Genomic DNA, 125455 nt, shown 5'->3' on the forward strand with positions numbered 1-125455 from the left:
TTTGCAGCAAACATAAAAGACTGTATTAGAGCCAATGGAAGTGGAAAGTATTGACAAGTTTCACACAGTTGTTTTCAGCATCTGTTAAAGCTAATTAAAAAAAAAAAAAATAGCATGCAAAACTTCTACTGAAAAGAATAATAAAACCCCTAGCCTTAAAGCTACTTATGAAGTCATTACAGTATACTGAGTATCTGTTAAAAAATCCCCACTAAATATCTTGTTCATCTTACTGCTTGTCACAGAAGCTACATATAGAGAAGCAAACTCATAAAATGAAAATTCACTTATTTGCATTTTTGAAACACATAAACTTAAGTCTATGGAATGACATTTAAAAAACTCTGAACCCAAAATGGAATGATAGTAGGGTATCTATAATAAAAGGAGCAGCAGACAAACTGTTTGAAATGCTGGCATTAAATATTTAAAACAGTCCCATAAATTCCTGCTTCCTCTGACAAGTAGATTCTACTGATCCAGTGAAAATAGTCTCAGTACACAGAGACACACATGTAGACACACATATTTATGTGGGTAGCATAAGACTTGAGGCTGCCTTGTCACGCCAGAAAAAGTCACTGCACTGATACTTTTCAAAGATTATGCTCTGGGACAGATGTATTCTTTGAGGGAAAAATAAAAGACTGCAGCTCATCTGACAGACAGTAAATTTAAATTAGTAAAAAAATAAATTAAAAAAATCACCAAAATATTCATAGTAGTGAAGTTACATATTTTTAAAGCCTCTGTAATTTATTGCCATGTAGACATTATCTATGCTCTGTTAAGAGAATTTACTAAACAATCTCCCCCTCATCCTTCACCCAGGAACATCTGGTATAAAAGGAGTTAAGAACGCTGTTTGATGAAGTTCTGGGTTTTGGTTCTGCTGCAGTTAGAGAACAGTCAAACAAACAAAGTGCCCTTCTTTGTAACCAGTGCTGTGCTGAAAGCAGTGCAAAAAAGTAAACGTTCTTGAACAAGCGGTGGTAGGGTCAAATGCGTCGCTATTAATTTTTCTACATTTATTGCTTTATATAAGTTACCTCTTTTTCTCTGTATAATATCCGTGTCTTTTCTTGGTGATAGCTTCAACATACGATTAGCATATATATTTTTTGCTTCAAGTTCTCTTTCTTTTTCCTGTGAATGAGAGAGGCAGGTATAACAATGAGTTACTAACATTTCATTTACTAGTCATTAGCAAAGCTGTAAATTAAATTAAAAATCTATGTTGTAATATAGAGTAATATGTTGTAATATAGAGCAATCAATAATTACATCCAGTGTTTTAAGGAGAACAATCACATTCCTAACTTTGCTTATGCTACAAAAAAGCAGATAGAACTCCCCCCCGCAAAAAAACCCACCTCATTAACAAAATATTTGGGAGGGGGGGAGGCATCTGTGTAGTGAAAATAAAACTAAATGCCATAACTCTGAATAAGACTAACAATGTATGTATAGATTGCACAACTGAATTTTCAGTATTGTAAAGAGTTAAGCATTTCAATGCTAGCAATGTCACTTGTCACAGGGCATGTCAGCACCACAGAGCAGAGGCCCGCTGCATCATAGAGGTAGAGACCTATTCTTCTTTCATGACATTTATTGAATAAAATACAGAAATGAACAGCAAGTTTCAGAATAGTAAACTCTCCACTAACAAATCAAGCTTAAAACATTTACTTTAAACAAGTAAGTTTGAGTTACTAACGCTACTTGCTTGGTAGCTAGTAAGGTGGTAAACTGGTGCACCTCCATTATATGTCTGAGACTTGGAGTTTCAAGGAAATTCTCCTAGCAACTAAGTACTTTAGCTGAAGTCTTATTTAATTATTTTTTCTAAAGATAAATCGACTAGGTCAAACACAACAGTATTTTCAGTCTTTAAATTTAGAATTTGGGCAATGATGGGGTGGAAGGATGCAAATAAACCTTTGCACAAATTTAGCAACACACATGGATATCACAAATACATGAAATTAATCTTTACACAAAGCTACTGTAATGCAAGTACCTTAGTAACATAAAGTACTGTATATACCTGCAGATTTATTTCTAAATTCAAGCCTTCAAAACCTAATTTTCCAGTAGATCTTGTGGTTTAATCGCAATGTTTGGCTATGTACTTGATCTTGTTTTTCTTAACTAGTGCTAACAATAATGATTAACGTAGAGGCATTCCTGTTATAAACACTGTAGGGGCAGAGCACAGAACATTTCAATTTAAAGCAGGAAAAGAACTCACGTGTGGTATATAAATTAAGCACACACCAGAGAGTGCAGTCACTGGTAAACTATTCAAACCTGATTACAGATACTTCCAAAGATAAAATGCCAGAACAAGGTTAGCAACTTGTATTGCTTCACATTTTACCTTCAGCTTCTGATTTAGTTGATGAAGCTCTTCTTGGAGAACTCTATTTTCTTCTTGAGCCTCATACATCTTTTTCTTCTTTGAATGTAACTCTCGTTGAAAACTGCTACTACTCAATTCAAGATTTTTTTCCAGATCCTGCAATTAAAATGAAATAATATTTTTTTAATAACCAAAGTACTTTTTTAATAGTCAAATTACTTAAATAAAAATTACAGTAAACCAGCATCTTGGATTCAGATACTGGCTCCACCGTTGCTGTAACACTGAATACACTTAAACCCTTAATCCTAACTTTGAGGAGACAGACAGAGCACCTGCAGATGCTGCAGCTCATCCTTCTGGAGTATTGAGAGGTGATGTGAGGACATAATGGGAACACACACTACTTTCTGAAAGCTCTTGGCACGGTGGACCTCCAGATCTCTAAAACAAATCTCAAACTGACGGTTAAGAAACAGAATAACTCCCTGAAAGTGCAGGATTAGAAGGAAGAAGACAAGAAATAATTTTTAACCTTTCTCCTAGAAACAAATTTGTGATTGTGATTTTATTTACATACCCTCATCTTGCAATACCTGTTTTAAGTGAACCTGTGATGATGAGAGAAGGAAAAAAAAGTAGAAGAAAATCCCTTACTTTTTAGAGCACGATTCATTTTATCATTATCCAGTACTACAAATGCCGAAATACCTGATCATAAGACTACAGATGCCAGATGGTGACACTACAGGGTGAGGTGATTTGGGTAACTCAGCAGTGTGTATCTTGGTATCTTGGGATTTATTTTATGAAAGCTTAGTTTCCAGCTTAATCCTCTGGATTTCCCAATTACACAATTACATTATCTCTGTAATGTAATTTAGGTTTAATTACTAATATCGACACCAAAATTTAACACCATTTTAATGACCAACATAACTTCAGCTAAAAATAGTATTGCATACAACTACCAACAGTTTAATAGTGTTAACATAATTATTTTTAAGTTGAGGTTTTTAGACATGTTTACAAAAACGTAAACATTTTTGCTGAACAAAATTAAAATATATTGCACAAAATTCTTACAATGGATACCTGCAAAGTGTTCTAAAGCTCATTTCAGTATTAAAAACATTTCTGTAATTTTGTTCAGCTCAGCTCTCAGATGCGCAGAATAGTGGACAATCAAACACTGCATGAATGCAGTTCACGAAACTGAAAAAGAATTACTATATATGTGGTTTTTACAATTTAAGTATATGGTTCCCTAAATACCCAGGAAATTTATAACATGTTTCCCCTCCAAGACGATAAATTAGATTGCATAAAGTTGTATTACAGCTGCATGCATTTCTGAAACATTACAAGTAGTTATAAAAAACACTGAAAAGCAAAAGTCCACAGGATATATTCTGACAAAAATATACTTAATTTGTAGACAGAAATTCGAATGCACAAATACCAAGTATATAACTATATAAACACCTTGGAAATAATTTACTTGATGCTACTTATGTGTAAAAAAAAAAAAATAAAAAATTATTTTCTAATTGCTCCACAACTGTGAAAAAATACAGTTCATGAAGCTCATTATGAAATAGCTGTACCAGAGTTTCTTACAAAAAGAAAGTCATCTCACCTTAATTCTTTTTTCACTGTCCTCTAGCCTGCTCTCTGCATAGGCTAGTTTCTTTGCCAGGTCATCTCTTTCGGCAAGGTGCTTATCTGCAGACAGCTTCTTCAGTTTCTGCAAGACAGTTTTTGTTCTGTACAGTTCATCTTCCGAATCTTTCAGCCGTCTCTCAGTTGCACGTTCTCTCTCTTGAGATTTTCGTAGGCGCTCCCTTAGTATTCTAATCTCATTGTTGTGCCGAGCAAGGAGCTGAGAGATTTCGTTTTCCGTATCTTCAAACTTATTCAAGGCTTTCTCCTGCCTGTGCTGAAGCCTCTTCAGTGCCCTGTTTTCCTTCTGCAGCTCATCTAGTTTGATGTGGAGTTCAGTCAGTTCATTTCGGAGCTCATTGATTTTCAGCAGCCTAGCTGAAAGAACTCTTTTTGTAACAAGATCTATATCTTTTGCAGGAGAATCCCTAGTGAGGCTCTGAGAACGGAAACCCCACCGCGTCCCTCTTTTGCTTGGTGCATATTTGGAACCCAATTTCTTTGTGGCTAAGAGAGGAAAAATAAAAAGCGTGTTTACTGTAAGACAATGCAGTTTGCCTATTCTGACACCCTTCTTGGAATAAAGCTCTGCCTGAAACAATTTTACAATACTTAGCAGAGACTGCAGCTTTCAAACCAGACAATAAAAGCCATATATATGATAGACTTATGCTTCTTTTGATGGATTAAAAAAAACAAAGGAGATTTATGTCTGTGATCTGACTGTAAGAAGTAGTATTTGCAACCATTAATATAGGACCATTGTAAAGTAATCATCTGCAAATTTATCAGAAATAACAGTCATATTTTGTTAATATTTGATGATGTTTATTAAAACGTTTTAGAAATACTGTACTCTTATGCATACAATATTATCAAATGCTTTTAAAATGGCAACAATTAGCTGAGCGTTAGCTAGTCACGTATTATGCAAGATGTATTTCTCTCAGACAAATGCAGTAGTGTTTTCGAATCCAGCTGCCATGCTTACAGACAAAACAGCAGATTTCAAAGGCTCAATGCAAAAAGCCTCCAAAGCAAAATTATAAATCCCATGAAAATTCAGTTCTCCCCTAAATAATTTATTCTTGTATCACAAGTTATTTTCCACACAGTATCCTTATTTGATTACCAGTAAGCATCACTCGCATTCCTATTTGATATTATTATTTTATTGTCATCCCCACAGATAAAGGCTAAACATTTTGTTTCTATCTTATTTGCCTCTCAACCCACACTCAAAGAATGAAGCATATAATCCACCAAAAATATCTCTTAAAACAACTGAATATATAGAGACTGCATAATTCATTAAGGTACATCAGTGTTAGGAAGAAAAATACTGAGCAGCAGATTATAATTCAGGCTTGAAAGCTGGGATACAGCAGTAGTGCAGTTACCTATACACAGACAGTGAGTGTGTGACAGCAAATTCTTCCTCCCCTTTGGTGCTCACCATGTTTCTATTCTACAGAGTATTTTACAGCAAAAATAACAGCTTTAAAATACCTTCTTATCATTTCCTCTAAACATTTTGCACAAATACTCATTTTTCTGCTTGATGCTCATTTTTTCCACAGCTTGGGCAAATAAAAGAAGGGTTCTTTTTCCTTTACAAAGAACTCTTATGTCACATTCAGGTGTGAAAATATTATTTAATACATGCACTGCAGGAATGATGCCACTCCTATCACCAGCTAAGGGAATTCCCATTAACCCTAGACTTCCAGCCCCTTCAAGAATGTCTCCACATTTAGGGCAGAATAGAAAATTCCAATACCAAGTTTGCACTTTTGACCATATAGCTAAATTGGGGAACAGTGTCCTTTAAGAACAACATGACATTCACAATACCTCCATGTAATAAGTAAGTTCAATTCTGGCAATGTAATCAAAGAGCTACTCATTCATTTGCCCCCTCCAAATTAAATAGCACAGTGCAACTGCAGTTTTTGTTTCCCAGAAAGCTAACCCATGACTGCTATGGAGCAGATGCCACTTCTGAACACAGAGCAGCTCGGCAAAACACCAGTTGCACCAGGACACCAACATTGTCAAAGATCTGAAGAGACAGGCTCCCTGGGCAACTTCAATATTTACGGTTAGATCTTCTGGCACACTCTAGATCATAATGTTGACCAAGTAACTAATACGGTATCAAGCACTTACGAATAAATAGAGCACTTGCTTGAGAAAGGTAGGATATGTTCTGACTTCAACAGAAAATGTGTGCAATTATTTAGATCAAGCTCTCGAAGTGTAGCAGAGAAGCTTCACATCCCTACTTCAGCCCAGGACCTGTATAACAATTCTCTCCATTTTTGTAGGGATGTTCACTTCCCCACAATCTCAGCCAAGAAAGCAGGTTATGTGGGTGAGGTGTGTGTGAGGGAGCTAAAGGTGGAGCTACTTCATCTCAAATTGGAGATATTTTACCTTCAAGGAAGGGCCAAGAAAAACTTTCTTTTGAATTTCCACACACATCTAACTTTCACCAAACACATTTTCTCGCTCTTGCCACATTAGTGGTCTTTTCATTTGTTTATTTTTTGAAAGTACCCAGTATTACACTGTAAAGCTTAGTCAAATAGAATTCCACAAGAGAGAGATCTTTAGGGGTATTTTGTCAGAGAAATTCTAACAATTGTCTCTCTTTTACTGACTGCATAGTAAGGACTTGCCTTGAGTCCTTGGCCTCAAGTATTTTTGTCAAAGACAAAAGGAGAGCATCAGCATGATTCAACAAAAGGCTAGTATAAAAGCCACGTTCACTAGTTATGAAAAATATGAATAATTCTGAAAATCACCAAAAATCCTCCTTATGGAGGAACAGGTTAATTTCAGTTTTCAACGGACGCCGTTATGGTCTACCTGCCATCTGTAGCACAATTCACATGAACCTTATTTGTAGATTTTCATAATGGTAGTTTCCCACTTTTATTTCAGCTTTCAGAGATAATCAACTCTTTAGCGCAGTTACAAAACAGCAATTTCTGCTATTTACCTACCTTGGTAGTGCACAAGGCTGTTTGAAGTTTGTGTTTTGTGATCTCTTTTTTCTTGGCTTGTAGATGGATAGCTTAGTGTTGGCGACTGGCCAGATGAACGAGATGCATTATCTTCATCTGAATAATAGGAGTCACTATTTTTATCCCCCTCTGATTTCCTGTCATGTTCAGAATCTGGGCTCCTTACTCTTTCTCCCATTTTTCAGATTTAATGGCTTTCCAGATTTTTCTCAAAGACTGTTCATTTTGACACAAAGGATCTTTCAGTTGCCACAATGGCAGCAGCTGGATTATTTCCTTGGGTTTATCATCTTCATCTCCAAAGCATGAGATCTTTGCAGTTCAGTTCAGCAAGCAGTAGTTATCATTCAGAATGCATTTTTCTGTAACAATTTAGAGAGAGGAAAAAAGTGAGAATGGTTTTGCTCTTTAGTTAAGAAAGAAAGGTAAAAAACCCTGTAAAATTATTCAGGATTCCTATAACCTTATGCCACGTGCTGTGCTACATTAGCCTTATTATTTATACCAAATGTGACAGACATCACACTCTAGGAATGCTACTAGTATTACACTCAGTAGTTTGAGGCACTTCATCCCCAAAAGAGAAATCAGAAAATTAGACAGCTAAATCTAGAATAAGAAATTACTCCCAGGTTAGAGAGAGCGTTTGATGCTATTCAGGAAACTAATTTAAACATATTTTAGAACTTTTTAACCAAATGAATTAACAACTTATTCATGCAACTAGAACTGAGATATTTGTAGAATTTGACTAAGTCTCCATATCTCAATTTCTGACACTCCACTGATGTTAAATAATGGGCTTGAAAATCAGTTGTCCCATTTTTCTGGAGGACATTCTGTCCCTAACTGCTAATGAGACTGTAGCTATGTATCACAGCCTTTGCCCCGGAAAGTAGTCTCATACCCCGCAACATCTGTAGTGTTTCATGCCTTCAAGAACTGGCAGAAGCACACACATTTATGTTAGGTGCTTTATAGGAAAATGCAGATATAGCCCTTTGGTTTTTTTTTTAATCAAATAAGAGAGACCACACTGCTGGTATATGGTAAACATTACATCTGCGGCAGGTATAAAACAAGAAGGGCTGCTCCCGCAGCCTGTCTTTTAATGTAAACTGAAAAATCCCCTAATGTAATGCAAAATAAGGTTATTTTACCTTTTTTTTGGAGACACTTCCTGAGAATATAATGGAGCAAATATACCCCAAGTTTTCCTCATCAGGAAGTATTTCCTGACTGATGAGGATGTATTTCCTCATCAATACATCAGGAAGTATTTTACTGACTACGCTCAGTCTCCCATGTCTTCTGCCTCTCTCACCACTTCACAGCTCTCAAGCTTATTTCACCACCTATCTGCCTTCAATCCAACTTCAGGACATCAAGCTTCTAATGGGTGAATAAACAGGACTTGCATCAGAGCCCATCCGTTCTGCCTGTTGAATGACATAAGCTCCACATCCATTTCTAAATGGTAAAGCAAACTACACACAAAAAATTGAGCAGCTTTCAATCAAAACTCCTCTACACTGCAGGGCATACAACATACCTGTAAACGAGCTGTACATTTTTCACTGTATTATTTCCCAATAAAATAAACTTAGCATGCTTCTCAGCCTTCTATTCCACTGTCTACACATGCAGAATTGCATAGCCAAACAGAACAGAAATGTCAGCTGCCAAGACAGTTTTCATTACAAATTCAAGCTTTCTGGCCCAGCTCACCATTAGCACAACTCTCTCCCCAGTGACTGGAATCCATTTGCCCTCATAATCTATACAGAAGGAATTAGAGGAATAAATATCCCAACAGATTTCTAAACTGGGAAGCTGCTGGGAAATTAATATTGAATTATTTGGAAGAGACTGTTTTTCTTTACTTAGGCAGTAACTTTCCAAAACAGTGCTTTTTAAGCACCTAAATATTTTTGAAGTGGTCCAAATAAATTACACACCTAAAACTTACGTCAGAGAGGATTCGGATAAAACTAAAATTGCACTGCAAAGCCCAGAAAGAAGACAAGCTATGCTTAGAGATTGCTAAACACATGCTGGAAGGTGTCAGTTATTGCGAGCATTCAAATGTTCAGCAATGACTGTTCTTAATGCAGTTATTAAAGAAATTTCAAAAAAATATACCTGACCATAACCGTATTATCTTGTTTGTCTTTAAGCGTACTGAAGACCCTCAGACATGCTCATGAGTGCAAAACTAAGATCATCCAAGAATATTAGAACATATCAGGGTGCATCCCTACTCCCAAACAGCTCCACTCCTAAGTCCTGGCCTCACAAACATCTGTGCAGAATGTATGTCATTTTGCTCCCCAAAGAGCAAACCAAGCCCAAACTGAAACACAAGCAGTTTTGGGGACAACCTGTTCTCTAGAGGGTGTACAGGCAAGACTGTATCAGTTTTGTCTCCACAGGACAGAATCTCAGGGAATGCAAAAAATATAAAATAAGGTCTAAACCAATGTGTTTACATTAAAACACTAAAATAATGTAAAATATAAAAATAGTACTCTGGACAGCTGTAACACAGACCTCATATTACTACAGTCATCCTGACTGAAAAAAAAAATTAAGAATAGTAGTTGCGTTTGTAACCCACACGAAGTGTGGCGGTGTCATTGAAGCCACAGGCTTCATTTCCAGCTAACATGGGGCACAAAAATTGTTAGACTTTGTCTGATCTCATCTTTGGTGCCTGCAGCTTTGCTATAGCTTATTTAGCTGCAACAACATTATTTCACAACCAGGGAACTTACCTAATTTGTTTCAGCTTTTTGCTTAGCTTTGTACAATTGTCTAGCATCTACTGTTACATTTATAACTAACAGACAGCAATAACAAGTAGTTATTCTGTGCAGAGTGAACCATCTACAACCCTTGCAGAAACGCAGCGTAGAGGAGTACAGGCATGGGGAGACTGCAGGGGCCTGAAAGCACAAACGCAGGACAGTACTGGGCCCCTAAGCTGCAACATCTCACCTGTGCTCAATTACTGGTCATCAACAAGACACAGTCTTGGGAGCTGGGTAAAACCAGTTTTATAGGCAACATACAGAACAAAGAACAAGTACTCAACATATGTAAAACACACCACATGTAGTAAATTCAGATGTAATGTGGAACCATGAATCAATTAATAGAATAGAACAGAACAAAGAGCAAGGTGCACAGTGTGTTAACAAGCATAAAAAAAATGATCCCAAGTCAAGGAGGAAGAAACCATCACCATCCTCCTCCTGCCAGGGAAGGATTTGGGATGCTGATGACCTGCTGTAAAGCCTTCCCCCTCCCAGCTGAAGCCAGTCAAGTCCCAGAGGGAGTGGGTGGGCAAAGGTAACACCAGAGAAAGGGTTTGGTTCTAGTTTGTGCCTATACCACTGTAACCATATGTAGCTTGACCTATGTTCGTATCTGGACTAACACCACATCTTTGGTTAGACTGTTAAGATTTTAATTAGACTAACAATCAACTGTTGGCTCTGCATCCAAGATGTGTTTCCTGTTTTGCTCACAACAACATGCTGAATAAAACAAACTGGTGGGAATTCAAGCAACGTAGTCTGTTACTTGGGTGCGAGTCTGTCCCAGGGCCACACGTGGCATCCAGAGGAGTCCTCTGCTCCTGGAGTGGGCACATCAATGTTAGAGGCACCACCACATCTCGAGGGGTTAACCTAGCCCTGTGTGGAGGCAGGGATTACTCCATGGGGCAACTATCTTCAACAGCGTAGATATAGCCAAGATACACCCTCATTTTGTCTGCCTGCAGGACACGGAAGGACAGAAAGAAATCATCATGCAGACTTTCTTGAAAAGAAAGCAACTAGGAATCAAAACAAATGGGACTTCATTTTGGGAAAACATAAATGCCTACAGTTCAATCATTAAGATGTCTAATTATATATACATTAAAATAAGAACACTCACTTTCACTTACTGACTTAAAGCTCATCAGTTATTTTATAGTCCCACAAGTGTTCACTGAAGAGGCAATAATCTTTTTGAAGAATGCTTTTCATAACTCAGTGTATTTAAAACAGACAAATTGTAAGAACTGGAGGATTAGAATTATCCATCACTTCTGTACTGGATATTTCTCGCTTTTGAGAATATTTTGCCAAGTATCGTTTTGACATACAGCAACATAAATGAACGGCAGTTTTTGATGCATTCTGGATGCACTTTGAAAAGCAATGGACTGACAACAAATTGAAAAAGGTGAATCAATAAAAGCTCCCTTGAGGAATCCCCAGAAACATTTTCTGAATCTTCAAATTGTTTTCAGTATTATAAATTGGTAATACTATCATATTTCTCATACAAAGCAAGAAACCTTAGTCTGTCAAGTCCTGCCAAATTCAGTTTATAATGTAATTTGATTATCATAAAAAATGCACAGTTTATCTTGAGAATAAATGAATCACTAGGATATTTGAGTTTTACTTCAGTTAGCCTAAGGACTGTCTAATTAAGAACCGCTTTGGTTCATTGACTTTTCAATTGTTACCAACTAGTTTGAGTTGACTATAAAATAAGTTCAACTCATGTAAGTAAGAACCACATAGATATCTATTTTCCCTTGGTACATTTAATAAGTTTGTGAGGAGTGAAACACTGTGGGTTAGCAGTGGGTCTACTCAGCTCCACCACCACCGAAACCCCAACCCCCTCCCCCTCAAGAGCTCCACACGTGCTTTTAGAAGCCTAGTGCATCAAAATCAGATCAGTATAGAATGGCTTAAGTAAATCTGGGACGTGCACAAACTTTAGAAACAGTTTTGTTTCCAGAATTTCAAGCAACTTCTACTATTGCTATGATTTACATATTTTGTATTGAAAGCATGCTTATTATTACAAACAACAGTCAAGCTCCAGGTCACTGCAAAGGATGCGACAGACAAAATAAAGAGCACAAAACAATTGCAATGGTGACAGAATACTGTCTCCCCATCGCTCCTAAGTAAATCACAGAAACAGAAACTGAACTACTGGATTACAGGGATTAAGCAATAGAGAGACAGGAAAATTACTCAGTAATTCTTCTCTCACAGTACACCCAGAGCTTAGTTCAGTAACACGAAACTCACAAAACTCTTTTAAGTCCTTTTCAATCTTAATACCTTTCTAAGACCAGAAGCTGCTACATGCTTTTACTGGGCACCATATGACGCTTCCCAAGTACAAATACTGAACTCTAATGGTCCGGGCAGTTTTTTCCACCTGTTCTGAGAGGGGGACAGTGCAAGAAAGCCAGCTGCAGACAGGTACAAAAGCATCAATCCACGCTATTAAAGTGCTGAACTTAAGAACAACTTCAAAAGAAATGTGCCTCCCTCTTCTTCCTCCACCCATCTTTTTCACATCCAAATATTGCTGTTTTCACGGAAAAGAGAGGAGCAAAAGAATTTACTTGTATCACATCAAAACATGTTCACTGATGAGGCTTCAGTGAGGAGCAAGTATTTTATTAGGGAAGCTTTCTGCAGCTGCTGACTTCACTGTATGCATTTCTTCTAGGTTTACCAGCTTCTGGCGAATTAAAACGCTGTGTGGTTTTAAAAGCCAACGTTAAATTTATCTGATGCTGTGACAGTAACACTTAGCGTAACTTTCATCAGCGGATCTCAAAATCAGAAAGTCCCAGGTCGGAGATGAGGAAACGGCAGTCCAAATAGGCCAGTCCTACAACCAGGGAAAGAGATTTATGTTTCCAAATCCTCTACCGAGGAGGCCCAGGCCGTCGCTGGTATTTCTGCCTATGCCTCCGCTGTGTGTGGACTTACCCAGTTCAACTTTCCCATTCCTGAAGGCAGCTCTCCAGTCCCCAAAGGGTAAGCAAGCAATTTTCCCTGACTGGGGAGAAGTTCTTACAGCTCTTACCGAATACTATTTTTGAGTAACGCTTTTTTACAGCAACTAACAACCGCACGCGAGAGTACCTTTGAAGGGCCATCGCTTAACCCTGCAATAAACGACTTCTGAGGAAAGGGACGCCGCACTCGCTGCCCCCCACCCACCCCCCAGGCCTGCTCCCCACCACCCGCCGCTGCTCGGGACGAAGCCTCCTCTCCCTCCGCGCCCCAACACCGCCGCTGGGAGCCCCGGGGACCCAGCCACCCTCCCCGCCGACTGCCCCGGGACCGGGCCGGTGAGCCCGGCCCACACGGGCGCGTCAGGAGTAAGAGATCCGCAGCTGCGGATCCCAGCACACCCCCCTCTCCCCGGCGGCTCGGCCTAGGCCCGGTCCCGGTCCCGGTCCCCCCTCCGCCCCGCGATACCCCGCTCGGCCCGGCCCGGCCCGGCCCGGCGCGGCGCCTCCAGCGGTACCTGCCCGCCGTTGCCAAGCGACGCTTAAAGGGGGCGCGGGGGCTTATTGACAGCGGCTGCCCCAGCAACGGAGCGGAGGAGGAGGCGGGATCTCGTCGTCAGCCATTGGCTACCCGCCCTGCCAGCTCGACGGCGCGCCGCGCCTCCCGGCGGCTGATTGGTACGGTGGGGCTGGCGGCGGCCGAGGGGAAATCGCTCTACTCGTTGGTGGAAGGCTACATCCCGGCTGCCGATTGGTTGAGGCGCTGCAGGGGAGGCGTGGCTCAGCGCTCGGGCGCGGTCGGCGTCTCACGGTGCGGCGGGTTCCGAGGGCCTCGGCCTGGCGCCGCCATCTTGGTGCTGTAGGGGCGTGTGTGTGGGATCGAAGGAGGCGTTCGGGGCGAGGTGGGAGAGGGGGCCGGGGGAGGCGGCAGCCCGCCTCCGTGCTAGCACCCGTGGCGTGGTAGCGAGCCATCCCACTCATAACCCCTCCGAGGAGTGGGATGGAGGGAAGGTGCGGGCACTGGCCGTTGTCTGGGGTTTGAAAGTGCGGCTTTGGGTCAGAGCAACGTCCGGGAGTAACGGCTGATCCGAGATGAGAGAAAAAAGGGAGAAAATAGTCTTGGCTTTAGTGCTGTAGTAGGATGGGAAGCTAGGCGAATAAACAGTATGTGGCAGGTTTTATGCATATACACGTGTCTGTGTGTGCACGTGCGCTCTGTGTGCGTGATGTCATTTAAAAGCAAAACTCGCCTAAACCAGGCAGAAAGAAAAAAAGAGGAATGCTATCAAATTATAAAATACCCCAGAACTTAAAGCAAATTGGATTATATTGACAAAAGGATAAAAATACTGGTTAAAGCTAACAAATAACCTTGAACTCAAAGGCAGGCCCAATTTGACAAGGCTGTTGTGTTTTATTCCACAAAGAAGTAGGAGAGTTTCTAAACCTCGGCTTTTATTACTCCAAGTTACTGCTGTTTCCTTTTTTTTTTTTTTTCCTAATGCTAACCTTTAATAACGAAGTTAAGCAAAATTCTTTCTGGAGAGAGGAAGGGAAAAAGAAACAAATAGCAGATCTGGCTTGCCTCACTTAACTTACAATGAAATATGGTAGCACAGTGATGGAAGTGACATAAGAATTTGGGTGGAACAGGATAAAACAGAGCATTTCATATGAAAGTTATAACCTGCCTGCACGGGAAGGCTTAAATGGGACATTGTTGAGAGGAAGACAGATTTGCGCTTTACAGAACTGTCTCTCCACAGTTTCGAATGTTCAAAATTAATGCTCATTGACCACTAAATGAAAATAAAAAAACCTGGAGGAAGCAGGGCAAGGTACCAGTTTTGTTAACCAAGATAATGTTTTCAGGCAAAAAAAATCATCTTCTTCACAATAAAATATAAGGAAATATGTGAGAAAATACAGTTTTAATGCACTTGAAATTAAAATATTGCCATCCCCCCAGAATATAAATTTTAGGAGGAAAAATGGTATCCATTTCAATGGAAAAATAAAAAAAATAATTCACGGTTGTGAAAGTCAGAATTGAGAGATCCTTGAAACTGACACACACATTGTGCGCAAGAACTCTGAATATGCTTAAAAATCTTGAAAACGTAATTTAATGAGTAGGCTCGAGTGCAATCATAAATGTGTCAGCATGAACTCCTGTAAAAGAAGAGGAGATGGAAACAGGAATTTCAAAAGCACGAAAGCACCTGGGAGACGTAGACCTGACATGGAGTCTCCCAGGCCGAATGGAGCTGTTAATTTTTTGATGCTAAAATCCTAGAAAACAGGCATGAAGCATGCAAAAAACCCCAACAACCAGGCTGTGAATTGCCTAATTTTGATTGTGTCCCTAATTGCACTTAATATTTTTTGTTATATTTGCATTACTATTATGAAATTGGTTTTAAAAACCAACAAAAACTGGTGGATCATTTTTTAAATTCATCCTCCTGTGGCTTTGTATAGCTCACCCTTGTGCTAAACAGCTAAAGCATATAATTTATCACAGCAACGCTGGCAGAGAATCATTGATGTCCTTCAAAAAGATCCAGGGAAATGCAGAATAACAAAGACGGAATAATTTTATTGCTTGCAACTGGAGGAAATGTATTGCTTGTATCTGGCAGCAGGCCAGGCCAGAATCTGAAATGCTGTTGCTGCTGTAAATAGGATGAAAGGGATTCATAATCCATCTCCATGCCCACTGTAGCTAGGAAAATTATAAGCAGAAAAAGCAATTAAAAAAAAAAACACACAAGAGAAAGCATTAAAAAATGTGGAAGAGACATTTTCGTGTTGATAATTTATAGACTAATTGTCATGACTAACCGTTTGGGGCTTGGTTAGCAACTAACTCATCATTAGTTACTGATTATAGGTAATACAGGTATTGAATTTAGGCAGTATGTATATTTAATACAGGTATTGAATACAGGTATTGGATTGTGCTGAATACAGGCCTCTTGTTCAGAACAAATGACATCTCATCGGACTTCTCCATCAACCGCTCCATCCAGAATAATGCTGACATACTTGAATCGGCTGCTGAACTGGAATAAAATCAGATATTGTGCAATATCGGCATAGGGATTAATTGATCGAAGTTTGTTAATCTAAAACCTACAAATAATGTATTTAAGGTATTGTCCTCTATGTAACAGTTGATGCAGTGCAGATAAATGGTGTGGTATTTCACATTCCCTTGGACAGGACAAATACATGAATCATCTGAGCAAGAAATAATGTTTTGCATTTTCTTCTGTCTGTATAAAGCAAACCTGATGTCTTAACTGCTTGCTTGGACGGGAAGGTCGTTGAAACACAGTGTTTCATTCAAGAACTGGAGGGGAAGGAGAAGGCTTGAAAGGATTTGCCCTAGCCGCAGAGCTTAAGTGAGGGGAGGGCTGCTTCAGAAAGGAGGGTGGAAACTGTCAAAAACTAAATCAGGTCATAGTGTCATGCAGTTTGATATTCCCAGAGGTGCCAAAAGGGATAAAGCCCTCGGGCTTATTCAGATGAGTGGAACCCGTGCTCATTTAATTGTTATACGTAAATATCGATGGGAAATCCCTGATGCATAGAAAAAATGCTATTGATTTCCACTGCACTGTAGCAATGGCTGTGGCATACGGGGCGGGAGCTATTACAATGACTGTATCTAATGCGATGGATAGAACAGGTTCCCTGAATTGCCAGAACAAAGATGGTGTTCAAATTTGGAAAGGAAAAATCTTCATGGTATTGCTTTGAGTACCGTAACTTATTGAAAAGGTGGGGACTTAAACGAACGCATGATGATACAAATGAGGGAGCCAAAGCGACGTGCTGCTTGCTTTAACCAGGAGTACGGCATGATGTGACGCTTGGCTGTGAGATTCAGACTTAGACACTCAATTTTTGCAAAAGATCAAAGGCTGCTGAAAACCATCAGATGGATTGTGAAATACCAAAGCAGATCCCTTTTGGCTCCTTCAGCCTTCACGTTTTCTGATGCTTTCCCTCAGAATAGGGTATATGACACTGCCTTGCACGTTGGGACAGATGCATAAACATTTATACGCATCTCTCTACCTATACACCAGAGGTAGTATCTTGCATCTGCACTTGCAGCAAAGCTTTGTTCAAAATCCTGGAATTTACACTAAAGAGATTTTGGATCAAAGCAGTTCTGCCGATCTGGGTAGCCAAGAGAGTCAGCTCAGGCTGCTGTTTCCAGCAGCCAGGTAGATATTTGTTCCCTTTCTCCACTGCTATAAAGGTGACCCACAATATGACTGAGATGTCTGTTTTAGAGCATGAGTATGGATGTAGCTACGGTCCAGCTGAAGGTTTTTTCCTTAGCACATGTTGGAATATTCTCCTGCATAAAAGATACGCTGTTTATGAGCACATGCTTCCCTTTGCTCTCAATTATCTGCAATCATGTCATCAAAATATTTTAAATTCTAATGCAAATAAAATTAAATGTCAGTCTGTTTCGATACTATAAATATTCATGGTCTCCTTGTACTTTTTAATGCATTTGTCAAAATAAGCTGTGGTTTTGTTGGAGGCCGGCTGCTTTTCTTTCTGCACGCTCACCTACCTTGAGAAATGAGAAGCCCAAGATCACTTTCGAGACTTGTCTCCCATGCCCTGGACTCTAAAGTGACCTGAAATCTTTTCGCCGTTTCTTTCCTCAAGTGCTCCCGAGTCATCTGCTGAAAAGTGACCGCTCACCTTTTACAACATAGTGTTATAATTCTTTGAAAGAATGTCTGTTGCTGTCACTTCTCATACTATGACTAGTTGCAAACCCCTCAAGGGGATTTTCTTGAGCATTCTCTTGGCTGCGGTGGCATTGGAGCTGCTACAGCATTACTGACACCCCTTTTGTGTCTCTGACAGGCAACGGAGAATGGGCTTCCGTGAACTCAGCTGAACTTGAAGATGTATAAAAGAAGCACGTTGGGCATTGTTAATGGGAATTGTTTTTAACAATACGATTTTCCAAGGCTGTGAATTATTGAAATATTAAAGGGAAAATATAGTGCAATGAAAGAAACATTTATGTATACTTCACGAGCTGATGTCAGAGATTTTACAAATTTGTCAGCATTCATTGTATTAGTATACCTGCTTAGATTTTGAGCTCACAACTGCTTTGTGGAGAAGTACTAGGTGAATAATGAAAGTGGTTGGTGGTGAATCACAGGAATATAATTCACAATGTGATGAATTAACACTTCTACATAATAAAATAAGATGCTCCATTGCTACAATATGAAGCTTTAACTGCTCATGTTATCGCTATAGGTGTGTTTTAACAAGGGCTCACATTAAAACAAGGTAATTATTGCTTATGGGCTAGCAACAAGTATTTTATAAGCAATTTAAATAACAAAAAAGCCCAGTGAAGCCTGGGAAGGTGGAGAAGATGCTGAGGAAACAGGTATTGAATGTTTGATTAGAAAAAAATATAATTTAAAGGAGACATTTCAGTTAAGGACATCTTTCTCCAGAAGACATATGCTGCTGGGAGGAAAATTTCATGCAGATTGTTTAGGATTTGGCAGTTTTATGTTAAATGCTGCATTTGTTCTTCGAAGGTTTTAGTAACATTCTTCCAGAAAACCAGTTTTTGAAGGACAAATGGGGTATCTGTGGACTTGTTTGTGCTGCTTTTGCATAATCTACAATATCGTATTCACAATATGTGTATTAGTCCTTGACAAAAAAAAATGCAGTGACCAAATAATGTTGACATATTCTTTAATCAAAAGCAATGTGTGTTGCTTCTGAACATCCATCTCTTTTGGCTTTAAAATTCATTTCTATTGCTAGGATAGCAAATGAATTTTGTTCTGTCTCTGTAGAGTTTAGTGATATAAATTATGTTGTAGAGAAATAAGGTCAAATATATCTTTGAAACCAGTAAGGAGAATGGATGTTATATCAAAATAAATTTGGCCTCAGTGTTGAATGCGACTGCTTTGTCAACATTTTCATTGTCCGAGTTACACAAGCATCGTATAGGTACGAAGAAAAACCTTCCCCTTAAAAAAAAAACTTCATTCAAAGTATAAACACGTCTTGATTATTAGTGTTAGACTCAGAAAGAGACTTAGGCAACTCACACTGCTTCTAGGCACCTGATCGTGTCATCATTTTTTATTTTTTTTTTAAATGTAAAATGGAATGCTTCCAGTGAGGGAGGAGAAGTGCCAACATCTCAGCCCACAGTCTTATGTGTCACAGACTTTGGGCAAGGAGGAGGTAGAGATTTGTTCCCACTCAGTTAGAGGAGGGATTTGAAACTTGGGTCCTCGGATTTCTGGATGCGCCTCCCAAGTCAAGTTGTTAAGGGAGTGTAGGCAGACCTGAAGTTATCCATGAGATAGGTCCCGAGCTGCCTGTCGCTGTGAGGGCTGAGATGCCTCTGAGCAGAACACATGTCTTGGGCACTTTGGGCACCACTGATTAGGACAGCAGCCTGGAGACAGCGCTCTTGACTTAATTACCTTAATTTGTTAAAATCTTGTTTAGGGTAAGTCTGAGCCTTTACAGCTTCAAGTGTGTAAACTCTTGCAATTTATGCATCAGTTTACTGGAATTCTCTGTATTGGAATTAAATAACATTAAACCAACATCCTTTTCATCTTCTCGGGATCTGCGGTAGTTTAACTTTTTTTTTGGCAATATAAAAGCTAGAATATTCTATTATTCATGTCGTGCCTCCATACTGTGCTTCAAGGATGCTTTGATTGATGAAGACTGCTTTCTGGCTGCTTTTTTTCCTTTCTGTTTTTATAACCGAAACTGTCAATCCTCTCCTAAGACCTAGTAAATAATGAGATCAATCACTGTGTATTCGGCAGAAAAGCAAGGACAGTGACTGAACCAGCCCTGGACTGCAGGTGAACAAACAGGGGAGGGATGTTTCCGATAGTTAAGGAAAAATCCTGGGCCTGCTCAGACAGATCGAAGGACTGCACGAGGGATGTTTACAAAGGCTAACGTTAGGCTCGAGGGGCTAGTCCTCCGGACAACCCGTATCATCAATAAAAAGGGAGAGACGCCCATCCAAAGAAAGCGGGTGAAGTAGGCTTGACTCTCATTTGCTTTCTCTCTTTCTGGTCATCACATGGGGAACCTTCTGGTAGCCCAAGACAGTGACGCGAGCTGCCTCCCGGCTGGATGCTCCATCTGGAATGTGGCGAGCCAGCTGCTAGAAGATGGGAGAAGGCGGTGGTGGGGAATGCTTCCTCGGGAAAGGGTTGGGTCCGGGGCTGCGGGTTTCGCCTGTATCCCGGAGCAGATCCTGCTCCTTTCTTTCTGTCCTGCGCCTTTCAGGCTCACGAGTTTACTGCAGTTCTAGAGCTGGAGAAGGGGTCAGTTTGTAACTGGGGGGTTAAATCCATTTTAGTTAAAGTAATAAAAAAATGAGAAGAGGTATTGGTCGTTGGGGGTTTAGTCCAGTTCATTCCACGGCTACTACTAGGAATTACCAGTTTGGAGAGGAAAGTGGCATCACATCTTTCTGTGCCACAAGTGAAACCTGTCAGCTGAAATAAGGTAGGCGGTTCTGGTGTCCACACTTGAAAAACGGTGTTGAAAAATTAAAAAGGCTTCACAAACACATTTCAAGAATCACCAGGGGTCCCTAAAACTCGATGTTACAGGGGGAGACGCTCAATACTAATAAAGGTTGAGAGATCGTTTGATAGCAAGTTCTGTTGTTCCTCACGGTAGATGGCTTTTCGTCTAGCAGTAAAAAGGTGCAATGAACCTTAGTGATTAGAGATCGGAGCTAGTTCCAAGCAAGAAAGTGCACATTTTTAACAGCGGAAGGAAGTGCTTTTACCCAGATGAACTCAGCGGAGGGAGTTTTAAGTGGCGGGTGTCCCCAGCTGTCTGCACTGCCACTGCTCTGCCAAGAGCCTGCAGAAGGAGGTGAGGGGCTGTATCTCAGGTACTCCAGAGTAAATCTGGTGTTTTTAGCCAAACTCATCTTCACCGGTGACTGAAGCTGCTCTTCCGGGGAAGGGGGAATTGTATCACGCTAAATTACCATAGCAGTGTTTGCCAGAACTGGTGGGTTGCGTCCTCATTACACTGTAAGAACAACCTGTGAGGCCTGGCTGACTGTGACTACGTGTCACTTTGGTGAAATAATTGTGACGAAGCAGGCCGGAGTAGTTCTCAAAAGCAGGGTGCTGAAATTAGCTGACCTCGTGGTTTTAAGTGGATCCTAGCTCCAAGGTCATTTCCAGTCTGGACCAGCCTCCGTGTGACAAAGGGTAGCTGGGTACCTGTGCCGGGGAGATAATTAGGTACTGATCACTTGAACATAACCTATAACGAAGGGTGTGCTAGGCTACATCATGCGTGATCTGTGAGCATGAACATGAGCCAGCAATGCACCCTTGCGGCAAAGGCAGCCGACGGTACCCGGGGCTGCAGGAGCGGGGGGGCTGCCCGGAGGTGAGGGAGGGGACCCTTCCCCTCTGCTCAGCGCTGGTGGGGCACATCGGGAGTGCTGGGACCAGTTCTGGGCTCCCCAGTACAAGAGAGGTGTAAACATACTGGAGTGGGTCCGGTGAAGGGCCATGAAGGTGATGAAGGAGTTGAGGCATCTGACATGTGAGGAGAGGCTGGACAAGCCTGGGGATGAGAAGGTTCGGGTGGTCTCATCAATGTCTATAAATACCTGATGGGGGGAGTAGAAGAAAAGGAACCAGACACTTCTCAGTGGTGCCCAGAGACAGGACAAGAAGCAATGGGCACACTTTGAAATAGAGGAAATTCCATTTAAACCTAAGAAAACACTTTTTGCCATGCAGGCGATCAAAGACAAGAAGTTTGCTCAGGGAGACTGTGGAGTCTCCATCCTTGGAGATACTCAAAACCTGACCGGACACGGTCCTGGACGCCCTGCTCTGGCTGAGCCTGCTTGAGCAGGTGGGGGTTGGACCAGACGATCTCCCAAGGTCCCGGTGACCATTCTGTGGTTCTGCGATACTGGAATGCATAATAGGTGCGAGGAGTGCTGGGGTTGACAACACTGGTCCTAGTAAAATACTTTATCCTTTGAGTTCTCATGTATGCAATGTTGTGATTAGGACTTTTCACTGTGGCATCAGCACCCAAGCGCTGTTGGTTAACCCCTCATCTTCTGACGGGGTTCTTTCTCCAAGTCATGTTGCATTTCAGGACTCAGCCTCAGTTCTAGAAAGTTGATGATGGTTTTGGTCCTCAGGTGCATGAGCTTGCATTTGGGTTCACATCTGCATTAACAAAAACTGGACATTTTTTTACCTCAACAAATGATCAGTCAGTCTGTATAATAAAATAAATAATGCCTTTGTTGTTCTCCACATTAGCATTTTGTGTGTCATATTCCAAATTTTATGCGCAGTAATGCTATGTTTTCATCAAAGGCATTGATAAACGTATTGAAAAAATTCATGCCGAAACAGATCCCTCTATAAGCTCACAAAGTATGCAACCCCTTGGAATGAAAACACTACAACTATAGTATATTTTTATGACCTAACTGTTAACGAGTTTTAAAAATTATCATTTATTATGTGTTACACTGATTTTGTTTAGAGTTATTTTTTAATGCAGGATTATGTCATATGTTTGGTAAAGACACAATTTCAGCCACAATCTTCATTATCAGTCTAATGCTTAATCTCATTAAAACAGTATCAAATTTGTTTGACGGCCTGAGTTCCCGGGCAACCGCGTCGACTGACATTAATAAATCCGTAATCCATTAATTCTTTCATTAGTATCCCATATCAGCATTTCTATTAGTTCGCTTGATGACACTTGCTAGCTAAAGCTGCCTGCAGTCACCCAAGCGATTACGTTTATTGTGCGAAAACACTGCTTCAGCGTTAACTTTTTCTACACAAGCTCTGAAATTCAGGTTACTGAAGCCCCCTTGCCGAGGCGCAGGATGGCCCTGCAGACCATTTTGTCTTCCGTTTCTTGACCCATCTCCACCTTCCTCACGGGCGACGGGCGGCTTTTTGTCGCTGCCCACCCCCGGCCCGCCGCGCTGCCGGCGGAGCGGGGCGCGGAGGGGCGCGGAGGGGCGCGGAGCGGGCGCAGTATCGCGGCGATGCTCTAGATGGGGCTTCAGCACCGGCAGAAGCAGGGAGCTGGCCTGCCCAGCGCCGTAACCGAGTCAAACCAGCCCTCAAAGGCGGTGGAGGGATTGGAAACGGGGCTTCGTCCCTCCTCTAAATTCGTCCTTGTTCCTTTGATCTAATTCCCTTTTTTACTGCTTGCGTGCTGGGCCGTTTCCTTTCATCGTGCTTAACGAGAAAACCTTTTGGTCTGGTCCCGTTTGTCTTCCCTTAAAATTCATACGCGTGTGGCAACCAGCCAGCGCGCGTGGAGGAGGTTTGCCCAGCAGTGCCAGCGTCTACTCTTGTTAGCAGAAAATACCTCCACGAGTCCTCTAAACTATTTTTAACATCGCGACCTCCCGTCTTACTGTGCTAGTGGGTGGGGAACGTCATCGCCTTGGCCCGGCACCGAGGTCTCTGCAGGCAGAAGGAGAGCTGGCCCAGCGTGCGATTCGGGGTCTGGGCTATAGGCTGGGACTCCGCGCCTGTGGCAGTGGACCGAACGGTGCGGGGAGCCTCTCGGTGGCATGGCTGCCGGTTGCTGCGGTCTGCCCACTTCCACGCCTTCAACTCTCTTAGCTTCCACGGGACGCTTAAATCATAGAATCATAGAATTGTTGAGGTTGGAAAAGACCTTTAAGATCATCAGGTCCAACCATCAACCCAACACCATGCCCACTAAACCGTGTCCTCAAGTACCACATCTACGCATTTTTTGAATACCTCCAGGGATGGTGACTCCACCGCTTCCCTGGGCAGCCTGTTCCAATGCCTAACAACCCTTTCAGTAAAGAAATTTTTCCTAATATCCAATCTAAACCTCCCCTGGTGCAACTTGAGGCCATTTCCTCTCATCCTATCCCTAGTTACTTGATAGAAGAGACTGGTACCCACCTCACTACAAGCCCCTTTTAGGTGTAGAGAGCGATAAGGTCTCCCCTCAGCCTCCTCTTCTCCAGACTAAACACAGAGACTCGGTAAGGTGGGTGAAAACCACTGGACTCAGTAAAAAGTCCAGCTGGCTGCTGGTGACTGGAGGCATTGCTCAGGGATGGATACTGGAGCCAGTATTGTTTATTGTCTTTATTATTGAGCTGGACAAGGGGATGGAGTTTGTCAGGGCTTTGGGTATATACTCCCACTCCTGAGGTTTGGCTGCTGGGCTTGGGGCTAGCTCCATGCCTGTGCAGCCAAGAGTGACCTCTGGGGATTGGGGGGGGGGTCTCAAATGTGCTGCGGAGGGGTTGCAGCCAGGGCCAACCCTTGCCATCGGGAGCTGCTTTCAGCTGCGTGCCTTGTGCTGAGGGCACTGACCTGCAGATGGGAGCTCTCGGCTCATCCACAGGCAGCCCCGTGGCTGTGGACCAGCCTGGTGACCGCAGGGTCCGGGCTGACCCCATCACTGCCCCAGCCCGTCCCTCCTGGTTTTGAGGGTGCTGTGGGGCTGGCCCCACCAGTGAGACCCTGCAGGCCCCACTGTCACCCTCGGGGATGGAGTAACCCCATGAGGCAGTGCACGCCAGGCACGTATGGGCCGGGAAGCAGCTCTCCAGGAAAAGCCTTGGGATCCTGGTGGACAACAGGTTGAACAGGAGTCAGCGACGTGCCCTGGGATCCCCAGAGTGAGGAAAACAGTTAAAACCTGGGGTGATTCCTGTGAAGGACCACCAAGCTAGTGAGGGGCTGGAGCACAGGATGTTTGAGGAGAGGCTGAGGCTCTTGGTTTCCTCAGCCTAGAGAAGAGATGCTTCAGGGAGAACTTACTGCTGTCTGCAGCTCCCTGCTGGGAGGGGGTGGAGAAGATTGATCCGGACTCTTCCCCGAGGTGCCCAGTGGAAGGACGAGAGGCAGCTGGACACATGTTGCAACATGGGGAATTCTGACCAGATGTTAGGAAAAAATTGTTCACCACGAGGGCGGTCAAACACTGGAGCAGGCTGCCCGGAGAGGTCGTGGAGTCTCTGGCCTTGGAGATACTGAAAACTTGACTGGACACAGCCCCGAGCAACCCAATCTCCTTGCCCCTACTTTGAGCAGATTGTCTGACCGATGACCTCCAAAAATCCCTTCCAAACTATATTAGTCCGTGATTCTGAAATTGTGTGGCTGTATCCAAACCAGCAGTGCACCCTGATCTGGGCTGCCTCCCAAACCATCACGGGGACTGATGGGGAGAGTGGTAGCTGACTAGGGGGAAAGCCACGGCACTGGCCACGGTCACAATTTAGCAGTGAAGGAGACAGAGTTCCAGCGTCTGGAATGGTTTAAGTATATAAACACAGTTTCCAAAAATAGAAACATAAAATACAAATACGGAAAACAAACCCGCTGCTTTATTTTCATGCAAATGCTGTTAGCTTGTTCATTCCATTCATTTCATTTATGGCAATAGTTACAAATGTGAAATCCCGGTCCTTCTCAGGCTGCGTACTGGACAGGTATCACCAAAGGCTTGTGCACACCGTTACAACTATATGCAGATATCTTTTCATTAGCAATGGTATTTCATTTGCCCTTTGTAGACTGAACACCCTTTTTGAAACTGAAAACTGAAATTTCAGATTCCAACTAAAGAGTTCTTAATGTTTGACTCATTTTCTGTAATAATACATATATCTAATTATTAATTCCTTATTCCTGGCTAAGATCCAGTCATATCAACATTTATGAAATCTTAGAAATAAAAATGTATCATCTATAAAAATTTTAGGATGGCTCATTTTTTCACATACAGAAGACAGTATTTACTTTATACGTATTTTTAAGCAGGTTTTCTGGAAAAGCAGGAAGCTGAGAATCTTTTCTGTGCCTTCCAAGTTCACAGTGTCATTTCTGGGCGGGGGGGGGGGGCGGGGAATATAATCCAAAGCAACTGAAAATGCCCTGCCATCAGGCTTTCCCTGTTTAATCTATTAGCCACTCAGCTGTATAATGTATTATCTGACACACAGTGATAAGCAGCTTAGTTGTCTGAGATCATATTAAATATGTTCGGTTTAGCCTAATTCTGCAGCGCTCCATGAGGAGACACCTCGATGTCCATCTGGAGCCCTTTCGGAATCACTGCAGCCCTGCACAGGGATGGGGATCCTCCTGCATGGCTCATGGCCTTGAAGGAGAATATACTTTCCGATTGTCTGGTCCTTCCTTCTTTTCTAAAACCCTTTCTTCAGCTTCTGTTCATGCACTTAAGAAATGAAACACTGAAGCGAGCCCATGCCCTAGAAAATAAAAATATCCCTATAGCAGATGATCCAGAAGTTTATAGGTTAGAATGGAACTGCCTTGATCTCTGGTTTAATGAGTTCTGCTGGAAAAACACATTTTAAAAAGAACTCCTACCCTGCATTTTCCATACTTTAAATCTTTTCAGTATTTCGTTAATAGTTCATTGGAAGATTGACAATCACATCTACTCCTTATGTTGTCTCTTTAATTACTTGTAAAATTCATGTCACCTTGCAAAACCCCCTGAATAATCAGGTTTCTCCTGAGTTTGCTGAAAGCCCCGACACTAATACCCAGGTGGGGTAGTAGTCTTTGTCTCTTTTTGACACCCCTCTGAGGTCAAAGGGATAAAGACTTTGTAACGTCAGATCCCCTCAGCCCCCTCTCCACTGTGGCTCCAACTGTTCCTGGCACGGATGCGTGGACTCCGTTTGCTCTTCAGGGAGCTCCATCTGCAGCTCAGTGATCACAAGCTGAATTTTAACCGATAGATATAAATAGATTTGATGGGGGTGATGAATGTGATAGTCATCCCTAGACAGTCACTGCCAAGAAAACAGTGATATTATTAAAAAAAAAAAAAATACAAAATGTTTGGCTTTGGTGGGGGGGGGGGGGGGGGGGGGATGGGGACAAACTGAGGTGGAAGGAAGCAGCTAAAGCAACTGTAGAACTTAAAAATAGTATTAACTGATATTAACATTGGCTAAATATAATAAATACAGGGCTGGCTAAAAAGCAGGTCTACAAATATTGGTGGGTGACCTGAAGTAAGAATTGGTGAATACTGCTTGTGGTAGGAAAAGGAGAACAAGCACAAATTTGTGCTTTTTTCGCTTGACTTTTCTATTCATTCTTTGCATGGTTTTAAACACAATCACAGCCCTCAGATCATCAGCTTTTAAAAAAAAAAATCTGCTTAGGCTTCTTTTCCTTATAAATTCTAAAATGCCTATTTTAAGGGGATTGCTTGTACTCCTTTTGGTGGGAAATTACATTCGACATTGGAGTTAAAGGTCATATGACCTCAAACAAGATGGGTGCCAGTGCTGAGAAAACTGAATAGAGTGGTACAATTTCCACAGGATTTAAAATTAACCTCATTGCATGATTGGCTTACATTTCTAATCCGATATATCAGGCTAAATATAGACTTTGAAGAGAATTTCTTTCCATGCAAATAATCACTGCAGGCTAAAAATGAGTAAAAATGTAAATTAAGAAAGAAAAATGTTAAATTAAATTATAAACAAACTGTCATCTTCCTAGAACATTGACCTGAAACTGCACATATAGAAGACACCTGCAAGGGAGAGAAGACAAAAGGGAAAAAATAAATAGAGAAATTAGTATGTTTGAATATATATTTATAGAGGGAGAGTTTCTGATGCTGTCAGCAATTTCTGTCAAAGATCTACCTTCAGAGGCATCACTGTTGACTTTCAAACACTTCATGTTTTATTACTGCATTTTAATCATTAACTATGAATGGCATCCCTGGATGATCCACAGGAGCTATGAATCATTCATTATAACTAAAACAACCTTTTTTTTTTCCATTAAAATAAACAAATACAAAATAGTTTCCAAAAAATCAGGACAGCAAAACCTTTAGAAAAGAACTAATATTTTAGGAAATGCTACAAATCAATACTACAAAAAACTCCAAGGTCAGAGAAGGAACCAGAGAATGGCGAGCTGAGATTAAGACTGCATGTAGGATTTTTTGTTTTCTCCTCTAGTCTCCTAAATTGCTGAAGAATGTAAATGTCATAAAATGTATTATGTAGGCAGATGCCATTCCAATTTAATAAGTCCATACTAATGTTTTGTAGATAAGAGAGCTGCTCCTGTGCGAGAACCAGCTCTGTGGCCCTAAACCCATTTGGGAACAGTCTTTCATTTCCCATATTAGAGCAAGACATGAATTTCCATGTGACATTCAAAAAAGATTTGCTTCACTGACAACGGTTCCTATCTCTGTTGGAATTCAGCAAGCTCCAAACACAGGAGAAATATTATAACCCAGTTCACTTGGTTTTATTTATTTGTTAGTGTAACTTGTACAAAGTAGTATAAATAGCCCTTAGTTCCTGGGGAAGTTCATGTCACTCTTTTTGATCAGCCTCGCAAGAAATTTTCTCTGAATCCCTAAGGGGTTTATTCTTAATACATGAATTTCAGCCTCTGCGAGAAACTACATCTTCAGCCGTGATCTTCATTATATCCAAGTCCCATAAAAAATCAATCTCATTGGTTCAACATCTAGATGCAGGTTTCAGATTAACAGGTGAGACAACCCAGGCTTGGAAGTGACAGCAACATGGAGATAGCATAAAGGTACCACAGCTGAAGCTGAAGCTGAGCAAGATGGAGATGTCCATAGCTATGGAAACCATGACTAACAATTATCTACTGCTTGCCATGCTTAATGGCTGCATCCCAGTGAGTGACAAAATGGAAAGATCCTAAAAGAAATATTGAAAGGGAGACTGTCTCTCAGAAATTGCTTTAAAGAAGATATACCTGCTACATACTAGGTCGGCTGCCACACTCAGAACCAAGCCAGGTTTCTTGGCTTGTAGGCCAGTGTCTCACCACTGGGTCATGCTATGGAAGGTTTGTAAGGCCCTCACCAGTCATATCCTAAAAAGAAGTCTGCTCTTTGGGTTCATGTTGATTCACAGTTGCTATCTCACAGCCTGAGCCTGCAACCCATTTTGCTGAGTATCATTCGTTCACACAGATAATCCCATTTATTTCACTGAATGCTACTTGTCTGAGTAAGGTCTACTCAATGGGAGTAAGGACGGCAGCCTTGGGCTTTAGTGATTAGATGGAGAGGCAGGCAAGTTAATCGAAACGAAGAAGCTGAACTGGCTCTGTGGGCATATGAAACAATATTTTTCCCTTCTGTGAAGCCTTCCATGAGGTCTTTGCTGGACCCTTGTTAGTCTGTGACCCACTGATGATGTGAGTGATCTCAGGAGGAACCCCTCACACTGGCCTCCAGTGCAGCCTATTCTGTAGTCCAGAAACTCTGAGAAAGGGTCTGTTGTTATATCCTATTATCTAGATTCCATTAAGAAACACTGCATCCAGTTATGATACCAAAGTATCCATTTGCTGAGTTTAATATTTCTCAGACTTTCCTAGACTGCAGTCATCAACATTAAAGTTAATATTGAGTCAAAGTTATCTCCTGTTGTTTTAAATAGAACTGTTTTTTTAAGTGTAGAAAGTAGACTGGTCATCACAGATACTTACCCACTCAGGGTCTGATACAGCTGTGGTATCATATTTGTCCATTTTTGGTCAAAAGACAACTTTCTTTATACAAGTAAGGAAATAATTCATTAAAAAAATAGGTTTTTAAAAATTGTAGCTTCTTTTTCAGGAGTTATCTAAGAGCAGCCTATGCTGACCAATTCATGGCTAAAATAGCTTATGATCGAGATAGATATGCTGTCTAAAATAGGCTAGTTTGCATGCATTGCTCTTGTAAACCCTAAGACTTGAGGTGTATTTCTACTTGCCAAACAACCTGCTTAATAATTTTTTCTTTTAAAATTTAGTCCAATCTTCAGCATTTTTATAGAGACCAGGGTCGTATTCTGCACTCAAATTCATACCCAAAAGCATCTGAGAGCAAAAGGTTGCTGTTAGGTTTATCAAAATAGTCGCTTGGCCATACCTTCATTAGTTATTTTATATCTCCTATTCTGAAAGTAATTCTAGTTCAGTCCAGCTGCATTTAGAAAAAATCAATAGCAGCTTTGACATGCTTACCCTTGCCATGCCATTAGTACAACAGCGGACTTGACCCTGCTGGCTGCATGATATGTCTGTTGCTTGGTGAAACAGAAAGTATGTTTCTTGAGAAGATGATTTTGATGAAATGAGCAAATAATATTCCTTGCAGCAAGATTAATTTTGCTAACCTCTCATAACTTCTCATTTGGCTTGCCATGTTTGTTTTACAGATTTCCGATGAAGACCGGTTGTGTGCCTTTCGCCATCCTTTTCCAATTAATTAAAAAAAACGGGTTGAATTAGGTTTTTGTTCTTACCGTCCAAGTCATGCTCTGAATAGTCTGGAAGCTGTCCTAAGCTGTGCCTTCACTGGCAAAAGTAATACATACTTATTGTGTCAACCGGCAGTCCTCCCAATGGGAAAACATGGAGACAAAGAATGTAATTTGTTCTGCAAAGAAGAGCTGGTAAGGTCAAATGTGACCACGGGTAACAGTACTGAGTTTTGTAGCTAACTTTTGGGAAGTGCTAAAAATGCCACTTAGCATTTTCACCACCTTACATTTTAGAACTGAACAACAGTTATAGGTTAATTAGTCCTCTCTGGAAAATACTACTTCCCAACCGCTACCTCCCCAGTACCTTTATGGCAGTAGAAAATAAATCTCAGATAGCTTTAAGTAACAGCTGCACTGAAGATCTGATCTGGGAATACACGGTGCAAAAAGTAGGACATGGAAATGCAAAATGCAACAAACTTTATGCTACAAATCTGAAAGGAATAAATAAATGTTAGCAAACTTTGCAGGGTTAGTTTACCAAAGAATACAAAAAGTGTATCATCTGCTCTGACAGGCAGGTTCATGCTTAGCACAAAAGAGCCTGGGTTGAGACTTGTAAGACAATGCATGTAATGGCAATGATTTGTCTATCCATCACTGGAGACATTGTATGGTTTGTCATTTATTTAGCTTCTGTTTAGCCTGGCTTACATTGCCTCCTACATGCTCCTTTGCTCAGTGTATCAGTTGCACGGGTTGTATGTACGCTGACCTGATAGTGCCAGGCCAGGCAGCTGGTTTCTGTCCAGTGTGCTCCTGCTCCGAATCCACATCTCTTCCACTTGTCTCCAGGCAGGAGAGGGTCCTCCCTGTTCAAACCAGCTCATGAAATTGCGGTCAGTTCCCATGTAGGTCAATGCAACCTGTCTGCAGCACATCCCTGATCACTGCTGCCACTTTTTCCTTTTCTGCCTTCTCCCTCCACCAGCTCTGGCTCCCACTTGCTAGTCCCCTCTCCAGTTTGGGAAACAGGACCCGCACGCTTTCCCCACCCCTTCGTTCTCCTCGGCCCCTGCCCATGAAGCCTGCGATGCTGTCAGGGCAGCACTCCCCTGGACTAGAAGGATGCCGTAGGTTGGCTGCAGCCATCTGTGCTGCTTTTACGGAGTTAAATTCACACCGTTTACGCATCCCGTCTGCAGGGAAGGGCTCTGCCGGTCAGCGGCATCATCTCCAGAAAGACGGGATACACCCAGGACGGGGCAGGGACCAGCACAACGGTCCTGGCCACCCACCCTGCAGGGGACACCCTTGGCTCTGAGCTGAGGATTAGCGTGGGACAAGGACCCTTCCCTGCTGGTTCCTAAAGGTCACCTCAGACCTGTGCCTGAGTACAGTCCTGCGTCCGTGCAACGCGAATGCATCCTCCATTTGTGGGCTTGAACCCGTGCTTGAAACGCAGTGCACACGTAATCGTTATCCTCGAATTTATGTCAGCTTTCCAAGTCTGAGATTTTTTTTCCCCCTTTCTGTTCTGCAAAACATCTAACAAACTCCTAAGTACTATAAAAATAATAACTATTCTTAGTTTATTTGGTGCATACACTTTAGGAAAGTTGCCAGTATTCATGTACTCAGCTGCTTCTTATTCTCCACAAGATTATTTGCTCTTTGTCCTTGTATACATAAATATTATTGCTGAACCACTTCTCCTGCATCCTGCAAGAAATGAATCTTCTAAAGTGCCTTGTCAGAGTGGAACTGGACAGACATGGAAAACCAGCTGGAAAACAGCCAAAATGAATGTGGTGGTAGGTTGTTTTTCCAAGGGCTTGGCAGAAGGTCCCCCCAGAAAAGGGCTGGCAGGAAGGTAACGCTCTATGACTGCTCCCTGAGTGCACTTCACATCTCAAGTGCTCGCTAATTTAGGTTTTGTTGGAACTGCAGATGGGGAAATGAGATTTGTGGGGGCTTTCATCCCTCATCCATCTGCAGTAATGTAGAGCACTAAAGGTTGTTCAAATTAGCAGAAATAAGGATGAATCCTTTCCCTAGATTGCACAAAACAAAGGACAAAGCTGCTCAGAAGTTTGGTTTCACCAAGAAATTCAAGCCTACCGGGCTTGACATTGTTAAGTCTAATTTGTTTGCAAAATCTTGGGCTGAAAGAGTGGATGGAGTAGAAGGCTGGGCACCGACTGAAACCTGCCTGGAGTCCTGCTCATCAGTCAGAGCCACCGGCTTCAGCAACAGTGGGATCTTTAAAGACAGGAGTAGAAAATGAACTCTGGCACTTCTTACACAATGTAGCTCTAAGTTTAAGGAATGATGAATGATTTAATACAGAGCATGAAAGATGTTTTTACCTCCAGGTTCAGTTATTGGAAGTCAGATGACTAGGCTATATCAGATGATGAATTTCACAGGAAAATGTTTTTCTTTTCAAAGGTCCTTAGTACTAGGAGTTCATGGAGGGAATCAAAGCAGCCACAGATACTAACAACTAGTCATGCTTCAGCTAAAGGGCAGCAGATTGTGACTTCAACTAAAGGGCAGCAGCTGAGAAGAATGGACTCTTACACAGCTTTGGAATTATATAGGTATATTTTGATTAAATGGCATGAAGGAAGATTTACTCAGCTCTCTGTGGTTTGTTTGGTGGGGTTTTTTTTGCTGTCGGTTATAAAGAGATGGTACAGAAATCATTCTGAAATCAAGAGCAGCTCTACCATTCTGCTTTCCTTAACATGCCACAAATTTGTGAATGCAAAAATCAAAATATTTTTCAAAATTGTTCTCTGTCTTTTCCCAAGAGCATGCTTTAACACCTGTGCTTTGTAGTAGCTTCAGAGTAATTCAAGTTAAAAGAGAAAAAACTTTATCTTGGGATGTTATCTCTAAGATCTGACTGTGGGGAAAGCAGTGAAATGCTCTGAATGTAAACCTCTTGCCACAGTCAAGGTTCTGGAAAGAATAGAGTCCTGCCTGAAACTGAGTTTGTTATTGGGAGACTTCGGTGTGATTTATAAAACCTCCAAAGATATTTTTGCAAAGGATAGGGTGATCTTGACTAGGAGCGGCTTGACCTGTTGTGCATGTAGAGGAGTCATAACAGTATGCACAACTAACCACAACTGCAGGCATTCATGCACAACTGAGAGAGTGTACCCTGGAGGTTCCTTCTGTGGTTAAATTGATACCTTAAAAATACAGTGGCTTCTAGGATGTATGTGGAGAATCAGGCTCCAAACAGCATTATCTCATACGCTTTCAAGCTGTGTCTAGCCAAGATATTTATAGGCTGTCAGCCACCGCACCGAGTGCCATTACTCAACAAGTGGAACAACCCTGTACTTGCATCACATTACTTTGGCCATTTTGTATGTTTTAGAGCCTTTAAGTTATCTACTTTCTCTTGGGGTCCGCAGTGGGAGATCAGCTGATGATAGTCTGTAGCTCTATTGAATCTGGAGCATTCTATTTTCTCTACTATTTATCTTCTTCTTTTGCTGCTCCCTAGCATGACGGTCACATTTTTACCAAGGAAGATTGCTCAGGACCATCAGAGCTTTTAATGACACCCTAAACCAGTAATTTTCAACGTGTTTTGGTACCTAGAATTTTTTAAAAGTCCTAAAGACCCCTTTAGAAATTTCAACTATGTGGATTGTTGGAGAGTTTATGTGAATTTACTACTTCTTAGCGACGTTTCACGGAACCCAGAGAAATAACTGATGGGTAGCAACAACTCACAGACCAGAAAACTTCCAAAATGCCTCAGACAGACTGCTCCTTTCAGGTGACAGATGAAGCTATCTTAACCACTTTTTTAGTCCTGAACATAATACTCCATTTCTCCAGGATTTTTCTCCTATCCCTGTTGCATCTTGCTATACAAGTAATCTTTTATCATAATTAGAATGTTCTTTGTCCAAGGTTGTACTTTTATACTTCTGTTTTCACATACTTGCAAGCCTTGGTTTTGTGTGTTCTTTGTTACCTTAGCAGCAGTAAAGTTCTGTTTAATCTTCCATGAAGATCTGGCATAACAATGAATCATTCTCACCATGAAATCTTTAGAAACTACCCTCTGCCCCCCATAAATCTACATTTTCAACTCCATTCTCAGAATGCAGTGTTTCTGTACCTCCTGTAAACATGGAAAACTGCTCATAAATCATTTTAATGATGTTTTTCATTTATTACATTTCTTCTACTTAACTAAAATGTTTGTGCCGTTTGGTCTTCAAGCCTCTAGAACTGTACAATAGAAATGGAGTTAAAGGTATGGCCTCAGGACATTTACCAGCAGCGGCTGCAGGATGGAGGGTGATGGCCAGTCTTAACCTGTACACCACCTGAAAGTGCAAAATGTCACGTGGCGATGTCCGATAGGTTTTACCCTCCACAGAGTAATAGTTCTCTGCTTAGGAGCCATGTAAAGTAGGAGGCCGCTCTACAGGCTTTGAAATCTTCAACTCCTCAGTCTAATACTTCTTTTTCCTAACTTTCTGGATTACTTCTGTGACAGAACTAGCTTCTCTGTGTGTATGGAAACACTAGCGAAAGAGAGAAATGAAAAAGCTGTCTGGATTCTCAATGCCCATGCTACATCAGAGCTGATCCTGAGAAGTTATAGGTTCAAGATTTTTAGCCCAAAATATAAAATTACTTATAAAAATTGAAGATTACAAGAAAATTCATTGAAATACAGCTGGAGATTGTTCAAAATCTGTTTCAAAGGGTGTTCAAAAGGACACATTAATTAAGTTTCTGCATTCATGGTCAATGCAGTTGAATGCAGGCAGGAAGCCCCCTGCCCTGTCTTTGATGCTGTCTCTAAATATGGGGGCATAAGGATGCTGAAGCGTTGGCCTGAAGCTGTGTCAAGTGTGATGGATGGAAATTCTCAATGAGCTCTGGTGCTTTAGCTCAATTTGTTTCTATCCACCCCGGCCTTGAGTTTGGCTGCTCAGGCTCTGTTTTGAAGTTCATGCTGTAGGAACCTACTGACCCAAGGGCTACAGGAACAAAAGGGAGACTCTAAAAACAATGAAAAGAAAAATGTACATTGGCTTGGCTGGCTGGGGATCAGTTTGGGGCATTTGAAATGGAATGGTGGGTTTGGATTCTTCTGATGGGTGCTGGTTTTACTTGCTTTTACCTTTCATGACACCTCTTTTTTCCCATAGCTTTTACCTTTCATGACACCTCTTTTTTCCTGTAGCTTTTGAGAATTTATGCAGCTCAGTAACACTTTCAAGTGAACTGAAATGAAAGTTGTTTGTTTTCCAGATAGGAAAGGAGACTAGATTTGTGGCTTTTGGAGCTGACAAAGTAGAGGACTCTTACAAGGAGAGGAAACAACCTTAAAAATACCTTAGTTACAGTTTTTACAGTCCCATTAGAATTTCTTAGTTTTCTTGTTTACATCTCATGCTTTTTCCAGTTAGTGCCATTGCCACATGGTTTCTCTAGGTTACTGGTTATGTGTTAAGGCTCTCGCTGAGAGGTAGGAGCATCCTCTTCTGTTTAGTGAGAGTTAAAGACAGCCAGCACCCTTCAGAATCAGACTTTTCTATCTTTTTTTTCCTGTCTTGCTGTATTTAAGAAATACACCAGAAGGCAGGAGTTATTAATATTATAATTTAATGCTATATGTTAATGCTGTTAGAGAATCGAATACAACCAGCTCCAGTGAGTTGCTCTGATTTTATTTGTTTCATATAATAACAGTATGGCCAAACTAGAATATTAAAACCAATATTTTTTGTAGGGATTAAATAGGGAAGTAAGTGGGAAGTAAACACCTCCATCTTTTAAAGAAAACTTAGAGAAACACAGGACAGTATGTTGTCAGAAATAATCCTGCAGTGTGAAGGAAATTCACCGAGTAAGGTAATGGTGATTTTCCAGGAGATTCCTATAATTACTCACCTATCACAGAATTTTAACAAGTTGCCTGGAGTTATCTTACAAAGCAACATTAAAAAAGTTTGCCTCCTTTGCTCCTTTTGCTGGTCGTTCAGTAGCAATTAACCAGTAAACACTTGCTGGTCACTGGTCTGTGGTTCCCATAGTAAGAGTTGCGCTGAGATGAAGTCAGGAGCACTGAGCCAGAAAATCTTAACCTTTGTACCTAAGTTTACTCCGATGAAGTTTACTCTTTTCAACAAGCACTCTCATGAAAGCAAAGTAACCCATAGTTATAAATCTTTGCAAGACTGGTGTCTGAGTTCCCATTACAGGATTGGACTTTATATTGCTGATATTGAGCTCCGCTCCAGAGGAGAGTGAAGTCAGCGGAAAGCCTCCCAAGGACTTCCACAAGATATAAATCAAGCTCAAAATGAGCACCGAGCATCCTGATTATTTTTTATGGCTCCTGCTAGGTACTCTCCACAAGACCTGCAGGATCTCAAAACGAATGGCCAATATTAAGATGTAAAGAAAGCTTGAAGGGTGCGTTTGGCAGCGAGTCGAGGTCTGCGCTTGGTGTGGGCGGTCGAAGTTCGCCGAGGGCGGTGGCGATGGATGCAATGGTGGGAGGGAGGCTGCCACCGCGCGCTCCGCCATCGGGCTGAGACGTCGGGAAGGGAGAGTTTAGTCAGGGGGAAAGAGTAACCGCCGGGCTGCGGGTGGGGAAGTAAGAGGATGGGGGTGACGACTGTAGTAACGCGGTTTTGAGTCTTTAAATAAAGACAGGCCGTGTCCTCACAGACCCAAAAGCTGATGAGGGCCGTAGGGATTCCCCTCAGTCACTTGCAGATGAGCTGACTGATGAAGGGTTTATTTGGGGTTATCTGCTTATCCTGTTGATTAATAACATCTGTTCCACAGCTGACAATATTGAGAACTGTACATCTCCACCAGGGAGTGAAAACGGACAGCGCTGTTTTAACTCCTTTGAGCTGTTTGTGGTGGGAAGGCCCTCTCTCCCAACGGCCCACCACCCTTGCGTTGTCCCTTTTGCCTGCCCTGGCAGGAATGCGCCTGTGTGGTCCGTCCAGCGCCATTTTCCACCCCTTCGCCGCTGCAAATGGCGGCCCGCAGGGCCGGACTCGGGCCGGACAGAGTGGAGATGGAGGCTCCACGCAGGGCAGGAGTGCCAGGAGCAGCCAGGCATGGCTGAGGCGTCAGGGAGGAGCAGCCCCGATGGCGGAGGGGATGAATTTAAGTGCGTTCACTGCTGCTTATGGTGCACCGGAGCCACCTTGACCTGAGGGCAGCGCACCCCGGGTGGGGTGGCACAAACCCCTTCTCGGCCTCTCAAACGCGAACGGTGGCACTTGGCAGCCCCAAGGCTGCCTGAAGCAGCGGGCTGCCGGCTTAGCTCGGTTTTGCTGGTGAGGCACGACCAACGGCGAGCTGTTCCCCCCACGCCCGGGGAGAACTACAGCGCCCGTCGGCCCCTGCGCGCCGCCCCCACCTTTCCCGCCTCTCGCCGTTATCGCCTGCCGCCTGTCAGCGAGGAGCCGGACCCGGCTCGCCCGAGAGGGGCTGCTGCCGCGGGGAAAGGGGGTTGCTGCGGGTAGCGGTCGCCCTCGGGGGAGCGGCGGCGGCGGGCTGGAGCGGGGCGGTCTCGTCCTCGTCCTCCTCCTCCTCGACCTCGTCCCCGTCCCGTGCGGGGGAGCGGCGTCCCCGCAGCCCTCGCTGCCCCGTCCCGTCCGCTCCCGCGGCTCATGAGGTGAAGATGGTGATCCGCGTCTTCGTCGCCTCCTCCTCGGGCTCGGTGGCGGTGAGTGAGGGCGAGCGGCGGGGAGAAGGGAGAGGAGCGGGGTGAGGGGGTGGGGGGGGCCGCCGCGGCCAGGGCTCAGCCAGCCCCCGGGTCCGGGGAACGGCAGCGCCGGGCGAAGCTGCCCCGGTGGTCGTCAGCCGCCGGTCGCTGTCCCCGCGGTTGCCGAGCTGCCCGCAGCTCCGAGGGGGAGCAGGCCGGCACGGACCTGAGGGTCAGTGGGCTGCTGTGAAACGCGGGTCTGAATTTGCCGGGGTTGCGTGTGCAGTGGGGGGAAAAAATGACAACTTGTCACCTCCCCCCCCCCCCCCCCCCCCCGCCGCGAAAGGCCGGCAAAGCTTAACTTGTTCGCAAACTGCCTTTGGCAAATGAAGACCCCCGAAACCTCTTCGTAGGGGACGAGTGTTGGGTGTGTTTAAAGGGTCTTAAAGGGCATTAAAGTGGGCTAAACTTGCCTGCTTGGGAGGGGGGTTCAGCGCCCTGGTGCAGGGGGAGACCGCCCTGAGGGACGCTGAACCCGGTCAGGTGCCTGCCAACTACCGCGGGCTTAAAAAAATAAGTAAAAGGAGAGCCTAGAGACAAACTTGAGGCCGCTTGCACCTCTCTGCATTAAGAAACACTCTGGAAAAGGTACAACTGTTTTCAAACTCAGTTTTGAAAGGCATCACTGCGTCCTCTGCTTAATTGAAGCTCTTATAGCTTTCTCTTGTTGAATTCATTATGCATGGACCTATGAATTTCCGTATTTTCACATATATAGCGACAGCTCTGATTTCCGTTAAGGCAATCTGAGCGAAAGCATTCTACTGAATTTGTTCTTTAATGAGAAACATCAGAAGGATTTAGATATAATTGCTATTCTTTATGCTTCAGCAGTGAAGGCAGGGGCATTTTTGCATTGCAGAAGGATGTAGCACTGTATTTTCCCATCTGAAGGTTTATTGTGTGTTCACTTCCTTCAGCCTTTTCCTGCGTGACACTTGTTTTCAGTTCAGTGGCATGGTGACAGGTATGTGTTCTGATACATTTTGGCATGAAGTATACAAAATGCTTAGTGGCTGCATTACAGCTAATAAAAACTAATTATCCATTTCAGTAGCCAACTGAGTAAACACAGAGTGTCTTCAGAACTCTATAATCCATGGTCATCAAGCATCCGTAATAGAAACATCTCCTTCCCCACATGGGCAGTTGGTTCATGCTGTGGTAGCTCGGTATTGCTAGGTTTAGTTTGTTTCATGCTTCATAGCTTGAACAATAATGCATAGTTTTATATTTTGTTTTTGTTGAAGAGGGGGGAAAGGGCCATATAATTAGCTCACCCAAATCTCCTGTTCTGACCAGTCTGCAAATAGGTTACTGTTTGGAGTTTTTCATTCTCTCCTCTCCTTCCCCTGTCTCTGTCTGCAAGGTACATAGCCCGTCAGCAGCAGCAATATAACCCCCTTCACTATCTATTAACCCAGCAAACCAAATCTGAGGTTGACAAGTAATTTAATTTGCACATCAGTTCATTTGCTGACTTTTTTTCTGGGTTGGACAGCAAGAAGATGACATAAAATGCAGATAACAGTTTGCATACTGGTGATAGTCAACCTTTTTCATCTAGACAGCAGTACGTCCGAGTATAGGCTAGCCAGGGAAGAATAGATAATTTAGTGATTGAAGGTACTGTTACACAGGACCAGAGCTATTGCATCTCTTTTCTGTCAGTTTTTCTTCATCTGTGTTGTCACAGCATTTAGGAACCTTCATTATGGGCTAGGTTCCTGCTGTACTCAGTGTTGCATCGCTGACACTTTTTTTCTGTGGGCTTTGTAGGGGGTGTCCATAGATCATGGCTAAGTGATTGAAGAAAATGACATAGAAAAAATTATCATCAGCTGCTTATATGGGAATCCACATCTGGAGAAAAGGGCAGTTACTGTATTGCATGTCTCTAAACAGGGAAGTTTTAAACTTATTATCACCCTCCTCGAACTAAACATTAGTGAAAGGAAGCAAAAAGTGTTTGAGTCATGTAATTCCTTGTCGTCTCCTCCAGTCTTCAGCAAAACTACATCAGCTACTTTTTGGGATCCTGTGCAGTTCATGAGACAGGATGATGATTTCCCTGCCTAGAGCAATGAGTATCCCTAATAGATCCTACTCTGTGTCCTGCTAAAAACAGTGTCGGAATCCATGGTTTAATTTCCACCTGTAGGTCAGCTTGAATCAAATTGTAGGCTAGCTGCTTGTGAGAGTCCATGTGGCTGAATTTAGTATCTGACCTGCTGTAATTGACCGAAAATGTCTATATGTAATATTTGCTGATAAACCAAAAGCATTGTCATAGTGACATGATTCACTTTCCTAATCTCACTAGAGATACTTTGTTAAATTACTCTTTATGTTAAAATGAAAAGTCCATCTAGTCTCTAGAGTAAGCGTTTGGTTTCGTTTGTTACCTCACTAGCAGTGTGCTGTTAAAGCAGGGACACTTCTCTTTCCTCTTTGTGCCTGGAATAAAACTGGTTTGAGACAGTGATTTGTTTAAATAAAAATAATAGGTAGCAATTTCCTGATGTTAACTGGTGAAAGATGATATTACCTACCAAATATAATGAGCTAAACTCTTTGTATATGACTCCTTTTGAAATCTTCAGAAAACTCAGGTCAAATGATAGGCATTTGGCTGAAACATTCCTGAGAAATATACTGGTTGTGTAGTCAGTGGAGACTTCAGTTTGCATAAGTATAACTTTCCCTGGAAACTTTTGAAATGTTTATTGATCCTGGTACTTGGTGTAATTTATTTTGTGCTAAAGAAGATAAAAATATGTAATAATCATACATAATTCTAAGAGTTCAGCACACAAAATGTTTTGGGGGTCATTCTGGAGAATGAGAAAAGGAAATAATCGGGAGTGGATGAGAAGAAACCACCACCACCACCACCGTGAACCTTCCCTCCATTTGGTCATGGACTTCTACCTGCAGCATCTTCCTCACATGTGAAGGTTCTTAGACCCCTGAGAGGTTAATGGTAGTAATTATTTTTTGTTGTTTTTTTAAATAAAACTTGTGAATATAAATGCCTCATGAGCTTAAAAGAGCTTACATATTCCCCAAACCTACTTGTTGCTTGTTGTCGTCTTCAGTGTTTATGGAAGCTGGACTGTGGATTTTTGCTGTAGGGATGCTGTAGACAAATTCTCGAGACCTTCTTGTGGGAAGGGAAGAGAGAGTCATTGTGTGTATGTGTACATTTCTAAATAACCGTGTGTTTTAAGCATGCTTTAGGCAGATCCAATTGAATCACAATGGGAAGCCTCTGAGTAGGCAGGCAGGCATGTTTCTACAAGCCTTACCATCTCCTACTTTTTCTGACCTGGATTTCTACTTGTTGTTAGTAAGCTGTGTCTCGAATTCCAAGCACTTCTTTGTAGGACTGGGAGGCACAGGCTTTGCTACTCCCCCCTGATAAGGACAATCAGTGTTCTTTTGTGCTTAGGAGAAAGGCTACTTCAAAATTAGCATTTACTTTTCTCCCTCAGCAGTGCTTCACTGTCCTCGGGAAATAGTTTATGCCCTCGTTTTTCACCAAATCATTCCAAGGTGACTGTAATTTAATCTGTTTCACATTTTCCAGTCTATCAATAAAAATTTACACTCGTGCTACTGTACTATGTATTGACACGGTTAAATGGTTTTCAGTGTTTTATCTACCTTTGACAGGAAGCTGGTAGTAAGAGCTAAGTAACTCTGTCTGGAATTCCTACAGTTATCTAGAAATGCCACCAGAGGAGACTTCAGTCCTTTTGCAGGCAGAGGACTGAAGATCGGGTAAGGGAATGTCATTAGCTTTCAAATAATGGAGACACTTCAAACAACTGTGTCGCTTGTACTTTCTCCTCTGTTGTAATAGTTTATTGCTTTGGAGCTTCATCTGTTAAACTGAGCAGATATTCTAGGGGAGTTACTGAGATAATGGAACAGCAGGTAGAATCTTCTCTGACCAGTGAGAGATGCAAACCAGTTTCCCATTGAAATTTTTGTGTGTTCACGAGATGTGAAAAACTCATAACTGAAATGAATTCCATTTAGTGTACAAGGGCAAGTGCTGCCCAGCCACTTCTCCGTAAGACATGTTTAGGGGCATAGGAGGGTTTGGGGAGAACAGCATCAACCTGAAATGAATAGACTCTTTAAAATTACCAAAACTTGGACTTTGACTCTTGCCACTGAAGAGAATTATGGATTTTTTTTTAACTAGGAAGCTTGATAAGATAGGTGCAGTTATAGTTAAATTGTTTCTATAGCAAATATTGGTTTTATGAGACCAAAGCTCTGCTTTTGTTTAAGCATATTATGGAGGTCAAATGAGTTGGAATTTTTGTTTCCTGGAATGACTTTAAATCACAGTATAAAACATCAGAATGTCAGAATAATTGCAGGCATGTTTGTTTGGTTCACATGTTGTTGAATAATGTAATGAAGACAAATACAACGCTAACATTCTTAAGGCTAAGCTTGTCTCCTAGTGATAATGATGAATTTCAACTCCACCCTTGTTTGTAGCAAGTCGTTGTAACTCAACATTTCTCATAGCACTTCTCAGGAAGAATGTGCTTCTTGTTGAGAGGCATGGAATAAATTAACTAATCTGTCACTTCTAGAATATGCACCATCTAACAGGTTTTTTGCCTCTCTGCACCCCAAAGGCACTACAGTCAAAACTGAAAGTGATTTGGCTGAGTGATACAAGTGCTTTTTCTGAAAACTCTCGTAGTTATGGTGGTCATTTGGAAGGATTTACAACTTGATGTATGTGATTTACAGAAATTCAACTACCTATGATATAAAATATTAAGCTTTGAAAATTATAAACATTATCATCATTTTTTAATATTTGAAATTTGTAAAATCAGATCATAGCAGCAGGTAAGTTAGCTTTTCAGAAGTGAGACAATAATCTTTACAATTAGAAGTGATCCTGCAATATTTCCTTGGGAAATAGCAGTATTTTAAATGCATAACCACAGTATTGACTTAACATCTGTCAGCATGCTGAGGATACACCTGTTGGATTGGATCCTCAAAGCCTCATTTATGAATGTCACATGAACCTCGTACTGTGTCACTTCACTGGGTCAAGATGGTGGTGCTCTTGGTTGTGCACCTAGAGTGGTGCTGTAGCAACAGTAGCAATACTGGGAGTAAAGTTCCATCCTTGCTCAGTCACAGGACTCGTCATGTGTATCCATGTCTTGGACCTTAGCAATTATATACTGCCCATAGGATAGATCTGGGGACTTACTGGGTCTAGTCCCTTTGACTGACAGAATTAATTCCTTTATCTTTCCTCAAGTTTCTTATTGCCAGGTCAGGTGACTCATAGTCATCTTTGCTGGCTTCTGTCAGTCCTGTTTTGCAGGGTTCACGTGGCAGAGGGAGCCTGAGAGCCTCGCTCACAGCTGTGAATTCTGCGAGGCAGGGAGGTCAGTGCTGGCTTCAGCTATTTTTCTCCCTAAGGACCCTCTGTGGATCTAGCTGTCAAGTCTATATTCTAGAGAAGTCTAGATACATCCTCCTGCCTCATGATGGAGAGAACTAAGAGCCTCTGAACAGCGGTTCAGATAGCTTAAGGAATGTGTTCAGGAGGGAGCTGGGTGAGAACTTTGGTCACAAGGATACAGGTGGAATTTAGACCATCTGTGTATGGTATTCAGTACCTAACTGTTGCACCATTCTTGTGTGCTCTAGTGCTTTTCAAATATTTACATTGCTTCTTGGCAGATAGATTATGTCAGAAATAATGCTAGCTTGAAGAACACACTTTAGACTACATAGTGTCATGAGCAGTAGGACCATGTGATTACAATTGTAGCTGTAATAAAACTTCAAAGGAGGTATTGTTCTGACTGGGTTTCTGAAGACTGTTTGGAGTGTGTGTTTTGATTGGGCTTTCATCCAAGCCAGGTGGCTTCCATGCTTACTATTAAACATACCACAAACATTAACCCTAAATGGTGTCCCATGTGTGAAAAGTTCAGGACTTTAATAAATGTGTATTGTTCTAAATTTTTTTATTCATGCATTTAAATGGTACAATGCTGCTGGCTCCAACTTGGATTTGCTTGAGTGCTGTCTGCAAACATAACATGTCCTCATTAGCAGTAAGGAGAAATGAACCTCAGGATATAATCTTCTACCTAAAAAGAAAGAACTGGATTGTTGGTAGAAGGGTTGTATTGGACTCCTAAGCCTCTGTCCTTCAGCAAACCTTAGCAAGTAAGTACCAGTTACATGACTTAACAGGCTGCATTCTAGGCAAGAGAGCTGAATTTCCTGAAACTCCACCACTCTGGTGGGCAGTGAGGCTAGAAACAAATAACTAGGTCTTGAAAAGTTATGTCTCTCTTCTATTCCTGAATACTTACCCATTTTTAAAATTTAAGGACCTATAGATAAAACTCAAGAAACAGGGAAGACATACCGGTAAATATGAAAGTGTACTATTACCTGATAGTACCAAAGCCCAGCAAAGCTTGCCAATAGAATGGGAAAATATTTATTCAGAGTAAATTACCTTTCTTAGTACTTGTAAGAGCTTAAAAAAAATTCCTATATTTTAACTGATATATTGAATATTCTGGTTCTAATAGTCTTGTCCTTGGTAAAGTATAGTGCTGAATAAGTCCATTTCACTTGCTATATGAATGCTTTTGATTTTAATTAAAATCCAAGCAAAAATTAAATCTATAATGCAATATGTTTCAGCTGACCTCTGTTAGATTCTCTCTGGTACTCTTCCGTACAATCCATCTTCCAATTTATCTTCCAATTTAATTATTTCAGACAGCTTATACTTCTGTTTATCCAAAGAGGAAAATGTAGAAGAAATTAGGATTTGTGCAAAAATAGTCATCGTTTAAGGAAGTTCTTTATTGTATAAAATCAGGATCACTTTTGTCTTCAGCAATCTGAGTGCAACTTGGAGATAAAGAACTGTCACTAAGCTGGTAACCCAGAGTGTATCATTTTACTAGCGAGTACACTAAGGCCAACAGTTTCCTCACCTGCAGCCTCAAGTGCTGGCCTCATAAGGGAGTCTAGCCAGAAGGAAATACTGCAATCTTTGTTATGCTTGCAGTGTGAAAGCTCAGTAAGAAGAGTGATGAACCAGAAAAGCTGTAGCCTTTGGAATCTATTCATAGTTGAAATCTACTGTATCCAAAACCGTGATCATGTTCCAGTATCTCAGTGGTTTTTACCAGCTTAATGTTTTGATAGGTTTTACAGAAGATAGTTAACATTTTGCAAGTCCCTTAAGTTGGTGGATTTCCTTCTTGGTGGGGTGAGGGGAAACGTAGAGGTGGTGGTAGTGCTTCTTACCTGTGACTGTCAATGGAAACAGTCTGCAGTTAGCTGCAATAGCTCAGAAGAGCTTCCGAGTTCCTCAGTAGCCATGAGGTTGTTTCCTTAATCTTCTATCCTGGGGCTGGCATGTTGTTTAGTCAGCACCTGTTGGATGGGCAGGTGGAGTCAATTCAGAAACCTAAGTCACTGTTGACTCTTATTGCTAAAAACAAACATCAGATTCATTTTAGTGGGACTCATGTAGGTGTGCAAAGTGTGACCCAATCTTTCAAAGAATGTCTCAAAGTTGTTGGTGAACTTCAGATGCTTTGACTGGGAAGAAAGGGTGACTGAGATACAAACATTGCGCCAGCAACTCATTTAACATAGTTTGTCTCCTAGCAAGAGAGCATGGATACAAAACCTGCTTTCTTCTCTTGCACTTTAGGCCTCCATCTGTGAAGTATTTGGGGGTGAAATCTTTGTTTCTTCTGTTCAAGGCTGTGGCAGTCCCTCCATTCAGGTGTGCTACTTTACTGTAAGAGTTATTTATCACCACTCTGAAGGGGCTGAGTCCCCCACTCTGAAGGGGCTGAGTCTAAAGCGTGTGGATATCCTTCTTTTGGCATGAAAAGAGCTATAGTGATGAGGAACCTTCTTAAAACAAGTTATTTCTATCTCATTAGTGGGGGAAGAGAAAAACAAATGGATTTTACAACAAGTAAACAAGCTTATTTAGTCTAAATTTAATATTGTACTTCACTATAAAGTAATTGAATTTGGGATGGAGGAAGGGGAGTAACTGTCTTGCTAGCTGATTTATGAAGAAAAGCTCTTAGGAGATGGCAGGTTGTTCAGTGACTCATGTTAGTCATCGGTAACAGCATGCCCTTCGGTTGCTGCCCATCTGCCTTGTGTAGGATGGAGCTTGTCTTGACAGTTAAGAGTTCCAGGATTTGTTGTTGGGTTTGCTCTTTTACCTTTGGATAACTAAACCCCACCATTCCTAGTAAGATGAAGTGGAAAACTGCAAGATGTATCTCATTTTACTGCAAGGAATAAACTTGCAGAAGTTAATGCCTGGGAGTGACCTTTGCATATGTGAATATATATATATGTAGATGTGTAGTTTTGCATACATATGTATATATTGATACATATGTACATATATAGTGTTTATATGTTATTTATATTTATATCTGTGTATGTGTGTATGTTTCTTACCCTTGGAATCACTGATAGATGCTAATTATCACTCGGTAAAAATAAACCATTGATCTTTGCATCCCCAGAAGAGAAATAAATATAATGTCCTGGTGCCTCACACTGGTTGCTCAAGATATGTCAGCATCTGTCGGGGCCCTGTCAAAAATGACTGCTCCTTTATTTGAATGGCTAGACCTTAGGGAATTGTAATCATGGATGTCTGTCTTGTGTGTCAGCTGGAGTGCCAAAATCATGGTGCTTGCTCAGCTATCTTTGTTACTCCATGTGTCTGGCCTATACTTAAGAGCTTTACTTATGTAACTTATTTCAGATATTGAGGAGCTTACAAAACATGAAAACAGTTATACCAATGTAAGATATCCACCTATATGATTGTGCTGGCTAATGGGGACATACGGTGGCATAAGTATTTCACTTCCTACCTAGGAAAAAGGTAACATTGGTGTAAACAATGCTGTGAAGATTTTTATCTGGGAGGTCTGAGGACTAGTGGAGGCAGTTGAAGACATTGCTGCTGATAACTGCAAAGTCGCTCTTCTGCCTGTTGCAGAGCCCCAGGACAGAACATGTGCCTGCATTCTAGCCTCTTTGGTTGCAGCCTTGTGTGTTTGTCTTCAGGGGTGCTGAAGGTGGGCTAGTGAGCATCTGCAGCACCCGGACATGTCCAGTTTTGCCACTGTGCAGGGGTGATGATAACTTTTGGCAAGTTTCTGCTTGTGACAGTCTTGAACAGCCACAGTTTCTGGCTTTGTGAACGGCCCATTTCATGGGACTGTTCTGCTGCAAACTCTGCCAGCGGGGTTACCCTCAGAGGTTTTGTTTGTAGGCAGAGCCCTGAAAGCATGAACTTGTACTCCATATTAAATGCAAATCAAAATGTGATTGCGTGTGTTCCCTTCACAAATACTGGTAAGTTTTCCCTGTTGGCTTTTGGCTTTTTATGCTTTTACAAGAAGACAGACCTTGTTTGCCTTACTTAAGAGATGTGGCCCGTTGTGATCCTTTTCACCAATCTGTTATGTAACGCAGGTCCTCTGAATTCACTGGATAGATCCCAGTCGAAGCAAGAGAACATGACTCAGAAGAAGAATTCTTCAGAATTTAATGGTGGAAATTCCATCACAACTTTCACAAATTTGTTTTATTTCCTGACATTTTCATATGCTGCAGAGGATGATATCGGGTATTATCTTTGCTATTAAAATCTTTATGAATGATTATTTGGAAATCAATTAAAGACTGGTTTCTTAATCATGGAATTGGGGTCTGTGTTTTACAGAAAAAGGCAAGTGAATTTTTGCGTGTTTTCATTTGAAAGAAAGCTTCCTTTGATCTGATGAACAATAGAGCATCAGCAACTGAAACCTGTCATTATGTTGCTGCAGGGTTAGTGAAATTATCATCCCTGTGTAATCTAAAGAAACACAGTTCAGGTATGCATTAAACCTTTGATGTGGATCTGCATCTCCTAAGGTCAGACAATCTTCCTGAAGCATCTCTAATTGAGTGATCTGATATGTTTATATAGAAGCAGAGACAGGAGTGGCATTTGAAGGATTTAGATACCATCACATTCTTCAGTAGGAACCTGCTAGGAAGCTAAAATTAGTTAGAAGAGAGATACAAAACTAGTCTTTGATCAGAGAAGACAGCTGCCATGCTGCCATGAAGGCCCTGATGTGCAGGCAGTCCCTTCCTACTTGGTGAAACTGGCTTGCCTGCAGCAAGGTCTATTTTCCAGTAAAGGTTCCCAACATCAGGCCCCAGGAGAGTCTGAAAATCTGTGGGTTTATTCAGCATGGTGTTCAGTGATACCTTTGGCTAAGTGGAGGTGACTCCTGTTGACCTTACAGGAGATGTCTGCAGTTTATGGGATAATAATCAGGTGGCCGCTGTGTTTGGAGATGCAGCTGGTCACTAAGAAATGGGGCTGCAGAAGCGTAAAAGAAAAGGTAATTTTTACGTACAGAGCTGCAAGAACACACAAGCTACATGGATATAGTTGCATTGTTGAAAGACAAATAACATTGACATTTGTTAATAAAGTTAGAAGCCTCATTCTGCTCTCAGTTGAGTCAAAGGTAATTTTGTTATTGATCTGAGTAATAGCAGTGGCAGTCAGGCCTAGTTTAGAGAATGGTATGAACAAAATCCATCATCCTTGCCTTACAAAAACATACTGATAGAACTTTGCAGTAATATAGTCCAATTTTATCTGAAATATGACATTTGTCTAGAGCCACAAATGCATTTTTCTGCTGCTGTTTCATGTACTGCTGGGAAAACCTGTAAATATCTGTAAAAACTTAACACAACAAATTCTGAATGACTTGCCCTGCTGTTACTGCTGTTACTTTAAAGTGCATTATCAAGGGTGTGTATATCTGTGGTTGGCAGAATGACACATCTGTGCTGTGCGGATAGTAGCTGTCGGGAGAAAATAGTGAAAGTATTGACAGCTTTATTTCATAAACTTGTTTTTCAAATTCTTTGGGGCATTTTGGAATCATGATATCTCTGATCCTTCAGGATAAGAAAACAAATAAATGCAAGCATAGCCCTTCTTAGTGAAAGGCTAGTGTTTTTTCCAAGTGTCCAAGGGGACTTATCATTCTCTCAAATTCATGGAGGGGGATTAGTAGCTGTGTGGGAGAAATATGGATGTCATCTTGTGTTTATGTGGGAACAGGGTTCTCTATGAAACCTAGTATGCCACTGCTGGGCTAGGCAGTACTGCAGTTGTGGAGCTTGCTTTAATGTCTCTTAAAATCTACCATACTGTCAGGCAACTCAGCTGCATGTGGCATCTTAGGGCTCCACATCCTTCATCAGCTAGCTCAGGTTTCAGAAATAGCTGGAGCCACAGTTGGGTGTAACTGGGTGTTGGGCTGTGGGTCCTGAGTGACAAAATATAGAGAGTCCAGCCTCGTGGGTAAGGTAGGAGATGGCCAGTGGGACTTAACAGCTTGAGCTAACAGAACTGAGACCCCACCCAGATGAAATAAGGCTAATTACTTATTACCTCTCATGGGCTGCTAGGTGTTTTTATCCATTCTAATAGAGAAATATTCCTATGCCACTAGGTTTTGATGCTTAAAGCTTAAAGAGAAGGAAGAAACATGACCTATTTTTTTTAGTGCCAAGAAATTTGCTTTTATATCTCATTTGCAGTAAGTACAGAAGATACAGCTGGGGATGCTTTATTCATTGTGACAAAACAATGTGACTGATAAATACATAGAACTAGTTCACAATACTTTCAGCGCTCTGCTGACTCACCGTGTCACAAAAGAAAAAAAGATAATTGTGTGTTTTCATCTTGAAAGTTTAGGTGATAAACATGTTAAATAATAGGAAATGTGTGTGAATTTCTTGTTAGGAGCATTTTTTGTTTTTAAACTTTTATTTTTCTTTGCAGAATTTAGAATAGAATAGAATATTTCAATTGGAAGGGACATAAAATGATCATCTAGTCCCATTGCCTGACCACTTCAGGGCTGACCAACAGTTAAAGCATGTTATTAAGGGCATTGTCCAGATGCCTCTTTACACTGACAGGCTTGTGGCATTGACCACCTCTCTAGGAAGCCTGTCCCAGTGTTTGACCACCCTGTGAAGAAATGCTTCCTAATGTCAAGTGTGAACCTCCCCTGACACAGCTATCGCGCGTGTTATCACTGGATCCCAGGGAGAAGAGCTCAGCACCTCCCTCCCCACGTCCCCTCCTCAGGAAGCTGTACAGAGCAATGAGGTCGCCCCTCAGCCGCCTTTTCTCCAAACTAAGCACGCCCAAAGTCCTTAGCCACTCCTCACAGGACATTTTTTCCAGCCATTTCACCAGCTTTGTTGCCATCTTCTGGACGCATTCAAGGACCTGAACCTCCTTCGTAAATCGTGGGGCCCAGACCTGCACACCGTACCCAAGGTGAGGCCGCAGTAATGCTGAATACAGCGGGATAATCCCCTCTTTTGACCGGCTGGTTATACTGTGTTTGATGCACCCCAGGATGCGGTTTGCCCTCTTGGCTGCCAGGGCATACTGCTGACTCCTACAAATATTACAGCATTTGCTTACTTTCCAAAATCTGCTTATAAAACTGCTCTCTTCAGTGCTATTTCAGTGAACTTTAAACAATTGCCAAATATTTAACACATTTTAAGAAAATAAAGAAACAAAACATAGTTATCATGTTCTTCTTCCCTCTACAAAATCATAACTCTACCAAGCAAGCTTGATTCACGTTAACAAAGTGATATCTCTAAACCCCTGCAGCTGTTCAGCTATAGCAGTATTGGACTTCCATGTGCAAGACACCAAACTATTCCCCGCTCTCCTAACTCTGCTGGAGGAACTGTGAGATTCAAAGATCAACTTTCTGTTCATCTCTGCAGGACGGAGTACTGAGTTTCCAATAGTTCAGAACTTGACAGTTCTCAATGACCTTGTTGAACTGGGACTTTACTGGGAAGCAAAGGATATTCTTCAGAATCAAATAACTTAGAGAAATCAAAAAAAAAAAAAGTAATATAGCATGGAGATCAGAGAACAACTTGCATTTAATTAGGAGGTAGTAAAGAGGAGCTGAATTAATAAGGGTTGCTGTTATCATACTTGTATTTATGTGTAGTATACATTTTGAAAAGGAAGATAGATGTTGCTTGTTGAAAGGGTTTCTTTCATGATGCAAAATACTTGCTATAAATATGCCACTTTGACAAAAGAGAATAGTACGAGGAGGAGTTAAATGTAGAATGCTAAACAGGAGATTTAAATTATTCTCTGGCATCTTTGAGAGGTTTCTGTTGGAAAAATGCATGAAAATAACACTTTCTTTTTAACCACTCTCTTGAATTACTGAAACATATGGTAAATTACAAACAAAAACATCTATCTATTGAAAGAAGTTAGCTGCCAGCTAGGGTTTGAATTGTTAGTCTTTTGAAAGGAATTATTCTAGTCCTGCAAGCTGGTTCCGTCTAGAGAAGTTTTTGATAGCTGAGAGTATGCTTTATGAATCCCTGAGATCTTGCAGGCTGCTCAAAGTTTCTCTTGTCTTTTGTGCTAGCCACCAGGATCCTGAACCTTGTTAAAAAAAAAAAAAAAAAAAGTCCTAACACATAATTCTAATATTTTTGAAACTTCTTGGCTCGTTGTTGGCTGACCTGTTTTTAAAGACAGAGCAGGTTACCAGCATGCTCTGGTAATCCGCCCTCTGTTTTAAGTAGAGGCCCAGCCGAAGAATAACTAGTATGCCTTCCCAGTGTCCTCACAAGAAAATACCTACGCCTAGGAAAGATCCTGTATCTGTAGCACAAATATAATTTCAAGCATGTATTTTGTCAAATAGGAATGTAAAAGTTTTCAGGATAGTGTAATTCCACAGAATGGAGCTCTTGCTGTAGGTTACAATCCAAACTGGCAGTAGGTTTTGCAAGCTTCCCTACTAGAACAACCAACAGTGCATCCTGACCTTCAATCTGGCAGTTACCTGCTGATTGCCAGGCTAGGCTGGGAGTCCTCTCTCTCCATTTCTCAGTCTACATGGAGTTCTCTGGCTGCTAGTCTGTCAAGGTCTCTCTGATTTGGAGCTGCGTGCCTGTACACTCAGTGGGACTTCCAGGTTCTGGTTCAGCTACTGTTGCAGTCCTCAAGTTTCATTGTGTTTTAGCCATTTTTTATTTCCACAAGCGATGCCGGTTTTTTTTTGGTTTCACACTGATGCAACGGAATAGAAATTCACATCATTAATTGGAAGATAGATCCAGCTTCAATGGCATTCTTATTCTTTTGATGGGAAGCAATGAGCCAAGATTTGGGTCTCACAGCATCTGCTTTCCTCTAGTCCATCAGAGACTCCCATGGAAGTGGATTTTCAACACTGTAGGAACACATTGTTCCTAATGCAAGAAGAAAAAGATAGAATCACTTACTTAATTTGTGTATATCATTGGCAAGTCTTGTTTCCTGAAATACAGAAGAAATCAAAAGAAGTAGACTTGGGAGTGACTTTAGAGGATTTCTCAGCTGCACACAGCTCAAAGGCACCCTGCATGGCACACTGCCTGTAGCTGATATTTCTGTAGAACCTTTTCTTTTTCAGTTCTTGGTCTTTCCCCTTTTTCTGTTTGTTCCATTTCTGTCTCTCCTTTTCCTTTTATGCTAACTGAAATAATACTAAGTAAACACCTGAGAAAACTCCCATCATCTCTTGTTTTGTGCAGTGATAGATATATTTGTACTTGCTAAAGACTCCTTTGCATTTGAGTGTTATCTTGCACAGAGAACAAGGGTTTCTTACAAACTGTCTTAAATAAGAAACTTTCCCCTTCAGCTTGTAATAGACAAACATACACAGAAATAGATTTAAATGCATTTTACCATGGTGCAACATCTGACAAGGAAAACATGAGGTTAGCAGGCTTTGGGCACGGAGCAGTTTACGGTCTTCTGTAGCTTTACAGAAAAAGAAAACAATATGTTTTCCTTTGATGACTGCTTGTGATTAGGAGTCTTTAAAAAACAAACTTGGCTCAAATTTTACTTGCATTTCTTAAATACTGGACTCTTTCAAAGGTACCATACATATATTGCACAGAGCTAAAGGTGTGCAGATTGCCTGGCTAAGCGGTCTCTCAGCAGCTCCCAGGGACCTGCAAACTTATTTTGCATAAAGCTGAACAGATTGCCCTCCCAGTTCAATACAGTATTTCATATGGCGTGTCCTTAATTATGTCTCTGTATGCAAGCGGAAGATTGCTGCTAGCAGGAGACCAGGGCAGTGCAGGCTGCGTGTGGCCACTGTTAGGGACTGTTCCATTTCTTTTCAGATTGAAAAGTTCTGTGGTCAATTTTTAGGATATTGAAACATTTTCTTGAGGATGAAGCGTTGAAGGTGTTTTTAGCTATTTGGAGGTCTGTTCTGAGGAGACTGTGTTTTCCTTCTGTCACATGTAATGCAATATTTGCTGTGGCAGGTAGCCACTTACTTTACTTTTGGGAATAGTTATGCAATGCTGATTTTTTAAATTTTTATTTTTTAAATTTCTTCTTTATTACCCTCCTTCACCTCACCACAGCTTCTCATCTCCTTTTTCCCTATGTACGTAGCTGAATTGTATTTTCCTGTGCCAAGAACAATGAATTAATCATATGAACCTCTGTAAAGATCTGTCACAGCACTGCCGTCTCTGCAATAAAAATTGCCAGGGATCGGTTGTGCTCTCCTTTCCTAAGCCAGGCACAGAAAGAGAAATTTAGCAGAAAGTTTCTGTTGCTACAGGTTGCAAATGTAACAGGACCATAAGGATTTGCATGTCAGCCTCGTGAATGTGTGAGATGATTGTTTTTCATTGCTTCCATATGAAAGCAGAAACACAGTGGAAACAGAAGAAGAGCATGCAGATATTGCTTAGTGTGTTTGTAAGAGGTATTGTCTCCTCCTTGCTTTTCTAAGGAAGGTATGTGTAGGTTTTCAGTTAACACTGTTTAGAGTTCTGTTCATTTGATGTGGTTAGGGCTTGCATCTCTTTGTTAGAGCATAGTATCTCCTTATTATCCGGGAGTATGTGTTAAGCCTCATCTGTATGAGAAGTGAAGATTAATAATCCTCTGCAGTAACGACATTACAACTGCATTTTACACTGCAACAGTCCCTTTGGTTATGTTTGCGTGACTTGTAAAGGCAGAGGCTCCTGTTTGATGTTTTCAGCTGTGGGAGTGAGCTGGAGCTCGTGTTTATGTAACACAAATGCTGTTTATGCAGTTCATATTTCAAATACCTGTAGCTGGTCATGCTTCAGCTTTGCTGAGCCATTTTCTTAGGGTGCGGTTGTGCTACTGATACAAACCAATGAGATTGTGGTGCTGACATTATTGATGCTCCTTCCCTTGTTCTCCTGGTTCCTGCATTATGCTTGTGCAAGGAAAGCTTCAGGAGCTGCTTGGCAGGAGGGAGGAACATTGTGTCACCTCAGTGACAGCCAGCGGTGAGTTCTGCTTAGCTGTATCATCAAACTGCACCCTCAAGGTGTCCCTGCCAAATGCAATACATTCAGTTTTCAGCTGAGTCAGTGAGCAGATAACGTGACTGCTGCAGTTCTGGAGTAAGGGCAGGCATCAGGAAAGAGTAATCAGGTTGAAAGAGAAGGAAGGGGACCAGCAGGACCATCTCCATCTTTAGAGGCATGGGTCTAGATAGACATATGCCAGTCTGTGAAACAAGTCTTTGATGTGGACTTAGACATTCATTCTGTTTTGTTTTTTTAAATGTCAGACTTCTAAAATGTGTTTGTGGTCTGACAAGCCAGCTTAGAAGATATTCATCATAAAGCCTTGTTCTCAGCATGTGTGGTCTGAATATTTTTGGGGGTGGGATTTTGTGTTAGAAAGCAGGCTATTTGTTCTTGGGATCTGTCTGGAATGAGCGGACAGTTCAGGTTAGGCTTCCGATCCCTTCAGTTCCAGGATGAAGAGGCTGTAGGGCAGTCAGTGCTATACATCTCACTCACCAGCCAATGCACTCAATGGTACCTGCTGTCATTCCCTCCACTTGCAGGGAGGAGGACTGAAGCCCAGGGAATGCCTTAAATCCGGAAGGTGGGCGTTAAGAGTCCAGAGCAGAAGACCAACCTCCTGCGTCCACTTTGTGGGCACCAGACACTCAGCAACATGCCTGCTGACACCGTGAAGACATTTGGAACTGAAAATGTGTCTGCTTTGTCCCATTTATATTAACTGGGCTAATGAGATAAGGCAGAGAAGTTCTCCTTAATCATGGCTATTTCACAGTTCCTATTAATACTGCTACTTGAGTCATCTTGCCTATAGTATAGTAGAAGTAATATTCATTTATCCTATCTGGGTTAGATAAATCCTGGACTACTGATATTTTTGCAGTGTATTGAATATCTTGGTCAACACAGTGTAGAATAATGAAATGCTGCTGCCATTTAGTAATGGAGAGACCACCTGATATGGTCCTCTGGTTCAGCAGCTGTCAGTAGGCAAGCCTTTCTAACATCTTCTGAAAACAGGTTCAGGAAGCATAGAGAGGGAAAAAAGAGGGAAATTGTGACCTGTTGGAAGTGATGAGAAGCTTCCAGGGAATTTTGAATGGAGGATGTGATCTGATTTTGCTAAACTTCTGCTCCAGTCTGGACATGATTTATGATGGTAACATCCTCATTTTGTCATTCTGCTGTTAAAACGAGCCATAAGATTTCTCTTGTTACCAGAGATCACTGTTCAGTTTAGTTGGGAGATCTGTTTCTCCCCAATATTAGTTGTGTGGGAAACAGAAATCTTGTAACAGAAGAGTTTTCAGTCTGGCCAAAGATATAAAAAGTAAAGTGGCTGAAAGCTGGATGTGAGGTGAACTCTGAACAGAAGCAAGCAAATATTTTAAGTGAAGGCAGTTAATTAACTACGGGAACAATTTACAAAGACTAGCAGATTCTCTGTTGTTATCAGTTCAGGAACGGAGCTTAGGGGGAAAAAAAATCCAAAGAAACTCTTTACTCCTAAAAGGAATTAATTCAGGGATGCTGAAGGTCAAAACAGATAATCCTAGTGGTCCCACCTGGCCAGGCCTGAGTGTTTCTTTGAAGTATGTCTCCAATGCAGTCTGAAAATGTATCCTCCTGTTACCTGTTGCAAATCAGTATAAAGAAATGAAAACTAGGGCAGAAAGACAGGATACTTTAGCTACGATAGACTTTGTTTATAAATTGGGCTACTGAATAAGTGATTAGCTCATTTTAGCAGTTTTGTATATCAAAATGGATGTCCTATTTTTGCTGCTTTTTAATTCTAATAAGGAGACAAGCTCTAAATACCAGGATAAAATGAAGACGCCTCTGGGGATTTTTCTCCTGTCTTACTTTTGAGAATGGAAATATAGTTTAACAGTAAAACCAAACCTAGGAAATGGTGTTCAAAAAACAATCACCCTGCTAAAAATACGGGAGACAAACATCGGATTAGAATAGTAGACTCTTAGCTCTATCAGAGTTTTCTTCACTGCATTAAAGATAGATTAGGATTGTATTATATAAAGATTTTCCTCTGAAACTTCACAATGGATATATATTTTGATGGTGTATCTCGCAGTGTCTTCTGGTGTGCTGAAACATGAAAACCAAAATATTTTGATGATAAAGCAGTCTATCCTGTAAGAATACAGATGCTTTCCCAAAGGGGTATATGAATAGCCATGAATAAAGTTTTTCTGAATGTGGTATCTCTGATTATATGAATACTCTTTTCAGGTTCCTTTCAGTTGCATCACACTCTGGAAACCTCAGAAGCAGCAAGGTAGAACGCTGAGTTTCACAAAGAGGACTAAAGTATCCACCTCCGTGGTTTGTCAAATGAGGATGTATTTTTCTCCACTGAGCTCTAGAAAGGAGCTCAGATCCTCTGCATAGACTAGTGAGGAAGGGAGAACTGACGCTGCTCTTTGTGCCACGTTGTCTTTGCTCAGTGTTTTTGTGTGGTCGAACGCTGGAAGTTTTTAGAGCTCAGAGTAACCACAGATGAGAGCTGCAGGCTGAGGCTGACGCACTCCTGCGACACAGATCCAGTTGTAGAGAAAGACAAAGGTCCTGTGGTTTTCTTGGGGAATGATCAGCTGGCTTCTGTTGTGGCAGATGCTCTGAGCATCCATCTTGAACAATAAGGCATAATTTAATAGGATTTTAAATGTAACTAATGCTTTTGTTTCAGTTTACAGGCTTGAATCAAATCACTTAGGGGAGGAGAAGATGCTACTTTTTTGACTAAAAAATTTCAGGGCATTTTGTTTAAATTGATGCAGCTGGCACATCCACAGCTGATAACTCATGCACATGTTGTGGAGAATTGCAAGGCTTCTGGCTAAAAAAAACACCCCACAATTTATTTCTCTTCAACATCTTAATTAGTTTTATAAAAATAAAAAAGAGAGATTAGGAAATGTGGGTTTGTGGGAGAACTGTCATGGTGTGAGCAGTAAAATATTAGGGATCTGATTAAGTTGCAGTTAAACTTGTGCCCAGTGTACAGACTACTGAAAGAGGGCAGATGAAAATGGATACACGTAGATACATGTGTACTGGTATATGGCCTGGGCCTGAGCAATGAAGCGCTCTGGTACTGTGAAACTGCTAGAAGAATGGTTGCCAGCAGAGACAGCTTTGGCCAAGGCTAACTTACAGTCTCACAAACAGTTCATGGCCATGATTTAGGTGGTACAGCATGCCAGGGATCATTCCCAATGTACAGTTTTACATGCAGCCACTCTGAGAGGCTGCAGGTTTAATAGACTTGGTATCCTGGTTTTGGCTGGGCTAGAGTTAATTTTCTTTCTAGTAGCTGGTATAGTGTTATGTTTTGGATTTAGTGTGAGAATAATGTTGATAACACACTGATGTTTTCAGTTGTTGCTAAATAGTGTTTAGACTAAGTCAAGGATTTTTCAGCTTCACATGCCCAGCCAGCAAGAAGGCTGGAGAGGCACAAGAAGTTGGGAGGGGACACAGCCAGGACAGCTGACCCCAACTGGCCAAAGGGGTATTCCAGACCGTGTGACATCACTCCCAATATATAAACTGGGAGGAGCTGGCCTGGGGTGGACCGCTGCTTGGGAACTAACTGGGCATCAGTCAGCGAGTGGTGAGCAATTATGTTGTGCATCACTTGTTTTGTATATCCCAATTCTTTTGTTATTATTATTGTCATTATTGTTATTATTATTATTTATTTTCTTCCTTTCTGTCCTATTAAACTGTCTTTATCTCAATCCATGAGTTTTACTTTTTTTTCTGATTGTTTCCCATCCCACTGGGTGGGGGAGAAGTGAGCGGTGCTTAGTTGGTGGCTAAACCATGACACTTGACTAGATGATGCCATTTGGCCTCAGGGCCAGAGGGCTGGCCCGGGCACTGTGTGGTTTGCTAGTTGCTCTGACCAGTGCAGGAGGGAATTCATGTTGGTTTTAGTAGTACTCCACTATAAAGAAATGACTTCTCCCACATATCATTTTAGACATCTCACTCCTGTTTGAACAAATTCTTAATATTTGTGTTAAGAAAATCTCAGTCTCTGTCTCTTTTGGGCCTCTCTTGCAGCTTTTTTTGGTGAAAGACAGAGGAAAATATTTTCATCTCTCACTTCTACATTGACTACAGAACTTGTCTTTGCAATTTTTAGGGAGATAGTAAAAGGCATGTTTTCTTCGGTACCAGCAGTGATGATGATGTGGTAATTTTGCTGCTGTTGATAATGCATTATCGGCACACAATTGTAGGAGCTGCCTTCTGTATGAAAAGTGATCCTTTCACATATGCCTAAAAAACTCCACCAGTTTATGTAAGAATGTAAGAAAAGGAAAAAGAATAAGACACAGAGACACCAACTTACTACGCATCCCACTTCTTAAGAAAGACAGTAATAATTTAAGAGCTTTGTCTTTGCAGTTTCTTGGGATGGCTATCCTCTTATTTCAAGGAAATAATGATTCCATCAGCATTACCTCCAAGAGTTATCTATTTTTGTGGTGCATTTAGATAGACAGACTGGGTTGTGTGACAAGAACAACTAGCACATGCATTTTAAAAATCCTCTGATTTCCAAATAGTATCTAGGTCATATGATACCCACAGGCATGATTCATCCACCTGGGCTTTATGCCAGTCAGCAACTGCATGGATCTGACACTCCAGGAATACTGTAAAATTATTAAAGCAGTAATTTTTTTTTTCTTCAAATAATGCTGTTGATGATAGTTGTAAAAAATACAGCATATAATTTATAATTCCGTTCTGAAAGAATTAATTTTATTAAGTAGATGCAAAAAGTACAGCATAAACTGAAGAGAATGTAGAGCAGACCTAGCTGAATGAGCCCAGGTACCATTCCTCGGCCCTACAGACTTTAATTTCAAAGGTTGTTGTCTTGATACAAAGTCCTATTTGAGGCAGAAGTAGTCTTCACCTAAGTGTATCTGCTTGAAGCCCAGCTAGCTGTTAAGGGTTGATCTTAGTTAGCTACAATGAGCTAAAAACTGCCAGTGTTCTGCCTCTGTTAGGCTTTTATATAAAGATGATAATCTCTTTGGGGGCAGAAACCCCATACATTTATTACAAACCTCATGCATTTTTTTTGCAATGAATTTAATTTGCCAGAGATGAGATCATGCTTATTTTTAGGGATGTGTATTATGCAGACAGACACTCTTAATTAAAGATTCAACAAGCCTTGCTCGGGGAACTGTCAAGCTGCATTTTAAAAGATGTGTAGGTGTCTAGGAAAACAAAAATGTGTGTAGCTGGGGTGTTTTTTTTCAGATGTACTGACATGTTTATCTCAATGAACAGGAGTAGATTCTTTTGGGAATTGCCAGGTTGCTTACCTTGCATTTCTAGGTGCCTCTAGATTTAAAAAATGTAGCCCCTAATGACTTTGAAAACCAGCTGCCTCTTTTAACTCCTACTTCTGAAGGGTCCTGTACAGATTTTTTTTTTTTTTAAAGCATCTTTAGAGGGTAAAGGCTGAAATTCCCACAGTTAACTAAAGAGCCAGCCTTCTAGAAATGAGGTGAAGAAGTATAACCTTTGCCAACTTGTAAAGAAACAGCAGTGTTTAACTTTTATGAACTTAAAACTGAAGTCTTCCTGAGTCTGTGACTTCCCATCCCATGAAAGTGGAACCAAAGAGGAGTAATGTTCTCAGGTTTGTAAGCATGTCTGGGTTATGGTGGACTTGCTCTGAGTCTTGGGGTTTTTTTTTTTCTTTTTCTTTCTTTCATCTAGATAAAGAAGAGGCAACAAGATGTGGTGAGGTTTCTGGAAGCCAATCGCATAGAGTTTGAAGAAGTGGATATCACAATGTCAGAGGAGAAAAGACAATGGATGTATAAAAATATTCCTGAGGATAGGCAGCCCGCACAAGGCAATCCACTGCCACCACAGATATTCAGTGATGATCGGTACTGTGGAGTAAGTAGCTGTTATGTTTGTCAACAGACAGTATATTAGTATACCCTGTTGGCTATTTAAAAAGCTGGGACTTGCTGTTAAGCTTTCTCTAGTAGTGTCTGAATTAATGGTGACAGTTTGGGGCGATAGCATCAGGTAATGATCATACAGTGAAAATTCAGATTGTTCATCTGTAAATCCTAAAGTTGTCTTCAGCTAGTGGATTCCCTCCACAAATGTAAGAATTTGTAACATCACATGCTTCAAGTACAACCTGTTGATGGTAAAGTCCCTTGTGAGACCACTATAAGCTGGGAATTTATGTTTTCCTTGCTACTTGGGTCTAGTCCAAGCATACAAATTCAGAAGGAAATCTTTGGCACAGTAAATGAGAATATTGGCTAGATTGAGTTATATTGTCATTGTAATTAAGCCCCTTCTCTGCTGGTGTCATAGTGCAAATTTCATTTATGCTCAGAGAGCCTTTATGCAATCAGAATCTCTAGGATAAGTGAAAACTATTTTCTGTTTGAATTGTAGAATAGTTTTATTTTTCCCTAAAGCAAAGCAGCTTGAGATTTGTCCTCCTCTGCTGAAAGACTGTTAAGCATGAGAGCCTGTGAATCTGACAACAGATTAATGGGTGGGCTGGTTTCTCTGATGGTGTAAGCTGCAATAACTTCTCCATCCACTACTGCAAGCTGAAGTGGTAGCCTTTGGTATGTTAAGAATGGCACCATACGAATGTTTTACTCTCTTGCTTAGACAGCATGGTATGGTGCAGCTCTGAGTCTTGGGCACTGTTGTAGTCTGGGAGAATCTTCCCAGAACTTTTACTCACCTTTGAACAAAATGTTGTAAAAAGACCACAGCTGGGCCCTCTTTGCCTTGCTGCATCTTTTCATACTTCAGCTGAGTGACTTGTACATCCTTTAGCAGGCAGGTTTGAGGTACCTGTTAGACTAGCTGGTGGGAGAAAGGGAGGTTTGATGTGCCACCATGGCTGCATCAGGAAGTGATTGGGTAAAGCTTGCCTGTGAATTCAGTAGGAGAATGAAATGGGGAAGAGGGTCTCTGTGGTTATAATAGCTGGACCAGAGTAAATGTGGGTATTGTGCAGGTTTCTGACTACAATACAGTGAAGATACATACAAACTGGTTCTAACTTAGTCCCTGCCAGACTCAATAGTGCTGTAATGAAGCTGCTTCTGGCTGATGGATCATTTCGATCTGCTGAGAACCTGTCAGCTGCAGTGCAAATGTTAGCTTAATGTAGGAAGCACATAAGAAGTCATTTAGGGTCCTCTGCAACAAACAGATTGGGTATGATGCAGCAGCTAACTGGCTTCTTGAAGTGAGGTATTTAACACCTCTCCCATATGCTTTGTATTGGCCTCACTTGTTTACCTCAGCAGTGTAACTCATATCTTCCTACTTCCAGGTAAGAAATGTCAGTTAAATAAATGTATCTGGGACATGGAAGGGATTTTGACCCTCAGTTACAGAGCAGCCCCTCCTTTACAAATAACAACATTTACATTGTTCTTTGTGAATTTAGTTTGCCTGGGAAATACAATGTTTTAAGCTGTTGTTTCTTACCATTTCAGCTTGTCTTTACAGCATGTTTTAACCTAGTCTTAGAAATTGCTGTTTGGAATTAGCAAGGAAGAAGATGTCATGCAACATGTGAGATGATCTCGTTAATCTGTCTGCTCAGCTGATAGCTGTTTTGGTTGAGCAGAGTTAATCCTATTACTAGACCTCACTGTCTGCATGAACATCTTTAAAGAGCAAACACGCTTTGAAAGAAACTGTATTTTCTAGATGAAGGAAGAAGTATGTGCAGGTTCTCCAACATTCATCAGTTAGCCTGCTGCATTAGTTAATGAAGTTCTTAGGTAATAGAGTGGAGGGAAAACATTAGGCAGGAGGCAAAGGAGGCCAGTGCTGGAAAGGGGGTTAAAATATCACAATTAGATGAAGTCAGCAGACATTGCACATCTTGTCTCTCTTTGTCATTTCCATAGTGAGTGTTTTCATATGTTTATGTTGACATAAATAACTAAAAAAAAAAATAATCACTATTAAATAACTCACACTGACAAAATACCCACTGAGTTTTCTGTTAGTTGAGTTAGTCAAAATTGCAGCTTATCATTCCTGATTTGTGTCCAGGCAATCAGTAATCCAATTTGCTCTATTAACAAACACTCTCTGTTTTTCTGCCTGCCAGTTCTACAGTCTCACCAGGGAATTGCCTATGTACTTATTGTGGCTTATACATTGTTACTGACAATACAGACTTAACTTACTTACAATGCAAACTGATCAGATCCATTGCTGTTCCTCTAAAAGTATGAGGACTAGACAAGGCAAAGCAAAATAGGTACACTTTTTATTTTGTTCATGTCATTTCAACAGAGGTTCAGAAACGTATGGTGTACAAGCCATGACTCAATGTCATGTTCATAGCCATACTGTTTTTTCTGTGTGAGTAAAAGCATTAATAGTTTGTCTTTTTTTTCTCCCCATTTTCTCTTTAGTAGAAAAACTCAGCAATGCACACAAGGGTATTATCTGAGAATAGATTTTTCTAGCTAGGACATTACCATTTGGAATAATCACTTTTCAGAATGTAACTGTAATATAGAGGAAGTTTGTCTTCAGTGTTTTCGGGAAGTACCCAAAATAGATTGGTGTCAGCCAATTGAACATGGGATAGCTGGTATAAGAGGGGAGAAAGGTACAAAAAGATAACCAATGCTTACTGGTTCACAAAATGTCTTGTACCACAGGGGGAGGGGTCCTTCTGGTACCAACAGACAAACTCCATGTTTTGAAGTGTGAGCAAGACCTTGAAATTTTTCTGAGTCGATGTAATCACAAATATAATCATTAATCTATCTTCTCCTTTTCTCAGTCTTCTGAGATGCACTCCCCAATTTTTCAGTAACAAGTTCTGCTAATGGGTTTTGAAATAAAGTACTCAGCAAGAACCATTTTTATTTCCTGCGAACAAGATAAGAGCTGTGAGCACTCAAGAACACAAATCATTTTACTGATAATCCAGTGCTGTGTCATAGCACTGACACTATGATAATGTACATATTTTTATAAGTTTACAATCTGTTGTTTCATCTTAGTGACATTGCTATAACATTGTAAGCGTGTGAGAAGAGAGTCTACATTTCAGACAAACCAGACACATGAACCTGCTCTTCTAATTTACAGTAGTGTAAATCTGAAATTACTACAGTTATCTTGCTCTAGTTAGTGCTATGTAAGAGTAAGGAAATGTTAGCGCCTAGTGCATGTTCCAAGAGGGAACTCGTGCACTTTGCGTAAAGAAAAGTAAAGTGGAGATCATTTGGAAAAGATTTAAAAAAAAAAAAAAAAAGGACAAGTAGAGCCTTAATAGGAGCTGGTGTGTTGGGTTGGGTTGTTGGGCATTGAAACCAGTTGTGTCATGTCCGGTTCCTTACAAGGTTCATTCTCAGTTTTAGTGACCTTGCTGTAGTACTTTGACATACAGCTATGACATACAACTCAAATCATGGATTATTTTCCCCCAAGTTTAAATCTCCTTGAGGTACATACTGGGCTTCCCCATTCTCCGGCATTACCCACCAAGTGCACCCTGGCCCTTGAGCAAAAGGAACCCCACAAATGGGTTTACCTTTTCCTGAGGGAGGAGTAACTCACACTGTCTTTCCCAGCCACTGTTCTCCACAGCAGAGAGACTTCACCCACTTGACTTGTTTGATCATGGTGTGTGTTTCACATTCATGGATAACGTGTTCAATGGCTTCAGTGGTCAGGTCCACCCCTCGATCACGAGCCCATCTATACATTGCATCTCTTCCTAGGTGCCCTGATATGTCATGGGCCCACTGAGCTATGAATAGCTCGCACTTACATTCCCAGTCCGGGTCCACCTTAGCCATTTCAGTTCTGACAGCCTGGTCTGCCTGAATCCTTGTTTCCATGTTCTTCGGTAGCACAGCTCTTGGGCATGTGAGTATCTACGTAATGTACTTTGACAACAAGGTTCTCTACCTGGGCAGCAATGTCTTGCCACAGTGCAGCAGCCCAGATGGGCTTACCTCTGTGCTGCCAGTTAGTCAGCTTCTATTGCTGTAGCCACCCCCACAGGGCATTTGTTGCCATCCATGAGTCAGTGTAGAGGTAGAGTACTGGCCACTTTTCTTTTTCAGCAATGTCTAGGGCCAGCTGGATGGCTTTCACTTCTGCAAACTGACTCAATTTGCCTTTGCCTGTGATGGTTTCTGTGACTTGTCTTGTGGGACTCCACACAGCAGCTTTCCACTTCGGATGTTTTCCCACAATAGGACAGGACCCATCAGTAAACAGAGCATATTGGTTTTCATTTTCTGGTAGTTTATTATACAGTGGGGCCTCTTTGGCATGAGTCACCTCCTTCGGTGATGCTTCGAAATGTCTGCCTTCTGGCCAGTCCATGATCTCTTCTTCCTGCTCTCTCTCAGGAGGAGGTTCTGTCTCCTTTACTAACTTCCATTGTTTCTTCTTGACTGCAGGAAGAACTGTTGTAGATGAGGGTTGGATTTCTGATTTAGGCACAGTGTCTGTGTGTCCTCAGATCCAAAGACCCTCACAGTGTCTGTTTATGTGTCCTCAGATCCAGAGACCCTCTCATTCCTTTGAGCAGAGGCCCCAACACAGTGCTGAAACTTGTGTCTTTATGGTATATGCAAGGCATCCTTCCTTGAAGTGGCCTGCCAAATCAACAGGATTTCACATCTGTTCAGGACTGAAGTCCCAAACCACTGGAGGTGAAAACTGCTCTAGGCACCTACCCAAATTCTCCCATACACCTTGCCAGCTGGGAATTGGTTGCCTCAGGGCACATTCCTGTGTGACATTCCCAATTGGTTGGTTAACCATATGAAAAGCCAAAATCAGTGTCACCGCACACACCAATACAACCTGTGGTTACATTAGGATATTAAAGAAACTGAAGGGCCATTGCAACAAGGGTGGAAACCTCTGTGCTGGAGGAGAAGAGGAAGATGCCATTCTTCATTTTGTCCACAAAGTAGTTCCTGGAGAAGAAGAGGAGAAAGAGGTTGCTAATTGTCTCCACGAGATGGTTCCCAGAGTACTTGGATGGGAGCAATGCAGGGACCAAATACGAGATTAGGCTCAAGGCCAATACTTATATTATGGCTCTCGCAGGCAGAGCAAAAGAAAGTGATAAACAACATGGCAAACAGCAAAAGCTGAAAACAGCCGTTAACAAGCTCTTGAGTTTGATGTACAGGAAGAAGAGGGGCAAGCAACAGAGCAACTGAAGGAAAAAACAAATCAGCATCAAGAACAAGTGAGTCAACATCATGACCAGCAACATGAAGTAACAGCCTGCAAAGTAACAGCTAAACAGGTGTTAATAGCTGTAAATTCAGTCTAGCACACCCATATCAAATCTGTCATTATCTTGAACCTTTTTGAGTCTCTGTTGAGGAGCCAAAAAGGACTGTTGTGGGTTGACCCCAGCCAGCAACCACACAGTTGCTTGCTTCCCTCTACTCCCCTAGCAGGATGGTGGAGAAAATAGGAAGAGCAAAAGCAAGAGAACTCATGAGTTGAGATAAAGACAGTTTAATAAGTGAAGGAAAGGGAAAAATCCCACGTGAGGCAAATACAGTCACTCACCATCTCCTAAAAGCAGACCAGTGCCCAGCTAGTCTCCAAGCAATGGCTACCTGGGAAGACAAACACTCAGCAGTTTTTTATCAGCATTAATTTATATGATATGGAACATCCCTTTGGCCAGTTGGGGTCAGCTGTCCCAGCTGTGTCTCCTCCCAACCTCTTGCCCACTCCCAGCCTACTCTCTGGGGGTGGCAGGGGGGAGCAGAGTGAAAACCAGAGAAGGCCTTGATGCTGTGCAAGCACTGCTTGGCAATAGCCAAAACATTGGTGGGTTATCAAAGCTGTTTTAGTCACATATCCAAATCACAGCACCATAGGGGTTGCTGTGAAGAAAGTTAACTCCATCCCCGCTGGACACAGTATAAACATGAATTAATTTTCTAAGTTTTCACTAACTAAATCCTTTGCTTTCAAGGTTACAGAAACATTTCTAAATGCTCTTCCTCCCACTGTAAGTTTATTTACACAGCCAGATTGGTGATTTTGCATGTGAGTTATTCAGATTTTTCTAAAGTACTGCTAGTAAAATCCAACATAGTACTAACTATTAAGTATCCTGCAGGTTAAAAACACTATTTAAAAGAATGAACAAATAATTACTTATCCTTACTTACTGTTACCTTTTTTACACAGACCGTGGAAAGTCCAGGCAGATGGAGAGATCACTGCAGATTGGTGCATTAGGGCCAGATTCACAAAGGTAGTATAGCATAATGCCTAATGCACTGAAATGCCTGACTTTTGGGCATGTGGCTTCTGGAGTGGAATTTGCAGCCCCCAGCTGGGGCTCTAGCTTCTTCACATAGTAGGTGAGGAACCAAAGGTACATGTATCCAAACAGGATCTGCAGTAGCCAGAACACTGGACATGGGAGTTCTTAAAGCAAGAAAGCAAGAAATGCTGGAAAAGTGATATCTGAAATTAGGCCTGTGCCTCACACCTCCCTCTTCTGCTTTCTCTGAAATCTCCACAACTGAATACACAACACTTCCTAGACTAGAAGTGACTCCTGGAATTTTCAGGAGATTGGAAATCTCCACTTCCTAGTGAAACTGCTCTCTTATTTTAACCTTACAAAGCTGCAAGTTAGCACTTTGAAACAGTAGCAGTTTTATATGCAGAATTATGCCACTGATGTGAGATCGCCTGAAATCGTCCAATCAAAATTAAAAATAAATCTGTTTCCAGGTGAGAGTTTGAGCTGAAGGGAAAATATTTACAAAACAGGCTGACTTTTTTTTTTCCTGTTTTTTTTTTTTTCTTGGAACCTGCTCATGTGGTTTAGAGTGTTAGGGTAAGTCCTGATAGAGTGCCTAGTGGGCAGCAGTAGAGACAGAGATATGTGATATTTATTGTCCTTCCCTGAAATGTAATATATGGCTATCAACTCCATCAAAACAGTGAAGGCCTATAGACAAGAAAGAAATAAAATAGGCTGTTGAAAGAGGTGCAGTGTTCTTGAGAAACTATTCAGTGCACAGGCAATTACTGTGGCACTGATTTCTTTGCACTGTTAAGTATCAGTCTCTTCTGTTGTTTTTAAAGATCCTGGAAAGATTGATACACATTTGTTTTTCTTCCTTTTTTATATGTGTCAAATGACAAATCGGTAACTACTCACTGATAAGAGAAAGAAGAAGAAAGAAAGGATTTAAGAAGACTGGCTAGAGGCACATCAGAGTTTCTGCCCTGGCCTGTCACTGGGGAGTTTGTCATTATTCTTGTGCCTACAGATACAGAGAGCTTGAACTCTGTCTCTCTAGATCCTCGGTCAACGTGGCAGAATTCACCTTAGCATGTCTGCTGTGGTATCTTTACTTCAGGAGCTAGGGCAGTTGTGAGACTAATCTGGTATTCAGCAAGTCTACATTCAGTTCTCTCCACCCTTGGCGATGTCTTACCCAACTCACTTAGCATCTTGGTGGTCTGGGTCTGTCTTTAGAAGAGGGATAATCTCGCTAGGTAAAAGTTAGTGTGAATTGCTCAGAGATCATATAACAGCTGTTAATGACTGATGATGCTGAAACTTTCTTGATTAATTATTTTTCCCATTAGAGGTAGAGTTTCTTGTATGGCCAATTTAAGCCGTTGGTTTGAAATTGTTCTTAATTACCTTTTGCAGTTGTATTGGAGTAGTTTGTGGCTCACGGGCATCCGCAGACTAGGCTGAATGTGAGTAATTTGAGGCCAGTGACACAGCACTGTTTATCTTCCTGATTAAGCCCTTGTCTCAAGCAAGGAATATAGAAGGCAGAACCGGTGTTGGAAGGCAACCCCTGCCCATGTGTCTTCTTCATGTTGGCGAGACACTGTTCAGACCATTCACAAGGTCTGTATGGTTATAACTTACAGGCTGTGCCTATGCTTTAGCTGTCCACTTCTCCACTGCTTTTCTGTGTCCTGAGGTAAAGAGCTTTAGTTCTGTGTGATATGTACTTAATAAAGGGGAGTGTGGTACCATAGGCAAAATGTAGAGTAGCCAGCCTGCCAAGTGTTAGGGCTTAAAAAATAGAAGCTCAGCAACTCAATAAAAATAAAATAATCCAAGAATTTTATCCTTCTCAGAATAGTAAGAACTGATATATCATAGGCTTGCCAAGCTGGTGAAGATGGCTTTAAACTGAAGTTGTTGGCAGGGGGGGAACCTCAATCCATCCCACTCCTACCAGTTTGATGCCAGTGTCAGCAATAGATGCCCAGAGCCTGGAGGGGGATCACAGGTCAGCAGGGAGCACCTGAAGAGCCACAGAAAGGATTTCCAGACACTCCAGCCCGTAAACCAGCCTCATCAGGGGCCCAACTTAAATGCCTCTATGCAAACACACATAGCATGAGGAATAAACAAGAGGAGTTAGAGACGTGTGCCCGCCTGCAGGGCTGTGGTCCTATTGACATCACAGAGACATGGTGGATGGCTCCTATAACTGGAGTGGTAGAAGGGAAGGATACAGGCTCTTTAGGAAGTGGAATGGAAACTTCCTATTGTGCCACACTTTCTTGAATAAAAGGGGTTTATTCTTGAAGGTTGAAGTCTTGGTTGAAGTCTTTTACAAAGGGCCAGTTCTAGTAACATACAGGATACATGGTATATGGGATATATAAGGAAAGGATAAGAAAGTTTACTAAGTAGCAGTAATACTTTGAGGGCACATAGTATTACACAGAATATGGATGTAGCTGTATATTGGAACAATATCTAGAGAAGGCCATGGTTGTTGTCAGAGAACCAGGATGAAATAAGTGATTCAGTGCACCACTGTTCCACTTGTAACCATGCTAACATAATTATCTTCTAAGAAACACTTCGAAGATACAGCAAAATTATAATCAATTTATAAGTAAAAATGGTGTTAATACATTGCAATGCCATTACAATTAGTGTGGCTTTCTTTCTTTACTAGCTTCCCATTTCTGTTCTTCTCTGAAGGAACCACTGAAAACAAAGGAAATGTTGAAAGGTGATTCTACCAGTGTCCAATTCCTAAAATAAACAAATGGAAGGGGAAAAATCTATATTTCATTTAGTGCTCTGAGATATCACCTAATATTCATATGAGTGAAATGCTCTAAGAGGAAAACCAACCAACATGTGGTTGTCATGTCCCTTGTAAAGTTACAGCTACCTTAAAGTGTGTCCAAGTTAAAATATGTGCATGCAGAGCTTCTGTGCAGCATGGTCAATTTATGTCTTTCAGCCATGACCTCATGTAAAAGGATGACTACGATAGTTAACTCCCTGACATTTCCATCCCTCCCTCTTTTCAAATTCCTGTTGTGGTCTGATTTGATAATATTCTTATCCAAACAATTTGTAAAAAAACATGATGAGCTGGAATGTGCACAAAAGGGGGACGTGGCACCTGTTATCATCCATAGTACATACTGATTCTGCCACTGACTCCCCTGAATATTCCCCTGCCCCAGGTGGGCACTATGCCAGTTTGAGGTCTTCAGTGCTTAGCTGGGGGAAGCCCTTCTGCACTTGGACTCCCTGTCTTAGAGGTGAGGGATATCAGTTCTTAGATAGTTGATGTCTGTGTATCCTGTCACAGTTGCTGAATGAATGTCAAACATCGCATCAGCCCGAGTTTGTCGTGTACTGTCCAAACAATACAGCTGTAGCTGACATCTGCTCCCTTTTATTAAAGCCTTTGTTTCTGGAAGCCTACAACTGAAGAGATTACTGAAATAAACATCTGGCCCTTAGGAGAGAAGTAGCAGGTTGCTTTGTAGAGTCAATTGTATAAGCTCTTTAAAAATCCTGTGCAGAAATCTTATCAGAAGGTTAGGTAATTGAAAACTGTCATGTTTAGATTGTCCTGTCTTGTGCAGAAAAGATCTTCTTATTTTTGTGTATTTATATAATATCAAAAACCCCTCACACATGCACACACACTCATTCTCCAAGGAGAGATGTGCTGAGTAAGAGTTTTCCATTGTAATCCTAATCAGATCAGTAAATGAATGTCATCTGTTCTAGAGAACTGAACTGCCCTTTTCAGGAAGGATGCTAACAGCTCATTCTCAATAGCATACAGTATTAACTCAGTCAGTAGCGAAGTGCTGATTCAATGCATTTAAATTATGAGTTCCCCAACTATTACATTGCCCCTTATATTAGAAGAATAGAGAGATCATAATCATATATTAAAAAAATATGGACAAAGAGAAACAAATTCAAACAGCATGCCAATAGACTAATCTTTAAGTACTGTCCAATAAGTGCATTTTAAAAAAACTGTGAAAAGCAGTGCAAGCTACACTGGGGTAGATTCCTTGTTTTTCTGCTTTTTAGTGTGGTAAGGATTGGTTTTCTGCTTCTTGGTGTGGTAAGCAATAAGGACTTGTCTGACATGTTTAACAAGCTCTTTCTCTTGTTGCAAACTAAAAAAAGCAAACAGCAACAAAGCCAATTTGCTCATTTAAAGAAACTTACTGGAAGGAATTTTATTCACAGTTACTGTCTTTGAAACTTCATTAGATATAATGTTCTCCCAATCTCAGTTGCAGTAATGGATAGACAGTGTCTGTATAATTGCTAATTGTAAATGAAATCTACTTTGTGTTAATGTTTTACTTTGACCCAATGCCATCATGCTTGTGTTATGTTCTTTGAAGCACAAATAATTATTTATGCTGATCTGCAGTACTGCCAATTTTAACTTTGATGTGCAGTAGATAGTTTCTCCCAGCAGTGACAATGTTTATTTAAACAAGCCTCAGTGTACCTGCTTAACAAAGTGCTGAGCCAAATTAATTATGGCAGTGTCTGTAATCACATCACTATAGTGATCTGGTTTCCCAGCACCAGGAATACACCACACTTAAGGTTTCCGCATCACAGTTGGGATACAGCTACTGCTGTAGCCAAGTTGAGCTTTGTGAACTTGGCAGTTGCTGCTGAGAGGAGGAGGAGCTACCCTGGAAGTGTGATTCTAAAGAGGAAAGAATTCCCAAGGACCAACAGTTTTCCTACTGGAGTAAATTGACGTAAACCCAACATGAATGCCAGAAGGACATAAAACATTTGTGTCATAATGAGGAGTTAAATCCTGATTTCCTGAATGCTTGTCCACTATCTCAAAGACTAAGCTGCTCTTAGTTTATTGTAGCATTTGGGCAGGGGATGGCTGTTGGGATTTCTGCATAAACTAGACATTAAGAGAGTTCTCCTGTCTTTGATTAATCTGGTTTTAAAGAGGTGCAAAGCAACCACAGCACATTTTAGTTTCAGGAAAAACTGCAAGGATTCAGGTTTTGAAAACAAAGCTATGTAAGTGTGAGGCTTGTGGGTTTTGTTTGTTTTTTTTTTTATTTCTTTCTTTTACCAGCATACTAAGTGGACAGTATTACTTGGCTTTGCTGATTATTTTAAAACTTTGTGTAAGATACACCTTAAGATAACATATGTGGCCTTAAATGTGAGTCTGAAGGTCCATCTCGCCCAGTTTCGTCCCAGCAGTGGCCATAAGCATATGCCTAGGAAAGACTACAAGCAACTCGAGCATATAAAATACTTCAGTTGAGTATGTTTGTTCCCTATCTCTAGCTATTTTTCTGAAACAAGTATCACTTTAATTTATTTAGTAATTCTTATTACATTTCTCTTTCATGAACTTAAGCCTTCTGGTGAAGCCATGTAAATATTTACCATCTTTAGTGTGCTCTGGCAATGTGCTCCGTGGGTCCACTGAGCTCTACATCTAGTACCAACTGTCCTGCCACCACAGTGAGCTCCATAGCCTTCCTCCCATTACCACCTGGAGTAACTGCTCCTGAAAACCTTTGCAGCCATGGCCTGCCTCTCTATCCCAGTTTAGAGTCACTGAGCAGGAGCAGGGAAAGCAAAGAAGAGCTTTACGCTATGCAAGGCCAGCAAGATTTTGCTTGTCTATAGGTGAGCTGTTGAAACTTCAGTAGTTAGCTTTGTTTGTTTTCAACAAAGTAAGAGCTTACTAGGTCAGCTAATCCATTCCCCGGTAGCTCTTAGAGCATCTTTAATGCTGTAACTGTTCTGGTGGTAAAAGAAAGGGTCTGTATCTTGCTCAGACTACTTGGTGGGTGATCAAGCTGCCATTGACTTTAAGGGTGAGGAGCCAGGCCTAAAGCAGTCAGATGGCTGTTATCCTGTTAAGAAGCCTTTTCTGACTTGAAATAGCTTTTTACTTACCTTATTTATACTCCTGTCACTTATCTATCCCCTCAAACCATCCTGGGATATATTTTTTTCTCCTAACTGGCATTTGTCATTCTTGGTAACCTTTCATACCCTCGTCTTTGTGATTTATCACCTGTATTTTTTGCTTTTCAACTTTTCTAGAGGGATTGAGCATCTGTGTGTCACTGATGATTCATGTCCACTGTCTCTATGTCCCCTTCGTTTCAGTAGCCTTAATCAGCTACTGATGTTGCCAGAATTTTATACATCAATAATGTGTAATTAGCAGCTCTGGAAAGCACCAAGGATCATAATTTAAAGTGATACAGTCAAAATTATATTTGTGCACATAGTTGCCTTTGGAAGTGGGGCACTGGGTGGCAGTTTGCCGTGCTCCTATATTTTTAGGTTAACAGCTGCTTTCTGAATGCCTCCAGGGCGTCAGTGGGAGCCGCTTCCTTGCACAGGGGCAAGACAGCGCTGCTCAGCTGATCCCAGCAAAGCCACGGTGCCCGCTGGCTTGGTAGAGCTGCTTGGGACAGTGACAAAAGGATTAAAGTAACTTGCTACCAGTGGTGAAGGCTGGTGCAGAAACAGAGAACCATGGCCTTGCCAAAACCACAGATGGTGCTGCCCTTCCTCTGTGGAAGGCGGAGTGTCCCACAGAGTTTTTCTAAGTGGAACCCATTGGCTTGCAAGCACGTTGGGCTCTTGCCTGCGTATGAAGCTCTCAGCTTCCACTGAGCTTGGCACCATTTTCCTTCTTCAGCCTCCGCATCTACTGCGGGTGGCAGTGGGATGTTCTTTATGTGATACACGAATTTTCATGTCCTCACCCATGGATTTAGTGTCTTTATATATCTGGCCCAAATCTGCACAGACTTTCTCTCCTTATAAAGGTAAGGTCAAAGGCAGGATGGTTTTGGAACATCTGTTACCTCACCTGTGTACAGGGAAAGCCAGGGATGCCCACTTTGAACTCGTACCACATGCCAAAGCACACCTGATGAGTCCTTGAGATCATGCTTCTCAAAAATCTCTTAAGAAACTACCATACTAAAGTGATTTATTTCATCTTTTATAGGACTGTTATGCATTTTTATAACATCTTTTTCACATTTGAATATTTTGGGATCATATGTTTTCATTGCAGAGATTAGTAGGAAAATTCTCCTATTTAAAATTTTACTGCTACTTTATCTAAAAGCATCATGCTTCTTCCCCCCACCCCCATGAAAGTAAGAATGTCAATAGCATTTTAATATGTTTTGCAATGCAGATATTTCAAAACATCAGGGAGATTGCTTCTGTTGGATAATCTCTTCTGGTTATTAAATATTCTGCTCCTTTTAAAATCAATCAGTCCATTGGGTTTTGTGCTCTTTCAAACCTACACTTACTCAGTTTAGCTCATTGTTTAACCTTCACGAGTTTTTCAGCAAGTGAATCCGTGTTTGACGTAAAATGTGGAAAAAACATACTAAATCAGGCCTGGGTACTTCTGGAAGTAAAAATTGATAACTAGCATTTGCAGAAAGCTTTTTATGATTAAGTCTTAGATGACTTTACAGAGGTTGAGGTAAACAGATGTTCACAGATTGGTGGATTAGCTGAGTCACAAAGTCATTGTCAGAGCCAGGAATGCAGCCTTATTTCTTATGACATTATTTTCAGGCTGTGAATCCTTCCCTGCCCTGTTTTTCTTTCCAATTTATTAACAAAGAATGAAAAACCCATGATCTTAGAGTAGTGATGGTTTTAGAATGAATTGAAGTGCTGAGATTAAGACACTTCAGGAGAACCTCAGAACAGCAATGAGAGAGGATGACTCACCCAAACAAACAGAGAGCCTTCCTTGGACAAACTTGAGACAAACAGGTGTCTGGGGGTTCGTGAAAACTGCCTGTGTGCTTAGGAGGAATGGGTGCTCCTGGCAGGGAGTGAAAATTATGTCTGTCTTGAGCCACGCTGCTGCAGAAGTGCTTGCAATAGCTGCCTGCCCACAGGTTGGCTGCTTACAGATGACAGGGCTGTAATGAGCAGCTTAAGGCAATTTAACCTTGCCCTGATATTAAAGGGGAGGTGCCCTTGTTCTTCTCACTGTGGGTTGTACTCATCCACTGCTCCCCTACCTTCAGCTCCAGAGATAGTGTGACTTACTTGTAGATGAACCCAGTGGAGAAAATTAAGGTTATTTCTCAGTTAGATCAGGCGCTGTCTCCACATGTTGCTTATATAGCTTGAGTCCCTCATGACTTTTCATGTGCTTTAGCAGAGTCAGGCTGGACCCTTTCCAGGTTTAACAGCATCCATGCAGTTTTTGAGTCTCATTCGCAGAGGTCCAGGGCTTAATCAAACATCCTTCTGCAGACCTTCAGTATTACTTACTACTCCTCTAGGTATTCAGTTATTACATTGTCCCTTTTTAATCCATGGCATTACTGGGGTTGCTTTCAGTACTGTTTCAGCTTATGCCATGGCTTAGTTGTGAGGTCTGTCTATTTTATTTGGATTTACTTTCTGGCTATTAATAGTAAATTTATGTTAATTCAGAAATTAGCACCAGTTCGTCACCTTTAATGATTTTTTTTAAATTGATGATTTTTTTAAAAGCGTCTATTTCCTCTGTTTAATTATATGTTTAATTTCAAAGTTTGGTAAAACAGACCATACCATACCTAAAATTAACACTGAGGGAGCTTAAAATTGTGTCTAATATCTTCATATGTTAGCATTTTAAACAGTAATGGTAATAGTTCTGTGCTCATAATGATAAGCAGCATCTGTCTGCAAAGCCTGATTTCCAGTCTATGATGCTGACTATTGCAGGAGATTCTACCTTCCTTTGCTCCAGAACTGCTTTATTCTTTGATGTGTTTCATTCCCCTGGTTGTGAAAGCAAATAAACTTGCATCTTCCCATAGAGTGAAGTGAGTAGATGGTATTCCTTGGAAATTATGGATCACATATAAAGAAAACCATGGAACTGAAAACCAGATAGAAAAAATGCCTGTGTGCTCTCTGTCTGTGTATATATGTAGATATACACATGTGTATGAAAACTGAAAGGATGAGTAGACATAAAGCTTAGTCCTGGAATGTTGAGTTATTGCCCTAGTCTATAGCACAGCAATATGCCATATTTTAAGAAGATGATAACAAAAAGCCACCTTAAGAAGGTTTACTCTTTCTACTTAAGTCAGATAATATGTCTGGGGCCTGATGACCATCATAGACTCCTGCTGGCCTCTCTGTGTCTTTCAGGGCCGATGCTTTTAGTATAGAGGATTAGACTGGGAAACTGCCTCTGTGCAGCTATGTTTTTTTCTGGGCTGAGGGTATTTGAATGATTATGCAAAGTATCACTTCGCTAGGACAGTAGTGTTCACATTGGTATAGCAGTATATCATTATGGAAATGCTAGTAAAGCATCTTTGTCTAGTGCACCATAAGGGTTTTAAGAGAAATTCTGCACATCTGCAGGATGATTTTGGATCTCGTGGGAGGTATATTATCCTTGCTATGGTGACTACGTATTTTCTGTCCAAACAATCTTTTATTTTATGTTGGTGGAGAGAAAAAAAGAGAACAAAGAGAAGTGAAGTCTTCATCTACAAGCACATACTCTTTTTACAAAGTTATTTCACAAAATAGCAACCACCCTTCTGCAAGGATATAATTTGGTATATCTTATAATTGGGTCTGGCAGGTGGGATGAAGGGCTATTGAGGGATTCATGCTGGATTGTGAAATTCTAGGAAGCAGAATGTTTGCCCAGCCCATTTTTGCTTCCTGCTCAAGATCTGAGAAGCCAAAATGTAAGCACAAGTGAATATTGGTTAGACATGAGTAAACTCTGGTTGAAAGATAAAAGAAGGTTCCTAATCTTTGCATATCCTATGATGGCCTTCCAAGAACAGCCAGGTCAGAGAAAGATTTTTGCTTTTCAATTAGAGCGTCTTCTGTTTATTTTATATGGTCCCCTGTGATTGTGGGGTGGTTTGTGAGGTTACAGGTTCAAGAGAAGTCAGGAGTAGAAGGAGGCAAGTGCGCAAAGCTGCTGGGGAAAAATTGAGATCCAATTTCAGGGAAAGCACCTGAAACTGTAACAGTGAGAGATGAGGTCTCAAAAAGTAATGAGATTAGAGTTTAGGAGCCAAAGAAGTGCTAACTTTGGGGGTTGGGTGCATTGGGAATGACTGTTACACAGACAGGAAGCATGTGAAGGCACAGAGATTGCCTGTTACTATTCTGTATTGAAAGCATGTATGTGCACAGTCAATATTTAAAGGGATTTCTCTTGTTGAATGCTTTCAAGTGTAACTACTAATCTTAGATATTTAGAGACAATTGCTATGTAGTGATGAGCACATACCTGAAATTTCCTGACATTTACAGAGTATTTTACATGTCAGAAGTGGTTAAGCAAGGATTAATATTTCCATTTTGCAGTTATGTGGTGGAGGAAAAGAGTCTGAACTGGGTGTTTTATTGTTTGCTAGCGGTCATAGAGGAAATCTTTGTCAAACCACAGAGAGAACCTGAAACTTCTTGGCTTCTTGCCATATGCCAAATCCATTCACTAAACTGTACTCTGTTTTTCTCTTTTTCTCTTGAGAACTGAATATTGTCAGCTCATCTGATGATAGAAGAGTAGCAGGTATCCAATGCAATAAACAAATCAGTAAAAGTAGTAGGAACACTTCAAGATCAGAACCTGATCATAAGCAGCTGAAACCTAAAAGGGACTTAATCATGATAATGAAGCTTGTTTTTTGTCCTTCTATACAAGAAGTTTCTTTATGGTAACATTTTATATTTGTATGGTTGGTTATCCAGGGCTGAGATATGATTGCTGCTTTCAAAGGATAAAATGGTGATGAAGTCTCTGTTCCACCACAGAAGAAATAAAGAGTTCAGCTGCCTTAGGACTACTTCTTGGATGTTTCCATCTTAGGAAGTATTTTGTTAGCTAAAATGCAAATTGGAAACCCGGTCAGGAACTTAACTTGCATTGTTAGGCACTTAAATACCTTTAAAATATACCCACAATAGATTTCCTTTTAAAGCAAGTCCATTTTTATATTTTCCTGTCAAATAAAGTAGTGAAAGGTGTTGTAGTTAGAGAATTTATGTGTTTTTCTTTGCCATTGTAGTCAGTGATACCATTGCAGTTTAGAATAGCTTTTAGGTTTGCATAGGAGTGTGTGGGTAAGTATCGGTGTTTTCCTGAGTATTGTTATGTGTCACCTTTTAGTCTAATACATGGTGTGGTAAGATGAATCAGGAAAACATGAATACAAATGCTGACTCTTTTTTTTTTTCTTTCTAGGATTATGATGGCTTTTTTGAATCAAAGGAGAGCAACACTGTCTTCTCCTTTCTTGGATTGAAACCTGCTTTGGCCTCAAAGGTCAGTGTAGTATTGCAGACTTTTCATGGAATTCTTGAAATATTGAGATTGAATTTTCTTTGAACCAAAAGAACTCTGTGTGTTCAGATGCACCACTGCCCTGATCCATACCTTGACCATATCAACTTAGTGCTAATGAGGTAATTGAAGCGTTTGCAATGAGAAGCAAAGCATTTTAAATGAAAACAAGCATAAACAAGGGAGTTTATTTGAGACAGCAGATAAATTAAGTTTAAAGAATATGTTCTCCTTCACATTATCAATCTAAATTGAAAGCAACTAACTTAATTATAACCAAAGACAGAACTAGAATCTTAATCACTGCAGCTTATGTCACCAAAACTTCATCTTACTGAGCTGGCCTGGCATAATGGCTCAACCAGGACAGCATTTATTCATTAGGCGTTAGTTTGTTTGTTTTTGTTTTTTTTTTAAATGCTGAAATGCTAAAGCAGTCAGGAGTTCTATCAACTTTTTGGGTAAGAATTCAGTTTTAACAAATACATATATACGGGTCAGAACACAAAGCCAGATAACATCTTTCTGTTGAGGGCAGTATAATAAAGGAGATTTTATTGCCATATGGAAGCCTGGACACTTGTTCAAAGAGACTGCAGTCGGTCAGACACATAGGGGAGGATTTTTCTTCCCTTGACTACTGTAGATATAGCTGTGTTTGGTAGTAGTACTGTTTCAGGCCTGGACGCTAGCTCTTGGGTATCTGTAGAGTTCTTCTTCTTCCAGAAATTCGTTTCTGGACCCCCCATGAGGGACAGGAGTGAGAGGGAACCTCAGCAGGGAACCGCAAAAACAGGTTATTTTGGCAGATTGCCTCGCTTTGTAGCTTGAAGAACTAGTCCTAGGAAAAAGATGATGTCCTACTGCAATCAGTTATAGCAGCTTCTATGCAGCTCTGTTCCTGGGAAATAACCTGTTGTGGGCCTGGAGGAATGTCTCTATAAACTTGGCCAGATCACTGCTTCATTCTGGTAGTACTTCAGAGTGATGCATCCTCAGCTGCTGTGTGAAGCAGGGTTAGGGGCACCTTATGTGTGAAGGTCACTGGCACAGGAGATGGAAAGTATTCATAGTATTAATAATCTTCTTTTTTTCTGTTTTCTTCTAAATAGGAGTCAGAACCCTAGAAAGCCTATCTGAAGTATGGACAAGCACATCTCCTGGATGAATGACCCTGTTCTTCAGCACACAACAGCTTCCCTAATGGATCACTGTGATAGAGCAAACATGCATCATTAGTAGTAGTCTGCTTGCCATGAGATGGTGCTCCTCAATAATGTGGAGTTAATAACACGTATATGAACCAGGATTAAGGCCAGGCTACTCATCTTCCTTTTAAAAATACTCATTGTTGATGTTTCACTTTTGTCTTTGGATTGCTTTCACAACTGGCACTGATACTCTAACAGACATGTATGTTTGAGAATAAGGAGTGGAGGTGTAGAGCTTCTATCGTTCATGGATATACTTATGTAGTCAGATTCCTTATCTTTTTAATTCTTTCAACTACTGTAGTTGAAGTTAGCTCATCATGATAGTTGGAGTGCTGGTGGTTATTAGAATGTTTGTGCTGGCTATGATCCAGAAGGTAAAAATTGTCAATCTTAAGATCTCAGTCTAAGCTGATAACTGCCGTATTTTTGCTCTACACATATTTATTGTGATGTTTATGCTAGATCATGTTTATTGTAAGAGACATGGGCTGCTAACCTTGTTCATGAAAACCTGATTTGTCTAGTGATGCACATTGCAACTGACTGTTTAAAAACAGTTGTTATCGTGGAGGAGGTGCCAAAGGAAAATATTTTGGCATGGTTCCTGTTCCAAATGCAGGTGAAATGTGCAGGAAAACACTTGATGGAAAATACTGGGTAGTTCAGAAGAAGAGGTCTCATAGCTAATAATATTACGTTATCTCTTAACTGAGAAAGACTCAACACCCAAAGTTGGAGCTCTGTAGTTGGACTGTCTTAAAATGAATTTTTGCCAAAACCTTGAGTTTAACTTTAATAACACCCACCTTCAAGCTCCATCATTAGCCACTTGAGAGTCAAGGGGATACGTTGAGAGCCAGGGCTCAGTCACATGGATGGTTAAACACTCTGCCATGGTCCAAAAGCACACCTAACTCTCCCAGCTGTTGTCCTGGTTATATCCCCCAGTGTGGAAATGTGGAGGTGCCTCAAAGACAGTGAGAAAGCTGAGTGTGTGCTTTGCTGGATGAGGCCACAAGGGTCAGCTCAGCTGAGGAACAGGAGCCAGGTAAAGGAAGTGGAGATTGTTCCAGTGGGACTGCATTGATGCACATAGCAGAACTTAGGCCCGTGACTTGCCAATAACCATGACAAAATGCATTCTAGACATAAGTCAAATTGCATTATGCATTTTGAATCAAGTCTGGCTAGGAAAATAACAGCTATGCTGTAATGTAGCTTTTACTCAAGTGATTTCATAATGACAGGGTAGTGCCATTCCAAGAAATGTCCTTATGTCTTTGGGTAAATGAAAGACAACCATTATGTGGGAAAGCTTCTTTGCAATCACAGCATCACTTAGACTGTGTGGCTTGAAGGAAGCCAAACTTGTAGAAAGTGTCAGAAAGCAACACTGTGCAACAAATCGCATGTTCTGTTAAAATCAGTATCCTAGACATGTTAGTTGGAATGGACAACTGGAGGTCATCTGGTCCAGCCCTGTCAAAATCAGGGCTAACAGCAACACTAGCTTGGGTCAGATATGGGTTGGTCTAGCAGAGTGTTAAAAATATCCAGAGATGAAGTTCTCATAACCCTCTAGGTAACCTGTGCCAGTCCTGCAGTACTCTCCTAGTGAAAACTTTTAATGTCCAGCCTCAACTCCTAGGCTGTAATTTGTGGCTGCTGCCTTTGCTATGTTTTCTGGCGCTGACAGGAAGAGATTGGCACCATCCTTTTTGTAACTGCCCTCAAGATAGTTGTAGGCTACCATTAGATCACCTCTTAGCCACCTTCTTACCAGACTCTTCACAGGCTGTGTGCTGTAGGCCCCTGGCTGCTTTGCTTTTGTGGAGCGCAACTCTTCCCAGTTTGTTCACATTCCTCTTGAACTGGGAGAAGGTCCCAAAACAATATTTTGGATGTGGCCTCACTGGTGCTGAGTAGAGGAGATAAGAACTTCACTCCGCCTGCAGGCCACCCTTTTCCTGAAGTAGGGCACTGCATGCTTTCCGCTATTTACAGTGAGTACATTGCAGGCTTATGATCAACCTGGCATTCACTAAAATCCCCAGGTCCCTTCAGCAGGGGTATTACTCTTGTCAGTCGGTTCCCAGCCCACACGGATGCTCTGCCACCCCCAAGGACAGAACTTGTCCGTATCAAACTTCATGAGGTTTCTGTTAGCCCAGTTCTCAAGGTTATCGAGATGCCACTGGACTGAAGCTCTGCCAGCTGTTACCAACCTCTGAAGCAGGTTCAGGTGTCGTTCACAGATTTGCTGAGGGTGCACATGAGGTCATCATCCAAGTCCCTGCTGAAGATGCTGAACAATAGGGGAACTGTAGCCTCTCAGATTTTGGACAATGGCTTACTCACGACTACAGAGGTATGACATGTACAATATTCATGACTACCACTTGCTGGAGTAAAGAACAGGTAACCTTCCTGTTCATGTTGTTTCAGCTACAAACTGCTTACAGTTGTGTGGCTTTTCCCTCTAGTACAAAGGCAAGAAAGCTTTAGAAAAGGAGATGTTAAAGGACTCCATCCATAAATCAGTTTCTCTTTGCATCCTCTGGTGCCTCCTCAGCTCAAGTTAAAGGGCTAGATGGAGCAAGAGCACACACAGATTTCAAGTCCATGGTTGTATTTAGTCATCGAAATCTTAGCTACAGCACCTTCTCGAGGAATCCTGAATGGGAGTTGATAACATGCATGTACATATATGTATGTGCATTTTTAGAAATTATGCAGTCAGTGGTAAGTTATTGTGACATTCTTGTCTCCAGTCCCGTACTTCCATGAGACTTGAACCTCACTATAGGAAGGGAATGTGACATAAGGTGGAGCTGTACATTGTTAACTTCACCAAGTTCAATATAACTTTTCCTAAAAAAAATTAAAGAAAAATATTTAACTTTGCAAATGAATACAGATATAAATTTACATAATTACACAGTTGATGATTACAGAGAAGCCATCCTGGATTTATCATGTACTTGATATGTTGTAAACTTTGAGAACTGCCTGAAGTTCCAGTTTCAAAAAACTTACCTAAGTGTGTAAGTTTATACACATGAGTAATCCTGGGTGAAATCCCAAGCTTACTGGTGTGAAAGGCAAAACCACACTGGTTTCTCCAGGGATGAAATTAGTTTCACAAAACTCCTCTTGAATTTTGATAATTGTAGAATAGAAGTCTCCCATTCAGTGGAGACCTAGTCCTGTTAGAGCTGTTAGGTAAACCTAGCTTATTTCAGAGCACACATGTGGGCATAATCAGTTGTATGGAGGACAACACTGGCTCCAAAGATATCCTGCTTGCTTGCATGGATTGGCACTGTAAGTCCCTTAGAATACGTGCTTTTGAATTATAACTGGCTAGTTAAAAAAAAAAAAAAAGAAGTGTATATTTTGCTTGAATGTGAATTTGGTCTGTTGTTGACAGCCTTATTTTTGTAATGAAAGCAAGTAGAGTTCTAGTTTGTTACACAAGATGATCCGGAATTTTTTAAACCAGTTTTGTAATAATGAAATGTAACTATCAGGTAACTGAAAAGGTCTGTGGAAGATAGAGCCATTTATTGAAAGAAATAACAAATTCTTAATTTTGTTTAAAATGCTTGCATATAAAGGTATGCTTGAGAACCAAATGATCCCAATTTTTAGCTAATACTTGTAACTACCCCACTTTTTAAAAGGGAGAGCAGTGTGAATTAAACTGTAAATCTTTGTACCTAGCTAAAGTTGCTGTGTGGGCTGACGTGCACATGCACATTCACTGTATCAGTGGCTTTGATAGAGGTGGTTTTGTTTGTGCCACACACTACTGGATAGTGCCTTGCCAGAAAGAGGTCTGTTTCTGTAGGGTCTTCCTAGATGCACTTAAAGTTTGAACTGAGAAAGGGGTAGTTTCTATATTGCTACTTTTTTAATAATGCAGTAAATGGATTTTGAGGCCTGAGTCAAAAGACACATGGTTTGTAAGGATGAAACAGTTTTTGATGAGTCTTTTGAACTCTTGATTTTTCTTAGTGTGGCTTTCTCTTTTTTTTCTTTTCGTTGACTGTCTAGAATCAAATCTTCCAAGGGAAGTAGACCTGGAGTAAAGCCCCTAAATCCATGTTTGCACTTTAAAATAACTGTCTGATTCAAGTGTTGAGCAGCCCAAGTGCTATCACTGAAATGAAGAGGAGCTACCAAGCTCTCAGTGGATTTCTTGGTTGTCTCTCCCTGCCCTGTCCCCCCATCAGGCCATTTATTTAGGGAGCCCAGTTCTGGGAATACCACGATTCAGAAGTAGGACCCTGAGATTTTAGGCAGTGCCTTGTGGCACCACACAGGAGTGGAAGAGTGGGGTCATCACCAGGAAAGTGCCAAATCCCCTTAGTCTTCAGTGGCTTGTCACTGATTTCACTAGATCTTGGCGCGAGCGGTGGGAGGCGGAGGGATCCCCGCGTATTCGCCCGGCACAGAGAGCGGGAGTGGAAAACTCGGTGCAGAACGGCCCACGGCTTGCTGGCGGCAGCCCAAGCAGCGGTTCTCACAGGAGCCCTTGGCCGGCCGTGCCGCGTGTGAAACCACGCAGCACCGCTCTCCACGGGACTCCAGCTGCGTCTGGCCTGTCCTTCACTCTCTTGCTCCCTAAGGAATTTGGGAGGGGAAACGGAGAACAGCTTCTTGAGAGCAGTCCTTCAGCCAGGGCAGATCCGGCTTACTCCCTTCATCCTATTTATCCCTTCCTCATGTGCTTCGTCCTGTCCTGCGTAGACCTACCTGCGTGCAAATCTTCCACTCCCGGCCATTTGTGAAATCCCTGTGAGGTCGCAAGCGCAGAGCTGGTGTTCACCGTCACCGTGTCAGTGTCTCGTAACTCGGGGGGGGACGGAGCACGTTGCATCCTAGACCGTGTACACCTTATATATTAAAACCGTGTTCGTCTAATAAAAAATGTAATTCAAAAAAGACGTTTGGAATGTGTGGTATGTGCCAAAGGAAACAGTGAAAAAATCCGAGTCTTTATTCTTGCTGCAGCTCCCTCTGGTGACAGCCTGGTGCTTTGGCAGATGAAAGCACTGCAGAGCTCTTCGCCTGCGATGGGTGAGCCTGATGCTGTAAGATGCTAAGTGGCTTTGATCCCTGGTGGCTCAGTGGGAATTGCAATCTGCAGAATACCTGCTGGGTTAGGGTCTAGGTCCTCCCCAGGTAAATAGTAGTAAAGAAAAAAAAAAAGATTTATTGCCTTCTGGTTTTGCGCTTGAGTTGGTTGATAAATACTGTGGAAACAAAGGCTGCATCCTCGGGTGGCTTGGGCAGTGAGGCCAGGAAGTTTTCACGTGCTGAAGTTTTGCTCCTAGGGCTAAAATCTTCAGGAGTGCTCCTTTTTCTTGACTGAAAGGAATGTGAGTTCCTGTTTTGCCTATCCACTTTCCCAATCTGTATTTAAATATGTTTTACACAGTAAGTGACTGACCAAAGGTACAGGTTTGTAACATGGCAGTCTTCCCTTGATTCTCAGTCTAGTATATAGTTTTTAATAGCTTACTGTTCCTGTCTGAAACTTGCCCATTGTCTCCAGTGTGGACACTGCTATGAAAACTCTACCAGTTTGTGGCTGCTTCTTGTTGTGGTGTAACCCCAGGCAGCAACTAAGCACCACGCAGCTGCTCACTCACTTGCCCCCCAGCCCCGCAGTGGGATGGGGTAGACAATCAGGAAAAAAAGTAAAACTCGTGGGTTGAGATGAAGCGTTTAATAGGACAGAAAGGAAGAAAATAATAACAATAATAATAATAAAATGACAATAATAATAACAAAAGAATTGGAGTATACAAAACAAGTGATGCACAATGCAATTGCTCACCACTCACTGACTGATGCCCAGTTAGTTCCTGAGCAGCGATCCACACCCTCCCAAGGCCAACTCCCCCCAGTTTATATACTGGACATGACACCACACGGTCTGGAATACCCCTTTGGCCAGTTTGGGTCAGCTGTCCTGGCTGTGTCCCCTCCCAACTTCTTGTGCCCCTCCAGCCTTCTTGCTGGCTGGGCATGAGGAGCTGAAAAATCCTTGACTTTAGTCTAAACACTACTTAGCAACAACTGAAAACATCCGTGTGTTATTAACATTATTCTCATGCTGAACCCAAAACACAGCACTGTACCAGCTACTAGGAAGAAAATTAGCTCTGTCCCAGCCAAAACCAGGACAGTTCTCTACCCTGGAGCGAGGTTCTGTGCCACCTGCTCTAAGACAGGACGGGTAAAAGAGATACGGGTGGGAAGGCAAGCCTGAAATGCTTGAAATGAGATCCTCAGCTGGTGTAGGATCAGTAGCACCTCTCCGAAGTGAGCGGAGCTGTAGCAGCTCAGCTGTTGTGTCACGGTGGGTAGAAGCAGCCAGATTCTGCTGCAGGGGTGGGTGGAAACCTCTTGATTTCCAGAGAGGAAGATGAAGAGATGTTCCGTATCAATCTGCTCGTGTAGCATCACTGCCCGCGCTCCGTGTGTAAACCTGTGACACGGCTGTTCCTCCTACGTGGCTGCCAGAGAATACAGTGAGGGCAGTCAGCGGGCAGAGGTTGCACGGTGTGGGATGCTTTGCCACTAGCTGTCATCCTCCCCTGCATCCCAGCTCTGCGTGGGCTCCCTGTGCCAGGGGGAACATCAGTGGGCAAAAGTGCTTGAAAGTCACCGCTGTGTTTGCACGCGTGTGTGCATGTGTCAGTCTGTCTGCATCTCCTCATTCCTACCCCGGAATGCAGCTGGTCTGGCCTGTGAGAAGGTTCTCCTGGACTGGCTCGTTTGCTTTTTAGGTACCAGAAGGACATCCCTTGTTTATTCTGTAAACTTCGACCGAGCTGTCTCTGGAGGTGCCGTCACGCTCTCATCTGAAGTAACTTCCCTCAGACTGCATGGTGCGGCACAGGCAAGCGCGGTTCTGGGTGCAAGTCCTCCACACCTGGGCCACTTTAAAGGTGACCATTGCATGTAATTCAATCCCCTGATGAATTTGGGAAACATTAGAAAATGACAGGATTAAGGAATTAGCACCCTAAAGAAAAGGTCAGCTGCAGCCTTGAAAAATTGTGTTTAGAAAGCAAGGAAGAAATTGTTAGATTCTGACAGTAGAAGAAAATCCTTCCTTCATGTCTGGGGAAGCAGGCAGACCCTGAACACCCCATCCCTCTCCCTGCACCCCAGGATGGCCCTAATGGGGTCCCCCTCCAAGGGAAAGAGCCCTTACGTGGAGCTACTGCCGTCCTCAGAAGAGACCTGACATCATGCAGCAGCCCTGCATGCGCCTGAGAATGCTTCCTGCTCCCTGCTGCTTGAGAGAGAAGGTATTTTTCACATAACGGGAATAAACAGCATGCTGGTTCGGCGCCTCTCAAGTCCCAAAGATTATACGCCTCTTCCAGGTCCAGGTGCTATCTCCCTTAACTGTGCCGCCCACCAAACTGCACTTACCTTTTCTTTGCACCTCTTTGGAGATGAAGAGCAATTCCACTGAAATCGATGAACATCAAGGCGAGTAAAACAAAAGCTGAGCCTACAGGTCTCTGCATTACAGCACCTTCCATAAATAAACTCAGCAGGGTGAGTTATTCTGCTGGGAACCAAAAGAAAAAAAATCAGTAGCTTGTTTTTTTGCCTCGTTTCTTTGGGCGAGGCGCTTCGAGGCTCAGCAAGATTTTGCAAACACCTCACTGTGAAGTGCCAGAGCTGAGAGCGTAGCAGGACTCCCATCCCCGGCTGCCAAACAAAAGCCGTGACTGCTTTTCCCTCATCCTCCCAAAGGCACCGGGCCACTGCCAGCTGCGCCGACGTGCGAGGGATTCTGTTTCACCGATGTGTGACCGAGGGAGTGAGAAGCAGATTGGCGCTGGCAGGGAGAGAAACCCGCAGAGGGCGACCGGGTGTCCCTGGGCAAGAACACGGGGCTGTAGCGGCTGAGATTTGCTGAAGATAACAGCTCGGGTCTGTCCCACCTCGCTTCTCCAGCCACTGCTCCAGCCCGTCCCTCCTCTTCATTAAATACTTCCAGCTCGCACCTTCCCGGTAGGAAAAGGGTAGTTATCAGATTTGATGCGTTTGCATGCATTTCCAGGAGAATTTCAGCCAATTTTCTTTCTTCCCTGCCAATTCTCTTCCGCAGGGCAATGCTTCAAGGACGGCACGCAGGGTGCTGGAGTTGGCGTGGGTGCAGCCGCCCCGGGGCTCCCGGTCTCGCAGCAGGTAAACAGTGGTCTGTCCTGCTCCCTCCTTATGCAAAATCCGTCCCGTGGAGCCTGCAGCCAGGTTTGAAACGGCACTAACAGCTCTTCCCGTCTTCTTTTTACTTAGCTTCTCTTAATTTCATGGGTTTATATCCTTAATGGGGGGAGGAGGGAAGGATGTAGGTGTGAAGAGGCGGGGATGGGTGAGGTACTGACCAGCCATTCCTATGTGAGAACTAAGAAAGCTGAATCACTCTTAGGCATGATATGAGCAGCATGCTAACGTGTTCAAATGCATAACTTTTATCATTTAATTATACATTGTCTCATTAGAGCTGTATCTGGACACGAGTCCGGTCCTTTCTGCTTCAGCTTCCTTTGCCAACATACCCATCTTGTCCTCTTTTACCTATTGCCTAATGACCGTCTCTGAACGGCCCTTGCAGAGCCCTTTGGTGACGTCGCCTGTCTGCAGCGGTGACATGGCCGTATGTCATCTCCAAAAGACAGGAAAGCTGCTTGCTGAGCTGGCTGTAGCCCCCCCGAGCGCTGGCCTTGGCCGGCACCGCGACCCACCGCCGTCCTGCCATGCTGCACCCCAAAATGGCTGATAATGGCTTTCACCTCCGACCCCCGAGCTAATGGTCTTCCTGCTCCGAGAGTTTTGTAATTGTTGGCACCGCTGGTGTAATTTGCCTTCAACACATTTTCTTCTCTGGGTTTTCATAGCTTTAAATTCTCCTGTTTCTCTTCCTGGTTTTGTTGGATATGTTTTTTTCTTTTAGATGTCTTTTGTGAGTGGCATAAATTTGAGTTTGAGCCGTGAGAGGGCTTTTAGGTCAGGACAGCTGTACAGCGTTGCTGTGAAATACGCTCTTGAGTCATTAAGGTAAATTGCTGTAGCATCAGTACTGCTCTAGCCAGGCTGTGATACTTAAGCCCTAAGTGGCCATTTCATGTCCCTTGGAGCACTCTCGCTCTGAGCAAAGTGTGGGTATCCATCAAACCCGCTTACAACTACAGAAACCTACAGAGGTGACGGCATTTCAGTGCAACAGAATTCATGGTCTGCATTAAATAGTCAACCTAGAGGAGATCTCTCGGGTTACAGACCCAAATCCTCTGCCGTTTCTGTCGTCACAGCGGCTGTCTCATAAAACTACCCAACTCCAGCTAAAAGCACCAAATTGGGTCTGGGTTGATATTTTTTCCTGTGGGTTTTTTTTTGGCTCTGCTATGCCGGTTGGAAAATTGTCTCAAAATCCTGCTTCTCTTGCACCAAAAAATAAACCTTCTTCCAAATCCCAGCTGAAGTTTATTTATGACCAGCTTATCTCCATCATCCTGGTTGTCCTTTCATTTAAAAAAGTCTCCCACACAGGAATTACCTGTCTTATGTACTTACGTAGGGGTTTTCTTTACTGCCTTAGCTACGCTTTTGTCAGGTGGAAGAAGCAGCTGAGCCGGCGCAGAGTCCGGGACAACTGAGGTCCCTGGGATGAGGAGGTCTCCCCTATACAATAGCATGGAGTAACTCCATGAAGCAAGATCAGAATGAGCTCCTTAATTACTTCAGCTAGCAGAATTTGTAATTTAGAGGTGTAACGAAGACAGAGATGATCCCGATGCTTTCAGGATCTTGGCAGCAGTCTTGCCATTTAACAGTTTCTCATTTTAGCCCTGACTGAGCTATTGCTCCAATTTAGCATATTTCCTGGGCATAATGTGTGGGCAGATGAAAGAACTGTGTTTCCTAAATACATGAATTAAACATTCTCTTGACAGACTTTAACCTTTGATTAATTCGAAGGTGTCAGAAAAATCAATAGCCTGGGATATGCTCCTTGAACTTACACCAGCCGCAGGAATGAAATACAGATCTTGGAAAGACCATGAGTAGCCAGCCATCTTTTAAAAATTTATTTCAGTTTAATATATAGACATATATATTAAAAAAAGTTGGTAAAGGTAGGTCCAAATTCCCCACTAATTCGAACAAGGACCATGACTCTCCACGGCAGACAGCAGTTACCCCGGCATAAGAACCTGTACGTGAGGGACCTGAGACCTGTTGCGATCTTGGGCTTATTTGTGTGTGCTGCGGTGAGTGGGATAAGGGCAAGGGCTGCTTTTCCCCGAGCACGTACTCAATCTGTCTCCTGCCTTTCAGCAGCCAAATGCCGCCTGCTGTTGGTGCACGGGGCTCAGGCTCTCCCCATTCCCTCTCCTCTGCCGGCTCTTGCCGCTGCCTCCCCTTCACCTCCCGGCACGGTCCTGCTGCCTGACTTTCCTGCGTGTCAAGCCAAAATCACCGTGTTTGCCCCCAAAATCACTCTTGTGGTGTTTGCTCCAACCTGCTCCCTGCACGCATCCCTCAGCAGGGTCCCGCAACTGAGTCCTTCCCCCTTGTCATACCGTCCTAGCTGGGTTTCCAGCACATTTATCAGTATATTTTCCAGTCTTCTCTCCTCGCTTTACTCTTCGTCGTGTCTTCAAACCCAACCTCCGTGCCGGTGGCCTCTTCCCTTTGCCACCCGCCCCAACTTCACATCAGTCTCCTTGCCTTGCATCACCAGCTGAGAGGTTATGAAGACGCGCGAGGTGTTTGGGGATATTTGATAAGGGGAAATGTAACAGACATCTTGATTATCTTCTTTCCAGGATAATAAATTGCCATTACAAAGCACCACCCATCAGAAAACACCTCTCACTGTGTTAGCCGACATCCCACGGAGCAGATGCATCGCTGCCCCAAGGGGTGCTATGGAGTTTGTGCTCTCCAAACCCCATGGGACGGATGCTCTTATGGTTAATAATAATAATAAAAAACAGTGTTGCGTATGTCCTAAACCCACTGAGAATAAAACCTGAAATGGTGACTACTTCAGCAGTTTTTCCCAGGTGAAGACTGGGGAGAGTTTTGATCACTGTAACTTTACAGTATCTTCTTTACCATTAAGACCTGCTTGGCATCCTCACAGGGTTATGTATGACCGAAAGTTTAAATTAATCTGTCTTCAGGGATGGTGACGGTTGAAACTAGAGATACATTTCAGGTTTTCTTAGCTTCCTCTATCCCACCTAACCGTGCATCCCAATACCTGTTTCTTAGCAATGTCTTCAACGGACCAGAAACAATAGTCCTTATAAAAGATCCTCTTACAGAGACTTAACACTGTAGAGAATCAATAAAGGCAGCCTAAATGATGATTGCACCTTCCTGAAGACCTTTTGGACATCCTGCAGGAATAAAAAGAGGAGAGGATGAGAAGAGAGTGACGTTAGAGAATGAGGCTCTGTAGTGAATATGGTTTTCACATTGTGCTAACTGAAGATCTTCACGTTAGAGAGGTTTAGAAAAATGTTGTCCGCTTCCCTTGTAGAATAAAATGGTGGAAAAGAAGGCCACACAATAAATAAATTAATTATTTTTCACATTCTCTTTAAAAGATAGAAGCCCCGAAGAGAGTAGGTACGTTGACCATTTTTTGTGCACTTTCACCCACCTTATTTTTCACTGAGAAAGGCTTTGATGGAAAATTCTTTTACCAGCAGCTCCATTAATAATAAGTTCACCCTCATATAAATTAGCATAGCAAGTTGTTGAAGAGTCTTTTGTTTCTCCGGCACATCCGTATCTGTCCGTTGTTGAAGATCCTCCTGTAACACCATCAGCACACGCTGGCACGTCGTTCCCCGTCCTGGTCGGGGGGATGCAGCAATCCTCCTCCCCTCAACCCTGAGGAGAAAATACCGGCTTTGGGAAATCACCCCCGTGGTAGCCTGGTGACCTGGGCGGCCTGGTCCTACCAATGCACAGCAAGAAACCGTATTACAAAAGACTGGTAACCACAGAAAAATTGGAGCCTGGCCTTTTCAAAAAACTAGGTCACGGATTTGCATCTCAGCTCGGTTCGGAGGATCGTCTCCTTCGGTGCTGCCACGAAGGGTCAGTTCGGTAGGGCCGAGAGAATGAAGCCAGGGAAGGGGAATGGGGGAAGAGTCTGGCCCAGCCGTGACGGGGCGTGGGTGGGAGTGGGGATGTGTTGTCTGTCACTGACATCTAGAGGACAGCACGGTGTGTATGTTGTGAAGCATTATAAAGTAACCAAACCCGCGGCGCGAGGAGTCTTCCTTTGCCCCGGCACGGCTCACGGGCACAGCAGCCCTCGCAGCTGAAACTGGCTGGCTTTCCAAACTGGTGCTTGGGCTGTCTTTAAGCATTTTACCCAGTCCGGACATTGACATTGTGGTTTTTTTGTTGGTGGTGAGCCACCAGCAGTGCTATCTTCTGTGGGACCCTTCTCGCCTTCCTCTCCCCAGCAAACCCACAAAATTTGAGACTGACCAAACCAACTCACAGCGACGGACATCACCTAACGGGGAACGCGCAGGAGCTGCCATCACCCACCATGACCGTGAAGCCCACGGGCTTTACTCAACCAGGTATCGAAGGGAAGCCAGGCTTTGGAAAAGCCCCCACGGCTCCAATGCTGGGGTCCGTGGGCAAATTCCCGGCACCCTGCTCCCAGCGTGGCGTCGGCAGGAGGCTGCGGGATGCTGCGGGATGCTGCACGGTGCAAGACCTGCTGCTGCAAGGTGGTTCTGCTGCCCCGCTGGGCTGGGGCTGGAGGCTGGGTTGGGTCCCTCCTGGTTGGAAGAGCGGCCGGGAGCGTTACGAGAGCCTGTTGTCATCTATTTGTAAGAGTGTGTTGTTCAAGCCCCTGTTAATGCAAGGTAAGACAGCTTTTTAAAGCAAAGAAAATAAGTAGGGAGGCTCCTGGGAAATTAGTTTTAATTTGAGAGACAGATTTTCACAGTAGGCTCCTCTTCCTGGCACAGCTAGAGGATGAAGATGGAAGTTATAATAGACAGGCACCTTCCCTCCAACTTTACGCCAGCACCAAGCTTTTGCAGATGTAGGAAACAACTGAAGAGGCCGAAACAGCGCTTCATACCATTCCAGAAAGCTTTAGTGGGATTATTTTTAACTGTTTGCAGCTCTTTGGGCTGGGCTGGTTTCTTTTGCCCCAGGAGGCGATCAGTAATCACTTCAAGCCAAGGAGCCGCTTCTTCCTCGCAGGGTGGCTGAGCATGTGCACAGCAGCGCTTCGCCCTGCTTAGCTCATGCCAAATTAGCACTTAATGGCGCAATTTCCCAGAATCGGAGGATTACCCCACACCTTGGTTTTCCAGCATTCCCAAACAGGCTGTCCTCATAAAGAGATCATGAGCAGAATTGTAAAAGGATGAGGAAACCCTTTTGCGCAAAGCTAATAAAAATTTTTTTAGAGGGATTTTAATTGAGCACTGCATTTAATTAGCTTTGCCCATGCGTTCAGCTTCGACCTCTGGATTTACAGGGCTGAGGTCAGCGAGGGCAGGTAATGCGGTAGGCATAACCCGTGCCACTGCTTCCAGCAGCTCCGCAGGCTGGCTGGCACCCTTCAACCACCCCCGTTGCTGCCTACTTTGCAGCCAGGAAGGCTGTAGCCATTTGCTTTTGCAGTGGCTGACATTTCCAGGGGCTTATTTTATTTTATTGGATCGATGAAGGATCTCTGGTAGAGAGACATCATCAGTGAGCATGGTCCTCATGCCTGTGGTGTTGGAAATAGCCCCCTGCACACTGTGCCCGGAACAGTAGACAAACACAACTGGAAAAAAGGGAGAAAACCTGTTCATCTGCAATGAAAGTGTGTTATGTGTGGTTGGGCGGTGGACACCTGACGGTGTTTCAGTAGAGCTGGATGATACAGGGATTGACTTCTTCACAAAGCTTTAAGATTGCAAAGTTCTTCCACTTGTGGCCTGGGGATCAAACCCCCAGGTCTTTAGCAGCTTCACTTTTTACAAACCAGCCAGCAGCCACTCTTCTTAGACCAAGGGAAATTTTGGCAGTGGCTGGAAGGAGAAAGGTTACTTCATTCCTCCTCCGTCCTCCCCCCCAAACGGGAGGTTGTCACGTATGGTTCCAGCATGGACCCCGGTGAAGGAGATGTACGCGTGATGCAGAAATGCTCCCGTCTTGGGAGACAACACACCCCTGGCACAGAAGCCACTTCTCCGGAGTTCTCCTGAGTGAGGACGATGGCTTTGGGGGCCGTTTTGCACCCCCTGAGACAGCCGGCGCGGAGGATGGAGCCTGTGTGCCCAGGGGAAGACTGGTCAGGGTGGGTTGGGGGGCTCAGCTCGCTGCCACGCAGGGATGTCCCAGCGCTTAAGCTGATTGCTAAAGGAAATAAATTTTAAAAGCAGATGGTTTAACTAGAGCGCCAGCCACCCTTGTTGTAATGCTGTGTCTCTAGATATTTTTACTGTTTTATTAACAAGTCTCTCGTACTTATTTCTTTCCCATTACTTGACAGATGCTTTCATCAGGGTTATATAAAGTCCTATTTTCATCCCTACTTTGCCTAGAAATACATTAAAGAAAAGCTGAAACACAGATTAATAATGATATGCCGAGCAAAATATTTACCGCATATATTTTTTTAAATAAAAAAATGCAATTTTAAACCAGTTTTACAAGAGCCGATGCTCTGCAGCGGTATCTGCGTACCTGGGAGAGGTTCCTCCAGGGAAGCAGCTGTTTTGCTGAGGCTGACAGGAGCTCTGCGCTGCTGGGGGAGAGCCGGAGAGAAATGCTTCTCCTTGCACAGGCACACAGAAATGGGAAACCCCCCCCCGAGAATTTCAGTGCTGCTGTCAGACAGCAAATTAGGCTGAGATTAGACAGGCCCCCTGTTAAAACGTGTTGCTTCTGCTAGACGTGTTTCTGAGCAGGCAGACTGGAATTACATACAGTGACACAAGTTCACCAAAATTCGTGGGGTAAAATTAGCCTTCTTTATGGCTCGATTCAGAGGGGCACTCACAGAAAGCAGAAGCTTGCTGGCAGTGGTGTCCCCGCACACTTGCCTGGCTGGAGAGTCAAAAAGTGACCAACAGATGTTACAGGTACATTTTGAAAGCAGGTGTGTGCTTTCTTACAACCCACGCCACCTAAAGTACAAGTTCTGTTAAAGCAAACCATGGTCACAGCAGCCACAAGACATACGCAGCACCATTTTCAACTGTTTAAATATTGGTCACAACCCTTCAACATTAACGATGGCATCAAGATCATAGCAACTCTATGAATACCTTCTCATCACCCGTACCTCATCGGTTGGCTTTATCACTGAACATGTCACCATTCTGTTGACATTAATTACAGTCCCACAGCTGAATGCATCCATTGGCTTTGTGTTACCTTATCCAGTTTAGAAAACATACAAACAGCGGGATGTGATTTAGCTCCACTTAAGATATCTAAATGCATGTTCTTAAGTGAGCAAGGTATCAAAGTTCCCGTTACTGCAAATGGACATCTAGGGAAGGCTCAGTTCAGCTGCCTGAATGCAGGCATTTGGGTATCTAAGCCTGGACCAAAATCCTGTCTTCTGTGGAAAAGAAGATAAGTAATCTCCCTATTTTATCCCATGCCGATCTCCGATGCACCAGCTGTCACAGCTCCCAGACTTCCAGGGACGCATTTTCTTCCTGCTTGTTCTACTACAATTGCTCCAAGCTTTAGTACAGTCACTGTGAGGCAAGATTCTGGGGATGGAGGGAAATGAGGAAAAAGTCTGCTTGAGGTTATTTAGCAGCAGTTATCTTTTAGAGAAAAAACTTATTTCAGCATAAAATGAAAGGCCAATTGAAGCCAAACTGGGTCTTACAAGAACTTTGAAAGTCTCTGCTGTGCTCAAGAAGATTTTCTCCAAACCTGTATGTTTACATTACATTGATCACAATAAATGTAAGTTCAGAAAATATTCAATATTTATGTTAACTGGGGTACCTATATCTCAAAGATGATTTATAAATAGGCGCCATGTATCATTATCTTCTTCAAATAAACATCTTTAAAAAACAAAGGTGGCCTAAGGAAGGGTATTTGGCAGGAAAATCGACTCTTGCCCAATGCAGAGGTATCTCCCCATAGCACCTGGAATCACAGATCCTCACCACGCAGTGACTGACTGGCTTTTACCTCCTGCTGTCTTAACACGGGAATGAGCAATGCATGAGCAACTGCAAAACACAGGCTATGGCATCATCTGTGGGCAACAAAGGTCCCCCCCTTCCGAGCGCTAATATGCAACCCTAAAAATACATTATGACTGTGCTTCCCTCTGCAAAGGGCCGGATTTCTTTTTGGCTGAAAATATACTTATTGCTAATAAAATACTAACACAGTTGTACCTGATTTTACATACCAAAAAAGAGCAGAGCATCCTCGAATTGTTCTTGAGGGAAGGGCAAGAGAGTCAGGGAATGGGACGATGTCGATGTTCCCTAAGAAGTTGCTTTTAACGAACAGCGTTTAATGAACAATAAGCAGTATATGTTACAGTGTCTGTAGTTTAACTAAAAGAGGCTGTAACCCTCTAGAGTTTACAAGTGCTTTGTACGAACTAAAACAATTTGGCTGACATCTCCCTTTATAGCAGATTTCCCATAGCATCCAGCTATTCTGGTTTATTCATAATTAAATGACATCAGAGACATCTGCTTTAAAAGTGGAAGTAAACCTTCCAAAGCTGTTACAGCTGCATGGTCTTGATTTTATTTTTCAAAGCAATGGGATCATCTTTTTTTTTCCAAATGACCTTTAATTAATCTCCTTCTTCTAACTACCTCTGTAAATACTACCATTGTCCACGGCTTATTACCACAGTAAACTACTGAACTAGAAACAATACAGAATGACTTTCTTTTTGATATGATTACTGGGGATGCAGCGGCAGCAGCAGCGGGAAGGAGCAGGAGAGGCACAGTGCTTAGCAGAAATATGATGGACATGAGCAATGATAACCTTTAAAAACATTTCCTGTGAAGTGGAGATCAGGTAAGAACATAATCAGGTCTTTATTGGTACCAGATCATAGGAAAAAAATGCAAACTTATGTGGACAACGCTCACTCAAACTTTTCTACTCAACTGGCATTTAATGTGATTTAGGTGTTGGGAAGGAAGATCAAGCAATGGAGCAAGTGACTCCTTTCCCACTGGCCAACTCCCTTCATAAAGTGTTTTATAAATGATGGAAATAGAAATAAAATGTCTTGTTTACCCATGCTTGGGAGGTGAAATATCGCTGCCTGTTTTTTCTCGGTGCACTTTGGTTTCAAAGGAAGTCCAGGTTTCTTCTGTATTTTCCTCTACCCTCTCATTGACTGTCCCGATCATAGCATCCTCTCTTCAGCTTCACGTAATTGCTTGTCTTGAATTCACAGCCAGTGGCTGAGAAGGCAACAGACCAGCTTCAGGGACAAGAGAGGTCGCCCAAAGCTTGTGTTCCTACTAAAATTACTAAAATAAATGAATTATCACCTCCGGTTAAAATATCTGCCAATAGAAAGTATCTTTCTCACATACTCACAAAGGAAAATTGCATTGGCCCCATCAGATGTCAAGTAACACGGCAAAATGTTTTGGTTTTTTACTCCCCTTTTTAGCCAATTCAGACTCAGTCAATAGTCATCAAAGGTGCACGAAAACAGAGCGAGAAAAACATGTTACAGGATGAGCCTTTGCGTGCTTTGTGTATAGGAAAAGACAGTGCTTGAGCTTACCTGGAGATGAATAGAGGAAGCAAGACACAAGCAGGATGGCATGTCTCAGAAAGCATTTAAGGGAAGCAAACCGAAACCAGTCGTTCCGTAGTTCAAGGGGACTTTGGAGGCTTTTTGGGGGAACAGAGACTTGCAAGGGCAGCTGTACCTTGGAAACCATATCATTAACGCCATTTAATGCTGAGATTGCATATGTAATGGTATCGGAAACACCACATTTGGAAATGGTTGTAGCAAAATAGGGATAACAAGGTGGTTTGTTTGGGAGGAGACCGGGTGGAGAAAGGGAGGTAAAGGTGGTGAAAAGGAGAGCAGAAATGGGGAAAAAAAAGGAGAACAAGGCATGAAATCAGCCAGCAAACAGCAGGAGTTGGGATGTTTGCTGGCAGGAACATGGACACCTACAGGCAGTGCTGAAGCTGATGGGCAAGTCCCAACCCCACCAGGACGCTGGAGGAAACCCCTTGGATAACCCATCGGACTCTCCATCAGGTCTATGTCCAAAGGACGTGTGTGGGAGGGTAGAGCAAAGAGGGGTGGAACTGCACCGCCGTAACACGTGGCGTGGGAGGGCACAGGGACGGGGGCAGACCCGGGACCCTTTGGAAATGACCAAGGTGTGATGTGCCAGACTCTTAGAGATTCCCGTTAACAGCTTTTGGTCTCACAAACAGATAGATAAACCTGCAGGCAATCACTGGAAAAATCAGTGCTATCACCCATTCTAAAAAATAATCTAATCCAAAAATAAAGAAAAGAGATTTTGCGTGAGGCTTTGAACATCCTTTTTGTTGCTGAAAAAACATCTTTGCATTCAACAGGCATTTCTTAATACACGCGCAGTTAAGGTGAAATATTTGTTGAGAGATACATAGTTAACTTGGCTTTTCCTCTTTATGATGAATGATGATGAAACCTGTATGCATTTAGAAAGTGACAGAGTGGCGTTCATCATTTATGAGCTGGCTGGTAAACTAATAATGTGGGACTGTTCCCTATTAACCATCTGTTCTGGAAGATAATGGTTCGGCGCTGAGCGGCGTCTTATCAAGAATGCAATGGTCTCTGCAGTCTTGCGCATCAACATGGGGCTGGGAGTGCAAAATACGGAAAGGCTCTCATTGGGTTAAGCAATCAGAAACTCTCCAAGTGCACTCATAATCTGCTTACTGGTTAAGCTGGTGGGGAAGCAAGCGGCTGAGACCCTGCTGACCTTGCCCGGGTGGGGGGGGTCATCTCAGTCCGCACAAATTTTGGAGGGTCTCAGACTGTGTGCGAAGGCAGCATGCTGGCCCCACTCAGAATTATTGCTACTGTGTCAGTCAGAGGCATGTTGTTCTCTTGCCTGCGTGAGCGTTTAGAAGAAATCTGGGTGTGGTGATGATGATGATAATCTGCTGTTAATTTGGGGAGTTTGACAAAACAGACAAAAGGCAAATAACCGTTGTAGGAAAAAAAAATGTGCATTTTCCAGCAGAAGTAATAACACTAAATTCAGAAAAAGAGCAGGCATTTCTTTCCCATGGTGCTCATTGAATGCCTTGAAGCACAAAGACTCCTATACATTATGTTATATTTAGATTGTTAAAAGATACATAAATATGAGTGTGAACCAATTTGAGGGGGCTGGCTGGCTGGACGGGCATAGAATTAGGCCTCTACCTTGAAAACGCAGCGTGATACGATGCTGTTCAAGTTATCACTGAAAATCTGCCATTATGCAACCTTTTATTTCCTTACTTCAAATATTTATTTATACCTCAGATGTGAATGCTCGCCCCAAACAAACCACCTTGTTATCCCTATTTTTCCACCCCGAATGCCTTTGCCTGAGGCCACTCGTTCCCCTTCTTGGTTCCTCCATCCCCAGGCACTGCAGTTTGTGGACACCTCAGAAGTGTTGCTGTTTCTCGTCTCCCCGATCCCGTTTGCAGTGTGGAGCTCAGTGAACAATGGCAGAATGGGGGACAGAAGATGAACGGCAGAAAGGGAATAGTGGCACGGAGCGGTGCCTTCTGGCTTGAGGAGGACTGACTTAATCCAGTTTTGCGTGAAGCCAGTCTATTACGCAATTACGATTTTGGAGGTCAGCTACTTCTTCAGAGGGTGATGAAGTAGCTACAAAATCTACGAGGTTTTGAAGGACTGTTGTTAAGTCTTTACCTACCAAGTCTCTCAGTTTATCCTAAGGAAAAAAATCATCCTTTTGTGAAATGAAGCCATACTCTATTTCTCATTCTACACAGAAATGAGAAACCGTCATGTGTGGGAAGTGGAGAACGAGGACAGATTTCCATATGTTGGGACCCTGGAGTGCTTGAGTTTGTTTTTAAGCTGGATTTGGAAAAGATTTCAGCAAGACTTATTCACTGTTTTACTGGAATTACAGCTCCCTTCCTAATTTAAAAACATTGCCGTGCCTTACCCTGTTCACCTTTGAAAAGAGACTGGATTGTTTGTGCCTGTAGCAAACTCCAACCCTTCCCTCTCTGCCAGCTCGCCCAGCCACCACTGCAAAGCACAGCTTCTTATAGGTCCCCGCGGGGAAAAACCTATACGTGCATCCACCGTGGGGGTTCAGCGTTTCTCAGTAGGCAGGGACGACCACCTGCTATGGTTTGTGATGCTTAAATGGGCCTCTGGCCGTTCCAAAATTGTGTCCCCACCACCACCCCTGCTCCCCTCCAACCTCTTCGTCTCAGGGGTCGTTCGTCCTCCCTTTCTAAGTGCTTTAGCATCACCCGTGATGGACCAGGCTGTGCCAGTATGTACTCCCTGCAGTCGCCTGAGGGTCCCCATCAAGAACCAACACGGATTTCCCCTAAAAAACCCCGCGTGATGGGAATCACTGATTCTTACCAGCCGTATACTGACCCTGGGTTAGTTTAAAACTGCAGCATTCACACTCGTACAGAAGCTTATGGGTTAGTTCTATTTATTCATTTATTTTTAACTGTCTCTGGAGGTTTTCACTGATATTCTGGTTTCTAAGTCCTGACATAGTAAATAGGCCTTTGCTTGCAGACAGCTCACAGTTCTGCTTTGCTTAGTGATGTTCCTCCTAAATATTCCATGGGAAAAAAGCATTATACATCCATGAGTCTGGTAAATTTGAATTCTGATAATAGCTTCATTTCAGTAATTCATTATTTCTGATTTATAATTTAATGACCAAAGCTACACATTGGTGTCTACCTTTTATATACTTTATACAATTTATGACATTATTTATTTAACATCATATATATTTTTATATAACATTATTTATATAATGTTAATGTTTTCACTTCTATTCCAGCTTTCATCAGACTGTTTATCAGATTTGTAGTTCCAGCTTTTTTTTTACTAATCTTTGTATTCCTATGCTTCCTATGTATTCCTATGCTTCACTTTCCTGGCACCAAGAGGAAATTCAACAGTAAAAAAAAAATCAGAGTTGCTCTGTTTCTTATTTAGTAAAGCCCATTTCAAAATCTGATTGACAGCTAAAATTTGGTAAGACTACTTTTCTCCAGTAGTAGAAGAATCAGCCCTTGGGTCTCCGTTAGCATTCATAGGATCATAGAATCGTTGAGGTTGGAAAAGACCTTTAAGATCATCGAGTCCGACCGTTAACCTAGCACTGCCAAGTCCACCACTAAACCATGTCCCTGAGCACCACATCTACACGTCTTTTAAATACCTCCAGGGGTGGTGACTCCACCGCTTCCCTGGCAGACTGTTCCAATGCTTGACAGCCCTTTTGGTGAAGAAATTTTTCCTAATATCCAATCTAAACCTCCCCTGGTGCAACTTGAGGCCATTTCGTCTCATCTTATCACTTGTTACCTGGGAGAAGAGACCAACATTCACCTTGGTACAACCTCCTTTTCAGGTAGTTGTAGGGAGCAATAAGGTCTCCCTTCAACCTCCTTTTCTCCAGGCTAAACACCACCAATTCAAATCAGCTATTAAAACAGAGCAAAACTGCAATGGCACAAGCCAATGTACTGGCAATGCCCAGAACAGTTTCTCCAAGACAGGAAAGTTGGGAAAGTCTTTTCAGCTTGGATGCATTTCTGAAGAAAGAGTTCATTAATGTACAGATTTATAGTTTCCAATTTAACAGAAGGGGCTTTCCACTCTCCTGTGTGATGACTTTACTTTCACCAGCATGGCCACAAGAAGATTTGTTAGATCAGAGCTGTGTGCGGAGTCGCTATACGTCATGGGACACTTGTGTCTCTCCTCCGTATAACACTGCCTTGTTTCTAAACAGATCCTTAATTTCTGTTTATAAGATGATAAAAGACTTAAAGCCAAAGTAGGCATTTCAAGCACGTCCTCTATCATCACTGTAGTGGGTCACGTTTGATGATGCTGGTCACCATCACAGCGACCCCCACCAAGTCTCTGATCTGGAGGATAAGGAGTGAGACGGGGTGTCGTGCCCTTCAGCGGGGGCATTACTGCTCTCTCGCCTTTAACCAGCCAGTTTTCACAAAATTTTAAAAAACTCCAGCACTTCTGATTTCCTCCTCAAAGTAGCTTGAATCATTGATTAATGAGTTCAAAGTTATAGGGGAGAAGAAGGTTACCTGGGAGAAGCAGTTCAGACAGCCAGGCCATCTCCTTCTCTCCTGGCGTGACTGGAAAAAAAACTTATGGGAAAAAGGGTTAAGTACAGGGGTTCTGGTAAGCTCCCCAAAAGTGAACGCCAGCTTCTGATTGCATTTCAAAATGGACAAAGCTGCATAAGAGCAGGTCTCGCTAACACCTTTTTCAAACATAAATTTCTGTACAAAATAGGTACAATCAGATATAGTTTTTTTCCTAAAAAAGAGGTGTTCACTTCAAGTTACAAATTAAACAACCTGTTACTTTAGAATAGGATTGATTTTCTGTATCAAGATAAAAATTCACTGCTAACAGCACAGTGTGGATGACTCATTGCTTCAAACCAGATACAGATCAATCCATTTGGACATCTTTAGCAAATGCTGAAATTTATTTAGCCTTGGCCGATTTATTCAATTCACTTAGAAAACCCAGTGATTTATTACAAGATGCAAAATAGTGAAAATTACATAAAGGATTTAAAGCCTAAACTCTCATTTTCAAAAGAAAATGGCTGGTTTGGAGCCAGAACTGTGGGCTCAGTCCCCCACCATCAGTACAGGAAAGTCGCTTCACGCTCCACACGACATGCATCGGGGCAGCTGTGTTTAAGAATAAGGTTTCAGTATTATCCACAGTTTATATTTCACCACAGAGGTTAAATGACTGATTTAAACTGCCGGTGGAGGCAGGGTACGGCGGTGTCCCCAGCAGTACCGAGCAGGCTCTTTTCCAGGGCCGTGCAGGCTGCTGCTGATAATTGTTCCTGTGAGTCTTCTGCAGTGAAAAACTGATAAATTTTGGCTCGGTCCCATGTCTCACACCTGACTATCAAGGAATCCTAAATGACCAAGTACCAGCACCTAGATGGCTAAATTTAATTACATTTTTGTGCCTTTTTATTTCTTGTGGCATGCTAGGATTTTACTGTAGCTGGGGAAGATTCTGAACACACAGCTACAGAAATAGGCTCTCGGGAGACCTTTTAATCCACCCTCCAGTGCCAGAAAAGCTAAGCTATACCTAAATCATCCCCAACAGAGCTCTGGGGAACCTAAGACCCTTCCAGTGCCAGAGACCCCTCTTGCTCCCAGGGCTACGGATGCCAGAATTCACTATCCCCACGGCTGGAAAGCTCCTCCGTAGCATTTCAGCTATGTCTTCCCAGCTCCCTCTGGCTCAGGCTTGTGCTCTTCGTCCTTCTCACTGTAGACACGAGAATAAGTAATTCCCTTTTGCCTCGTGAGTCTTTTAGACGTTTGTTATTTGCATCCTTCTGCACTTATCTTCATCTTTGGGTAACCCTCTCAGACCTCTGGTCTCGCCAATCTCTCCCTCCTCTGGGAGATGATTCCCACAAAGTCTTCTCCATTTTCCAAATACATTCCTCGTTTATAATTACAACTTTGAAATCTTAAGTCCAGTTGTCATTTTCAGTTTTGTCTATCTTCCATTTCTTGCCAAATAACTCGAAAATTTACTTCTCAGGCTGGGTCCATGCCTCTCTATTCTTCTAATCCATTTTGCATGATTTTTAGTTGGCTGCCATGGATAAAGCAACATGAAAGTAAGCTGTGTGATTGACAGGTATCTTTCATAAAAGCAGGGGATACAACCTGCATTTCACCGAGAGCTCTGCTCTATTAGCATGTGTTATCTCTGCTGGAAAACAGTCAGATTGCTTCTCCAGGTGCTCCTGTGAGGGTTTTTTACAGCTAAGTCACAAAGAAATGGCAATGCGGGAGCCTGGTTTTCCTTGAAAGACAACGCTCGGTTTGTAAAGTATCTTATTTCTGAGGTAGTTAGAAAAAGGGGAAAGTTTACTCCATAGTGCCTATTTCAATACCAATTTTTATTCCAAATACTGTTATTTCAGCTCTTTTCCAGTGATCAACCCTATAATGTGAGGCAATTCTGTATCTCATTTCACATGCTCTTTTTGAATTCCTATGTTTTCTTTTGCTTTTCTTTTCTAGTGAGAGAAGCAAAAGAAAGATTAGAGAATTTTAGAGGAGTGTTTGCCTTCTTTTGCCTGGAAGACTTGCAGCCAAACCTTGCTGTCCTTACCAACTCAGTGAAACCAAATTTTTTTTCCATTTCATTTATAATAATACAATATCCTCAGTGCAGAGCCCAGAGGTTTTTTTTTTCTTTCTTTCTTTTGGATAAATTCCACAACTCAGCTCTAATTTTCAAATTACAGAGAAGCAGAATTAATCATAATACATATAAGAGCACCTTTGGAAAGCAGGGCAATAGCATGTACAATTTTGTTTGCATGATAGATGTTATCTTCTTTGCTTCTGAAGTGAAGACTAGCAAATCAAGTGACTGCTACTCATCTAGCTAAGGAGGAGGCAGAGGGTATGATACCTTCGACAAGCAGCTGAGGCACTGAGGATGTGCGTGTTTCTCATCCCCCTTAAATAACCACTGGAGATAATACGTGTCCCTCCATGCAGTATTGACCCAGGGAGATAATTTGGGGCAGCCCAGCGCTGGAGACGCCTCCTGGTTGAAGCATTTACCAAAAAGCCAATATACCTCTGGGGTTTCGGGTCCTTTTTGGTCAGCAGGGGAACCAAGCACGGCGAAGGACGGTCTCCTCCGGCACACCGAGCACTTCTGCAGTGGGGTTTTGCAGAGGCTTGAAGCAGCCGGTGTGCTCCGAAATGCCTCTGGGCCACCCTGGCAGGTGAAATAGCAAGCAAATCCCCCATCTGCCAAGGCAGTGGGTGTCTGGGAGCTGCTCCAGCCTCAGCCAGGAACACACCTGAGGCACTGGTAAGAGTTATGAGCAGAGACGATGCTAAGGACATCAGAATGTCCCAAAAGCAGGTAGCAGAGGCGCGTGCACGAGTGTCTGAGGAGCAAAATACTTACGGCCAGGCCATGTCTGCTGGAATGTTTATGAGAGTCCTTGTATGGAGCAAGTTTAGCCAAACAGAAAGATATTTTTCGTATCATACTTATTCACACTCTGTTGAAAATTATAACCCTTACACCTGTAGTTGCAGGGATGTAGAGAATAGGGGTCATGGGCTGCTTTTCCCCATCCTTTCTCTCTCTTATTTGTAAAGTTTGTTCTGTCAGACTATACTGATAGGAAAAGCGTATCCAGGAACACGTTTATCTGAGCCTCCTAATGCTCAAAACCTTCTTTTTCCTGCCCCCATCCTTACAGTAGGTGTTACAGGCACTGATGCTTATGAAGTGCTGAGGATTCCCTGGGCAGGGAGGGTGGGCCTTCCAGTGTCTCCACAAGTCACATCAGCAACACAGTTAATATTTTCTAGGCTACCTAATAGGTTAGAGGGAATAACCTGTTTCTGGATCTCAGAGAGGTTATTGGAGTAAGGCTTTGGCTGTGCATCCTCATACTCCTGGAAAGTGCTGGCGGTCACAGTTCTGTCCTTTTACAACACTTATAATGTCCTTTTACTGCTTTCTGTCAGCAGCTTTTTCAGACATCGTTAAGTGGAGCTCTTTGCATACAAACATTTATATAAAGCTTTTCATTAAGTATCTTTTTGATACAATAAATATAATGTAAACTTAGTAACCAAAATAAACCCAGTCACCCTTGTGCTCGGCGAAAATTTGAAGCTTTGGGTGCCGTGGTTGCATGAAAAAAAGCAACTAATCTGGAACTATTTTTTTTGTTTTCATAAGGGTGAGCCACATGATAAAGTAGATTTTGCAAACCTTTGGGTTGGGAATTGCAGGTCAGATCCCTGACAAACTCCGCTTCAGTCCCTGTGAGGGTCCCCTTGTCCTCCTACACCAGCACAGGGGGCACAACCCTGTTGGTGCAAGGGGAATGTGAGGTGCTGCATTTTTAAAATGCAGGTACGGTGCCTGGTAGTGGGTGTTTTTCATCACAGCCTCCTACCTCTTCTGAGAACCAAGCAAGGAGTGCTCAAAATGGAGCGTAGGCATCGCTCGCTGCTATTTTTACTTGCATCATTACCAGCCTGCCTTACTGCTGAGTTATGCTGCGTCCTTTGAATTAGTGGGAGACGCGGTGGCACAGAAGACTGAGTCACGAGTCACGGCAGTTTGTATGAACAAGAGCCTGTAAGCGCCACCATCGAGTAGGTTACGGATGCTGCCGCTGCTCACATCCAGCTGCTAGAGCCGTACAGCAGTGTCAAGGGCTGTTTTATTCTGACACGAATTTTGGAACAATAGTTCACTGTTCCTGAGCATTATTTGGAATTTAAATAATTCCAAGTGATTCGTGTGAGCGATCTGGGTTTGGGTGATACTCATGGTCTCGGCCAAACTTTATTCTCCACTCATGAGAATAATTAGTTAAAATGGGAGAAAAAGAGTCCTTGACTTAGCTGCTTTTCCCCCCCATCTACTACATCAAAATCCCACCCAAGCCCTCTCATCTCTCTGCCTACTTTGGGGCAATATTTCTAGTCCGAAATGTGCATCTGAAAACGTAAATCACACCTTCAGCTGCACCTCCAAGCTATCCAGTGGGCCACCTCTGCCAGGTACTTTCTCCATGTCTAAAACCAGTGGCAGTTCCTAGGGCTAAGGGCAAAGCCTACGGTGAGGTTTGGAGTTGTGGCACGCACCCTTTGGCACCCTGCTCCTCGGGGACGCGCTGTCTCCATCACTTGCCCAGGATCCCTGGGGGAGATGGCTACTGGGAGCACCTCGGGGCCACCCAGCCAAACTGAAAATTGCCCAAAGCAACAAGGAGGAAACACCAACAAGCAAGTAAATAGGCTTTGTTTGGCAGACTGCGTATGGTGCTGGTCTTCCACGTTGTCGTGGTTTAACCCCAGCCGGCAGCTCAGCCCCAGGCAGCCATTCCCTCACTCCCCCTCGGTGGGATGGGGGAGCGAATCAGGAAAGTAAAAGTGAGAAAACTCTTGGGCTGAGACAAAGACAGTTCAATAAGTAAAGCAAAAGCCGCGCACACAAGCAAAGCGAAACGAGGACTCCATTCCCCTCTTCCCACGGGCAGGCAGGTGTTCAGCCATCTCCAGGACAGCAGGGCTCCATCACGCCGAACGGGGACTTGGGAAGACAAACGCCATCACTCCCAACGTCCCCCCTTCCTCCTTCTTCCCCAGCTTTATGTGCCGAGCATGACGTCCGATGGTCTGGAATATCCCTGGGTCAGTTGGGGTCGGCTGCCCCGGCTGCCCCCCCTCCAACTCCTTGTGCCCCCCCAGCTCCTCGCTGGTGGGGTGGGGTGAGGAGCAGAACAGCCCTTGGCTCTGGGTAAGCCCTGCTCAGCAGGGACCAAAACATCTCAGCCTTACCAACACTGTCTTCAGCACAAATCCAAACCAGCCCCACAGTAGCTGTTATGAAGAACGTTAACTCTATCCCAGCCAAACCCAGCACACACATTCATGAAAGACAAAGTTAAACTGGAGCAGGGGCAGAAAAGAGCGATGAGGGTCCCTTTCCCCTCATGAGCTTCTTATCGCATGTCATTGGAGAAGCTTGGTTTGTTTTAGGTGACAGAAGTAAGGCAGAGAGGGGGTGTGTTTACTGCATTCAGATACTGAAAGGGTGGGAGGGGATAAGCGGAGAGGACAGAGCTATTCGAGCTATAGACACCATGGGCACAACAAGTGATGTAAACTGGTCATGAATAAACTAACACTGAGAAATAAAAGTTTTCTAACCACATGTGATATAAATCCTGGAATAACTTCCAGCTGAATGCAGAAAGCCATCTGCTTTCAAAGCAGAATTTAAACAATATATGGGAAGGATGAGGTAAGTTAAGTAAGTACATAAGCTGCCTTACTTGCAATGACTTAGATGCTAGAATTTATTTTTCATGGGATAGTCTGAATCATGACAGAGGGAGCACGTCACACGGGGCATGGCACTAGCTTCCCGTCGGACAGGTTCTGCCTCAGTGGTCCCTAATGCATGGCAGTACGTGCTGCTCAGATGGGGACGTCCACCCTAGCCAGAGACCAGGGGGACCGGGTATTTTCCAAGGACAAGTGTTTCAGATTGAACTGGGGAAGCCAGGGTTTCAAACCCACGCTTCTGTATGTCAGGTGAGCAGCCGTGTCATCTGCCTGGCTCAGCAGAGAGGCTCTGAGAAAAGCTCTTGGGTTGGCAGGACCTTGCAGACAAGGCAGGTGGGGAAATGCCTGGTTTCAAAATCCTCCCGTGGATGAGATGGGAGATCAAGCTCTGAGCGGTTTTGCGGCATCAGGCTCTCCCAGGCTTTTCCTCCTCAGAGAAAACATAGCCACCATTTATTTTTTTGGGAGGAGCAGTGGAACGGCGGCTGGGAGGGGGCCGTGCCCCCTGCGTGCTGGGGACAGGCACAAGCCATCAACACCTCTACTTTGGGGGCTACATCTGCCCCTCGGTCCTATGTTCAAACACCCGTGAAGGCTTCGGGAGGGAGGAATTTTTATTATTTCACACTTAATGTTCCAGATATTTCCAAGGCGTTGCACCCAAAAAAGGTCTTTCCTTTGCCTTCCGGCTGCTCCTCCACTGACTGCGTTGGGAGAGCATCATCTCCGTAATAAAATCAGCTGAGCATCCCCAACTAAAATGCTGCTGGTGTTTGAGTTCTGGAACCGGTGGTCAGTCCTCCCGCCCCAGGGCGGTGCAGCTCCATGCCCCGAGGTTGTGGATCAGAACAGGATGAAACTATAAGTGCAGGTATAGGTCTTGCAGTATGTTTCCTTCTTCAGCCAAGTAAGATATAATCGTGTTTCCTTTATGTGCTCTTAAAGGCCCTAATCCCTGCAGGAATAAAAAGAAATTATTTGGTAGATTAATGTAAACACTTCATTATACAATCAGAGTTTTTATGTTTGGGCCAAAATATTTATGTTTTCCATCAGTAGGAAAATACATGAGACATACCTGCCCGTTATTAATCATCTTTATGTTAAGACAACCTTTCATTGATGGTTACCAAGTACATCTTGTGTGATTAGGCTATTTTAAAATATGATGAATGGAAATTTTACCTCTGTTCTGCCAATGGGGCAATTTTTATACTCAGATGATATTTACATTATAAATAGCACAAGCTGACTGCATTAATACTAATAGAATCATTTGTTATTGCTCTCTCAGCACTCCTTGTGAAAGCTGGCTTCACTGGATTTAAATCCAGCCGGAGCGTTTGCCCGAGAAGGTGTTTGTGTGCCATTAAGAGCCCTCCGCGCCAGCGTCGGGCTGCCAGCGGGAAGGCACGTTTCCCTGCGTGTTAGCTGCACATGGAAACAAATCAGTGTTCTTTCACAACTTAAATTAGGCTATTTCTTTCCCTCCTCCCTCTTGCTGATTTGAAATGTGGTTTTCACATTAATCTTCTGAATAAAGCTCCGAGGCACCTGTATTACATTTCCTTGACCGTTTATATGTCCAAATTTCCACGGAGGTAAATCAGGGCATCTGGCTCGCTGCAGTCACAACACTTCTCCTTTCCCCGCGTCTTCCCACAAACAGTATTTCCGAGGGAGAGCTCCAAGTCTAATGAGATGCTATGGTAGTTAGACAAACGCTGCTGGGCGATGACGTGAAGTATGCCGCTGGCATGATTAACTCACCGCAAGCTCTCTTCGTCGCAGAAATACATTTCTGTGCCGAAATACATTTCCACGCTCAACCCCTTCAGCAAACAAAAGACAGGTTACGGGATGAGGGCTGAAATTACCCTCTCTCGTATTAGTCTCCAATAGCGCGTAATGCTGTGTGACAGCCCTGATGTGAGTGGGGATACAGAAAATCCCCGCGCCGGCCCTCGCCGCGGACCTCCCGCACCATCTGGCACCGTCCCCCAGCTCCTCGGGATTAGGAGGTTGCGAGCTTCGGCTCAGCGTGCCTTGCTTTACTTCTCCTTGGGTGATAGCATCTCGCACACACTCAGAGCCACAGGCACAGGCAGCTGCATTAAATTAAAAGCACCGCAAGGAGAGGCGGTGGCCTCGTGCCGGTGCCAGGCTGCTGCCGGGGTCGGAGTTTCGGAAGCGCTAGCACTGCTTTGGGAGCAAGCTGCTCAATATTTCGTTTCTCCTCGCTGTGGAACGTGTGGCCCCAGGCCTTATTTACTGCATGCTAGCCAAACCCTGTTCTCAAATGCTAATTCCTAACACCTTTTTTTCCTGTGGCATTCATTACCCCGTAACGCGACCGCGTCGCAAACATTAATTAACTTATCTTCTCAACGTGCCTGCAGCAGCAGAGAGGCACCGGTGGCCTCGCTTCCAGCTTTTCTGAGGCACAGTGTGACGAAAATGAACTGCTGCCTACCGAAGGCTGGCCCGAGGCGAGCTCACAGTGAGGGCAGGAGGAGCGAGAAGGAAACTTCGGCGAATTTTGCTCAAGCGTGTACGTACTTAAGAGCCCCCGTGAACCCCTTTGGTAGTGCAGAGTTGGCAAAATCCTGCCCTACCCGAAGTCAGAAGGAGATGCTCTAGCTGGGCGTTATTCTCTGTCCTTTCTGACATGCCGAGGCGCTGGGCTGGGACCGTGGTTTCTGGGACCCTGGGATCAGCACTGTAGCAAAACCACCGGGGACATCTCCATCTTCCTTGTGACTCCTGCAGCTTGCTCATCGCAAGCATCGGAGCAGCGAATTAGATGATTGCTGGTGGCAGGAGATGGCATCTGCATGGTTTGGAACAAGACCCCAAACAACTGAGCAAAAGCAAGACAATGGAGAGCTGAAATCCTAACTTTCTGTTTTCAAGTATCTTGCTTTATTAACTAGTAGAGCAATAAATATGAAACAGCCGCGAGTCACAAAGGGACACGTTCAGACCATCTGTGACAGAGCCAGTGTTGAAGATAGATAGCGACGACTGATGTAGACTCTCTATTGCCATATTCTACCCCTACGGCTGATGGAGGGAGTTGGGCGGGTTGGGTTAGACACCGAGGCATGAACTGTGTGAATATGGTCCTTTTATCCCTGGACTGCAGAGAAAGAGGCGTGACCACCCCAGGTTTTTGGAAGTCTGAACAACTCAGTGTTTTCTGGTGTAGGAGATACTAAAACTTACCCTTGTGCCGTAGCAGGCGGTTAGAGTATGGCACGGTATTATCAAAGACACGGAGCAAATCGCCATCTCTCTGTGAAGAGAATATGTATGAGGAATGATGGGAAGGACATTGCAAATGGAAAACAGGAACCCTGAAATCAGCAAAACCGGGCTGCTGCGTTACTGCTCTATAATGCTCTGCTTACCAGAAATGCATCTGCATCCTTGCTTTATGGGTCCTCTCACATTTGGACTCCAGACACTTCATTGCATTTAATATTTAGTTTTATGTGCATAGATGCTCAGTGGCAGTCAGATTCTAATTAGACAGCATTATTTAGAAGTGTAAGATTTCCCAAATGATGGCATTTGAAGCGTCTTGCTATGGTAATTGGTATTTTTGCTCATTCCTAGATTACAGACATCATAATTACTGCACATCATCCTCCTGCTAGATGGAAGAAATCCGTTTACTTTTTTGGCGGGGGGAGGAAGGAGACCAGCTGCTTATTTATATGTATTGGTTTGTTATGCTGAGGAAAAGAGACATATAGTAGCACAAACTGTCCCATTTCACTTTTTCTGTCTTCTCTTAGGATGTGCATTAGCTGCCACTAGAGATAATCACAGCTTTGTTCCTTCCAGGTGTTTCAAAATTTCTCCCTTAATATAGTTTATGTACAACCAACATGCATTTCATAATCAATACCTTGACAAAAAGTGTTTGAGAGTTATTTTTTCTGAATAAATATTGCCATTTTTTTAACACTGAAGAAAACTTCCTGGCTTTTGCAATTACATCACTAACCTGATTTGTGCAGCTGCTAAAGTGAACTTGGAGAATTATATTAGCAAGCAGCATCTCTAACTTCTTTCATGTTTGGTTTTTTTTTTTAGCTCCATTAGAGCAACAGTAACAAAATAGCCTTTAAGATGTTGTTTTTGTTCTCTAAATCATAGTATTCGGTGGAGCTGAGAGGAGTGTACACGGGCCGTTATTCCATGGGATATTAGATTGCTTCAGGGGTAAATTCTGAGCAATGAAAAGTTCAAATAAATAAAAATCCACAAAATCCTTTCATCCTTCTACCATGTTATTCTCTTTCAAAACCTCAGCTTGATTTCATGGTCACAACTGCAGTATCAAGATGTCTCCAAAGCAAGAGTTTAATTTTTTTTTGCAGCTGCAGAGCATGGCTTCTGCTTTTGTGCCACTTTACACTGTCTCAGAATTACCTTCAGTGCCCACAGTTCACCCAAAATCTTTGGGGCAGGGATCTTTAATATGTACAATGTCTCTCATGAATCTGGTGTCCCTAAACACTAAGGTACCATGCAACATCATTAATAAAATAGCCATGCATGCAGTCAGGCTGTGACAGAGATTTTTGAAGAGGCTTTTGGAGGCTGGAAGTACTTTATAACAAATCCTTGAGGTTTAAGCAGAAATCTATTTCTTTGCTGAAATCAATGAATTTTAACCTTATTGCCAACCTCCATCATCTGTCGTTAAAACTGTACTTCACAGAAGTTCATCTGTCCAAATATTTCAGCTGTGGTTTTGTTCTCCATTTTATTGCTGCCCAGCAACAATAGCAAGCTTTAGAAGCTTAAAAAAATACGATTCCCCAAGACTTTTGGGACTAGAGATAGGTAATGCTATCTCTTGTCGTAAGACCTAATCAACTGTTTTGAAATAGTGCCATTCCTTGACACTATTTCGAGAGAGCTCCCGGAGGAGCTCGTTTCTGCAGCGGCACGTTTTGATGGCTGCAGTCTGCACCTGAGGTGCGTGGGTGTTCAAAAGGAGCAAACAGGTAAAGTACGGCACCATGGCGTTAAAAAAGGGTCTCCTGGTCTCCCTGCCTTAACTTGGAAGCTGATGTGAGCTTGCTGTTGCCCTTGTGGAAACGCAGGTGGAAGAGAGGAGGTGTGTATGCTTCCAGACCACTTTTGTGGGAAAGAGGGAGCGTTTTCCAGGGACGCCCAGATCCCATGGCTCCTCTCCGTCGGCCCATCCTACCGTCAGCTCTGTGGGATGAAGGCTATGGGGAGCCGTTTGGGAGCCGTGGTGCTCTCCAATTCACTAACAGAGGGCCTCCTGATTTTTGTCAGGAGAAGCTGGCCCAAAGCTTGCTCCTTTCTACAGACACATCCCAAAGAGCCTCTTGCTAGTGACTCTAAATCAGGCTTGGAATTATAGCCATCAGAACCTCCACATGGACTCTCGTGGGCTGCAACCAATGTCCAGGATCACTCAGGCAACGTGGGAGAGGCTGAAGCACTGAGGATCAGCCCAAATGTGCAGGTGGAAATGGAAGGGTGTCACAGGACCCAAGGCAACCACCCAGGTGCCCTTAGAAAGGGTCTGGACTCTTTCTAGAGACTGTTTTATTTTTCATCGACAAACCATTTTGCATTTTTGGGTGTATTGAGGTGATTACAATACTCCTGCCTTGTGTCTTGGACCTTAATTATACTTCCAATCTTCCTCTCAATCTCTTCAGTGAATTCATTATTTATTTCTCTCAGATATTCAAAGGGCATGTCTGTTGGAGTAGATGAAATGGAGCCAGGGAACTGGATCAAATCCTGGCATGTGATTATCCACCACGTTTAAACGTGGGTGGGTGGACAGGGAATTTAGGGAATGTCCTCTGTGAACTCTGCCAGGCCACTTGAGCGTAAGGCCAGAAAGTGAGCTCTGGTCCCTTTCATTTACTAACAAAAATATGGCCGCTGAGTCCAAAATAGTCATTCTCAGTGCTTCCCTATGGCTGGGACTGAGGTGCTGGTCTGTTTGCCATCACTTTCACCATAAATGTCCCATGTGAATTTTGGACAAAGTATTTCGATGCATACTTCATTTCAGTGGTAGTTCAGCACGCCAGACGTTTCTGCAAATTTAAGACGTGTTCATCTTTGGGTGCCAATGTGCATTTTTGTAAGTCAACCTCTTAGCTCCAAAAAAGGTCTGTGCTTCTTTCTGTGAAGATACTTCCTCATCCCGTGGTGGTCTTGTCTGGATGAAACATGTAAGGGAGCAGAGGTACTGCAGCAATAGGAGGCTCTATTGCACCACTATTGTCAGCTTAAATGTTTTATGAGCGCTAAGATAATGGGAAACTCTTTTCAGATGCTATCTACATGTCCTCTGTTTGTATGCGGGGAGGTAGAGGGGATCTGGGATCTCAAATGCTGTAAATCAGGCAAACCTAAGCAGATTTATACAAGTTGGCCATTTGGGTGAAGGGCATTATGTTTTATTTATGTGTTTGTTTACTTATTTCTGGAACTCAAAAAACGCTGTAGGTCGCTCTGTAATGATTGTTAAAATAGGCAATAAGCAGTACTTACAGTTGGTGGAAAAATCACACCAACACTTCTGCATCTGAGGCCATACAGTGAACCAGGCTGAGGAACCGATCTGGTTAAGAGTAATCCATTAAAGAAGGTTCATTTAAGACCCAGATCGGGGTCATTTTAGGGTCCCACAAAAGGTGTGAAGGCAAAACTGAGGAGGTGACATGGGGCTGGGAGCTCTGAGAGACCGGGCAGGACAGGAGCCATCAAAGGGAACCTTTGTCAAATGGCAGCCCGGCAGGCAGTATGCCTTCAGTAAGTCAGTCAGCTGCTAAGTTATGGGTAATCATTGACCTAAAATGTGCTTTCAGTAAACCTCTATATCTATCTACTATATATGCTCAAGCAATTTAGCCGTAGCCCGCATCAGTACCTGACTGGTGCGACCAGCCCTGCCCAGGCACACTGCACTGGGAAAGGATTTGGGGTGACACGTGACTGAGTTAAGAGGCAACACGTGAAAGGGAAATGAACATTTATTCAGAGCCAACTTTAATTTGTTCAAAATAGCACAGGTTTTAAGTTCTTAAGGCTCCCCGGGTGTTTAATACATTTTAAATGCTTGATGATGAATTAAACATTCCGAGATTTTCCCTTTCTCATATTGACATGGGTCTGAGGGGAGATCGAATGTTGAATTTGATGTCATTGTTATGTAATTAGACTTGTTTGGCCTTTCATTAGCCAGTGCAATTGCTCCCTCGGACCTGTCCATGTAGTGTGGTTTGTAATTCAGCACAGAATAGGTTTCCTTGGCTTCACATAATTGCTCAAATTTTTATTTGTCAACTGTTGTAGATCACAAGCATTTGCAGTTCTGCATAGACAGGCAAATGCTGCTTAAAATAACCCACATCCTGCGATTCTTCCCTCAGGACCTTATCCATGAACATTTTCAGTGTACCAATTAATGAGACCGAGTTTCCCCCTCCCACTTGTCTGATTAAAATATTTAAAGGAATACTAGACAAATTCAGATTGTCTAGTAAGTACTAGACATGCTCATCTCTGTATTAGCTGACTCTTGTTCATCTTGATAAAAGAGGGAGAGGAATTCTCAATAAATTGGAAGTATGCTACCATCTAAGTCAGGAATGCACTCCCTCAAGCTTTAACATGTAACAGACAGGTGTCAGATTGGACCAAATATTGTGAAACAAGTGATGAATCAGGCAGCAAAGCTATTATACCGTGTAAGTTAAAGAAGTATCTGTTGCAACTGGATTTTTTCAGAAATTAATAATTAGGTCTGCCAAAATGGTTCAAAGGTCTGTGATTCAAATGGAAAATGAGAAGTCCCAGTGTGAGAATTTAGGGATCTTGGCATGAACTCGGTTAACCTCACCGTTCGTATGCGATAAGCGTGTCTGACGTTCAGTAATGGGAGGTTACGGCAGGCATCAGGTGCTGCCCGTTTCAGCTGCTCGTATGTGAATCACACAGATTCTTCTTGTCAAAGTCAATGGTCTCTTCAACTGCTCATTGTTTTTGATACCAGCTGCCCTCTTAAACATGGGACTAACCTATATATTCCTAGGAGTGGTATAAAATTTATGAGAGTGCAGAGTGAACTGCATCCAAATGAGGTTAATGGTTAATAAAGAAAAACATTTCCTCTACAATGATGATTTAGGAATCCTAGTTTTCGTATGTATGCACATGAAGTCAATGGGCAGACATGTGTGCTATACTCAGGGCATGTAAGCAGGTATGTTTGGGAAGGCGTGAATACCAAGAAATGGTGACTTCTGTTACAGCTACAGCTCCTGCAAATACATATCCATATACTGACTCTAAATTACCTTTAAATGTATGTGCGTGTCCTGGTTTCAGCTGGGATAGAGTTAATGCTCTTCCTAGTAGCTGGTATAGTGTTATGTTTTGGATTCAGCATGAGAAGAATGGTGATAACACACTGATGTTTTCAGTTGTTGCTAAGTAGTGTTTATACCAAGTCAAGGATTTTTCAGCTCCTCATGCCCAACCAGCAAGAAGGCTGGAGGGACACAAGGAGTTGGGAGGGGACACAGCCAGGGCAGCTGACCCAAACTGGCCAAAGGGGTATTCCAGACCATGGGACATCACACCCAGTATACAAACTGGGGGGAGTTGGCCTTGGGGGTGTGGATCGCTGCTCAGGAACTACCTGGGCATCGGTTGGCGAGTGGTGAGAAATTGCATTGTGCATCACTTGTTTTGTAAATTCCAAATCTTTTAATATTATTATTGTCACTTTATCATTGTTATTATTATCATTATTATTTTCTTCCTGTCTGTCCTATTAAACTGTTTTTATCTCAACCCATGAGTTTTTACTTGTTTTTTTCCCTGATTGTCTCCCTCATCCCACTGCAGGGCGGGGGGAAGTGAGTGAGCAACTGCATGGTCCTTAGTTGCTGCCTGGGGTTAAACCACGACGGTGCCTCTCCATCCTCTACAACCTTTAGCCCCTTGAAACTCTTTGTGACCCACCATCCTGTTGTGAACTGTGAAATACTGTTAGTGACATTTTGGAAACAGGGAAGGAGGAGGATGAAGATTGAGTTCACAGAGGCAAGCTGGAGCTGAAACACAACCGTTGTCCGTGCCAGCTGCAGCTGTGTCATGCCCCAGGTTACCCACCAAATTTCCAACAAAGCTCAGAAACAACCAGGAGCCTTCCGAAGCCAAAAGAACTTCCTTGGCAGAATGGAAACTGCTCGGCAAGCCTTCCTCTGCTTCACTTGCAAGGAGATAGTACGGCTTTGCCCTGGTCCAGGAAAGCCACGTACGAGGATGGGCTGGGGCTGAGGGTGGGCTCCAGCCCCTTTGCCCTGGCCAAGTCAGAAGAAGCAAGGCTGGAAAGCAAGCACAACAGAAAGCAAGGAGTAGACTTATTGGAAAGCTCTTCGTGTATTTTAAACCCATATATTTTTAGTACCTCTAGTAACTTTAAAAAGAGCTATCAATCCTGCAGTTTTCCTCTGATTTTCCTGCTAAGAAAGAAAAGTGGCATGTGGGAGGAAATGCTGGTGGAGTCAGTGGTGACCAGGAGCAGGAACGCAGCTGCTTGACCACAACATAATTACTTAACCTCTCTATCAAGAGAAAACCCTGATAAAACAGTATTGACCGAGGAGGGAAAGTTTAAAGCTCTGCTTTGATAAATGCTGAGTGGGAATGAGACAAGCCGCTTGAACAGGAGATCCCCGTGGAAGAAGGTGCAGGAGATGACAGTGACATCGAGGTCTTGTCACTCGGCTCTGGGGCTTCTCATCCCCCTGCAGAGATGTCCCCTCCGCAGTGGGTCCTGGCGTCTGCGGGGCAGGAGCGGGTGGCAGGACGACCATGGGCAATGTGGGTTTTGATGCCAGTGAGCTGAACGTGGGAGCGAAGGTATTAATGGTCCTACCAGGGTTGGGAGCTTGAGGTGTGAACCTCTACCCCGTTGCTGCCCTGGATGGGCACGTGGGCTTCCCACCCACCAAAACGGGTGGGAGGAGGAAAAGTGAAGGGAGAAAGGAGGGTGAGAATAAAAAGGAAGGAGAGGTTTGTTGGGAGGAGGTGCAGGGCAGGCAACGGAGTTATACGGACATGGATGCGCAGGCGGAGCAACTGAGCCACACACGGGTGACGTGCCCCGTACAGCTCCCGTCCTTCCAGGTCAGGAGAGGCTGCTCTGATTAATGATTCCACCAGCACGTGGGAGAGATGCTAAAGAACTTTCTCCTTAATCCGCAAGCAAGGCACAAATAGCTTCTGATGGAAAACAATATTAAAATTGTTGATTTTTACAGAAAAAAATAACATGCGTTAATCAAATAAATGGCACACTCAGGAATTGAGCAGTGTGGGAGAGCAAACTGATTGCAGGAGTTGTTTATTCCCTCCTACATCCCTCAGCATTTCAAAGTGTACATAATACCCAGCTTTATTATTTGCCGGCCCTTTAAGTTGGAATTGAAATGCAATTAAAATAGCACTTGAGAGAGCCATACATTTTAATTAATGGCCTGCATTGCTGAGAAGTTGGAAAACAAAGAGACCGTTGCCCACTTGCAATGCGTAAATCAAGATAGATTTGTTCCTGGGCGTCCATACATCAATATGACGACATAATCTAGTAAAGCGAGAAACCCATCTCTGCTGTAATATCACTCGTTTTGCTTCAGAAATTTAGCCCAACGGGTGCATATGATAAGTTGAGTGCCAGCTGAACAACCTCAGTTTTTAAAAATGTGACAAAACACATCTAAGGGAATGCAGTTCTCCCACAGGGCTCCAAAACCAAAAGGAGCCCCCGTGAGACTCAGCCTGCCGAAATTCCCTCCCGGCCGCGCTGCTTCTCCTTTTGGTTTCCAGTTCCCAGAGCTCTTGCCCTGAGCTGCCAAATTGGTGGCTCAGACGCAGCAAACGCAGACGGGGGGTGACACCTACGAGTGGTGTGAGCCCCGTGATGTAAAGTCTGGGGTTTGCTCCAGCTCAACAAGATTATTGGAGCCTGGGCCAGCGTTTGCTCTCCCCAAGAAGCGTGGACTCTGCTGGGAAGTATCCTGGCTAATCCCTGCTGCTCCCAGCGGTACAGCTCCCACGGACAGCTTGGATGCATCATCCTTGTTTTGGAGGGTACCCGGGTTACACAGCATATATATATATATATATATGCAGGCTCTGATATATATAGATATATATATATATATATTTCTGTGTGTATATAGATATATTTATGCCAAAGACTGGTACCAGGCAGGTTTGCAAGCACAGATGTGGACTTTCTCTCCCAGTCCCTAAGTTCATGAATATTTTGCGTGATGTTCATCTTGTACATAGCATTTACCTGGAAACGTACTGGCAGACTGAAAAAGAAACAATGTCACTAAATTTTGCTAAAGAAGTAGTAAAATGGGAAGTGGTTCAGGTGATACAAGTCACAGAGACTGTCAAGAGTACCCACACGTCATACACCACTTGTGATTTTGGCTCAGGAGCAGGGCTTACATAGAAAAGATTTCTTCAGCTCTTTACAAGGGGAAAACCAAACCAAACCAAACCAAAAAAGGTCAAACTTTTAGTAAAAGAAGAAACAGAAATGAGAGACTGGAAAAAAGCAAATGTAGCAACCATTTTAAAACACGTTTAGAGACCTTGAAATTACAGACTACAGAGGTAATAATTTGCAAAAGACAGCACTTTTTTAGGCAAATCGGTGTTTCTTGGACTAAGGAAACTCCAGGAAAAAGTGGCAAAAGAAAGGCACTTATGAAGAAGGATGATAGAGGAAATTGGCTCTTGTCAGTATGAGATAATGAGCCTTAAAAGAAATAAGTTGAGCTGGCCTGTCCCCTTGTTCATTTCTCAGCAAAATCTGACCATTTTGGAGAAGGCGCGGACAGCCTTTGGGCTATAACCCAACAGCAGGCTCTGATCTAGGCACCCTCAGCAAAACACAGAAAGGACTGGGATAGAGAAGTGAGAAAACGCCACTTACCAAGTCAGTAGTCCTCCTGCATTTTGAAAAGTTTAGCCCGTTTTAATCACCTCATCTTAAAACATATGAAGCTGAAACTGATGGGCTCTGGAGAGTGAACACAGGCAAAAGGTTTTCTTACTTCCACCTCGAGGTGGAGGTAGCTGAAGGCTTTCCCTTCGTCTTGAAAGAGCACTTTGGCTTCCAACATTTGTTGTATGTCATGGAGGGCCGCAAATCACGAACTGACGTACCATCCACCTTTGACGAAGCACATCCTCCCCGTAGCAGCCCCTAAGAGAGACACGGACGCAGATCAGCCGGCGACGGCGAGGGGTTTGCTTGTGCGGCCTTTGGCAAGATTGTGCCCCGGTGGAAACCAGCTCAGGGAAGAATTGGCAATGCTCTGGTTATAAGGAAATGTCCAAAATCTATCAAGAACCCCTAAATAGTCCTTATTTTACATCCATTGGTTGAGATGTATGGATGAGATGTATGGATTTTATGGTGAGCGAATGTGGAATATCTGCTCCTCTCCCTAACCGTGAAGCTACAAAATCAGGTTTTATCTGTGCATGTCCTCTTCCTTTTTCCCCTCTCGGGAATACCCAGACAGTAAGTTGCCAATGTTTGCTGATGGCACCACTGACTCTTCTTGTGGCCACTGCTTGTCCGGTTGGCTCATGCCACGTTACTGAGCAATCCAGCCCAGTCAACCCATTGAGAACTTACGTCCACAACGAGGTGTGAGAGGGGCCGTGGGCAGGCATAAGCGTCCCTCCGCCTGGTCTGCAGGTCTTGGCTAGGCAGGAGACAGAGACCTGCGTGTCCCGATCAAGGTCGTCCTGGGCACATGCGTGGAGCTGCACATGCATCGGCTGGGGAGAAAGAAGCAGCGGGCTTTTTGCAGCCTGCCTTCTGTCACCTCTGCCTTTTCATTAAATATGGTTGGAAAATATTTGTCAAGTGGAAAACTGTTGTTTGTATATTTTGTTTGGGTTTTTTTTCTCAGCATTTAATAGCTCTTTTTAAATGCAACACCAAGGTTTTCTAGCAACTAGCAGTCATAGTAACATGCACCCTCTTCAGAATGCATGATTTATCCCTGAGATCTGAAGGTGGGTGGCCCTTAATCCACACCTGCGTATTCACTGGGGAAGCGTCAAAGCTGAAGTACTTCATCTTCCTTGAAGTTTGCTTGAGCGTGCAGATCTCCTCCTGACAGCATCTTAGCGGGAGCTGGAATATCATATTGTCACTCAGACTTGTGAAACGAAGCCCAAACAGGCCCCTTACCAGCCCCATTTTGTTTTCTGAGGTACCAAAAAGCCAGAATGGGGGAGATGCACGTGAAAGGTTACTAGTGGCTGAAGCAAAGGAACCTGATCAGAGGCCTGGATAAGTGCACTGAATGAAGGCAGGGAATTTGGATGAAACAAAAAGACACTGTGTAATTCTTAAATAACTAACGTGTTGCTTTATAAACCATGATGAACCACATATTTAGGGTTATGCTGAACTTTGATTGACTCACACAGTTATGTCTTAATTGCCAACTTTTATAGCAAGACAAACCAAACACAGGCAATCTGAGTCACCAAATCTACATGCTGTCATTGATGCCAAGGAGAAAATCCCCTTCTCTAATGATCGAAGACTGAAGGTGTACTTGAACTTTCCAAGAACCTGAGGTGGAGTTTGAACCGGAATTCGTAATGAAAATGGCATGAGCCTTCGGATCAGGTATCCAAGATGACATACTAAAAATAAAGGAGGATGTCTTCCCTTCTTTTGTCATCTGTCCATACTGCTGTGGGCACTCAGACCTGACCGCTTCCCACCTCCAAGCACCATCCCACTGGCCACCTTCTGCACGTCCGCTGCTTTTGTCCTGCCTATTCTGCAGGTGAAAAACACCTGGCAGTGTAACTGGTAAAGAAATGGCGAGTTCACCCAGCTGGTGTGCTAGAGAAGTGGGAAAATTACATTATCCTGAACTGAAAGTGGATATAAACCGTTCACCTAGAGTTACCCTTGACTATACCTTTGCTTTGTCCCTGAGTGTTGAATCCAGTCTGCAGGCATATTTAAGCAGAGCGTTTGCAAGGGGACATAATAGGGAACAAGCTAAATATGGGGCGGGGGGGAGTAAATAATTCCTGGAAGGTCTTCACTTTCAGCATTTTAGAATGTAAAAGGTTCCCTTAAGAGCCACACCACGTTTTCTGGCAGCAAATGCGTACAGTGGTCCCTCATCCATGCTCATAACCAGCACTGGTTATTTTTGCCGCTGTCACCTCCAGCCCTCCCAGGTATTCTGCCCACCGGTGTATTCCTCAGAGAAGGCTCTGACAGAACGGTAGCACGTGTACTGGGAATGGGTAAAGCCATTTCATGGGTATGTCTGTGAAAGGAACAAACCACACACCTAAAGCCACTCACAGCTATTAACTGCAGTTTGTTAATTAAAAACGAGAAGAGTCAATTTTTTCAGGAATTCATCCCTCTTTGTTTGTAAAGCCAGACAGCTCGAGTCCCTATCCTTTAAGGATAAGCTTTCAGAGGAAAAAACAGGACCAAAACCTGAGTTTTTCAAGATTCAAGATTTGGTACAAAATAGAACGCCACAGCTAGACTCAGCTGGACGGACGGTGACCCAAAACGTTTGCTTGCCTCCCCACTACAGCCTTTCCGTGACTAAAGCCACTCGTGGCTATAAAGCACCATCGATCGGATCTAGCCTCAGGAAATCCCAATGCTATCGACTGATTTCTGGAAGGAGAGGACAGATACCCTAAATGTGCCCTCTTTTTATACACCTTCCCTACAGACGTGCTGTCCCCTGGCAGAGCCCAGGCACTGAGCTAGGTGGCCCCTTTCTTCGGCCTTTTTTAGGGTCCCCTCTGGTGTGGCAGTCCCTGTGTTGCTGTAACAACCCCCAGATGTTCTTCTTGCTGCCTCCAAAATTGGCACCGGCTCTCCCAGATGTTACATACTAGTCTATGTTTGTCTCAGTTTTGTGATTCAGCAATTCTCCTTCAGTGTACTGCGGGTTAATGGCAAAGCAGCCCAGGCTTGGGCTGCCCCCAGGAAACTGGGACATCCAGAAAAGGAAGAAAAAAGGAATCGAGGATGATTAAAGGGACTCCTGCAGGACTGACCCACTGCTGGGGCGGAGGGTCCCTTTGCAGGACCCCGAACTACGTTGATAAAACCTGAGGGTTCCCTGTGGGGCAGCTCAGGGGCTGAACAGGTTAACTGAGAAAAACCACATTAGATCTTTCAAAACAGTATTGGTGGGCAGCCCTGCCCTGTGTAATAGGAAGAAAACCCGGCACACGGCTTGGTAATCCTGTGATATTTTGAAGAAATCGTGCCCCCTGCTGATTTAATTAGATTTTTTTTTTTAGCCTTGGCTCCAAACCTGGTGAGAACATTCAAACACACTGATTAGCGTTCAAGGTCAATAACTCAGATGTCCTGCTGGATAGTAAAAATCTTCTCTTTCAGCCCTGAAATAAGATGCTTATTATTGATTTTTTGGAAGCAGAAGGCAAAAGATGAATGGCATATCCTTGCAGGGCCAGCCTTTCTGAGACCATGCCTAGCATTTTACATGCCCTTTGTAGCATTTAATGGGGAAATAAAAGCCTGGAATAATAATACAAACAGAAATTTGTGACCAGGGGATTTGCCAGGTTTATAAAGCCTCCATGAATGTTTGTGACTCACCTGCATGGTAAAATCGTCTCCTTTTCCAGCCTGCCTACAAAGGACAGTCATCAGCTGCCCATTTAAAATGATCACGAGTGATTAGCACATTAAAAATAGATCACTGTGGAATAGCAATTGTTGTTGTTTTACAAGATTTTTTTTATACTCCAATATCTCAGACCAACTCTCTCAATGGCCAGCAGAATAAAAAAAACGCACGTGTTTTTTTCAGAAAAACCTCCACTGTGTCAAACCAGCAAGCACGGAGATGACCCCCAAAGCTTCTCTCCTCGCAATTCGGACAACAAAAGCAGGGGAAAAAAGAAAGAAAACCCAGCAGTGTGCTGTCATGGAGTTGCGAACTGGGCTCCCAGCCAGCCCCACACTCCCGTCCCACAGTGGGTCTGGACGTGGGCTCGCGCTCCCGGCCAAAGGGCCACCAAACCCTTCGTTTCCATCTGGCAGCTTGGGATCACTGGAGCCCTGGTACAGAGATGTTCCTGCTGGATTTAAGCTAGTCCAACATTTATTTCCCCCTAAAATCCTCCTTCCTGTGCTTTCCGGTCCTATATTGTGCTCTGCTATTGTTAATGCAACTATCGGTGACATTTTCTGTTGGCTTTCCTCTCCCAGTCGCTAGATTGCAAGCCTGCCTTCACTGGAAGGTCATTGACTACCCTCTAGTGGTTATTTTTTGGAAATATAGCTCAGCTCTTTACTGGTCTCTCGAGATTTACCAGCAGCTCTCTGGAAAGCCTTGTGTTTATAGTTAAAATACACAGGGGATGGATAACAGTGAGTACAGCACATGCTAAGAGTTGCAAACTCTTACAAGAGCTCCTGCTCTTTAGTTAAATCAAACATGAAGGGCAAACAAGATTAAAAATCAATACTTCGGAGAGAGAAACTGCCTGAGGTTTTTTGAACTAGTAGACGTGTACAAGGGCAAAAATACCTGTAAGGAAAAAGCAACCTGCCAATAGCATTCATTTTCAGTTTTTGGAATAGCCTGAGATGGCACTGGGCCTCCAACTTAGGGCATCCAAGGACAGGCTGGAAATCATGGCAGAGAGCTCCTGGGAGGAGCAAGGATATATCCCAATGATTGGCTTCCTTACCCTTTATTTATTAGCTTTATTAATCACCTCTTTTTTTTTTTTTAAACCAGCTAATGCATTTGCTTTTTGCTTCCTGTGAACTGTATGCGGTGGGTTAGCCTTCACAAACAGCCGAACTCCCACCCAGCTGCCCACTCACTCCCCATCCCTAGAAAATAGTGTGAGAAAGGTCTTGCCCCCTATTCCCAGAGCTTCGTTCCCAACTCTTCTCCCTCCTCCTCACCCCAGGCTGTGCGGGAGGATGGGGAACGGGAGTTGGGGGGAGTCCCTGACAGCTTCTTCCTCCTCCCACGTTTCCCCTGCTCCGGCGTGGGGTCCTCCGTGGGCTGCAGTCCTTCACGATAAACCTGCTCCGGCGTGGGGTCCTCAGCAGCGTGGTGGATATCTGGTCCCGCTCCCGGAGCACCTCCTCCCCTGTCCCCGTCCTTCTCCAACCCTGACCTTGGTGTCCCCTCTGCTGTTCCTCACTTTTTCCCTTCTCCTCTGCCCGTCCAGCGTTTCCTGCCCTTTCTGATACAACTTACCCATAATGTTTTCACTAGTGTTGCATAGTACTGCACCAAAAGACTCACAGAACCCCAAATATCTGCCTACACGGAGTGCAGACAAACAGTCTCCGTGCAGAAGAAAAGCCTCCGTGCCTTTCTCCTCTTCATCGCACCAAGCAGTGTTAGTTTCTGTTCCTGTCATCTATCAGTCCAGTCCCTCTGTCAGCAGGCTCATCAGTTTGCCTTGGGTTGATGTCAGGCTAAATGTCTTAGAATTACCAGGCTCATCTTTATTTCTTTTTTAACAGTGGCTTAATGTTAATACTCTGTAAGGCTTCGGGAATTTCCCTGGTACGCTAGGATGTATTGAAAA

At 42.9% G+C, this 125455-nt stretch overlaps 2 protein-coding genes across 2 annotated transcripts in view; one reads left to right on the plus strand and one right to left on the minus strand.

The window, feature by feature from the left end:
* LCA5 (lebercilin LCA5) overlaps window positions 1-13444 on the minus strand; it is a 19482-nt gene extending 6038 nt beyond the window's left edge. Inside the window, exons 1-5 of the mRNA XM_049818159.1 lie at window positions 13402-13444; window positions 7036-7418; window positions 4005-4534; window positions 2384-2521; window positions 1050-1146 (exon numbers count right to left, since the gene is read on the minus strand). Coding sequence (XP_049674116.1) covers window positions 1050-1146; window positions 2384-2521; window positions 4005-4534; window positions 7036-7234 — 964 coding nt within the window. The 5' untranslated portion in view covers window positions 7235-7418; window positions 13402-13444. The remainder of the gene's footprint in view (window positions 1-1049; window positions 1147-2383; window positions 2522-4004; window positions 4535-7035; window positions 7419-13401) is intronic.
* A 24342-nt stretch (window positions 13445-37786) lies between these two features.
* On the plus strand, window positions 37787-84464 carry SH3BGRL2 (SH3 domain binding glutamate rich protein like 2). Its single transcript, XM_049818100.1, has 4 exons — window positions 37787-38019; window positions 60373-60558; window positions 78219-78299; window positions 79430-84464. The coding sequence occupies exons 1-4, from the start codon at window positions 37975-37977 to the stop codon at window positions 79442-79444; spliced, it is 327 nt and encodes a 108-aa protein (XP_049674057.1). The 5' UTR covers window positions 37787-37974; the 3' UTR covers window positions 79445-84464.
* Window positions 84465-125455: the final 40991 nt, after the last annotated feature.

This window comes from Accipiter gentilis, chromosome 15 (assembly GCF_929443795.1).
Source record: "Accipiter gentilis chromosome 15, bAccGen1.1, whole genome shotgun sequence".
Lineage (NCBI taxonomy): Eukaryota > Metazoa > Chordata > Aves > Accipitriformes > Accipitridae > Astur > Astur gentilis.

What these genes read in the sequence shown, in the direction of transcription:
- SH3BGRL2 (XM_049818100.1), top strand. Translation starts at nt 37,975, where the DNA reads ATGGTGATCCGCGTCTTCGTCGCCTCCTCCTCGGGCTCGGTGGCG. An exon ending in CCTCCTCGGGCTCGGTGGCG is followed by an intron (nt 38,020 to 60,372) that starts GTGAGTGAGGGC and finishes TCTTTCATCTAG; the next exon opens with ATAAAGAAGAGGCAACAAGA. An exon ending in GTGATGATCGGTACTGTGGA is followed by an intron (nt 60,559 to 78,218) that starts GTAAGTAGCTGT and finishes TTTTCTTTCTAG; the next exon opens with GATTATGATGGCTTTTTTGA.